General features: G+C 62.5%; 2 protein-coding genes across 6 annotated transcripts; both read right to left on the bottom strand.

The window, feature by feature from the left end:
* Positions 1 to 4,071: 4,071 nt before the first annotated feature.
* On the bottom strand, positions 4,072 to 89,894 carry PDE4C (phosphodiesterase 4C). Of its 4 annotated transcripts, XM_075902919.1 has the most exons (17): positions 89,660 to 89,894; positions 86,544 to 86,620; positions 74,184 to 74,392; positions 29,346 to 29,537; positions 28,783 to 28,819; positions 28,324 to 28,397; positions 27,994 to 28,043; positions 24,931 to 25,043; positions 20,235 to 20,328; positions 12,977 to 13,155; positions 12,317 to 12,415; positions 11,664 to 11,828; positions 9,366 to 9,465; positions 8,574 to 8,728; positions 7,957 to 8,079; positions 7,185 to 7,367; positions 4,072 to 6,627 (listed from the first exon to the last, which is right to left on the bottom strand). In XM_075902919.1, exons 2-17 carry the CDS (start codon positions 86,583 to 86,585, stop codon positions 6,046 to 6,048), a joined length of 2,397 nt encoding a protein of 798 aa, XP_075759034.1. In that variant the 5' UTR covers positions 86,586 to 86,620; positions 89,660 to 89,894; the 3' UTR covers positions 4,072 to 6,045. The 4 variants fall into 4 exon arrangements, with proteins under 4 accessions (XP_075759034.1, XP_075759035.1, XP_075759036.1 ...); XM_075902920.1 differs by lacking the exons at positions 74,184 to 74,392; positions 86,544 to 86,620; positions 89,660 to 89,894 and adding an exon at positions 65,028 to 65,612; XM_075902921.1 differs by lacking the exons at positions 74,184 to 74,392; positions 86,544 to 86,620; positions 89,660 to 89,894 and adding an exon at positions 43,793 to 45,760.
* Positions 89,895 to 101,680: 11,786 nt separating this feature from the next.
* CIST1 (colon, intestine and stomach enriched 1) lies at positions 101,681 to 114,797 on the bottom strand. Of its 2 annotated transcripts, XM_075902916.1 has the most exons (5): positions 114,613 to 114,795; positions 106,402 to 106,737; positions 104,350 to 104,397; positions 103,638 to 103,798; positions 101,681 to 101,903 (listed from the first exon to the last, which is right to left on the bottom strand). In XM_075902916.1, the coding sequence occupies exons 1-5, from the start codon at positions 114,668 to 114,670 to the stop codon at positions 101,856 to 101,858; spliced, it is 651 nt and encodes a 216-aa protein (XP_075759031.1). In that variant the 5' UTR covers positions 114,671 to 114,795; the 3' UTR covers positions 101,681 to 101,855. The 2 variants fall into 2 exon arrangements, with proteins under 2 accessions (XP_075759031.1, XP_075759032.1); XM_075902917.1 differs by lacking the exon at positions 104,350 to 104,397 and having other exon boundaries at positions 114,613 to 114,797.
* Between the last annotated feature and the right edge of the window lie 7,099 nt (positions 114,798 to 121,896).

Raw genomic sequence — 121,896 nt, 5'->3', positions numbered from 1 at the left:
GTCAATGAACTTGCAGGGCGACTCAATGCCGCCCACAGGTGGGAGCCAAAACAAAAAAGTCGTCAATATAATGGTCTTCTGATGGGATGCCTTTTAGTAGTTAAATTCCTGGACTGTCATTGCTCATTAAAAGTGCTGTCACATGGGTAGAAATCGGGGAAATATCGCATTTTAGTAATAGCAGCAGAAGTGACTTAAATGGGGCTTGCATGTTGTGTCGTCTTGCCTTAATCTTTGTATTTATGCCCGTCAGTGTGAAAGAAACAATTTGCATATATTTGCATATATACTTGCACGTTTATGCAACCACACTTAAGTTGCAGGCCTCGGCATGTGCTGTGAGTATCATTGGCAGGGCTCGACAAATCACTGTGGGTGAGTAGATTTCAGCTGGTCGCTCCGTTCGCCCTGTTCAAAGGTGCTGTGTGCATGCACAGTGCCGGTCTGGCGCATGCGCGGTGCGGGGCTGGCGAGTAGAGCTTGCCGCGGTTTGTCGAGCCTCAATCATTGGGATGGTCTAGACAGTACTGGGTTCTGCCGGGAGAGCAGGGGACTGAACTCGATGACCTCGCGAGGTCCCTTCCCGTCCTAATATTCTATGAGTCTATGACTGTCACCCTCAGGGCTTCCAAAATTGAGTGGCCATGAACTAATGGAAGGCTCTTTAGATGATCAGGAAAACATTGCCAGATACGCCACTTAAAAGCTAGGAAACAAAGGGTAGAAATAAACAGCGTGCGCCAGGGGGGCGGTGTTGGGACCAGCGCTGTTCAACTTATTTATAAATGGCTTTGAAAAAGGGGAAAGCAGCGAGGTGGCAAGATTTGCAGACACAACAGGACTCACAGTAGTTAAGTCCATAGCGGACTGCTAAGAGTTACAGAGGAACCACACAAACCTAGGAGACTGGGCAACATAAAGGCAGATGGACTTCAGTGCTGATAAGTACCAAGTAACGCACATGGTAAAATATAACCCCAACTATACCTATACAAATGGCGGGGTCTAGACACTCTGTTTTCCAGAGACTCGGTAGCTCTTGGAAAGACGTGAGGTGTCTCCATCCCTCCCTCGCCCTGGCCGCCCCAATGTGCTGCTGGGCTTGTACTGAGCATGCTCAGTGACACTGCTGAAGCTGTTGTCCTCATATTGCCTCCCCCCATGCCCTCACTCTGCCCTCCCCCACTATCACCGCATGCTCAGCTCGCCCCCCCCATCTGAAATGATGCCCCTGGAGGCTGGCCTAGGCTGGGTGAGGCCTTTCCGGTCTCTAATCGCTAGTGTTGCATGGTGAGATGTGGCTCAATGTGGCAGGGGGGGCCACGTGGCCACGTGGTCGGCCTGCAGAGGGCCCCCGCGGGGCTTTGGCTCGCTGACGGCTGGCCTCCACGGGGCTGGTGAGCGGCACACAGCCTGCCGCTCTGGGGCAGAGCCTAGGCAGTGGCAAATGAGCGTGGGGAGAGGCAGAGCCACAAGCTGGTGCACGCCTGAGCACGTGGCACGTTTCCAGTGAGAGGGAGATGGGCCCTGGGCCTCGAGCCCCATCATGCCCCGGGCAGAGGCAGTGGTGGGGCGACAGGACTGGCCTCCCGGGCATGGCCGAGCGAGCCCTCATTCCATGCCCCGGCTGTGGGGCACCAGAGCAGGGCTGGAAACCTCTCCCCAGCCAGCAGGGTCTTCGTGGCAAACCCAACTGGCCACTGGGTGGCACCATCGGCCCGTTATTGGGAGCCCCATTCTGGTGGCTGGGGGAGGGGGTCAAGGATGGGGGATTTTCCTGGTCCGGGAGCTCAGCCCCTGGGGTAGCCGATACCACTCTGAGCACTTTGGCTCCGGCCCTTCTGCCGGGGGACCCAGGTGGGCATTTTGTCCGGCGCCCTGCAGGCACAAGCGGCATGGGCGTGTGATCACAGCAGTCGCTGAGCGGCCCTTGGGTGCTGCAGCCATGTCCAGGCTCAGGGTGACTGGGCAAGCAAAGCAAACACAGGCAGGGGACGGGCCGGCCATGGACTCCACAGCCCCCTCCTTCAGCCTGGGGCATCTCTCCATGCAGATCGGTCCCAGCTCCGTTCACTGCCCTGCAACGGGCTGCTGCCGCCCGGCTCGCTGCTACAGGGTGCCCTGGAGAACTGCAAATTCCCTGCGACCTTTAACCCCAGCAGCACTGCCCGGCTCCCCGCAGGGAAGGGGGGAGCCAGTCTGGTGTCAGTGGCCCCCTGCCCCCCAGCACAGGGGCTGTCCCAGACCAGCAGCCTGCCAAGGAGGAAATTCCCACCTCGTAGCAGGGGCTAGGACGACTCTCCAAAGCTCACAGCCAGCAGCAAAAGCTACAGCCTAACTCCTGGGTTACACCTGCCCAGGGGTGGGGCAGGCAGCAGCCTGTGCAGGGCTCCAGAGAGCCAGCGCCAGCTTGGGGAGGGGGGAGCGCCAATGACGGAGCAGCCTGCTGGAGTGTCTGTGCCCGGAGCTGTACACGGCTGGGGTAGGCTCTCTGCTTCCTCCCGGGAGCCTCCCTGGTGAATGCAATGCACGGGGCGGGTTTCCCCTCAGTCCGCACAGAGCACAGGCCCTTCTCACGGAGACGGGAGGGCCGGGCAGAGGATGGCAGGGATGGTGCACTCCGGAGGTGCGCGCCGGAACCGACCAGTGTCCCGCTTTCGGCGCTGTTGCCTCTCAGCTGACTCCTTTCCTCTCTCAGCCCTGCCCAGGGGCTCAGCCTGCCTGGGATCAGCCCTGTGGCCGAAACGCGGGCTGGATGAGAAGCTGGATATGAGTCAGCAATGTGCCCTTGTGGCCAAAAAGCCAAATTGCATATCAGGGTGCATTAGGAGGGGCATTGCCAGCAGATCCAGAGAAGTGATCATTCCCCTTTATTCGGCTTTGGTGAGGCCACATCTGGAGTATTGTGTCCAGTTCTGGGCCCCCCACTACAGAAAGGATGTGGACACATTGGAGAGGGTCCAGCGGAGGGCAACCAAAATGACGAGGGGGCTGGAGCACATGACTTACGAGGAGAGGCTGAGGGATTTGGGTTTGTTTAGTCTGCAGAAGAGAAGAGCGAGGGGGGATTTGAGAGAAGCCTTCAACGTCCTGAAGGGAGGTTCCAGAGAGGATGGAGAGAGGCTGTTCTCAGAGGTGACAGATGGCAGAACAAGGAGCAACGGTCTCAAGTTACAGTGGGGAGGTCTAGGTTGGAGATTAGGAAAAACTATTTCCCTAGGGCCGTGTCCAGACTCAGGGGTTTTTTCGGGAAAAGTAGCCTTTTCCCAAAAAAACTTCCCCTGCGTCCAGACTCAAGCCGCGTTCTTTCGAAATTATTTCGAAAGAACGCGGCTTTTCTTTCGATGGCGGTAAACCTCGTTTCACGAGGAAGAACGCCTTCCTTCGAAAGTTCCTCTTTCGAAGGAAGGCGTTCTTCAATGTAAAGAGGCCGTCTTCGAAAGAGAGCATCCAGACTCGCTGGGTGCTCTCTTTCGAAAAAGCGGATTTTTCTTTCGAAAGATCCGCCTGCAGTCTAGACGCGATCTTTCGAAAGAAGCCTGCAGTCTAGACATAGCCTAGGAGGGTAGTGAAGCACTGGAATGGGTTCCCTAGGGAGGGGGTGGAGTCTCCATCCCTAGAGGTGTTTATGTCTCTGCTTGTCAGAGCCCTGGCCGGGTTGATTTAGTTGGGATCGGTCCTGCCTAGAGCAGGGGGCTGGACTTGACCTTCTGAGGTCTCTGCCAGCTCTATGGTTCTATGATTCCCCTTGTGCTTTTAGGGGCCAGCACCAGGCACCACAAGGTGCTGGTCCCGATGGCTGGGGGTGTGTAGCCGCCACAGCAGCAGAAACAGGGATGCTTAATGTTAGAGGTGCCCCCAGCCGGCCGGGCTCTGGCCCCAGGACGGAAGACGCAAAGGCCCCGGAGCAGCTACTGGGATGGAGGCAGGACCTGGGATGTCCCTCCCTCCTGGGCCCAGCGTGCGTCTCGATGGTTCCCCGTGCAGCCCCGGGCCCACGAGAAGTGGCAGCAGAGGGACGTCCCAGCACGACGCCGCCCCCGTCTCCAAGGAACCACCAACATCCACGTCTGCCAGCCGCTTGGGACTTTATCTCCTGATAAAAACACACGTCCATGGATCACAGTGGGCAAAACCAAACGAGACGGAACAGCCGCGGGGGGCGGCGAGGTGCTTCCCTCGCTCAGACCCCCGGCGAACGAGGAACCGGGCCACAGCGCGGGGCTGAGCCACCAAAGTGCAAGGTGTAAATGCAGCATTTCGAGTGCCGATCACAGTAAAACCAGTGTCTAGCAAAGAAACCCGGGAGGGAGGGTGCGAGGGGGGATTAAAAAGTGAATGTGCCCCTCCCAATAAATTAAACATGCGGCCTCGTGCTTAGTGGTCTCCCCAGCCCCCAAACCCAGCCCCTCCTCCTGCAAAGCTCTACAGTTGCCACAGCCTCCCTGCACAGCGCTCCCTGACTTCCCAGCCCCCCCCCCCCGTGCTCCCTGACCTTCCCAACCCCCCACAGCGCTTCCTGGCCTTCCCAGCCCCCCCCCCCGTGCTCCCTGACCTTCCCAACCCCCCACAGCGCTCCCTGACTTCCCAGCCCCCACCCTCCCCGTGCTCCCTGACTTCCCAGCCCCCCCCCTGTGCTCCCTGACCTTCCCAACCCCCCACAGCCTCCCTGGCCTTCCCAGTCCCCCCCCCCCCGATGCTCCCTGGCCTTCCCAGTGCCCCCCAGCACTCCTTGGACTTCCCAGACCCCCCCAGTACTCCCTGACCCCCTCCCCCGTGCTCCTTGGACTTTCCAGCACTCCCCCCCCAGCCCACCCTCAGCACTCTCTGGCCTTCTCAGCCCTCCCCCGCCTGCCCCATGCTCCCTGCCTTCCCAGCCCCAACAGCGACCACCAGAGACCCGTTGCCCCATGGGGCCTTGGACAAAATGCCCCTTAGCAGCAGCGCCTCCTGCTGGTTTCCCTGGGACCCGCACGTCTGGGCCGGGAGGGCAGGGGGAGGCAGGGACGTGGCGCCCCACAACTGGAGCAGCCCAGCTCCCGGCAGGGGCACAGTGACATCGGGCGCGTGCCCGGGGCTCGCCGGTCCAGCCGCAGGTGGGGGGGGGGTAGGGAGTCAGTGCCCCCAGGCAGGCCTGGGGGCAAGGGGCCTGCACCTGGTGTCACTCGTGGGACCCCAGGCTGGCAGCTTGGCTGGGTTCCAAGGAGCTGCGCCAGGACCTGCCAGCTGAGTGCCCGGCCCCAGAGGGGAGATGAGGTGACGGGCTGGAGGGGAGGTTCCTTAAGCTGTGCTTTGCGCCCCCCACAACCCCGCATCCACGGGTCGCAGAGCCTGGCGCTGGAGCGGGGCGGAGGGATCCCCTCTGCAGGAGGGGTGGGGGCAGATGGGGAATTTGCCCGGACAGGAGGTAACGGGAGCGTGAATCGACTGGTCACTGGGGCTCCGCCCCAGCAGGGGAGCATGACGGAAGGGCAGAGAGGCCACGGAGGCAGCGCTGGGCAGGCCGGGGTGCTGAGGAGCTGCCAAGAGGCAGGAGACTGCAGATGGCTGCCAAGGAGCTCAGGGTAGGGAGCCAGGCCAGCAAAGCAGGGACGCTGCCAGGGCGTAGGGTTAGGTACCCGGGAACACGCTCCCCGCCCAGGAGCCAGTGAGGACGTGCCCAAAGCTGCAGCCTGAACCCACCCGCGGGGCTGTGTGGCCGCCAGGGTCCGGGCCGGCGCAGGACGCAGGGAGAGACCTAGCAGGGCGAGACGCACACGACAAGGTTGCGGCCACAGCCCCGGCCCGGCAGCTGGGGGCTGCTCCGGCACAGAGCCCTTCCCACGCCGCGCGGGCAGCCTGGCAAGTCCAGACGGGCTGCCTGCTCCCTCCGGAGGGTCCCGCTCTCAAGAGTCCCCAGCAGGCACAACAGGAGGGTGGAGGCCACAGAGCTCGTGGGCTCCACGCCAGGCCGCTGGGAGACGGCCCCGCGCTCTGAACGACCCTGCAGGTCCCGGTCTCCGGGTGGCTCCCAGGCCTAAGCCACGGGCCCGGCGGCCCTGCCTGTTACGTCCCCAGCGGCAGAAACGTGAGGTTCCCCTCCGTGTCCAGGCCCAGCCCCCCCCGCTCCCGGCTCCTGCTGCGGCCTAGCTCCGGGCACCCTGCTGAGGTGCCGTCTTCGAGCGGTGAGAGCGTCCTCTCCGGAGCCCTGCTGTTGTCAAAGCACAAAGCCTCCTTCTGCTTGACCAGCATGTTCCTGGGCAGGCCGCCAGGGGCAGGAGGCGGGGAGTCCCTGCCGGCTGAGCCAGGGGACAGGTGCTCGAGCTCTGCCGACTCCGAGTCGTCCGTGGCCAGTGTCTTGGAGTCACTGCCGCTGTTGTCCTCCTCCAGCGGGCTCTCGGCCTCCTCCGGCTCCATGTCCGACTCGCCCTCCTCCTCCTCCAGTGTCAGCTCAAACTGGAACTTCTCCCCCCCGGCGCCCTTCTCAGGGTCCGGCCCCTCGGGCGCTAGGGAGGGGCTGTGCGGGATCATGCTCTGGTACCACTCCCGGTTGTCCTCCAGCGTGTCCAGGATCTCCTGGGCGTCGGGGTGCACCAGGTCGGCCCAGGTCTCCCACAGCGGGTGAGCGATGTAGTCGATGAAGCCCACCTGTGAGAAAAGGCGGCGCTGGGGTTACGGGGCACGTCCCCACGGGGGCAGCACCCCTGCCCCGGAGAGTCCTGCAGTCAGGCCCAGTGTCTCCATCACCTTCTCCCATCCAACTCCCACCCCCGGGGACCTGCCCTGGGACGGGGCTCAGTTGATTTCCAGAGGGCCCAAGGGCGACTCCAAAGTCCCTGGCGCGGCGCCGGCTCCTCCCTGCTTTTGCCAAAAGCGGGGTAGGCCCAGGCTGCCTCCCCACCCGGACCCCTCCCCTAGAGCCCGCACGCACACTCCGCCGCGTTCTCCCCTCTGGCCATGCAGCCGGCACAGCCACAAGGACTCGGGGGGGTGGCAGCAGCAGGGTTGGCCTAAGAGCCCCTCAGCTCGGGGTGGGTTCCCCAGTCTCCTCCCTGGGCCACCCTCCTCCCTCCCCCTCGCTGGGCTCCAGGGTGCCTCGCTGGCCCCTCCACGCCATGCTGCACCGGCTGGCCAGGAGACCCGCCCAGCCCCAAGCCTGGAGGGGCCGGGCCTCCCAGCCGGCTCAGCCCCAGCCCCGTCCCCACCTGGGACTTCTCCACGGAGGCGCTGAGCTTGTCGCACATGGGGCTGATGTCCATGCCCTTCTCCCGCTCCCGGTCCCCCTGGTGGAAGAACTCCACCATGATCCGGTCCGTCCACTGGCGGTACAGCTCCAGCGGCTTGGTGGGGTTGCTGAGGTCGGCGCAGTGCACCATGTTCTGCAGGACCTGGGCGGAAGGAGAGGCGCAGCTTAGCCAGGAGCCCCGCCACCTCCCTGGGGCTGGGCTGTCCTGGCCGGCCCCACTCCCGGGGGCAGCGGGAGCCTTTCCTGTCCCGGGCTCGGGACAGCCAATGGCTGCTGGAGATGCCCAAGGTCTGGGCCGGGCATCCGTTCGTTATGTGCCTGAGCGGCCCAGCCTGGCTCTGGACGTGCCCCGCTGAGGTGGCGCCTGGGCTGGATTCAGAGGGGGCAGCAGCGAGGAAGGAGAGCTACCGTCTATCCCCAGCAGGGGCCGACACAGCCCGGAGACCCACCGGCAGAGGGGTGAAGGGAGGGCCGGGGCCGGCAGCCATCTGGCGCCAGGCTGCCCTATTCCATGGGGCCTGGCCCCCAGAGCTTAAAGAAATGGAGACGCCTGTCTCCTAGAACGGGAAGGGACCTTGACAGGTCACTGAGTCCAGTCCCCTGCCGTCTCGGCAGGACCAAGTGCCATCCCTGACAGGTTTTGCCCCAGATGCCTCTATGGCCTCCTCGAGGATTGAACTCACAGCCCTGGGTTTAGCAGGCCAATGCTCAAAGCGACCCCTCACCCTCACCTGGATTCGGTCCGAGTAGTTATCCAGCAGCAGGACTCCCAGGCTGGTCACCTTCTTCGTCTCCACCATCGTCTTCAGGTCGGCCAGCAAGTTCATGTGTTTGGACATGTCTGTGGCCAGCACCTGCAGGGAGGGGAGGGCGCCCCGCTTAGTCTGCCTCCAGCCGTGTGGCCCTGCACCTCGGGCAGCCCACCACCCGGCAACCTCCGCCACGGAGCCCAATGCCAGGCGAGACTGGTCTAATTGCCGGGCACAGGGGACGGAGGCTGAGCTCTGCCGGGCCCACTGCTCCCCCCCTCAGGCTGGACGAACGCACCACTGACCCTGCCAAGCCCTGCCGTGCCTGTGACACTAGAACCAGCCACGCCGGGGCCCTCGCTCTGCAGCCCGGGCGCGCCAGGGCCAGCAGGAGGCAGGTCAGTGCGGGGAGGGGGCGTAACCGTGAGGCCGTAATTCCATGCAGGCGTAGGGGGCCGACCTGGCCACGCTGCCCGTCCCGGGGGCTCTCGCGCCAGCGGCACATGGGGCGTCGCCGGGGGCACCCCAGCCTGGCGCCTGTGGAGGCAGGGTCTGGTCCTGCATCTCGCGTCAGGCAGGCCCTGTCCCACCCCCCTCACCATGTCGATGGCCATCTTGCGCAGCGACTGCCGCTGCTTCTTGCTGAGGTACTGGAAGATGTCGCAGTTCTCCGCCTGCAGGAGCTTGAAACCCACAGCCAGGTGGTGGTTCTCCAGCACTGAGACGTCATTGTACATCAGAGCCAGCTCCGAGTCTGGAAGGGCGGGAGGGGTTAGCGGGGGGGGAGGGGCGCCCTGCCGCCAGCCCGTCTGGTGGGCGTGGCACTCGGGGGGACCCCAGCTGCAAAGGGGCCGCGCTGGAAAATGGTTGGCACCAGCCAGGCCCAGGGTACCCAGTGCCACACAAACACTAAGGGCAGGAACTGTCTGGGAGGGATGGGTATGGCCCCGTCACAATAGCTGAGTGTGTCTTTACCGCAGCTGTTTGCAGGCCCACACACAGGCTCACAATATCTACAGTGACCCCCCAGGGTAATGTTCCCTCTAATCTTTTCCATTCATGCGTAGAATAAATTTTGTTACATGCACCGAATGGTGTTTGGATGTGCACCACAGGGAAAACCACAAACCCCACTCTGAGCTCTCTGCTAGTCAACGGGGCAGCACCGGACTCTCTCTTGAGCAGCTGCACAAACGCCCAGCTACCAGGGATGCGGCCCGAGGAGGCTGGTAGTGGAATTAGCCCTGTGAGCGCCAGGCCTTTGCCCGGGCTGCTCCGCCTGGCCAGTGTCTGTCCCCTGGGACACGGAGCCACACGACACGTTTCTCCAGGGGCTGGCCGGTGACAGAGCTGGCCCGTGGGTCCCTGGCGGGGGGAGGGGCTGAACTCACTGGTGTTGATCAGGAACTGGTTTGACACGCCGGGGTGATCGACGTCATGGATGGCGCTGGCGAAGATGGCGGCCATGATCTCCAGGTCGGTGAACACAGCCTGCAACGGGGGACAGGCAGGGCCGGGGAGGGGAGGAGTCAGCATGGAAAGAAAGCCTCTCCAGGGGACGATGGACGCGGCGGGGCCAGGGCTGAACCCGCTCGGATCTGGTGAATGGCAGCTGGAGGCACTTGATCCTGGGCTGCCTGGCTACGTCTAGACTGGCATGATTTTCCGGAAATGCTTTTAACGGAAAAGGTTTCGCATTTGCGGAACAGAGCGTCTAGATTGGCAGGACGCTTTTCCGCAAAAGCACTTTTTTTGGAAAAGTGTCTGTGCCAATCTAGACGCACTTTTCCGCAAAAAAGCCCCGATCGCCTTTTTCGCTGTCTGGCTGGCTACACTGGCCCTTTTGCGCAAAAGGACTTCTGTCCGAACGGGAGCAGCATAGTATTTCTGCAAGCAGCACTGATTTCTTACATGAGATCGTCAGTGCTTTTTGCGGAAATTCAAGCGGCCAGTGTAGACAGCTGGCGAGTTTTTCTGGAGAAGTAGCTGATTTTCCAGAAAAACTGGCCAATCTAGACACAGCCCCCGAGTCTCCGGGGTGGCGAGCCAGGTGAGGCAAAATCGGGGCATTCCCCACTGACTCCAGGCAGGAGGCACCTCGCCTCCCCCCGCAGCTGGGATCATGGTGTGATTGGGTCCAGGATGGGACTGTGGAGAGACTCAGCATCTCCGGGGAGGAGTAAGTGTAACCACTAGCCCTGCTCCTACCGTCCTCCATCCCTGCTGGCAGCTGTCCCGCCAGACAGAGTGACCTGCCTTCAGGGACACCCCGAAACGCCAGGGAACTGGCTGCCCCAGGGGAGTGAAGGAGACCACGGTGTCCAAGCAGATCAAAGGTTGTTACAGGAAGCAGGGAGGCAAATGGATCTCCTTGGCCTCCGAGGATAGGACAAGAGGCCTGGGGCTTAACTTGCAGCGAGGGCGGTTTAAGTTGGACATGAGGCAAAACTTGCGAACCGTCCGGGTGGGGAAGCCCTGGGACAACGTGCCAGTTGGGGAATATCTGTCCGTAGAGATTTTTCCCCCTGTCGAGGATGGTCTAGAGCAGCGTTTCTCAACCTTTTTTCTATAAAGCACCCCTTAAAAAATAAGTACCCCCAGTACCTACAGTTTGCAGACACGCACTTTTTTTTCTACCATTGCAACACATTTGTTTAAACAACTTAATCGTAGCCGGGCGGGCGATGACATTTTTGGGTGTAAAAAGTACAAAAATAATCAAGTGCTGTAAAACGTAAAACAAAAATTCCGTTTTCTCCAAATGTCAGTTGCATTGACGTACCCCTCCCCCCCCCCCCCCGGACGTCTCTCGAGCACCCTTAAGGGTACTGGTACCACTGGTTGAGAAACACCGCTCCAGAATCAGGGGTGGGGAACCCTGTTTGGGTGGGCGGCTGCACAAGTGAGAAACTAAAACGCCCCCCCAAAAACAAAACCCCCTCACTGATGTGGCCCCCGACCGAGAAGCAGAAAGATGCTTCCTACATTCCACCCCCCCCCCAAGTCTAGGGGGGTCTGGGCTAGTAGATTTCATGGCCTTCCCAAGACTCTGGGGTGGGGCCAAAAATAAGGGGTTCAGTGTGTGGGAGGGGACTGCTGGGAAGCAGGCTTAGGGTGTTGGGGGTTGGTGGGTCTGGGAGGGTGGGGGGGTGCAGGAGCAGGTTGGAGGTGGGAGGGAGGTAGGGTGCAGGAACAGGTTGGAGGTGGGAGGGAGGTAGGGTGCAGGAGCAGACTGGGGATAAGGGGGCCTCAGAGCTGGAGTGCCAATGCTGGCTCCCCAAGACTGGGGGGGAACCCCGAGCCTCGGGGGCCAGACCCAGGCAAGCCAGGGGCTGGATGTGGTCCCTGGGGTGTAAGTTCCCCACCCTTGGACTAGACGGGCCTTGGTCCTGCTGTGAGGGCAGGGGGCTGAAGTAGGTGACCTCTCGAGGTCCCTTCCAGGAGTCTCGGATTCCTAGGCAAAGGTGTCTCTTTAATTCAAGGACAGGCAAACCTCCCTGGGGTTGGGTGGCTTGTGACATGGGGCAGACGGAGCCCGGGCTGCAGAGAGACGAGCTCCCAGAGGTGTTGAGCTCTGGAGCCCAGGGGCAGAGCCGACGTGCCGCTTCCTCCCCTCCACACGTCCCACCGCTAGCGCGGCCCCACCGGCCGCCAAGCCTGCAACCTCGGAGCCCTCCCCACCCCCTCACCTCCAGAGCCGGCGTGGACAGCAGGACGTGCGTGGACTGGACCACATCTGCGGCGTGGATGTTGTTGTGATAGGCCACGTCGGCCCGGTAGTGGTCCTCCAGGGTCATCATGTAGGTGATGAAGGTGTCAGCTGGGATGCGGAAGGTCTTCATCAGGTCCCGCTCCTGCAGGGCAGCGGAGAGGGCGGGACGGGCTCAGCGCAGGACCCTCCCTGCCACCCTGGTCCAGCTGCAGGACGAGCTTCAGGGGCACGAGTCAGAGCCCCACGTACCCCGGGGCCAAGATGCTGCACCCACTGGGCCCAGCCCCTGCCTGCCCATCTGTCTGGGACAGGGTGGGCCCTGGGTGGACCTGGGGGGCGAGTTGGCGGGATCGGGGTGGGGGAGACGACTCCGTCAGCAGCAAGGACACCGCAGCCCCCATCCACTGGACAAAGGGGTTTTTAATTCAGGGCTCCAGGGAGTTTCTCTGTCCTGCAGCTGCCTTGGAACCTCCCCAGGCACAGGGGAAGGGCCGTGTGGACAAGGTGATGCGTGGGAGAGGCAAGGCCAGAGACTGCTGGGGCTCAGGTTAGAGCCAGAGGAACCATGCTGCCCTCTCCCCCACCTTGCCCCCATCTCCTGCCCTTGCCCTGCCCCTCCGGGGGTCTCACCTGGAAGATGCTGTACATGATGACCGTCAGCGGGCGGTTGCCAGAATACTCTGTGATTTTAAACATGTCGAGACCCCATTTGTTTGTGTCTTCCAGTTCCTGGGAGAGACACGTGGCAGGGAGTCAGCAGGGCGAGTGGCTGGCACCCACGGGGCAGAAGGGCAAGGAGTGTGGCCACGGGGCCAGGGAGTCAGCAGGGCATGTGGCAGGCACCCATGGGGACGCGGCTGGCACCCATAGGGCAGGAGGGCAGGGGGTGTGGCCATGGGGCCAGGGAGTCAGCAGGGCATGTGGCAGGCACCCATGGGGACGCGACTGGCATCCATAGAGCAGGAGGGCAGGGGGTGTGGCCATGGGGCCAGGGAGTCAGCAGGGCATGTGGCAGGCACCCACGGGGACGCGGATGGCATCCATAGGGCAGGAGGGCAGGGGGTGTGGCCATGGGGCCAGGGAGTCAGCAGGGCATGTGGCAGGCACCCATGGGGACGCAGATGGCATCCATAGGGCAGGAGGGCAGGGGGTGTGGCCATGGGGCCAGGGAGTCAGCAGGGCATGTGGCAGGCACCCACGGGGACACGGCTGGCACCCATAGGGCAGGAGGGCAGGGGTGTGGCCAAGGGCCACGGGCAAAGCACCAGCTTGTGGGCTCTGCCTGCTCACCTTGGCCAGGAGCCCTTCCTGGTCCGTCCTGACCCCGAAGCGCGGGATGCTGGCGCTGGCGAAGCTGGAGCTGTGCGTTAGCTTCTTCACGCCGGTGATCTGCACCATGGGGAGCTGCTGCTCCTCCGCATCCTCCTCCTGGGGCGGCGGGGAGGGAATATCCACCTCATGCTGCTTGTCTGGGGGCGAGAACACGCAGAGCGTGGTGGGTGAGCCGGGCACGTCCCTCCCCACTGCCCAGCCCTCGCCCTCTGGGAGCGGGGACGCTGCCCGGGCTTGGACCCGGTGACCGTTCCGGCCCCTGCTCTCTCCCCTGCTTCCTGGAGCAACCGCGAGCCAAAAGGCTGAGAGCCAGCGGGCACCGGCCTGGTCAGAGCCCTCAACGGCCCCCTGCCTCAGAGCCCTGGGCAGAACAGCGTGACACCGGCAGATTGCCAGCCCGGGGCTGGGTCGGCACCGGCACCTGGACAGGGGAAAGCCCCTGACCCTGCGCCCCAGGCAGCCAAGGAGGGAGCGCGGAGAGTTCCAGTGAACAGCCCCCCAGCCGGCAGAACGCTGCTGGTCCCGCGCCGGGCGCCTCTCCCAGCCCCGCACCGCGGCCCCAGCGCCCTCCCGCAACGCCCAAGAGCAGCCGGCCCTGCTCCCCGGCCTGCCCCCGCGCTTGCTGCTGGCCGTTCCCTCGAGGGTCCCAACTCCGGAGCAACCCCCCATGTGCTCCCCGCCCCCGCCGGGCCTGCCCCGCAAGCCCATCTGGCTGAGCCCCAGAACTGACGCAGGTGGAGTCTAATAATATTATCGCTGCCATGGCAACGGGAGGCAGCGTGTGGAGGAATGTTGGTGCTTCCCAGCCAAAGTGATGTTTCAAAGTCCAATTCCCCCCCCCCCCCCGTGAACCTGCCCCCTCCCCTGCAACACTGGGAACCCAGGCAGGCCGGGGTTCTGCACAGCCCCGTGTCTCCTTTCCAGCAACGCCGCACCGGCCCCATTCGCCACGCCACTGGCGTGCGCAGGCCTCCTTCGTGCAGAGGAGAGAGACTGGGAGAGCCGGGCGCTGCTCCGAGATCTCCCTTCCCGGGGAAGCCCCTGCCCAGATCTGTGCCTCTGTTTCCCCCTCCGTGAAACAGGCCAGAGGCCGGGTTGGGAGCCTGCTTTTGTTCAGCCTAGAAAGTGCCCGGGGGCCGGTGAGAGCAGGGGGAATGGCTCGGGGTATGATCGGGGCAGCCTCTCCTGCTTCTGTAGCCCGGTAGGTGTCGAATGCTCCTTGAGTGAGAGACCCACTGTCTCAGCAGAGGGCCTAAGGCTGGTGGCGGGGTGTGTTTGTACCACGGCCCCATGCAACGCTGGCCTGTGCACAAGAAGCCCAAAGGAACCAGATGTCCACTGCCCCCAGCGCCGCTCCGCAGGGACCCGGTGCTGCCGTTCAGGCGCCGGGGGCCAAGCTACCTGCCCTCCCGCTGCCAGCTGACAAGAGTGAGGAAGGCAGGGCCCGGCTGCGGCTGAGCTCTGGCTTCTGCAGGAAAGGAGGCATCTCACCTCCAGCTCCGGCCTGTGACAGAGCCACGGGGCAGGGCCCTGTAACAGCTGCAGCGCCCCGTGCCGGGCCTGGAGGCGCATGGTCTGCTTCCGGCAGCCCCTGGCTGGCGCTGGGCAGCGCTCACACGGGGCAGGCCAGTCAGTAGTTCTGATGTCGCTGCATTCGCCGGGGCAGCACTGGGTCTCTGGAAAGGGCAGGGTGTTTCGTTTGCCCCATGCCGCACCGGGCACCAGGGCTGCGTGAGATCTCTGGGGCCAGAAGGCGCCCGATGGACATCCAGCTCCCAGCTCCATCCCAGCCACAAACACTGGGCATCGCGGCCCTGTCCCTGTGACTACTGTTCCATCTCGGTTTTTCCATCCTTGTGCGGAATACATGTTGCTATGTGCCCCCAGATGTGTTGGAATGTGCACCACAAGGAAAAACACAAACCGAGCGGTGGGTGTTCTGCTAATCAACTGGGCGCCATCAGAATCTCTCTTGCGCGGCCGCACAAGCGCCCAGCTTACAGGGAACACTGGCCGTGACATCTGAGCAAATGGGAGGCGGCTGCTTCTCGCTGAGCATTGCCTGGGGCGCAGCCTGTCATCCCCATCACATTGCTCCCAAAGCACAACGAGGGGGGCTGGGATTCCCCCCGCCTCCCACTCCAGAACAGGGAAACTCTCAGCTGCTTTAAATCTCCCATTCACCATCCCCCATCCCCTGCCTGGCTTGTATCAGATTCAGCCTGACCAATAGCTGGTCCAATGGTGATTAGCCACAGCTCTCACGACCCTCTTACAGCCTGGTGCGTCGGGCCCTTGTAGCCAGGCACCCATAAGCTCCTGCTGTTTTGCTTTGTGTGTCTACCTGGTGGGGTTTTCATACCCACGGCGTGGGTCAGTGGCTGCCGCGGCGCCACGCAGCAATTGCTCTGTGCTCACCAGGGCCGGCGAAGGAGCGGGTGGCATAAGGAACGGCCAGAGCCGCTCCTCAACTTGACGTAAGCATTGGGGTCCCCTGGTTGGCAGTTCCTGGCAAACTCACTCTCACTCCGCCGGCGTCTGCACTCTGGGCTGGCGGCGCCTTCGCCACACTAGCTCCGACTGTGGCCACGTGGCCAGCGGCCCGGGGTACATCCTCAGCCCGGCGAGTCCTCGCCACTGTGAATGCACCGGCTGGAGCAGAGCCAGCGTGCACACGTCTCCTTGAGCTGGGGATCCCAGCTCTGTGCGTCGGCAAAGCTCCCGGGTCTGTCCACGTGGCTATCTGCGCACACCCCGAGCTCCCGTGAGTCTGGCTTGCTCCGGGAACAGCAGCTGTGCCCACAGCCTCCCGGGCCGCCACGGCTCCCATGCTCCGGCTATCGGAGTGCCTGGGCATGCCTGCATCGGCTGCCGACAGACCCCTCGGAACCGGCAAACCCTCCTCTCTGAACCCGGGAATGGGCAGCCACGCGAGGAACGGATCTTCTGGCCTCTGGGTCACTCCCTCGTGGCACTAGAAAGGTGGCCAGCTCCACACCTCCCGCAAAGGCTGGCCGAGCGGCTGGAGCCTTGTTGCCAGCACACTGGCCAACAGGCGGGACGGCAGCCGGGGAGGTGTTAAACCAAACCACCCCTAGAGGCGGGCCACAGCTTGGCCACTGCGAGGCTGCTGGAGCCCAGCCTGGCCACGCTGACGTGCAGCGAGCACAGCAAGCCCCTGGAAGCAGGGAAACCCCTCCGCTCTGCCCCTCATCCTGCCCCAGCGCTCTCTGACACGCCTTGTAATAACCAGCCCCGTCGCACCCAGCGGAGGCCACGTCCCCGCCGTCACCCAGCCAGATAAGGCCACTGGGCCAGATAAGGTCTCTGCTGGGTAACAGGGTGGCCTCGGGGGCAGCCATTCCACAGCCCCGCTGTGACGTAGCGGGGGGCTATCCACTCTTGTGGCCCTGGATCCTGTCTGGTTTGGCACCCACTGGTTGCTGCGTTGAGCGGTGTCACCCCGACTGCCCTATGCTGGTCTGCAGAGACTGTGCGTGTCTGTGTGCACTGCCCAGCGGGGGATAGTCCCTGAGGGGAGGCTGTGACGTCGTGGGGGGCTGTCTGCTCTGTACCCCGGGGTCCCCACCTGGCTGCGCTGTGAGGTGTGATTCACTGACTCACCCACATGTGGATTGGCCTGAGCAGTTAACAGAGGGAGAGCCAAAGGAAGGGAGGCGGAGACGGACACCCGGCTGGGGAGGCAGGGCCTGGGAGAGGGGGCAGCCGGAGTGTGGGGACGATGAAGGAAGGAGACTAAAAACCAGTATAAGGGGTTCAGGGGCCTGTGAACCCCTTCCCCCCAAGGGAACTAGGTCTGTTGGCCTATCCCATGCCTATATCAAACCTACGCTGGGCTGTATCTTGGAGAAGCAATAAACCCATTTTTACTCTGCTGTCTGGCAGAGAGGGCTGCGGATGGGGGTGCAGGGTCGGGGGGCTCTCCGACGCGCCGTCACGGAGGCACGCAGGCCACGGCCTCGCAACGTCACACCTGGCCAGGGGAAGGAGTTTGAACAAAGGACTGTGGCTCCCTGGGGGGATGAGTGTTGTGAGCTGGGAGAAGGGGATGTCTTGGTGGAGGGACGCACGAAGAGAGCAGACAGGGGGGTTCAGGGGCCTGTGAACCCCTTTCCCCCGAGAGAATTAAGGCTCTGCCCTGGCTCCAGTGGCAGCGCTGGATCTCTGAGAAGCAAATAAACCTTCTATTCTACGGCCTGACTCAGACTCACAACTGGCTGCAGACGGGGGTGCAGGGTCGGGAGCACCCCGATGCGCCGTCACACCCGCCACTGGGAAGAAGGGAGGCCGCCGTGCTCAGCCAGAGCCCGCTGCAGAGCCGGAGGGAGCTGGGCGCTGGCTCTCAGGCCTCGCAGAAGGCAGCTCTCATTACCGCCGGTCAGCAGTGAGGCACGGGGACAGGGCTTCTATAACGAACTGGCCTGCCAGGGGAGGGACCCCGTACCCCTCTGCAGGCACAGCTCACCCAGCTGCCGTAGCTGTAGGGCAGTGCTGGCGTCGAACCCCCGGCCATGCTATGGTGTCCAGATGTTACCGCCCCCGATAAGCTGCGGAGGAAGATCTAAAGCAGCGTCTGGCTCTCGTCCTGTCCAACAGCTCTCCCCCCGTCCGGAGTCGGACTGCCCTGTGCCCCCCACGTTTCACCTCCTGTCAAAAGGACGTGCTTGCAAAATCAGACAAAACTCCACAAGAGTCACAGTGCGCCCTGACCGACAAACAGCGGCTTGGCTCACTCGGACCATCCAATGACACATAAATCAAGGGGCATGTCCCTATTGTACTTCCCGTGGGCGTCTCGTCTAAACAAGTCGCCGTCTGCAGGAGATTTTAGTTTGCACCGATTTCCTTAGGGCTTTTGGAGGAACAACTCTCTCGCTGAGTGCTGGGGTGCGGGAACCCCAGTTGAGAGCCACTGCGCTAAAGAAGACAGCCCAGTGAAATCCATTTTAAAGGACAGCCGATGTGCATGTCTATCCCCCCGGCCGGCTCCAGGAAATGCCGTACCGGTGCTTTTTTCCAGCCTGGCATGGGGCGGGGGCAGATTTTCAAACATGTTTTTCTCCAGAGACGCCCGGGCAGTGCAGTGTTTACAAGAGACACGCCCAGGATGGGGCTGAGCCCCACGACGGGATCCTGATCGGGTCATGTCCTTAGCGAGAGCTCGCTGGCACAGCTCCGACTTGCGTCTGTGCCGTGCTGACCCACCCCCGCAGGGAATCAGGCCCTGTGTCTTTTTATCGGCGCGTTGGCTTCTCTGGAAAACAGCATAATCCACGCAGGACTTCTCTGGGGCCAAGAGCCATTTAGCTCTTCCTGCTCTGGCTCATTTGGGGCGGTTGCACCTGGAGATTGTGACACGCCCGGTCTGTTTAGTGCTGGGTCACACGACTTCCCGACCTGCCTGACGTGGCGTTGTGGGGTGTGGCATCTTCGCTCCGCCAACATCAGTATCCCCTCCGACTGCGGCCACCCCCAGCCCCGTTGTGCTGGGCGCTTTGCAAACACACCCCGCCCTGCATTGATCACACCCAATCGCATCAGAAACAAAGCCCTCTTCCACCACAGTCACCAGTCCCTCTCTGTGTTCCACCAGGGTTTTGCCCCTGTGAGGGCGCATTGGGGATCCCCCCCGAGCCTGCACCCCCGTAGCAGCAAGGTGACTACGAACGGGTCAAAGAGGCCCTGCTGCACAAGTTCGGGCTGACCCCTGAGACGTACAGGAAGAAATTCCAGGGAGTGTAGAAAGAGCCAAGGGAGACCCATGTGGTTATGGTCTCCTGCCTGGCGCCAGACAAGCTGCAAGTCGGTGTTCGGGGTCAGGGCTCAGACCGCAAAGGACCTGTTTAAGCTGATGATCCTGGAACAGTTCTATGAAGCGTGCCCGCCCATCCTGAGGCTGTGGCTCAGGGACTGAAGGCCAGAGGACCCCCAGGATGCCGGGAGGCTGGCGGATGAGTTCACGGACAGCCAGTCCAGGTGTGAATGGGAGTCCCGGAATCACGCAGAGACCAGTTCTCAGCTGAGCAATGGAGGAAATCACCTATGGGGCGAGCCCAAGAGACAGGGCCCAGCTATCCGCCCCCCAGAGAGACAGCCAGGGTCCGGATGGAACCAGCCCGAAGGGACCCACAGGGCCTAACCTGCCATCGCTGCAGGCAAAGAGGCCACAAGAGGGCTCAGTGCACCAGGCACCAGGACAGGTCCCACAACCGGAGACTTTCCAGGGTTAACTGGCTGGGGCTAGGGGAAGGGCAGGTGGCCCCCGGGCAAACCTCAGCTCAAAGGGGGAGGAAGGCCAATCAGGCCAGCTCCTCCTGGAGACCTGATGCTCCGGAGGCAGGTCTCTCTCCATGTACCAGGACGGGGCAGGGCCTGGGAGCTGGGGAGTTGGTCGGGGGGGAACATGAAGAGAAGAGCCTAAGCTGAGGACTGGGGGTTCGGGACCCTGAGGCTGCCTGGCTCCTCACTTCCATGCCCACATAGAACCCGGGCTGCGCTGTACCTTGCAGAAGCAATAAACCCTCCCTCTTCTGGCTGGCGGAGTCTCATCTTGCTGGAAACGGGGTGCAGGATCTGGCGGGTACCCAATGCGGCGCCACAGCCCCATCTAGGAAAACCTTAGAGGACAAGGGGCTTCCGCACGTTGCTGGAGCTAGTCCCTTTTCTTAGCACACGATGGAGGGCGCGGGGATGGACGCAGCATGAAGGACGTTTTTCTTCACCCAGCGCACAGTTAACCTGTGGAACTCCTTGCCAGAGGATGTGGTGAAGGCCAGGACTTTAACAGGGTTCAAAAAAGAGCTAGATACATTCATGGAGGTTAGGTCCATCAATGGCTATGAGTCAGGATGGGTAGGAATGGTGTCCCTAGCCTCTCTTTGTCTGGAAATGGGTGACAGGGGAGGGATCACATGAGGATTACCTGCTGTGTTCCCTCCCTCTGGCGCATCTGGCACTGGCCACTGTCGGCAGACAGGAGACTGGGCTAGATGGACCTTTGGTCTGACCCAGTCTGGTCATTCTTATGTTCTTAAGACAGCGCAGCACAGGAGAAAATCGCCGGCTCTTGCTCCCCCCCCAGCTTTGCACTGGTCTTTCAACTCCAGACACCGCACTGCCTGCCAGGAAGTGTGTGGATGGGGCACACCTGGGATATGCACAGGACGACGCGGCATCCCCCAGCCCTGCTACTCACCCAGGAAGGTGCTGGAGATGTACTCGGACACCTGGTTGCCAGAGCGGCTGGTTTCCGAGAGGTGCGTCAGTTCCCTATTCAGCATCCTTTTAAACTGCAACGACAAGCAAAGGTGCCCATTGGAAACGCGGCCAGGAGAGCAGAGCGGCTCCGTGATGGAGGAATCATCGCTCCAGCCTGCGGGGCCCTGCCCAGAGGGATGGTGAGGCGCTGGAATAGAAAGACCCAGCGGGCTCTGGGTGCGGTGGAAGGACCCAGCGGGCTCTAGGGGGAGGAGGGTGGAAGGACACAGCAGGCTCTGGGGGCATAGAAGGACCCAGCAAGCTCTGGGTGGGTGGGTGGAAGGATCTAGCAGGCTCTGGGGGTGTGGAAGAACCCAGCGGGTTCTGGGGGGGGTGGAAGGACCCAGTGGGCTCTGGGGTGGCAACAGGAATTCACTCCTGGGGGAGTTACAGGACTCCGCCCTGAGAGGTGCTCATGTGCTTTATTATAATGTGTCCATAATGGCCCGTGTCTTCCCACGCACACCCGACCTCGCCGCGGCTCGGCACCCGCCTGCCACCGCAGAGATGAGCTGCCGGGGATCCGGCAATGTAGGGGCTGGGCTGCCGGGGAGTCAGCGCTGTCCAGCGCGCCACCCCCCACACAGCTGCTAGCCAGGGGCTCTCTCCTGCACAGGGGGGCCTGGCTGGGGATGCAGCCAGACTGGTAAGAGCAGCCTGCCTCCTTGGGGGGGGTGAGCGGCTGAGATGGGGGGCCAGGCCCCTGGGTGCAGGGAGCAAACTCAGGCGAGTTTTCTGGGGTGCCCAGCCCCTGGGCCTGGCGCCAGCTCACCCACTTACCTCGCTAGAGCCCCAGGGGGCGGAGAGCCAGGGGCTGGCATCAGGCATCTCCACTGCCCCCCAGCAGGGCTCCCTTGGGAGCCTAGGGGGTGCCCCAAACCAGGTGCCTGGGCAGGATGCTGAGGCATGGGATGCAGGTCAGGGCGCGGGGGGCGGGATCCCAGCCAGGCTCCTCCTGCCAGTCTTGGGAGCCCAGGGCCACTCCCCCCCCCCCCCTCCGCATGTGCTGCTGCCCAATAAGCGAGCTCCGCAGCAGGGGCAGGACTCAGCCCAGCGCTCCCATTGGCTGCCTGAGCCACAACTGCTGGAGCCCCGCTTTAACCCTTTCTGTGCTGCAGCCAGCCTGCGCCTCAGCGGTGGGACAAGGGGCAGTGCAGCTGCCAGGCCAGGGGTGCGGAGAACTAGGGGTGCAGCCCCCTCCCCGGCTTGAAGTGGGTTCCATTCTAGGGAGGGTTTCCAGTTGGATTCCAGGGTCCACAGCCGCCCCCCCCCCCCCCCCCTGCTCCCATACAAATTATTCCAGCATCCCTGGCTGCCAGGAGAGGCGGAGAGACAATGGAGGGTCCCCAGCTGGGCGGCACCCTGTGCACCCCCCACCTCTGTCCCCCTTGGTGCAGGAAATGGGGCCCAGTCCTAAGGTGGGTGCGGCTCAGGACAGCAAGGGGGGGCCCGCGTTAAAGGTGCTGGAACAAAGGGGGTGGGAGGTGCTGCAGCATCCTTTAGCTTGAAGTGGGCTCCATCATACCCAGGGTTTCCAGCTGGGTCAACCGCTCTCTGCACCCCCACCGTACACATGGTGTGCGTATAACACGGCCTGGGGAGAGGCTGTTCCCGGTTACGCCCCTGGGTCCCCGCCAGAGCCTGCGTATCCCGGGGCTCTCCTCAGACCAGTCCTCCGGAAGGGGGCATTGTATTCACTCTGTTCACTCAGTTATGTTAAATGCGATGTCTACTGCCCTTTAGTAACCCCAATTGTGAGTGCCTCAGTTTCCCTGGGCACGGCCCCAATAGTGAGACGACGATGGGAATTTCCGTGTGACAGCCTCCTGTGCGTACGCAGCGGCTGATGCTTTCTGTAACCTGAGCCTGGGAGGGGGAGTGTGACCAGGCGAAACCTCCTCTCCGCCCCTCCCTCCCCAGCTGGACAAAGGCCTTTGAGTGTGAGAGTGACTCTTGCAGGTTTGGAGCCAAGACAAGGGGTTGAGGCAGGGAAGCATTGTTATTCCCATTCAACAGTGGGAAACTGAGGCACAGAGAGCTGCCCAAAGTCCCCGGGGAGCCAGAGAGCTAGCTGGGAGCTGCGCCTAGCTTCCCACCTGCCTCCGCAGGGCCACCTATCCTGGTGAGTTACGGCACAGTTCTTGCCAGTGTCAACACGGCCCTCGTGACTCCGCATCAGCACTGCCCCTGTGCGCCACTCGCTCCCCACCACGGGGGCAGCCCTTTGGCTGTTCCTGTGGCACCCGGCAACCCTGGGGGCAGAGTGTGGCAGCCTGAGGTCACAGGGTGTGACGGCGCATTGGGGTTTTCCTGTCTCCTGCACCCCTGTAGTGGCATGGACAGACTCCACCAGCCAGTAGAACAGAGGGAATTTATTGCTTCTCCAGGATTCAGCACAGCACAGATGTAATCTGGTTCCAGGGCAGGCCTAGGATGCCTCAGCCCCCCTTGAGATGGGGGAGCCTGGGCCCCTAAATTCCAGCCCCTTTCCCTAGGCTGTAACCTCCATGATCCCAGACAGACACTAACTCACTCTCTTCCAGCCCTGCCCCCAGCCAGGGCTCCACTCCCCTTCTTCCCATTGTTCCGCTTCCTGGGAGATAACTCGTCAGACAGGTTCGAAGCCCCCTTGCATAATGACTCATCCCCTGCCCTGCTGGGCCGTGCTGCAGCCAGCAGCCAGTAGAGGTCACTCACAACGCACTGCCCAGCATAGCAACCAGCAAGGTACCCCCCACTACATCACACAGGGCGAAAGCGAGCACCAAAGGCTACAGTCTGCTTGGAGGTGCAGAGGCATCACACCCCACCCCAGGGGCTGTGCTGCCTCCCACTGGGTTGGCTTTAATCTCCGAGCTCTCAGTGGCTCAGGACCTGAGATTCGCTGGCTCAGATCCAGGGGGCCCTGCAGCGGAGACCCCTCGATAGACCGGGCCAGGAGCTGTGGGCAAGGCATTCCCTTGGGTTTGGACCTCACCCCCATTCGGTTTGCCACGGCCGTGGTATAACCTTCCGGGCTCACTGCAAAGCCCAGGTTCTTTCTGGCTGCCGTGGAGCGGGCGGGTGGGGGGCAGGGCTGGATGTACGGCTGCCCTCGTGGGGAGAACTGGGCAAGAAGGCTGTGCCGTAGTGGGGGGACTGTCTGCTCTGTAACCCGGTGTCCCCCTGCGCTGTGATGTGTGATTCCCACCGACTCACCCACACGTGGATTGGCCCAGAGCCCTAGTCCCAGCATGAGCAGATAACGCTGCTCTTCCCAGGGGGAGAGACAAAGGAAGGGAGGCGGAGATGCCAGCTGGCTGGGGCGCAGGGTCTGGGAGTGAGGCAGTTTCTGGCTAGAAAACACGAAGGGAACAGACTAAGCTGGGTGTGAGGGTTGAGGGGGGCGATGGACCCCCTACTCCAAGGGGTCTGAGGCATCCGGGCCCTGACTCCTGTAAGCACATCACGTCTGTGCTGGGCTGTATCCTGGAGGAGCAATAAACCCCCCTGTTCTACTGGCTGCTGGAGTCTGATCTTGCTGCTAGGGGGCTGCAGGATCGGGGGACCCCGACGCGCCATCACAAAGGGCACCGGGGCCCATGCCGTCAGGGAGAACCATCCGCAGGACTCCATCGTAACACGGCCCTCCGCCCGCCGGGGCTGCTGTCACCAGGCGGAGCAGCCACGCCCAGTCCTCCGAGCGGGGCGCACAGAAGGGCCCCCAGTTGCATCGCCCACAAAGAGAAGCGAAGAACATGCCCGCACAGAACCCGACCAGCCTCGATCAGAGAAGCGCCCTGAACTTTCCACGGCTGAGCCCCTGGCATGGGGGACGTAATGCCTGAGCTGAGATGGGCACATTGCCACGCGGGCTGCTTGCCACTGTGGTCGAGGACGCCGAGGCAACAGAGACCCCCTGGCCAGAAGCAAGGGTCCTTCTAATTCCCCTCACCCATGTGCGGGATAAATTTTGTTCTGTGCCCATGTGCCCTCACCCGTACTGCTGGAACCAAAGCACAGGAGCAATGAGGCCGAGTCTGATGCTGGTGCATGGCCATGAGCATCACTTTGCCTGGGGCAGTGTCTCTCTGGTCTGTGTTTCTGCAACACCCAGTGCATTGAGGTCCTGGCTGGTAACTGGTGCACCTGGGCACTCCCATAACACTGAGCAGCTGCTGCATGGCATGGAGCCGGGTTTCCGGAGGGGCTCCTTTCCCGCAGCTCCCTGGGACTCTGCTGGCGCCTACCCCAGCAGCTTCTGTTGACAACTGTGCCACTGATCCGCCAAGCGCCCGGCCTAAGGGGCTAGCCCCGCCGTGCCAGTCCGGGGACGTTGTCTAAGAATTCGAAGTCAGCTGCCTAGAGCGTTCTCCCTCCCGGTCCTGATCGGCCCTGTGCCATCGCTGTGTGTCAGACAGCTGCTGTGCTCCAGCCCAGAGCTGGCTGCATTCCTGGCCGGTGTGGGGGCCGAGGGGTCCTTGGGATCATAAGACCCAGGAGATGCGGTCGGTGTTACCCGCGCTCTGCAAGCCGCCTCGGCACGAGCCGCCCGCTGGCTCTCTGCACAGCCGCGCCGGGGCTGTCTGGATAGGCGCAGCCTCTGTTTCCTGTCAGGGTCGGACGGGGATTTCAGGCCCCCGGGGGGAGCTTACCTTGTTGGAGGCCATCTCGCTGACGGAATGCCTGGTCTGCAGGGTCTCCAGCTGGTCCAAGCACCAGTCCAGCTCTTCCAGGGTCTCGATCGCCAGCTTCTGACAGGCATCCTCTGTGGAAAGGGACGCAGGGAGCATTGGGGAGAGCGCTCGCTGGTCGGCTGGCCAGAGGCCCTGCCAGCGTGCCCCAGGCTCTCAGCATCACGCCGGGCCCCTATGCTGCGCCCCGCGCCCGCCCTGCCCCCAGCATCGACAGCCCGGAGGTGCCTCTGCTTCCCAGACTAGCGCCCAGAACGTGTGGCAGGCTCCAGCCCCTCCGCACTTTCTGCTGCTGCCTGGCCTGGGCTGCCCTCTCCAGCCGGAGCTGTGCCGGCGTCTGTGGCCGCACGTGGCTGGAGGGGAAGGCGAGCCAGGGGTGCTCGCGGGGCCGGCTGGTTACATAAAGCACAATTAGCAACTATCGGGTGGAAGTTGCAGCCGTTTGGTGCGTTGCCGTGGCGACCGGAGGAGCCCGAGCCTGCCGGGTTTGGTGCACAGGGCCCGGCTCAGGGGGGTTTTGGGGTCAAACATCCAACTGACCTCCACAGGGAGCTGGGGAAGCCAGCTCTGCTGCCAGGCGAGTCCGGCCAGGGGCCAGGCAGGCACACGGACCCAGACGCCGGAGCCTGCCCCCCAGCCGGGCAGTGCCAGGCCCCGGACACGGCTGCCAGCCTATCCCAGAAGCGGAGACCCGGGTGGCACAGAGCAGAGGAGCAGAGCTGCCTTCTGCTGTGAAACAACCGGGCTCTGCAGGCTTTTCCAAACACAAGCCACAGCGGCACCCCCCAGGAGCCAAGCCCAAGCCACGCAGTGGGGCCTGGCCACGCTGCCTCACGGCCGTGACCCATGGGGTGAACGACCAGCCTGAGGCCTGCCAGGGGAAGCGTTGTCTGGCCTCCAGCCTTGCACAGCCAGTGACCTGCCCTCAATTACGGCCGGTGTGAGCCAGGGGAGCGCGTTCCCGAAAGCCGCTCTCTTGAGGGAGCCCCCAGCGCGGCCTGTGCCTGTTCCCCCAGCTCATTCCCCTCATTGCACCTTATTTCCCGCCCGACTTGGGCTAGCGTCGACGTCTGGCCCCTGGACTGTGCCATTCCCCGGGCCAGATCAGGCCCCATATGCAAGCAGGGAGCCCAGCAGACACAGCCCCCCCCTCCCCCCGATCGGGTCCTACGCTGGGCCAGTAGCCCCGTATTATAGCAGAGATGTCCTGGGACTCCCTCTGATCCAGCCACCCCCGGAGGCAAATGCCCACAACCCCTGCCTTATCATATATATAGTAGCCCAGGGTCTGAGTCTCTGTAACGCTGAAATGCTGGCTGTTCCCTCTGGGGGGCGCTGTTGCCTGAAATGCTGGCTGTTCCCTCTGGGGGGCGCTGTTGCCTGAAATGCTGGCTGTTCCCTCTGGGGGGCGCTGTTGCCTGAAATGCTGGCTGTTCCCTCTGGGGGGCGCTGTTGCTGAAATGCTGGCTGTTCCCTCTGGGGGGCGCTGTTGCTGAAATGCTGGCTGTTCCCTCTGGGGGGCGCTGTTGCTGAAATGCTGGCTGTTCCCTCTGGGGGGCGCTGTTGCTGAAATGCTGGCGCAGAACTCAGCCGAGCGCCACGGTGGGAGGCGAAGGGGGGCGGGGCGGTGACATGTGGCGTGACTGCGGCTCCAAGCCCCGCCCCCTGGCCACGAACGTCACCGCCCCGCCCCCCTTCACCTTCCGCCGTGGCGCTCGGCTGACTTCTGCGCCGCTCAGCCGGGCTGCCCCGGGGGAGCAAGTGGCGCAAGCGACCGTTTGGGCCCCGCGCCCCCCATGCAGCACGGGGAGTGTGGAACCCAAATGGCTCTTTGGGCTCCGTGGTCCCCCGAGTGAGAGGCAGGAAGGGGAGGAGAAGAGAAAGAGAGAGACAGAGAGAGAGAGGCAGGAGGCGGAGGAGAGCTGAGAGAGAGGAAGAGGGGGAGGCAGTAGGAGGAGAGAGAGAGAGAGACGGAGCGAGAGACCGGAGGCTCAGGAGAGACCAACATGGAGAGACCTGAAAATCCCGTCTTATGATGGGCTAATTGGCTAGTGTGGTAAGATCAAGCCAGGCTGAAGAAGTGCCTGGCCCCTCAAGGGGCACAGCCCTCTGTGGGGCTGGCAGGCTTGGGGATGAGGGGTTTACACTCTGCTTCCACCCAAAGGCACCCAGGCTCCCCACTGTGGCTCAGGGGTGCCCTGGGGCCCCAGAGCGGGAAGGCAGAAGGGCTCCCTGGCCCCTCCGCTCCCGCGCCAGGCTGGGGCCGGCTGCAGCTGGGTGTTGCGGGTTGGCTGGGGTCAGAGGAAGCCGGGGCAGGGCCCACCCAGCAGCCCAGCTGGAGGTGTAGGGCTCCCGCCGGGGCCGGGACGCAGGCCTGGAGACACAAGCGGGGAGTTTTATTAATGGAACGTCTGACGTCAATAGGAGACTTTCCAGCCTCGCTGCGGCCTGAAGAGGAGCCAGGCAGGAGGGAGCGGGTGAAAACCCGACATGGATCAGGAGGGGCCGCGCCAGAGCCACAGTGCACTCGCCCCTTGGGGGGCAGGGGAGGGGGAGGGGGGCGTCCTGCCCGCAGGCCCCTGGGCAGGGGAGAGCAGCGCCTCATGGGGCGTGGCCGCCGGGGCCCATGATGGGGACAGCACCAGGATGCTGCGAGGGGGGCCGGGCAGTATTGTTCAGAGACCGGCTGGGCACGGTGCCGGGGCTCCTTGCAGAGAGCCAGGCCTGCCAGCTGGGAGCAGGTGGCGCTGCCTTGGGCAGGTGACAGGCCGTATCCACCACACCGATCTGGCCGGTGCCGCAGCAGCCACCGGACAGCAGGCAGCTCCTCCGCCAGCCAGACCCTGGGCTCAGCAGGGCCAGCGGGTGATGGTGGAGGCCGGAGATTCATGTTCCTCTCGCTGCGGGACCCAGTGCCTCAGCTCTGACCACAGGGAAGCTCTAACCAGCTGCTTCCCTGCCAGCCGCCTGTGCCCTGGGACCGCCCTGTGGCTGCAGGGAGCCGGGCCCCGGCAGGGGACTTACCCGACAGGCTGGCCTTGCACGCAGATGGTGGGTTGCTGCTCGAAGTTCTTCTGCAAGACACGAGGGACAGGCAGCGGCTGAGCGTGGCATTGCCGGGGTGCACTCGAGTCAACCACGCGGCCCCCTCCCCGCGCCAGCCCCCCTGCAAGCACCGGGAAGCAGCTTCTGCTGTGTGCACGGGAATCAGATTCTCCCCCCCTTTCCCAGCCCCGTGGCCCCAGGACTCTTTGCTCCGTGCTCTTGCATGGGGGGGTGGGGACGGATGCTTTCCACTTGCCCTGGAGGCCTCCCGCCCTGGGATGAGCCCAAACGGCCCTGCTCCCCACTCACTTGCCGGCCACGCGGTCCTGCAGATGCGTCAGCGTGGCGAAGTTGCTCCTGACGGTGCGCAGGCTGGCCAGGACCTGTGGGGAGAGGATCACAGCGGCTGGGGGCCAGCAGCACAAGACAGACCCAGGGCGTGGGCCCAGAGCCAGACCGCTCAGCAGCACGGCTGGGGAGCTGCGCCCGAGAGCCTCGCGGCTGAGCGCCGGGAATCGGAGACCTGCTGGCCTGACTTGGAGACCGGGGCAGTTTCCTTCGTGGCAGAAAAGCCAAGGAGCCATTCAGTGCCCTGGGGCAGAGGCCTGTTTGCTGCGAGTTTGTGCCGTGCCTGGCACGTGGCCATGGGAGTGTAGGGGGGCCCGGGCAGCCCCGGAGAGAGGTGGCGGGTGCCGGGCTCTGCAGGGAGCATTAGAACCGACTCCAGCGCGATTCCCAGCGGCCCCAGACTCCGGGCGAGCCCCCTACCTGCGCGAAGGGCGTGACGATCATGTCTTCTCCATGCCTGCAAGGGCAAAACGGCACATGAGACCCGGAGTGGGCAGAGAGGGAGGAACTGGGGGGGGATCACCCTGTGTGCAGAGCCAGCCCAGGCCCCACAGATCGGGGGGCGAGGGATGTGCTGGCAGGGAACCACCCTCTGTGACCTGGACACCCACTCTGTGAGTGTGGGGCGCCCGGCTGGGGGCTGAGCGAGCCCAGGCTGCCCCTGCTGGTCCTTGGCAGGATGCCCCCCTGCAATGCAATTCCAGCCCAGCCCGGTGGCACCAGGTTCCCCGTTCCCTGGCCTGCCCCACTGCTCTCGCCTGGCCCCTCTGCTCCCCTCCCTTCCCCAGGGGATCAGGGCACCAGCCTGGGCTCCAGCTGTGCTCTGGCTGCTCTAAAGACGGACAGACAGACAGACAGACAGACAGGCTCCCTGGGGGCAGAGGGCCCACACCAGTCCCGCTGGGCGTCTCGGCCTAGGGTGCCCTGCCAGCCCAGGGCGACTGAGGGGCCATGCCAGCGGGGCTGGGCAGGGGGGGACTTACAGGTCGCCGGTGATGGAGGAGTTCCGGGACATGGCTTTGGGAGACAGGTCGTAGTCGCTGTCCGAGCGGTAGAGGAACGACTCGCGCCGCTGGCTGTGGGGGACATTTCCCTGCAGGACCAGCCCGGAGCCGGGGCTGGTTTGGGGCTCCAGCGGGCTCCTCCCCGACGAAAAGCCATTCTCAATGTCAAAGCTGCAGAGAGAGGGGAGGCAGGAAAGCTCAGAGAAGAGCCGCACAGAGACGGGGGCTCGCCCAGTCGCTCGGGGCTACTTTCCCGCTGCGCTGCACCCCGCTCTGAGCACACGGGGCCGGGCCGGAAGCCTGAGGAAGGGGAGGGAAGGTGGGCACAGGCTGTGCCCCGCAGGCCAGCCCCACAGATTAGGGGCAGGGGAGTGGGTTTCTGAATAACTACAGCCCTTCACTCCAGGGGCTGGGCGGGGGGCTGGTGTTGTGGGTGATACCCCCACATGGGCCGCTCTAGCTCACAGGTATAAACCTACACTTGCAAACCAGGGTGCGCCACGGTCCCCCTTCCCCACCCCAGCACGCCCTGCCCCACGCCAGCCCTCCAGCATCAGGCCCAGGCCCGTGGGGCTAAGAGCTCCTGGCCCAGCCCCCTGCGCGGCCCCATCTACCCCCCAGACCTAGTGCCACTGGCCCGTCGCAGGGCTGCGTGGGCACCTCCTGCCCATCTCCCACTGGGGAAAGATCCGAGCCGTGCAGGGGTCTGGCTGGAGGACCTGCACCCTGGGAGCAGCTGCGGGGAGGGAGGGTGCAGACCATGCAGTGAAGCTGGGGGCAGGAAGGGAAAAGGGGGCTCATGGCACCCAGGCCTGTGCCTTGCTAAAGGGGCAGGTTCTTACAAACAGGGACCAGGCCTGGGGCTCATCTGTCCTGGGGGTGTGCGTGGCTTCCCGCAGTCGGCCAGGTGCCCGCGCAGCTGCCACCCCCTGGCACAGAGCCGTAGGGCAGCGCAGGGACCCGGCCCACGGCTCCCCAGGAATTAGGGGCTCCATGCTGCGAGCCCTGGCCCTGCCCCCGCCCACTCAAAGGCAACGCTGCCCAGGCCCTGCCACTGTGCCAGCACACCCCCAGGGCTGGAGCCGCGCTGACCTTGGGAAGGAGCGATCAGGGCAGCCGAATGCTGCGCTCACAGCTGCTCAATAGGATTTTCCAGCTGCGCCCCTCTCTGTCCCATCGACTGACCCGGCTCTGCTCAGCAGCACCCTCGTCTCCTTCCCGGCAGGAAGGTCACAGCCGGGGTGGGGAGGGAGCGACGGGCCAGCCAAGTCGCATGCAGAGGGCCGGTCCCCTGAGTGCTGTGGGAACCCGTCCGCCTGTTGCGCCGGATGTCCCAGGGAGATGGGCAGCCCCTGGCCCGAGGAGCGAGGAGGCTGGTATGGTGGCACAAACGCCAGCCAGTCCTGGCTACGTTCGAGTCTGAGGCAGCCCTGCGTGCAGCCTGCCCCCGTGCAAAGAGCCCTTCCACACGCCCGTAAATCTGGTGAGCCATCCCGCTCCGCCCCCGCACGACAGCGCCCAGCAGAGCTACAGACAGATCCTGCAACGGGCCAGCAGCCTTCCTTGCGCAGCCCGGCCCGTTCACGGAGCTAAGGGTGGCGCGCCGTTCCAAGGGGCCTCTCGCCCGCTGCTGCTCCCCGAGACTAAGCGCCGCCGGACAGGCTGGCAGCTGCAGCTTCTGGCGTTTGCGAGCGCCTGGCCCAATCCAGACGCCCCACGTCCCGGCGAGCCCTCTCGCTAACATCTCGCTGCGGGGAAGCACGTCCGCACCATCAGCTGGGATGGTCCTTTCCCCTCCCCTCCCCCTGTTTCTCCCAACACGCTCCCCAGACTCTTGAGCCGGGTGTGTGGCTCGGGTTTCATATGGAGGCACAGGCCCCGCTGGGGAGCGGAGAAGCATCCCCGCTCTCTGAGCGGTGCAGCGCCCACGCCCGGGGCTGCTTTTCGGCAGCATGGCTGTTTCCTGGATGCTGACGATGGAATTATTTGCTTTGGCCGGAGCTGCTGCTTGTCCTGCTCGCAGGACACCTGCCCCCTCCAAGGGGATGCTGGGAGGCGGAAAAGGCAGGGGCGCTAGGGGCTGCTCGCGCCGGCTTGCTTGAAAAGCGGAGGGGGGCCTCAGGATGGGCTGAGAATTGCTGAGGAACAACAGGGGAGGCCAGGTAGCCGTGGCTCGGCTCCCGCTGCGCTGGCGATTGAGAACGTACCGATTCGTCGGTGGAAAAAGCCCTCGAGTCCGTTGCCCGTGCAACACAGCCGCAGAGAGGGGGGCAGGCTGACGAAACGCACGGCCGAGCCGAGAGGGGCTGCAAGCACTTGGGAGAACGGGGGGCTACAATTCAAGACGACTTGGGGAACTGGTCCGAATCCAAGCCCACGCAATTCCACAAAGACGGGAGCAAAGGACGTCGCTTCAGGCAGACGGCTCCAAAGGCCCAGCTGCAAACTGGGGGCTGGCCGGCTGGGTGGGAGCGCCGCTGAACAGGCGCCGGGAGGGCTAGCAGACCACACAGGACTACGAGCCAACAATCGGATGCAGCTGCAAAAAAAGGCTGATATCCTGGGGTGTCGTACGGAAGAGAGGAGAGGCCACGATCCCCGGCGCAGTCCTGCCTCCAATTCTGGGTGCTGGACTTTAGGAAAGATGGGGGCACATTGGAGAGAGCGGCAAACCAGCGGTGGTTCCAAAACCTGCCAGGCGAGGGAAGGTTTCCCAGGTGGGCAGGTGTGGTCTGGGGAAAGGCAGATTGAGACGGCGCCCGGTAACAGCCTGCAAAGCCGCAAGGATGCGCTCAGGTGTTCTCCGCGCCCGCTGCGGGTGGAACAAGACGTAAGGGGGTTAGGCCGCCGGGGGAGAGGTGTAGCTTAGAAACAAGGCCCCATTCCGGGAGCTGAGCTCTGGCACCGGCTCTCCAAGGAGGCTCCGCGATCCCTGTCTTTGGAGCGTTTGAAGACTAGGTTAGTCACACGTGGCAGGGCTGGGCTGGGTTTTCTCGCTCCGGGGTCAGCGCAGGGGGCTGGGCTCGGTGACCCTTGGAGTCCCTTCCAGCCCAAGCACGGGTCCCGGGCGCACTGCCCCACGCCCAGCCCTGCTGCACAGAGCATCTGGGGCGGGCGCTGGCCATGTGCATGGGGGGCTGCCGGCGCACGCAAGCACATTCAGAAGTGACAGTAGTGCAGAGACTCTGCCCTCCAGGAGTGTCACGTGCTCTGCTGAGGGTGACAAGCCACACCGGTGCCAGGATGTGTCAGGGAGCCACTGGCGGGACAGAATCACAGAACCCTGGAACACTAGAACTGGAAGGGACCTCGAGAGGCATCGAGTCCAGTCCCCTGCCCTCATGGCAGGACCAGGCACCGGCTACATCATCCCTGACGGGTGTCTGTCCAACCTGCTCTTAAATCTCTCCAGTGATGGAGATTCCACAACATCCCTAGGCAATTTATCCCAGTGCTAACCACCCTGACAGGCAGGAAGTTTTTCCTAATGTCCAACCTAAACCTCCTTCGCTGCAGTTTCAGCCCATTGCTCCTTGTCCTGTCCTCAGAGGCCGAGGACAATTTTTCTCCCTGTGACACCATTTTAGGTACTTGGAAGCTGCTCTCATGTCCCCTCTCAGTCTTCTCTTTTCCAAACTAGACAAAGCCAGTTCTTACAGTCTTCCCTCACACGTCAGGTCTTCTAGACCGTTCATCATTCGTGGGGCTCTTCTCTGGGCCCTCTCCAATTTCTCCGCATCCTTCCTGAAATGTGCCCAGAACTGGACACAATCCTCCAGCGGAGGCCTAACCAGCGCAGAGCTGAGCGGGAGAATGACGCCTCATAACAGCCCTGTTAATGCCTCCCAGATAATGTGTGCTTGGATAAAAGCCCCCCATGGCCGACCCCACCTGCCCTGTGGCACGTGACCCATGGGGCAGGCTGGAGGCCTCCTCTCACTTGAATCCGGCCCCACAGATATCGCTGGAGGAACCTGGGCTCTGTCCCCACCGGGTCCCCCACGAGCTCTGTGGAGACACTGGCGTGACGGGTGTGAACTCCTGCCCGAGATCGGAGCCAGTGGGCACTGTGTGTCCCACTCTGCCGGGCTTCCCAGGGGCGCAGACACCCCGGCTGGGCCCTCCGTCCTTGCCTCCTCAGAGCTGTGGGGTGTAGGACTCCCTGGGACAGGCCCAGCCTGCCCTTGCCCGGCACACTGGTCACCCCGGCAACCCTCTGCCCTCCCGGCCCTGCGCCACGCACCGCCAAGGCGACCTGCAGCGCTCCCATCACGCTAGCCAGGGCCGCCCGGCGAGGCAGCCTGCACGCCCCAGCAACGAGCCATGGGGACCGAGCGAGGTCGGGGAGGGGGTTTGCCGCAGCTCGGGGGGGAAGGGCCAGGCAGGCCGTGTCCCGCCCGTGCACGTTGGGTCACTCCCCACGGCTGTAAACCTGCCCAGAGGCCATCGGTGACACAGGTGCACCCGCCCCCAGCAACTGCTGCCCAGCCCCTACCCCCCCAAAGGGACCGTCCTCCTTTCTGCAAGAGCATCGTCCCTCTCCTCCCGCACACCTCTGGGCTGGAGGGCTGGGGGCAGAGCCCTCAACACACGTCCCCTCCCCCCCACACTATCTCCTCTCTGACAGCACCCAGAACCCGCCAAAGGCCAGCCAGCCCCAACTCTGCTTCCTTGCCCCTTCAGTGCCAAGGGATTCCCGCCAGCCGCCAAAGGCAGCCGAGCCGGAAGGAGCCACCGGGGTCACTGGGCCGTGCACTCCAGGGCGCGCCGAGGCGGCAGGTCCCAGCCCCAACGCCCATGAGCAAGCTCCGTGGGGCCCGTGGCTGGAGCCGGCACTGGCCACGTTTGGCACCTCCCCCCGGGAGCCGCGGTTACCGTCTGTGCTTCTGCACGATGTCGATGGGCCGGTTGACGGCGCGGGGCGAGCCGGCCAGGTGGCCGTTGCAGACCAGGGCGCAATCCACCAGGGCCACGGAGCCGCCCGGCGTGGGCAGGCTCATCCTGCCCCGGCCCCTCCAGCAGCTCTCACGCCAGCAGGCCCATGCCCCGGCACCCCTGCCGGGGGGGCGCTTCTCCTGCTCCAGCCAGCTCAGTGGGGGGGCCTGGGCCCCGACTCCCATGGGCCGTCCGGAAGCACTGCCGTCGCCGTGTCCGAGGCCAGCTCCCCGAGCGCCCTCCGCTGCACCCCTAGGTTTAAGGGGCTCCATGCAGCCGCAGGCCGGGGTGGGCTTGGCACAGGCCCCTTGCCCAGCTGTGCCCGGCTTCCCTCTGCCTCTTGGCTCCCACGAAGCGGCTCCATGCAGCCATAGCTGGCTCTCCCAGCAGGTCCCTGCTCCGCGCTGCCCTGCGCCTGGGGAGGGTGCCGGCTGCCCCAGGCTGGCTGTAGGCTCAGCTGCCCCCACCTCCAGGGGCTGGCTTGGCTGTGCCTTGCAGTGACCCGGCCTTTGCCCAGCTCCCAGCCCCACGCTGCTCCCCCCTGCCAGCAACCGGCACTGGACTCTGCAAGCCCCGCTCGCCAGCTCCGCCGTGATGTCACTGGGGGAGGAAGGAGGGGCCAGCTGGCACGTTCCGCTCGCTGCAAATATTTCCCTTTAACTCCTTCCAGCCCAGCATGTGCCCTGCAGGCTCCTGCCCATGGCCTGGCCCTGGCACACCCCTGCCAAGGGCACAGCTGGCACCGGCTGTCCCATCCCCCAGGGCCCTGTGTGCCAGGGGTGCAGGCTGCACAGTTCTCAGCTGGGCAGAGCCGCCCGTGGAACCGGCAGTGGAGGAGTTAATACATGTCCTCAAGTGGCCCCCTGGAGAAGCAGGGGGACAGGGGCTGTGCTGGGAACCCAGAGGCTGGAGACCACCTGGCAGCAAGGGCACCAGCCAGGGGGACCCCCACTGAAGGGCAAGAGCTGAGAGAGCAAAAAATGGAAGCACTCGGCCCTCAGGCAATGTTCCCTCTAATCTTGTCCATCCATGTGCGGATTTTTTCCATCCATGTGCAGGATAAATTTTGTTCTGTGCACCAAGGCACATGTGCATGTGCACCACCCGTAGAAACAAAGCCCGGCTGAGGGGCTCTGCTAATCTGGGAGGTGCTGGAATCTCTCCTGAGTAGCCGCACAAGTGCTCGGCCCCGGGGAGCCCTGTGCACCAACGGGAGGGGAGGGGGTCTGTTTGCGCCAAGTGCTTTGGTTCCGGGCAGGGGAAGTTTCCGGGACGTGCTGGGATGTGGGGCTGGCAGTGGGATTCCAGGGCTGGGAGCGGGCAGCGTCCCTGGGGAGAGTCAGGGTAGCAACAAGGTGGCTCCAGTCACGGCCGCCTTCTTGTCAGATCCACCAGCCCCCGGCGGGTGCCCACGGATCGTGTCTGGACACAGCCACAGGGCTCCAGGGCTCTACAGGCGGGATTTACACCCCCAGGGAGAAACAACCGCTACCCCAGGGAGAAGGGGGGGCCCTTACCCAGAGCCACAGCTCAGCCTGTCCAGGAACGGGAAGCCCTTTACTCTTTCCTGCCCTACGGACGTTCTGCAGCCCCCATGTCCGTCACAGCCTGGGACCCCAGACCCCTCCCCTCCCCTGGGGTGGGCGCGATCCCTCCTCCAGCTCAGCACGCAGCGTGTTTCACCTCGGCACCGCGGCCTCACTCCCTGGCACCGTTTCTCCATCACGTGCGACGGGGCTGGCAGGGAGGAAGGGGCATCCCCAGTCCTGTGCCCAGCCAGACTCCTGGGGCAGCACCCAGGCCCCGGCAGACCCTTCCCGACAGCCATTCTCCAGACGCCGGAGGCATGCCGGGCAGCCAGACGGATCGCTCCTGCCTGACCCCAGGCCGCCTGCGGAAACGCCCTGCTGGCACGGCAGGATGGCGTGAGCCACCGTCGAGGAATGGAGCTGGCACCAGCCCCGGGACCAGCACGGGTTTGTCTGGAACGGCGCGTTCGCCAACACGCACTGGGCCCAGACGGCGTCTCCCGGCCCTCTGGGGGCACCTGCCTGGGTCAGGAGGCGGCCGAGCTGCTGGACTCACAGGTCACATCCAAATCAAAGCTGCGTTCCTAAGCCCCGGGAGTGACTCAGGTTAACACAGCAGGGAAAACACGGCGCCGCCGCAGGTGTGACGCCCGCCGCAGGCGTCTTCCCTGCATCTGCCCCCCGCGCTAGCACCCGCGGGTATGGACACGCCGGGCTGCTCCTTGGGGCGCCTCCCGGATTCAGCCCGCCCGGGAACTCCCTTGGGAGAGCCGCAGACTCAGGGGCAGGCCCTGGTGCTGGGACACCAGAGTCTGGCAAGTCACTTTCCTCCACAGCCATGCCCCCCTCCCCGTGCCACAAAGCTGCTGGGGAACCACGGTGCCAAGGGTTGGACGCTGCCAGGCTGGTCCGGCTGCAGCCTCTTGTGCGGCTGCTTCCCCCCACAAGGAGCTTGGAGTTTACCCTGCAAGGGGCTTCCCAGCTCGCGCCACCGTGGGCCAGACCCAGCCAGCCTCACCCCAGGGCATCCCCTGCCCATGCCGCCCAGCGGAGGGCAGCCGTGTGGCTGGGGGGTAACGCGGGCGCCCTGCCCATCACAGCTGCAGGCCGTGCAGCGGGAGGCCACCTGCCCTGGTGCTGGGCGGACGTGCGTCATTGGAGCGGCTCCCGAATCGATTCACACATCGATCTGCCCGTCTGTGCCGAGCTGCGACCTTCAGCGACCTCTGGAGCCAGCCAGCCCCAGCCGGGCAGCCCGGGGACGGGGGCCAAAGAGGCACCGTGCGGCTCTCATCGGCCTTGGTCCAAAGGTATTTAGAGGGAGGCCAGGCGGCCCTGGCAGGAGCAGGCAGGTGGGACAGCTCCCCCGAAGGATGGGCCCCTCGCCGGGCACTTGCACAGTCACAGCTGTTACCAGATGGAGGGGGCTCACGGGATCCCACTGGGCCCATCTGTCCCTCTGGACGCAGGATCCTTCACACCTCCAGCACCGGGGCTCCCAGCTAATGTTCCTTCCAATCTTGCCCATCCATGTGCGGATTGTTTCCGTTTGTGTGCAGAATAAAATGTCGATGTGCACCAAGGTATGTGCAAATGTGCACCACCCATAGACACACAAAACCTAGCTGTGGGCGCTCTGCCTGTCAGCTGAGCGGCATTTAAATCTCTCCCAACCAGCCGCACAAACGCTCGGCTGACAGGGAACCTGCTCCCCGCCCTTTCCTGGGGAGACAATTCCCTGGCCTCAGACATCCCGCTGGCCGGGCAAGCTCCTTGATACTCGTCACGCCAGTTCCTCGCCCTGCTCCCTGAGTCCGACCCGCGTGTCCTGGAGGTGGCCAGCTTGGGACGTGGCTGTCCCGGCCCAGCAGCACGAGGCCGGCAGGTGCCTGGCAGGGCCACATGGGACTGCTTTCCTTCCCTAAATACATGCTCACTGGGATGCCAGCCAAGTTGGCAGGGATGGAGAAACCCGTCGCCAGGCAGGACGCTTTCTGCAGCAGGTTTTCCTTCGGCCCCAGCCCGTGCCGAGAGCGGCCGGAGTCTCCCGTGGGTGGGGGGTCCAGACCTGCAAGCCCGGGCCCGGCGGCAGGGCCGGTGGGCCAACACGAGCGGAGCGTCGGGTTCCGAGGCCGCAGGGCACACAGATCAGGTCTCAGGTATCCGGCAGGGCCAGGCTGCGGCTGCTTGGAAACTTAACCCAGATCCAGCCCGGCTGGCAGGGGAGCGGAGGTGCGCGATAGACGGTGCTCGCGCCGGCGCGCACGTGCCCACGGAGGAGCGGCAGGGACCGATGCCGGAGGCAAGGCTGAAGAGCCACTGGGGACCTCAGAGATTCCGCCCCGCACAGGAGAGGGGAGTGCTGAGGTGAAAGTCTTGCTGAGGGGCTGTCTTGGCACGGCTCTGCCTGGTTCCTCAGCCAAGGCGAGGAGGGAGGCTGCTCTGGCTAACAGCCTGCGTTGCACATTCCAGCTGCATGCCACGGCGCCGGAGGGGCCCGGTGCCCACTCTCCCACGGCCAGGCAGGGTGGGTTTGCCCACTGCAGTCAGAATGGGGCGAAGCAGGGAGACCCTGGAGACAGGGCAGGGTGGGCTCCCAGGCCGGCTGGTCCACGGAGAAGAATTCAGGCTCCAACGCAGGCTCCGCTCTCGGTAGCACCCACCTAACAGCCCCGTCACCGCCCATGGACGCTCTGCATGTCCGCAGGCCTCCAGCGCCGCTCTGCACAGGGCCGGGGAACGGAGCCGCGGCTCGGCGCTGCAGCAGGGCTGGGGTCCGTGGCAGAGCCGGGAATCCAGGCGTCCGTCCTGCCTGCCGGAGCAGCCCACGGTGAGTCACACGGTGCCTCGAGTCTGTCGCCCACCTTCGCACGGTGCGGGTGACACTGCGGGAGACAGGTGCTGGGGGGGCGGGCGAGTTACGAGGAGACTGATTCCCACGACTCCCTGAGGTGCCGGAATGCGGCCTCCACCGGCCGCAGCAGCCATAGCAGCTGGCTTGGCTCAATTCCTGCTCTGTCCCAGGGCCTGGGCCTCCCCCACGCAGACAGGTCGAAGGAGGGTGCTGAGACGCGACCCGTGAGAACGCAGAGAAAGCTGCACCATGCTGAGAGGGGAGGGCCCCCGCACGTCAGGGGAACAATCACTCACCCACCCACCCCTCAGTCCTACCCCAGCCAGGCCAGCCTCCGGGCAGGGGAACGGCCTTCTGGCAGCGCCTCTCCAGGGGCCAGCCGGCCCCGCCTGGCATCTCCCCTGGGCCCTCTGAGGCGGGGACAATAATCCCTCCCCCACGCCCGCGGCGGGGCCCATCCTCGCTCCAGCCCCACTGATGACAGCTGGGGGGGTTGTCTGCCCTGTCCCCTCCAGAAAGTGCCCGGACAGCGAGCCCGCGGCCGATGTTCCCGTCTGGAGGCCGGGCCCAGCCCCCTGACGTGGAGGGCTGCGAGCAGCCCAGGCCGTGCGTGGTGCCAGCCGCCCGCAGCAGCCTGCAATTCCAGGAGCCGCGCGGCTGGTGGGCCCACAGGTTCAACTGTCTTCAATTGCTCTTTCCCAAGTTTCTCCCAGAGACACAAGCCCCCTGCGGCCCCTTGTTCTCCAGTACGAAGGACCCTGGTGCGGGACAGACCTGGCGACTCTCCTCCCTGCAGGCGTCCGCAGCACCAGGGACTTCTGCCACCTCGAGTCAAGTGGCCATGACCGCGGATGGCCCCACATCCCGAAAGATGAGCCGCCCCCGCTCCCAGAGGGACCCAGGCAGCGAACGCGAGGCAGGGAAGAGACTCTGGGGGTCCCCGACGCATCAGGGGAGACCTAGGAGGACAGGCTAGGGGGTTTGGCCTGGCCCGGCAGCAGCCAACGGGCACGCCCGGGTTTGCTCCCTCCATAACGTTGGCTTTTGCATCCTCCCTGACACGGTCACTCACCGCAGCAGCGGAAGGAGAAAGGCCTCCGCGTTCGCAGCCTGGTCCCGGGCCAAGAGACACGGCTGCATTCGCTCCTAAATAGGAAATTCAGCTCCCAAGGGTGAGCAGGGCAGGCACCACCGCGTCCATCGGGCAGGGGCAGGGCCACACCCGCCAGCCCAGGGCCAGGAAACCCACACCAGGCCACCCTGCACAGCCCTTGCTGAGAGAGGTTGCAGCTCACCCCTTCCCTAATCTCGTCTCCTCACTCCGCAGCCTAGTGACGCGGCAGAGCCCGCAGATCCCGCGTCTCCTCCGGCAGGATCCCCTCGTCCCCTGGGGACTCGCAGCCCCTCGGAGCTGGTCCGTGGTACAACCAAGTGTCCCCAGAGGGTCGGGCGAGGGGCAGGTGTGCGAGGGAAAGGGACGCTCGGCCCTGAAGCTGGGCCACATGGCCGCAGCGGGTGGGGGCTCAGCCCTGCGCCGGCAGAGATTGGCCCTTGAGGTGGTCTCTCCCCAAGCGGGGTGTGCTGCAGCCAGAGGGACTCACAGATGTGGCAGAACAGCCAGGATGCCGGGAGCCGCCCAGGAACCAGGGGGCACCCGCCGTCCAGAGCGACGTGAGGCGGGTTCCTCTCTCAGCAGGGCTCTGTCCATCCGTCTGTCCCCACCCCCATCGTGCCCACGCTGGGAAAGTGGCCGCTAGCATGGGGCTCCCAGCTCCCCACACCAAGGACCTGGGGGGCTGGGGCAGAGCCCAGTGTAACCCACACACCTAGGCTGTGTCTATACTGGGGGGTTCTTGCAAGAAGAGCTGTTCTCCCGCAGAGCGTCCACACGGCCCGCCTGCTCTTGCACAAGAAGATTTACAGTAAAGCGTGGGAAGAGAGGGCTTCTTGCACAAGAGCTACGCTCTTTTCGAACAAGTGTAAGCTCTCTTGCACAAGAGCCCTTGCACAAGAGGGGAGTGTGGAGACATGACAGGGGTTTCTTGCGCAAGAAAGCCCTATGGCTAAAATGGTCGGCAGAGGTTTCTTGCACAAGAGAGCGGCCACACTGCCATGGATGCTCTTGCGCAAAAGCACATGGCAGTGTGGACGTGTGCTTGCACAAGATGTACTTGCACGAGAACAGTGTAGCCATAGCCCTCGTGTGGTTCACTGTCCTGTGCAGTGGCACGTAGACCACAGCAACAGTTAAGAAGAAGAGATGACTACAGGAGGGGCTGGGAGCCAGTGGACTTTTAGCTCAAAGGGTAGAGACTCCTCTACTAAGCTCCAAAGGACCTGGGTTCAAATCCGCCCAGTGACACCAGCACCTCCAGGATCAGGCCCCAGCGGCTGGACGTGCCCAGGGGGGTCTCCTTGGATTTTATCGTTGGGTCTCTGGCCAGCTTCACTTCCTAGCAGGGCAGCAAATCGCCGCTGGTGGCCCGGGCACCTCTGCCAACAGCCTGACCAAGCCGTGCCAGGCACTCACGTGGACTGAGCCCGGCGTGGGCAGAGCAGGCCTCTCCCCGCCCGGGAGCCACAAGCCCCGGCCGCCAGCGCTGCGGCATGCTAGCCACTCCTCCGTGACCAGCCACGGCTGTTCCGCTGAGAGCAGCCCCTGGCAGGGCAGAGGGAGGAAGGGGCTGGCGAGGGCGTGGGCTGCCCCCCGGCTCTGTTTAGCCAGGGCTGGGCCGGTGGCACTCAGCCCCGTGCCAGCCATTTCCTGGCAGGGAGGCCATGGCTGAGCATGGCCAGGTGCCACGGGGATTCACCCTGTTCAGGGCTGGCTGGCAGGACGAGGGTGCCGGGGGAGCCTGGAGACTCTCAGTGTCAGGGATGTGAGAAGTTAACCAGTTACCCGGCAAGCAGGAGGCTCATCAGCTTCCTCCCAAGTTAACTGGTTAAGCGGCCCGGCCGGCGGATGGACCCTGCCCGCAGCAACAGTTGGCTAGGCTGGAGCAGCCCCCCATGGCCCTGGCGGGTTGGCCGGCTGGCCCCACACCTGCCGGAGCAGCCTCCTGCCCATGGCGGTGAACAAAGCGTTTAACGGGTTAACTGCCGCCCCCCCGCCCTGAGCAGGGCCCTCAGGGTGGGTGGGGTGCCCCCGCCTGAGGGGTGCCCTGTGCGCTGGAAGCCTGCCCCGCCGCGCAGGGGGGTGCCAGCATTGCTGGGTTCCAGGCCCGCGTCTGCTGGGTTCTAGGCAGGGAGCCAGGAGGCCAGGCCAAGTTACTGTTATTGCCAGGAAGCCGGTCGGTAACAGCGGGAAACCAAGGCAGCTCCAAAGCCTGCGGTGCAGCCCGGAGCCACTAGGTGTCAGCCCAGCCCGGCCAATGGAGTTGCCAGCTGGCTGGGCCCAGGGCTGGGCTGCAGGGGTGCCCTGGGCTCCCCGCCCAGCGCACTCGGGTCTTGGCCCCGCGCCGTTCCCGGGAGACGTATCACAGAACTGACCCACGCGCCCCAGCCCATCCGATCCCTTTGATACGCCCCGGCCAGGCCGGCCTGGGAGCTCGCGTTCCTCTATAAATAGCTCTTGTTGCCTTGCAAAGGGCTCAGCTGCTCTCCCCGTGCCCCGGAGGCCGGCCAGCGTGCGGGTGCCCCCCCCCGGCCCGTGCGTGGGGACCTGCCAGGCCGGCCCGGGGGCTGTCATCCCTGTAGGAGGTGCTGCCACACGCCCCCCCCTCCCCGCTCCGGGGGAGAGACAAGCCAGGAATGGAAGGGGGCTGCCAGCTTACGCAGCCCGTCTGGAAATGTCACCCTGGCACTGCGGGCCGGCGCCAGGCACCATCTGCAGAGCCAGGAGTCCGGGAGGGTGGCCTGCCCTGCCTGGTGTTTCACGGCCAGTCATTAGCCCAACCCCTGCCTCATGTGGGCAGCTGCCCCCCCCATCCGGACCCCTGGGGTGGGTGAGGGTGGAGTGCTGGGTGCCCACTGCTGCCTGGCATCCCTCATGCACCAATGCCCCTCCCAGATGCCCCCAAGCAGGGGCGCGGCTGTGGACACACCCAAACGTGCCCTGCGCCGACGTGCCGGCAGCACGAGGCGGGCACAAGCGGCTGGCAACCTGCCCGCCCCTGGCAGCGCCAAGCCCCCGGGGAGCGCAGCTGCGGGCAGATGCCGCCAGCACAGAGAGGATGCAGACCCGGGGTGCGCCCCCCCCCAGCCTCACTGCAGCCAGGGCTGCTGACCCGGCGCGTGGTCAGCGGGCAGGGCAGCATCCCGGGGACCCTGCAGGCGCGTGAGGAGGGGGCAGGCTGGCTCCAGCCAGCGGCACGTCCGATGGGGCACGCCGGACCCCCCGGCCCAGCTGGGGCGTGACCGTGGGGGAGGGGGAGGGGGGTGTGAATCTGCTGCTTGTTTTCCTCTCTCTGTCATAACAAACACCCCGTCTATTTACATTCCCCCATCTGCGGCCCAGCTGCAGCCCGCCTCCCAGACGGCCCGTCTCCTCCCTGCACCCAGCACCCTACAGCCCGGCGGACCCCCCGCACCCTGGGGCTGCCTGGACACAGGCCTCTGCCGGGGGAGGTGGGAGGAAGTAATTAGCCAGGCCAGCAAAAGTCCTTCAGCCGGGGGAGGCTGAGTCAGGCTGGGCCGGCCCCCAAAAGGGCTGGGGGGCTCGCTCCCCAAAGAGCAGCCCAGCCCGGCCTGGCCTCCGCCAGCTCTCCCCAAGCTCCTGGCTCCACCGCGGCGACAGGGAGAAGGACCGGCAAGGGGGGAGGGGGCACCCTCACCATACCTGCTACCCCACCGAGCACCCCCAAAGACAGCCCAGCTCTGGGATCCCCCCCACCAGCCCCCCAAGTTCTCGGCTCTTGTCAGCGCCCTCCTCCGGCTGGTACCTGGTGGCCTCCCGGCGCCACACGCCCGGAGCAGCCCCAGGCCACCCAGACAGGCCCCGCTTCCCGGCTCACCCGCCAACGCCTCTGGGCGCCTGGCGGCGGGCTCAGGCCTCAGCACCCCGGGAGCTGCAACCCCAGCACCTGCCCATGGCAGCTTCTGCACACAGCCCAGCCCTGCCCAGCCCCCCTGCCCATCCCAGGCCGGCAGTGGGCAGCCCCAGGCCTTACCAGAGGGGATGCGCCACGGTAAAACGCCGCTGCAGCCGGATGCTCTGGTTCACCAGGAGTTTCCTGAAGAGGACGGGTGAGTAGCGGGGGGAGCTGCAGGGGGAGGCGGTGGGGGAGGTCCCCGGCGAGCCATGCTTGGGGTTCAGCATCTCGGCGCCACAGACCAGGGGCGAGGAGTGTCCAGCAGAGGCTCAGCCGGGCCTCCGGCCCCTCTTCAAAACCGCCAAAGTGACCTTCTGGGGCGAGGGGCCAGGCGGGCAGAGACGAGGCCCCGGGGGCTGCTGCTGTCCGTCAGGCCATCTGCTCTGTGGGGCGGGCTGCTGCCTGCCCCTCTCCCGCGCTGGAGCCGCTGCGCCCCGGCCAGGGGGCGTCGCTCCCAGGCCCCAGCTCCGGCGGGTCCGTGTCCCGCTCAGAGGAGCCGCGCCGTCCGCCCGGGACGAGGCAGGAAGCGCTTTGCAAACGCAGCGCGCTCGCTCCCAGGGAAACTTTCCACTCCCCTCCCCGTGCCTGCCTGGGAAATTAAACAACTGTCTGGCTCAGCACATGCCGAAGCCCAGGCGAGCCCCCCTCGTCTCTCCGGCTGGGCCAGGCCGCTCTGGCACGGGGACGCTCGCGCCCTCGCCTGCTCGCCGGAGCTCTGCGGGGCCGGGAGGGGCAGCCCAGCGCCCCCAGCCCTGCTCAGCCCACGGCCCTTCCCGGGCAGCCACAGCACCAGCTGCCTCGGTTGCTCAGAGACGTCCCGGGAGACTTTCCCGGCTCTGGATCGGAAGCGCCAGGGGCTGGCCTCTGGGCGGGTGTAAATCAGCATCGTTCCCTGTCGCGACGCCGGCTGGCCCCCGGTTTCCATGCAAGGGAGAAACTCCCCCGGCACCAGCTTGCATGGTGCACAGCCTGGGGGGCTCTGCTCAAGGTGCCCTCTACCCTGCCAGTGGCGGGGGCCCAGCCTCGCTGGATCCTGTCCTCCTCACCCCCTCCGGCCCCCCTGGCTTGAAGGCCCCGTTCTCCCCACCCACACCCAGCACAGGTGGGTCCCGTCCTCCCCCGCTCCCCAGGGCCACCCTTGCGAGGGGTACAGGCGCCGCTGACCTGCCAGGGGCAGCCCGGCCCCACCCAGTAGAGCGGCAGGTCACTCTCCCCGACTCAGGAGCACCAGCAACCTCCACTGCTGCCGGACCTCCTCCCCACTCCAGCCACGGCCCTGGGAGAGGGGCAGGCGGCTTCCAGGCCCCAGGGCAGCGAGAGGAACCCCCGAGGCCTCCGGGGCTCCAGGGAGAGTCACTGGGGGGGCCTGTGGTTCCCATGCTGGCGAGGGGGCAGCGGGTCGGTGTCACTCCTAGGCAGGGAGACGCGCGATGTGGCCGGGGGCAGGGGCCCAGTGGCACCGGTGGGCAGCATGCGGCTGGCTGGGCCGAGCCATCTCCACGCTCCTGAGCCGGCACAGCTGGCTGTCCGCCCACCGAGCCCAGCTTCTCCTTGCCGCCGCCCGAAGTGTTTACACTGCCCTGGTGGCCCGACACAGCCCACCCCTCCCCGATTTCCTACGGGAGGGCCGGAGAGATCCAGGCGATGGCTCGTGCATCCAGACGCGCTCGGGACCACCGCGGGCTCAAAGGGACGGCAGATTCCCTGGAGCCACGAGCCTCTGGCCACCCTACACAGAGCATAGGGCCAGGGAGGGGGGCGGCGGGGATGGCACCGGGACAGCACACGGAGCCTCCTCTCCCCCACTCCCGTCAGGGGCACAGAGACGCGCCTGCAGCCGGCCCTTCCCAGAGCAGGGAGGGGCCCCCGCACGCAGGCCGCCTGCCTGAGCCCTGCAGCAGGGCTGGAAATCGCCATCGACTGGCAGCGGCTCCAGGATCGATGGGCGGGCGACCACTGATGCATAGCGAGGGGTTAATTAGAGCGGGGGCCCCTGGGCCAGAGCACGGAGCTGCAGCCCTAAACCCCCGCCATGAATCCAGCCCTGACCCCCCCCCCCCCACACTCACACAGATGGGTTTTCTCCACAGCTCCCCAGGGACTAGAGCCACCCCCCCACCAGGCAGCCTTTGGATTCTGTAGCCAGGAGCTGGCCCAAGGCGCCCCAGCATCTGATCCACATCCCCCTGCCGTGACAAGGGCTGAGGGGGCATGGCAGGGACCCCCACCCCCCAGTCCTGCTCCAGGTCCCAGCTCAAGACCACCCTGCTGCCAGGGAGCAGGTTGGGGAGCCCGGACTGTCTCCACTGAGCCTCTCTCCGCAGCTCAGGGGACGCGCCGGTCACTCCAGGCCAGCGCCCCAAAGCAGAGATGGCCCCACCAGCGCCCCTGGCAGAGGTGGCGGGGGGACCCAGCCCTGGCAGTCTGCTGGCAGGGGGCTGGGCCAGGCCCCCAAGGCAAAGCCGGGCTCTCACCGCGGCTGTAACTCAGGGGTGTTTGGGGCCTGGGCGCAGGGCAGCAAACACCTATCGACCCAAACGCTGGGACGGGCTTTGTGCACCAGCCTGGCACTGGCTGCCCAGGAGGGGTCAGCTGCCAGTTTGGAGCCTGGTCCCTCAGCCCCCCGGGGCGGCTCTTCGGTGCCGCGCAGCCAGAGCTGGAAGACACGAGGGGCCAGATGCAAGGACCTCACCCGCTGTCACCGTCACAACACACGGCCACTGCGCCGCGTGCCAGCCTGGTGCCACAGGGGCCCCCGCGCGGGACGGCCATGCAGGGCGAGAGCTCCTTGGCTGGGTTTGAACTTTGTCTCGCACCAGCCACCCTGGGACCCACCCCAAAGCGCCCCGGGAGCCCGCGGCAGCCACGAAAGAGCGGAGGGCTTGATGCTCCAGCGAACACCACGAGGTGGCGGCAGGGAGCTAACTTACTTCCCCCTCCTGCCTGCAGCCGGCTGCAGCCCTGCCCACCCCCTCCCCCCCCCCCGCTGTGGGTAGATAGCAGGGGGTGCTGGGTTGACACGGGGCCCCCTCCGTGGCAGCAGCCAGAGCCACGTCTATTGACCCCACCCCCTGCCACCACCCCATCCACCAGGGTCAGACTCGGCACCTCATGCGCCCGCCCAGGCCCACCTCATGATCAGTGGGGCTGCTAGGCAGCCAGGGTGCTCAAGGAAGACAAGGCCGTTGTGTTGAAGCGAACTGAGTTCTTTGCCTCTCTTTGCTGCAAGGGATGTGGGGGGAAGAGTCCCACACCTGAGCCAGGTGATAAATCTGAGGGGCTGCCCCAGACTGAGGTGCCAGTAGAGCAGGGTGGGGAACAAATTGCTTAACCGAACAGTACGAAGACACCAGGACCGGATGGTAGGCGTCGGAAGGAGTTCCGATATGGAACTGTGGAACTGCTCGCAGTGGTAGGCAACCTACGGTTACCGTTAGTCTCCGTGCCCGAGACTGGAGGGCCACTAATTGAAAGTGAAGCACATGGCACGTGGCACTGTGCCTGGAGTCAGGACTGGCTGGTCCATGGGGCCGACCCGTGGAGCCGTTACCCCAAGCCGGAATTCCTCTCCCACAATGCCCTGCAGCGCCGAGGTTCCCAAGCCTGTGTTTACCCAGCAGACCCCTGGCTGCTGTCCTGTCAGTCTCCTGCCCTGACCCATCTCCCCAGCCCCGCTGCCTCTTCAGGAGCCAGACGGAAACGGAGCAGTTTGCCGGTGGTGCCACCTGCCGGCACGTGGCTCTGAGCAGCGAGGAGACTCCCAGAGCTGGGCTGGCCCCTGAAAAGCTCCCAAGGCAGGAGAGGTGCCAGACGCCCACGTGAGCAGCGAGTTCTCCTGGCTTCATTTCGGTTCGGTTTATTGGCGGGGGACTCTCCAGCTCCCGATGCAATTACAGCGCGTTTACAGGCCCTCGTCCCTCTCCAGCCCTGCCTCCTCCAGCCCCCACACAGCTAGTGCTGAAGCACACGCCCCGGGGTAGGCCCCCGCCTGGGCATGGGGGCGAGGTTATTACCCAACGTAATCTGCAAGGTGAGATTTCCCGTCTGTGCCGAGATCCGGCCGGGACCCACCTTTCCGGCCTCCCAAGCAGAGCCAGTGAGGGGTGAGCCATGCGGCAGGGAGATGGGGAGCCGGCCCGGCAGGGAGCTGCAGCAGCCGGTTCCTTTGCTGACACAACCCCCCACGTCTGGGGTATTTGCGGCACTGCGGGAGGCTGGTAAGTTTCCGTGCAAAGCTCAGGCCTGCCATCTCTCCCCCCGGCGCTGCGCTGCAGCCGGAGCATTTAGCCAGTCCCTGGCCTGGCACTGGAGGTGCGGGAGCAGGTCGCAGGCAGCACCCAGGCCTGGCTACCAGCGCTCCATGCTGCGGCTCATCAATTCCTGCTCCCCGGCCGGCTGTCTGCAGCACCAGCTGTGCCGGAAGGGGCAGAGCGGGGCAGGCCTGGCACTACATGGGCAGGCAGCCTCATGCTCCCGGGATGGTGCGGAGCAGGGCGCAGGGGCCGGAGCTGCGGGGAGGCTGGGCTCAGCCCTGGCACCGAAATGCTCCCTGCTTAGCCCAGCCTTGGCCGATGCGGCAGCCAGGGGAGGGCAGGACACGGAGCCCTGAGGATGCGCTGCAGGGGCAGCCCCAGAGCCCCAACCTCAGAACACAACAGCAGTGGGAGCGCAGAATTTACCCCCCTCTGCGGGGCAAGAGGAGCCCAGTTCTCCACTGCTCAGGGGAGCTGGTTCTGTCGCTGGCCATGCCCCCAGCTCTGAGCCTGGGCAAAGCTGTCTCCTCCACAGGCCCCATCCCCATCTGGGGGACTAATCGCCTGCCTCCTGCCTGGGGCCGTGGGGAGCAGAACCTCCCAGGGCAGCAGCCCCCGCAGCCCAGGAAGCAAAGGTCCAAGGGGAGCCAGCTCCTACCCTAGCGAGCCCACACACAGCTCAGGGCGGGGGGCTCTGAGGGGAGCAGGGTCAGGCATAGGCTTGCAGTCTTTGGGGGGTTTGTGGGGCTGCAAGGCTTCGCCCCCTGGGGGGGGTTGGGCCGGTCACCCCTGCAGGGCGGGGGTCGTGCCGCTCTGCAAGGCTTTGAGCAGGGCCTAGATTTCTGCCGTGCCAAAGGGGCTCCCCACCCCCGTTGAATGGACGGCTCCGTGCGGATGCTCCCCTCAGAAAGGTGCCTGGGGCCAGCGAGGCCGAGAGCGTGGCCCAGCGGAGAGGGCAGGTCACTTCCCAGCCCTGAGAGCGCGGCCCTCTGGGAAAACACCTGCCTGAGGCCGTGGCTGCTCGGCCTGTCGCTGAGTTATTTCTGGATGCCGAGCCTGGCTGGGAAGGCACAAAGAACAAGGTCGGGGGCGAAGGGCGCAGGGAGGCGTGGGAAAGATGGCGGGGGACCCGCCGCCACGGCCCGCAAGGGCAGAGAGCGACCAACCCTGGGCAGGGCCAACCAGCCAAAGGCTCGGCAGGGCCGGCTGAATAAACAGGGACTCCGCCTGGGGCTTGAGGGCACAGTGTCCTCTTCTGTCTGAGGCACTCGGAACCGTGGCCCCGCCGCCCTGACTCCACTGCGAGCCCCGGCAGGGCCAGAGAGAAAGAGCAACGGACGTGGATGCCTGGAGGATGGTCCCCGCCTCAGGCTGCTCCAGGGAAGCCTCCCTCGCCGGCGAGGGATACGGGCAGGGAGGAGAACTCCAGAGTCCAAGCCCCGGCCGTGCCGCTCCACATAGGCTCTGTCACAGCCTCCCGGGGTCCCAGCTACACCCAGCTTTGGATCAATCTCTTGGAGGAAGCCCTTCCCTCTGCCAACACCCCCCCCCCAGGGGGCCCCTATTCCTTCAGGGCAGGTCCCACCGCCTGCCCATGTCCTTGACTCAAGCCTCCGGGTTCCAGCCCTGTTGGTTCGCAGCGTGAGCTTTGCTCAGCGAGTCCTAGTGAAATGGCAGAGACTTGCGCACACTTTGGGGACGCCTAGGATGTGCAGTGACACCAGGCCGCGCTTCTGAACAGAGCAGGGTTCGTCAGTCACTGGCACACTGTGACATAGTGGGGGGGCTGTCTGCTCTGTAACCCGGTGCCCCCCTGCGCTGTGATGTGTCATTCCCACTGACTCACCCACATTTTGTGATGTAATGTCAGTTCCTTGCTGGTTCCTATGCTGTGGGCTGTGGATGACCCCTACTGGCCTCTGTCTGTAAGCACTGCCCAGCAGGTGGGCTGCCTTGGTCAGGGAGACAAAGACCCAACCGGTCAGACCGGTTGAGGGCAGAGAGGGAACTAAGGAAATGAATGTACAGGGGAAGGGGCAGTTTCTGGCTGGAATCATGAAGGAGACGGACTAAGAAGTGGGGGGGGCTGGGAGTCTAAGGGCCGAGGCACCTCATCTCAAGGGGTCTGAGGCATCCTGGTCCAGACTCCTGTAGCCACGTCACGTCTCATCTAGGCTGCGCTGGATCCTGGAGGAGCAATAAACCCCCTCTATTCTACTGGCTGGCGGAGTCTGTTCTTGCTGCTATGGGGCTGCATGATCGGGGGAACCCCAACTCGCCGTCACACACATGCAGCCTGGGAAGTCCTGAGGTTCACACCGAGAAACAAAGGTTAAAGCCAACGAGTGGAACTGTGGCTCCTTAGAGACTAACAAAAATAGACACACTCATGAGCTTTCGAGGGCAAAACCCACTTCATCAGATGAGCTGGAGTGGAAAGAACAGAAACCAAGATGTATGTTTTAAGGACGCCTGATGAAGGTGCTGTAGGTGTCTGACTCTGTCTGAGGGACTGGAGCAGATCCGGTTGCATCTCAGGGCTTGGCTGTAGACCATGGATCATGTGGTGTCCCCCGGATGGACGCTAGAGGCAGGTAGGGAAGAATAGCGGCCAGTACGTTTACCGTACCGGGTGGTGCTTACATGACCATCGTTGACTTGTATTGGAATGTCAAGGAAGTGGCTTTCTTGAATGGGTTGCTCCAGGCTGAGGTTGATAGTGGGTGGAAATTGCTGGAATCCCTGTGGAAATCTTCACGGGTCTCTTTCCCGTGGGTCCATGTGATGGGTAAAGATTAAAGCATCATCCAGTCTGGTCCCGCCAGAGCAATTCACCAGTCTGGATGCAGCCCACTCCACGATGTGGCTTCACCTCTCTCGCTGACTTCTCCAGGCATGGTAGAGAGCTCCCGGCCTCTTCCAGAAACCAGCCCTTTGCTCCCTGCCGGCTGCCTCCTGAGCCTTTCTTCTCCTGCAGAGACACGCTGAGTTCACGGCCCCGCTTCTGCCTCCGGGGCTCTGCCGGCTCGGCGCTAATGTTCCAGCCCTCGGGGTCGGCCTCAGCCAGGCTTCTTAAAATGACTCATTTGTAAGGACCGCTTGGCAACCCACACACACGCCGAAGCCTCAGACTGCCCCAGGGGCAAACGTCGTCCTCTCTCGCTCCGGTAGGAAAGCTACATTTAGGGGGAAAATGAGGCACGCCCCTGCAATTCCAGAAAATTCCCACTTTGTCACGAGTCTCCAACGGCTGCCGATGCCGGGGGAGGGAAGGTGTGTGCCCGCCAACCCTTTGGGTAGCACACGCGAGTTTGGGGACCACTTCCCTCCGTCAGGGCAGGCCGAGATGAACCAGGTGGCCACAGGGGTTTTCTAGAGGGAGAAGGGGTGGAGGGCGGGGAGGTTGCTGACACCCCATGTAGGGCTGTAGCTATGGAGCATTCTCCAGGGGTACCGAGCTCGCACGTGTCCCAAGAGCGAGGGCTTAAGAGACAGCCGGGCCCTGGTTTGCAAGAACAGCAGGCGACTTCTGCCAGCAGATGAGACGCCCCAGCCCCCGAGGAGCTATGCACCGGGGTTGGGCTCCGCAAGTCCTGATGGGAGAGAGCAGCATTCAATGCCCCAGCCGGGGGAGAGTCCGGGACAGGTAGGAGGCGGGGGCGGGGTGCAAAGAGGGACTTTTCGAACGAGCGGCATTTGTTGGACCCGTGCCATTTTACATCCCATAATAGACACAGCCCTGTCCAATGGCATGCAGCACCTTGCCCTGAGAGCCTTGGCGGGTGATGGGAGGGGGTGCTGAGGGCACACCCAGGCGGGGGGGCAGGCGATGGGAGGGGGTGTGGCGGACATGCCCCGGTGGGGGGAGCAGGTGATGGGAGGGGTGCCGTGCCCATCCAGGGGGAGCAAGAGCCAGGAGCCAGCTAGTCTGGCTCCAGTGATTTATGATCTGCCCTAAAGCCAGGGAACGGCTCCCTCCCTGGGAGAGGGGGGGCTGATCCCGGCCCCGCCTGCGGAGCCAAACCCAGCTGGGTCCAACTGCAGAAAATCACAAACACAGGAGGAGACGCCTCCGCTGGCCAGCCTCCTGCAGCCCGTCCCCTTCCCCCTCCCGTTCCCCGGGGCGCTGCTCCAGGAAAGGCTGGGTCTGACACGGGACTTTGGCCTGCAAAGGGGCTTGGCGCTTTGTCACCAGCTGCGAGAAGGTCCCTGCCCAGGGACTCACCCGCCCGGGACAAGTCCCAGCCGCTCAGCGCCCCGCAGCCCTCAGAGCTGCCTCCGTGCGGCCGGCAACGGCAGAGCAACGCCGTCTGGTCGGAACACGCCCGGCCCCGCCAGCGCCCCGGGACTCAGCGCGCTTGTGCCCGAGGTGGCAGGGAAGCAGGCAGAGCAGCAGGGGGCGCTGGCCCTGCTGAGACCCGCTGCTCCGGATTGGAGCATTCCCCCCCCCCACTTCCCCCACCTTGAGCTTTGCAGCTGGCACGGTCCCCAGGCACCGAATTCCCTCGGAGCCCGGCCTCTGGGGAGCAGCCAGGCCATGGTGGGGAGAGCAATCGATGTGCTGGGCCGGATGCCTGTGCCAGGGAACCACTGCCTGGTTCCACCTCCGTGGGTCTGAGCCCAGTCGGCACCATGGAGGCAGAAGAGCTTTATCCCTGCTCTTCTCCCCTCGCTCAGCAGCTGGAGGGGTGGGGACCCAGCCAGTCTGGCCCCCCCAGCTGGAGTGGGACCTCGGTGCAAAACATGAGAGTGTCGAAGGGGAACAGAGTGGGCAGCGACTCGCCCGGGGCTCTGCACACTAGGCCGTGCTGCCTTCCCCGGGACTCTCCCTCTGGAGCTGCGGAGGCTCCCGACTCCCCTCGCCGGAGCCGCCGTGCCGGCTGCTCTCCCAGCACGGCTCGTTTCTAGGGATCATCTGGCAAGCGCGTAATTGGCATTAACACCCTGTCAAGGCTCCCCTACACGATCTGCTTCCTTCCAATTACGGAGCCGCAGCCCCGGGGGCTTCGCAGACCCGTCAGCGCTTCCCCCTCAACCCAGCCTGGGCTGGCTGGTTTCCACAGGCCCCTGGGGCCGGCCTCAGATGGGGGGGGGGACGTCTCTCCCCTTGCCTGTTGAACTGGGGGGACCGAGCGCGAGCAGCAGCTCAGTGTGGGGAGACAGCGCGGGTGTGTCTGACGGCTGGGCACAGGGCAAGCCGGCCTGCTCCATGCAGACCCCATGGCGGGAGGCCTTTGCAGGGTGCCCCACAGCCCCAGAAATGGGCCCCACAGCCAAGGGCTGTGTCCGTCCCTGGGTTTCCCCCGTTCCCTCTCCCTCCCCGCCCAGCGTTGCTGCCCAGCTCATGGCTGGAGGTCACTTGCGCCGAGCATCGGCTGGGGTAGTGGCACTGGGAGATGTGGTGACCTTCCCTCCAGCAGCCCTGGCGCCCCCTTACTCTTAGGGCCTATCCCGGCGCAGAGAGTGAAGCGGGCAGCGCCACGGGGCACCTCGGTCTGAGCTGCGTCTGCCAAGAGCCAAAGGAGGCCGGGCCGGGCTCCTCCGGCAGCCCCCACCACACCCTGACTAGCTCCACCGCGCAAAGCCCCTGCCCAGGGCGTCAGGGCAGACTGGACACAGCCCATGCAGGGCAGGGTGCGGGACGCCACTGGGCTCCGATAGGAACAGGCAAATGACTGCAGCAGCTGCTGTCCTGCGCTTGCGCCAAGCCCGGCGCCACGTGGGCCGGAGACACGTCCACCAAAAGCGGAGTCTGTGGACACGGCTCATGGGCACGCGTCACTCCTGTCCTGGATGCTGCGAGGCCCGGCTCTGTGCCCGTGTCCCATGTTTGCTCCTGGGAGAAAGCAACAGGAGGCCGGGCCAACCGACGGGCAAAGGGTTGCGAGGCCGCATAGCTGCACCTGCCAGGCAATGGGCCTTAATCGGCACTAACCCATGGCTGAGGAACTCTGCTGTGAACGTTCATAAGAACATAAGAATGGCCAAACTGGGTCAGACCACAGGCCCCATCTCACCCAGGGTATGTCTAGACTGCATCCTTCTGTCGGCAGAGGGATGCAGATTAGGCAGGTCGATATTGCAAATGAGGCAGGGATTTAAACATCTGGTGCCTCATTTGCATAAAAATGGCTGCCACGTTTTGCCAGCTCAGCACTATGTCGGCAAAAAGCAGCAGTCTGGAGGGGGATCTGGCGAGAAAAAGCCTTTTTCGACAGATCCTGTAAACCTCCTCGCAGGAGGCATAAGGGACCCGTCGAAAAAGGCTTTCTTTCTCGACAGACCCCCCCCACTTGAGACTGCCGCTTTTTGCCGACAAAGTGCTGAGTCAGCAAAACGTGGCGGCCATTTTTATGCAAATGAGGCACCGGATATTTAAATCCCTGCCTCATTTGCAATGTCGACCTGCCTAATCTGCATCCCTCTGCCGACAGACGGATGCAATCTAGACATACCCCCAGTGTCCCGTCTGCTGACAGTGGCCAATGCCAGGTGCCCCAGAGGGCGGGAACACAACAGGGAACCCTCACATGAACCTCTCCTGTCACCCATTTCCAGACAAACAGAGGCTAGGGACTCCATTCCTGCCCTTCCTGGCTAATAGCCATTGATGGACACATACAGAATGGGAAGCGACTGTCTAGGAAGGAGTACTGCAAAAAGGGATCTAGGGGTCATAGTGGGCCAGAAGCTAAATATGTGTCAACAGTGACGCTGTTACAAAAAAGCAAACACGACTCTAGGATGCATGAACAGGTGTGTTGTGAGCAAGACACAAGAAGTGATTCTTCCGCTCTACTCTGCACTAGTTAGGCCTCAGATGGAGGATTGTGTCTAGTTCTGGGCACCGCATTTCAAGAAGGATGTGGAGAAATTGGAGAGGGTCCAGAGAAGAGCAACAAGAATAATTAAAAGTCTAGAGAACATGAGCTGTGAAGGAAGACTGAAAGAACTGGGCTTGTTTAGTTTCGAAAAGAGAAGACTGAGAGGGGACATGATAGCCGTTTTCAGGTATCTAAAAGGGTGTCGCAAGGAAGAGGGAGAAAACTTGTTCATCTTGGCCTCTGAGGACAGAACAAGAAGCAATGGGCTTAAACTGCAGCAAGGGAGGTTTAGGTTGGACACTAGGAAAAAATTCCTAACTGTCAGGGTGGTCAAACACTGGAATAAATTGCCCAGGGAGGTTGTAGAATCTTCATCTCTGGAGATATTTAAGAGGAGGTTAGATAAATGTCTATCAGGGATGGTCTAGACAGTATTTGTCCTGCGATGAAGGCAGGGGACTGGGGCTTGATGATGTCTCGAGGTCCCTTCCAGTCCTAATATTCTATGATTCTAACCTCTATGAATCTAGCTAGCTCTTTTTGGAACTCTATTAAAGTCCTAGTCTTCACCACATCCTTTGGCGAGGAGTTCCATAGGTTGACACTGCGCTGAGTGAAGAAAAACTTCCTTTTGTTTGTTTTAAACCTGCTGCCTGTTCAGACCAGCACGTGAGCCATGGCGGCTACAGAGTGAGGGTATGTCTACACTACCCCGCTAGTTCGAACTAGCGGGGTAATGTATGCATACCGCACTTGCTAATGAAGCCCGGGATTTGAATTTCCCGGGCTTCATTAGCATAAGCGGGGAGCCGCCATTTTTAAATCCCCGCTGCTTCGAACCCCGTGTAGCGCGGCTACACGGGGCTCGAACTAGGTAGTTCGGACTAGGGTCCTATTCCGAACTACCGGTACTCCTCGTGAAACGGGGAGTAGGCACCCTAGTCCGAACTACCTAGTTCGAGCCCCGTGTAGCCGCGCTACACGGGGTTCGAAGCAGCGGGGATTTAAAAATGGCGGCTCCCCGCTTATGCTAATGAAGCCCGGGAAATTCAAATCCCGGGCTTCATTAGCAAGTGCGGTATGCATACATTACCCCGCTAGTTCGAACTAGCGGGGTAGTGTAGACATACCCTCATGCCTGGACAGGAGACTTGCTTGTGTGACAAACTCCATCAGGAGCTGACTTTCACACCAGGGCGAGCAATGGGATTCCCTCCACATGGGCTAGGGTCCCTGGGTTCTTCCATCTTCATCTCCCCACCGGCTCATCACTTCAGGAGCATCTTCGCTCTGAACTGAGTCCGGAAGGTCGGATGACGCAGCCTGATGAAGGATGGACCCCAGAGACTTGTAAGACAGTAGATTAACCCACTTCTACCACAAGCCTGACCCTGCAGTACCACCCCCTCCTCTGCTGGAGAGCAGGGCCCCCCTTCCCACCCCGGGCATCACAGAGAGGGGAAGGCGGCATGGCCAGGCCCAGGGCGTGGCGGCAGGTCTCTCTCTGCAACTGGGCTCAGACTGGCGCTCTCGAGCCAGAAACTCCTGGGTTCTAGCTCAGCTCCATCACTCATGGGCTCGCGGGGGCCGGACCCTGTCAATAGGCAGGCTGCTCCCTGCAGGAAAGGGGCTGGGGAAAGCGTCACACGGAGAGACAGAGACAGAGACCCGCTGCCCTGTGGCTTGCAGGCCCTGCGCCAGGAGCTGCCCTTAGCAGAACATTTTATTTTTGTAACCCCTGGGGGGCACAAACGGCCGAGCCTGGGTTAATCCATCCAGGCGCCAGCTCTGGGGCAGCAGCACGGCCCGCCTGAGAGCCAGCCGTCTGCATGGTGCCCTGCCGGCCATTTCCCAGGGGCCTGGCCGACGGCACCTTTATGGCTTTTCCTGCATGTCTCTCCCACGCAGAGCTGGGGCAAAGGTCGCGTTCGGCGCTCCTCTCCGGGGGCTGTAATCGCCAGCACCCAGGGAGCCCGCGTCAGAGCCTCCCAGCTGGGAACGAAGATGACTTGGCAGAAGAAAAGGCCGGGATTGTGTCTTTTCATTTGAAGAGCAATTTCCAGGCAGCTGCGCCTGCACCAGCCACGCCCTCGACGGCAACAAAACTTAGGGGGTGGAGGGATGACAGCTTCTCCATGCTCTCTGCCCCCCCTCGCTGCTGAGTAACAGCCTGACGGGGGGGGTCACCCGCCACAGCCCTCCCCGGGGAGCGTCTCGCTCGTTTCACCGTAATTTATCCCCTCGTGAGACAGGTACTTAAGGATCATCTTCTTCCAGACTCAGGCAGAAAAACTCTGACTGCCCAAAATTCATTGTCTGCTGAGAAACAACCATGTGGCTGCCCCAGCGATCGGCTCAGCCCAGTGCTTGCTGGGCATTTGGGTAAACTGAGGCAGAGACGGGTGGAGAGGCCTCAGAGCCAGGCACCGTCCCATTCTAGCAGGGCACATTCTGGCGGGGGGCTCTAGAAAGGTTTTGATTCCTCTTCCCAGAGCCGGGGGAATGCAAACTTCATGAATCTAAACGGAGCTGGGGGAGCCACACCCATTGCGCGCACACGCACACGCACACACACTCACACACACACCTGGGTCTCCATTCGCCATCTCTCCAGCAAACGCGGGAATGCCAGGGCTCCCTGCCAGCCAGGTGGCTGACGACGAAGGCCTGGGAACAGACGCTGCTTGTGCAAGTTCCCTTCCGTTTGCGCCCGTGTTTGCACAAGGAAACGTGATACTGATTAAATATTACGCAGAAGGGGAGCGCAAAAATAGCTCCCGGGAGTGGTTTTACAAATGCCAGCGACGATGAAATCAACACCTGCCCTTGTTGTAATAAGCTTAATGCCATTGTTTATTTACTCATTAGATAACCGAGCCGTGGAACCCTTAGCCTGGGGGATGCTTGCCCGTACCCCGGCTCCCTCACTCTAATCCTCAGTTAGATTTATTTCTCGAGTTGTGAGCAAGACAGGAGAAATCATTCTTCTGCTCTACTTTGCGCTGATTAGACCTCAGAAGAAGGATCGTGGCCAGTTCTGGGCACCGCATTTCAAGAGAGGTGGTGATGGACATTGAACAGAGTCCAGAGAAGAGCAACAAAACGATGAAAGGTTTAGAAGACATGAGCTATGAGGGAAGACTGAAAGAATTGGGCTTGGCTAGTTTAGAAAAGAGAAGCCTGAGAGGGGACCTGATAGCAGCTTTCAAGGATCTAAAAGGGTGTTACAAGGAGGAGGGAGAAAAATTCTTCTCCTTGGCCTCTGCGGATAGGCCAAGAAGCAACGGGTGGACATTAGGAAAAACTTCCTAATTGTCAGGGCCATGAAACACTGCTTAGGGGGTTGTGGAATCTCTATCACTGGAGATATTTAAGAGCAGGTTGGATCAGGGATGATCTAGACGGTGCTTGGTCCTGCCGTGAGGGCAGGGGACAGGACTTGACAGCTTCTCAAGGTCCCTTCCAATTCTAGTGTTTGATGATTCTAAGATTAAAGGCTCCGGGCTGCTTCCTTGTATCACACCGGCCGGGGAATCCTCCAGGCTAAAACATCTGCCCAAGCAGGAGAGGGGCTTTCAGGAAGAGACGCCCAATCCCAGGTAGTTCTCCAGGGCAGGGATGCCTTTTACTTCCTGCGATGACCCTGCGGAAGGAGTATGCATAGCACCAGGCCCTGGCGCAGGGAGGGGCCAGCCTTACCATTCTGCTCAGGCATCCTCCACCCCCGGCACCTCAGTGCCACAGCTGACAAACCAGAGGGAGTTCCGAGAAGAGTGACAAGTCCCCGTCCCAGACTCTCAGGACTGGGGTAGACAGGGCTACTTTTCATAGAATCATAGAATACTAGGACTGGAAGGGACCTCGAGAGTCATCGAGTCCAGTCCCCATGGCAGGACCAAATACTGTCTAGACCATCCCTGATAGACATTTCTCTAACCTACTCTTAAATATCTCCAGAGATGGAGATTCCACAACCTCCCTGGGCAATTAGGAGGGGCTCTGCCAAGACTAAGGAGGGGGAGAGGTGGCGGGGGAGATCCGAACAGTTTAGAAACAGGGGAACCCCTAGAAAGCACGGAGGGGACAGCCGGGGGGGGGGGGAGGAGTCAGTGGGACCAAATTAAGGTGTGGGGGGGAGTTAAGTAGATATAAGGAAAGTCTCCCAAGAGTCGCAGAGTGCTGGGAATTAGCCCTCGACCCCGTGGAGTGGGACGCTGGCAACTCCAATGAGCGCACCCACAACAATGAGTCAGCCCCCACCTGGAAACAGAGCAAATGACGTCAGGGCTTTGCCTTTCTCTAGCTTCACGGCTGGTCAGTGGAGGCCTCCGCCAGCGGGTGGGAAACCTGCCTGAGCCAGCGGCTCTGCGTGAGCCTCCCACCACGGCAGGAACTTGGCAGCCCCGGCTGGCGCGGAGCCATGGGTTTTGGTCTGGCAGCCGTGTCCAGGAAAGACTTGCACCTGCTCTCTGCACCAGAGACCTCTGGCTTGTTACTCAGCCAGCAGCCTGGAGCCCCAGGAACGGCACCTTCGCCCTGCGTTCTCGGCACCAGTCACCGGCGCTGCTCCCTGCAGCCTGCCCAGAGTCCTGCTGGGTGCCTGCAGTCATCTCTCTGCCTCCCACGCCTCCTGTCTGCCCCACAGACCTGCCCCAGCAGGCCCCGGGCTCGGATTCTCAACCACCATCTGCACACGCCAATAGGGCCAGGCAATGATCAACAGCTGCCAGTGTCATAGATTGGGGGGGGGGGATTTCACACCCCACCTACTATCAGGGCCATGGAGACGGCTCGTCTACCCCAGTCTGGGAGTCCCTCTCCCCGGTCTGCACCCACCCTTTTCTATGCATGCAGGGAACCTCTGCCCTCCAACCCCCACACTAGCATGTGTGAAGGAGCCTCCCTCCATCCACATGGCACCCCCTCCCCTCTAGAACTGTGCTTGGCATGTCTGGGGGAAGGGGACCCCCCCCATCCAGCCCCTCGGAGAACTCCTGGAGTCTATGAAACCTTGCCGGGCTCTATTAGCTTTTTCCTGGGGTGCCCCGGTCGTGCAGCTCTTGGGCTGGGGGCACAAGGCAGAGCCCGGGGGCACATTAGCAGGAAGCCAGCCCCTACCGAGAGCACCAGTGCTAAGCAGGGCTGTGCCGGGACACCGTGCAGGTCCTGCTCCACGGGCTCGAGTCTGGGGCTGTCCTGGCCCTTCCCACAGGCCCTTTGGGGAGGCGGCTGTCCCGTGCGCACGAGCAAGGGAGCCCCCTCCACTGCGCCCGGGGCCAGGCGTGATGGAGTGGGGGCCCTGGCTCAGTCAGTGCAAAGCAGAGATGTGGCAGCCATGGATGCTGTCCCACGTTCCGTGGACACTCACTGCTCGGCCCCAGAAGCTGCCGCCCCCTGTATCACTGATATTCCCCGCCCTGCCTCAGGCACGTGTAACCCGTAGGGATGTTAAATATCGGTGAATTGAATAGTCGATTAACCTCATGAATTCTTATCGGTTACTCGACTATTCTATAGTCCCCGGGGGCCTGTGCGTTCCGGCCCCACTCTGCTGTATCAGAGGCAGCAGCGTGGGGTGCCAGGCGGGAGCTGGTCCATGAGGGAAGCTAGTTTAAAAACCAGCTCCCCTCATGGACCAGCTGCCTGTCGCCCTACGCTGCTACCTCTGATACAGAGGCAGCAGCACAGGGTGGCAGCAGGCCCTGTCGGGGGGCGGGGGAGGGGATGGTGGGTTCCAGGACCTTTAGCAAGCCGGAACTGAGCCAGGCTTCCTGCCCACATGGCTCTAATGCACTTTAAATGCAGAGGCACAGCAGAGGTAGGTCCCGGACCCGGCACGAGCTAAAACTGAGCCAGACTACTGGCCACCCTGCTAAAAAATTTACTGGTGGGGGAATGTGTGTTGTTTATAGCATTAACCTACAAGCTTTTGCTTATCGGTTAATCAGTTAGTCGACTCCACTACTACATCCCTAGTAACCGGACTGGGCCGCAAGCCTGCAGGGACACACAGGGCAGAGCTAAGCCTGCGCGTGCATCTGCTGGCTTGCGGGCACCTGTCCGAGCCACCGGCTCTTCACTTCAGCTGTTTGTGGAAGAGCTGAACTCTCCCTTCCCCCTTTCCATGCAGCACAGCGCAGCTATTAACATCCAGGGGCCTTTGAATTTACCAACCCGTGAGTCAGGAAGCTGGAAAAGAAACGCAGCTGAGCGAACTTCTGAGCAATTTCCACTCAAGGCCGTTCCCTACGGGAGCCAACCCCTTTCCCTGCGCAGCTGAGTCACTGAAATGTGTCTCTGTCAGCAAAATTACCTGGACCTGAGTCACAGCCAGTGCAAATATTGGAAATGAACTCCTAGGCAAACCCGTCTTCTTGGGAGGGCTAAAAAGCTACCAGATGCTGAAGCAGGGTCCCCAAAGGACCCTCCTCCTCCATCACCAGACCTTGGCGTTTTAGGGGGTTTTGCTCTGGAAGGAAGAAGCCCTCAGCGCCAGTGCCTGATCGAGCTGTTGCAAATCTATGTTGGGATTGGAGAAGGTTCAGGAAAGGGCCACTGACGTGGTGAGATCCGAGGGTATGGCACGGCTGCCCAGTGAGGAGAGAGATTAAGAGGAGAACTCTTCAGCTTGGAAAAGGGACGACGAAGAGGGATATGACGGACGTCTATAGAATCGTGACTGGTGTGGGGAAAGGTGATAAGGAAGTGTGATTCACATCACACAAGAACTGGGGGTGTGGCCCCAAATGAAATGAATCGGCAGCACATTTCAAGCAAAGCAAAGCAAAAGAAGTATTTCTTCACACAATGCACGGTCAACCGGTGGAACTCCTTGCCAGAGGACATAGAATCATAGAACGCTAGACCTGCAAGGGACCACGAGAGGTCATCGAGTCCAGTCCCCTGCCCTCACGGCAGGACCGAGCACTGTAGCTCATCCCTGGCAGGTGTCTGTCCAACCTGCTCTTAAATATATCCAGTGATGGAGATTCCACAACCTCCCTCGGCAATTTGTGAAAAAAAGAGCTAGATAAATTCATGGAAGACAGGTCTATTAATGGCTATTCGCCAGGATGTGCAGGGATGGTTGTCCCTGGCCTCTGTTTGTCAGAAGATGGATCCCATGATGATTCCCTGTTCTGTTTACTCCCTCTGGGGCACTTGGCACTGGCCACTGTGGGCAGACAGGACACTGGGCTAGACGGACCTTCGGTCTGACCCAGTGTGGCCTTTCTTGTGGCCGCACATGTCCCCGTGCCACTGGCTGAGCCCACAGAGACAGAGGAGCCCTGGACCACAGCACCTGGGAAATAACATTTTGGTTTCAATAAATCGAGGCCGAATCCAAGTTTGAACACAACCCCCCCGCCCTCCCCGAGCGCAGCAGCTTCCCCTCCCTCCATGGGCGCCAGGCCCTATGGAGAAGGCTGTTCATTTAGACTACGGACCCCACTGTGATCTCAGCGCAGGGCATGCTGTGCGCCTGCAGCGAAAGATCAAAGTCTGACAGGTGACATTTTTCACCGGCTTGTTATTTGAAATTCAGAAGAGAACAGTCTGTGCAGCTAGCTGTGGCTCTGGGGGCAGTGGGGCCCGTCGCTGGGTGCCTGGGGTATGAGCAGGGGCCCTGGTGGGATTGGGCCCGCCGTGGCTTTATTCTGCACCCAGCAGCCCTTGGAGAATTTAACTTCCCGGGCAGCTCTCTGGACAGCAAATGCAAATGCTACTTGGTGTCCAATCGCCACGTAGGAGTCACCGTTCCAGCCATGACACCTGCTCCACTCCTCCGTGTGGGCGACCGGCCAGCACCACAGGCCAAGTAAATCCCTGCCCAAAGGCAGATGGTGCACAGAAGTCGCCAGCAGGCCAAGAAAGACCAGCTGGGCCAGCACAGCTCCGTACAGCCAGAACCTCCAGCACAGAAAAGAGAATGAGCAAGTCATGTCCCCCCCCCCACCCCACCCCACCCCCACACACACACCGGGTCCATGGTGCAGTCCCAGCCGGGTGTCCCTCCTGCACAGAGGGTCTCGGAGGGTACGTCTACACAGCAATGTGAGCCTGTGTGCTGACCGGATTGAGCCTACGTCTCTCTTGCATCCACACCAATCTGGCTGACATGGGGTGGCGCAGTGGGGGGGCTGTCTGCTCTGTGATCCGGGGTCCCCTGTGCTGTGATGGGAGATTCTCACTGACTCTCCCAAATGTGGATTAACCCAGACACCCAGGCTCAGCCTCCCAGGGAGGGAGACAAAGGGAGGAGGGCAGAGACCAGCACCTGGCTGGGGGGCAGGGCTGGAAGAGAGTTTTTAGTTTCTGTCTGGAATCATGGAGAAAGCAGCCTAAGCAAGGGGCTGGGATTTAGGGGCCCAGTCTCCCCCATCTCAAGGGGGGCTGAGGCATCCTAGGCCTGCCCTGTAACCGGATTACATCTATGCTGTGGTGTATCCTGGAGAAGCAATAAACTCCCTCTGTTCTACTGGCTGGTGGAGTCTGTCCGTGCCACTATGGGGGTGCAGGAGGCGGGGGAACCCCAACAGGACGTCACACATGGGCCAGGAAGCCCTGAGCACCCGGCAAAAGGGGTAAATCCAAGTCAAAATCCACCCTGGGATTTGAGTCCAAACATCCTCATTTTGCCACATGGACACATCTCAGGCCAGGTCCCCAGACATGAGCCCTGAGTCCACCGATGCTATCCCATAATCCCCTGGGTCAACGTTCCTTGGCCTGCCTATCCCAAGACTGGCCAATCAGCTCTCAGGAAATGAATGCCATTCTCTGGTTCAAGTGTCGCCGGAGCACCAACTTCCCAGCACCCAGCGAGGCCTGTGCCAACCCCAGCTCATGGCCGCTGCTTCCCCACGTGCCTTGGAGGAAGCCTCCCTCTGCACTGGCCGCACCCACACAGGGATCGCTCTGGATGGGCAGAGCCAGGCAGCCGGACTCCAAAGAAAACCCTGCTCGGTGCTGCCGTCCTCGTGTACTGAGGTGCCAGGCTTGGATCGCAGGGTAGCCAATTTAAGGCCCACTCACGCTGAAGCCTTGCCCCTTCCCTGGAGCGCTGCGCAGATGAAATCCAGCCCCCGAAGCTGGTTCTCAGAAAGAAGGGGAGTGCCTCACTAGCAAGGCAAAAAGTGCGCCTGGGGAGGGCCGCCTGGCTGCACTGCCATCACGCACAACGCAGGGTGGCCAGGACCTCGCAGCCCAGCGCCCGGCCTCGCACGAGAGCGGCACCGAGGCTCACAAAGCACCAACGCTTCCGTAGCCTGAACGCAAGCGCCGGGGAAGAACATTTCTTGGCAGGTGCCCGGGCAATGTGCAGATGGAGTGGGGGGAAGTGGCTCACACACATTAGCACAGGCAAAAATAAGGACACCGTTTGATTAGCTGATTTATCACAAGCCTCGGTGTTTGTGTTGCTGGAGAGGCATATGGTAAAGCAGAACAAACAAACAAACCCAACCCCTCCCGCGCCGGTTTCCAAGGCTGGCAGCCACGTGAAGAATTCGATTTCCAGCCCAGCTGGGCCACCATCCATCACCCTCATGCAGAGGGAACAAAATAAATATTCTAACCCGGCCCCCCGGGGAATTCATTTCTGAAGAGGATCTTCATTTGTTTGGCCCGCCACGGGGTCCCTCCGAGCTCGCTGGGGCCTTAGTCACACACAGTGTGAACTGGGACAGAATCCCTAATGGCCAGGCACAAAGCCGGAGGGAGCCAGGGCGCTTTCACAGGGACACGGGAAAGTTCCCAGGGTGGCAGATGGCACCGGATCAGCCCATGGCAGGGAAAAGCAAACAGCCCCTGGCTTTGAGGCGCTTTGGGGCTTCCTTGCCTGCCAGGGCTTGGGTTGTACGATCCAGGCAGGGATCTCCGGGGCTGCCCCCCATGGGCTCTGTGCTCCTATAGCCGGAAGCGGGGCAGCTCTGGTTGCTGGCAGGTGGACCAACCCATAACGCCACAGGGAGAGTCCAGCCTGGCTCAGGCATCACGCTTGCCTCCGGCCGGCCCCTGCACCCTGCAGTGGGCAGTGCCATGCTCCAGTCCCGGGCACGGTGCCACGGTGGGGGGCACAGCCTGGGAGGGGACAGGGAAGGAGGCTGAATCCGGCAGGGCAGACTCCAGCCCCCAGAGACACTTAACCCCTTAGTGCCCAGGGCTCCTGCCCCCCCTGGGCTCCTTACCCCGCGGCTGCCCCAATTCCCGAGGGCCCCGGGGCGCCCCTCTTACCGGCGGTGCAGGGAGCAGGGCCAGGACATCCGGAGTCTCCGCAGGCCGGGCCGGGGCAGGGACTTGCCGGTGTCCGAGTGGAAGCGCTGCTGGATGCGGATGTGGGTGCGGGGCTGGCGCCACAGGTGCTTGGGGGGCTTGGCCCCCTCCCGGCTCCGCTCCATGGCGCTGTCCGCCAGCCGGGTGCTGAACGCGGCGCCGCGCGGGGCTGAAGCGAAGGGAGGCGCCGGGAGCCGCCCGCGGAGCCGGCAAGTTCCCGGCAGCGGCGAGAGGACGCGGAGCCCCGGCCGGAAACTTTCCCGGCTGCGCCCCCGACGGCTCCGCCCGCAGCCCCGACCCCGGCTCCCAGCTCCCGGCTCCCGGCTCCCCCGCCGGCTCCGCAGGGCTGCAGCTCCAAGCGCGCCGGGCGCCGGGCGGCCGGTTTTATAGCGGAGCGGGGCGGGCTGGACAGCGCTAACCCCGCCCCGCCCGCAGCCTCCCGCCGCTGTCCCGGGGCCGGGCCCCACCCTCGCGAAGCCAGGGCGGGACAGGGACGCTTGTCCCCCTGCGGCCCCTCCCCCGGCGCCAGCCCGGAGCCCCTCGGCCCAGGGAGACTCCCCCCCCCCCGGCTCTGCGAGGGGCTGGGCAGCCCCGGCCCCGGGGGGGCTTCCTTCCCTTCAGCCCCTCTCCCTTGCTGGCGCTGGGGAGGCAGGGCCCCCAGGGATGGGGGAGGCGAGAGGCAGGGCCCAGCAGAGATGGGGAGGAGGGGGGAGGGGAGAGGCAGGGCTTAGCAGGAAGAGGGGAAGGGGGGAGAGAGGGCCCAGTAGGGAGAAGGGGAGGAGAGGCAGGATCCAGCAGAGATGGGGGGGAGAGGGCCTAGCAGGGAGAGGCAGGGCCCAGCAGAGATTGGGGGAGGGGGCTTAGCAGGGATGGGGGAGGGGAGAGGCAGGGCCCAGCAGAGATGGGGGGAGGGGGCTTAGCAGGGATGGGGGAGGGGAGAGGCAGGGCCCAGCAGAGATGGGGGAAGGGGGCCTAGCAGGGTTGGGGGAGGCGAGAGGCAGGGCCCAGCAGAGATGGGGGAGGGGGCTTAGCAGGGATGGGGGAGGGGAGAGGCAGGGCCCAGCAGAGATGGGGGAAGGGGGCCTAGCAGGGTTGGGGGAGGCGAGAGGCAGGGCCCAGCAGAGATGGGGGAGGGGGCTTAGCAGGGATGGGGGAGGGGAGAGGCAGGGCCCAGCAGAGATGGGGGAAGGGGGCCTAGCAGGGTTGGGGGAGGAGAGAGGCAGGGTCCAGCAGAGATGGGGGAGGGGGCCTAGTAGGGATGGGGGAGGGGAGAGGCAGGGCTTAGCAGGAAGAGGGGAAGGGGGGAGAGAGGGCCCAGTAGGGAGAAGGGGAGGAGAGGCAGGATCCAGCAGAGATGGGGGGGAGAGGGCCTAGCAGGGAGAGGCAGGGCCCAGCAGAGATTGGGGGAGGGGGCTTAGCAGGGATGGGGGAGGGGAGAGGCAGGGCCCAGCAGAGATGGGGGGAGGGGGCTTAGCAGGGATGGGGGAGGGGAGAGGCAGGGCCCAGCAGAGATGGGGGAAGGGGGCCTAGCAGGGTTGGGGGAGGCGAGAGGCAGGGCCCAGCAGAGATGGGGGAGGGGGCTTAGCAGGGATGGGGGAGGGGAGAGGCAGGGCCCAGCAGAGATGGGGGAAGGGGGCCTAGCAGGGTTGGGGGAGGCGAGAGGCAGGGCCCAGCAGAGATGGGGGAGGGGGCTTAGCAGGGATGGGGGAGGGGAGAGGCAGGGCCCAGCAGAGATGGGGGAAGGGGGCCTAGCAGGGTTGGGGGAGGAGAGAGGCAGGGTCCAGCAGAGATGGGGGAGGGGGCCTAGTAGGGATGGGGGAGGGGAGAGGCAGGGCTTAGCAGGAAGAGGGGAAGGGGGGAGAGAGGGCCCAGTAGGGAGAAGGGGAGGAGAGGCAGGATCCAGCAGAGATGGGGGGGAGAGGGCCTAGCAGGGAGAGGCAGGGCCCAGCAGAGATTGGGGGAGGGGGCTTAGCAGGGATGGGGGAGGGGAGAGGCAGGGCCCAGCAGAGATGGGGGGAGGGGGCTTAGCAGGGATGGGGGAGGGGAGAGGCAGGGCCCAGCAGAGATGGGGGGAGGGGGCTTAGCAGGGATGGGGGAGGGGAGAGGCAGGGCCCAGCAGAGATGGGGGGAGGGGGATTAGCAGGGATGAGGGAGGGGAGAGGCAGGGCCCAGCAGAGATGGGGGGGGCTAAAGCAGGGATGGGGGAGGGGAGAGGCAGGGCCCAGCAGAGATGGGGGGGCTAGCAGGAATGGGGGAGGGGAGAGGCAGGGCCCAGCAGAGATGGGGGGGCCTAGCAGGGATGGGGGAGGGGAGAGGCAGGGCCCAACTGGGGTGGGGTGAGGGAAGCAGCCCAGCTCCTCTCACACCCACATGAGGGGGCTAGGCAGTCAGAGCACACTGGGCTGTAACTTCCCCTGAGAGAGGCCCGGGCCAGGCAGAGGCGCCTCAGGAGCACGCCCAGCTTGACACAGGCAGGGCCCCACGGGCGAGAGAGACAGGATGGTGCCAGGCTGCACCTGCCCACGCTCCTGCTCCATCAGCCACGCTGGGCCTACGGGTACTGGGCTCAATTCTGCAGAGCCCCACAGCCTCCGGGGGAGTCAGGGCCATGCCCTGGAGGGCCAGGCTCCTTAGCCGGCCCTCTGCCAGCTCCCAGGCTCTCTGAGCGGCCTGGCCCTGCCTGCTGTGCCCTCTGCATGGGCCTGTTATGCCCCTTGGCACTCGCAGGCCGAAGTGACAGGTTAAGGCTTTAGGGAGGGGGCAGGCCCCCGGCCCCAGACCTGAGCAACAGCCTTGTCCTTAGCTCTTCAAGAAGCCCCCAGCATGGCGGCGGAGTCTGCAGCCTGCAAGGAGGCGCTGAGATGGGATTGCAGCCACGCTGAGCTGCCGCCTCTCCGCTATGGCCGGGGCCGCTGCGGGCAGGAAGGGTTTGGAGTTAAATGCTGTCCCAGGTGCCTGGCCTGTTGCCTTCAAAGGGAGCAGCGTGTGCTAAGCCCCAGTGCACACACATGGCTTATTGGGGGCCCGCAAGGCCCAGCCCGCCTGCAGGTTAGCTGGGCTGGGGGGGTGAACACACTATCACCTGCTGTAGGCACGCCAGACTTCCCCCAAGGACTGGACACCGAAGGCCAGTGGCCCATGGGCGCCCACTCGGCACTGCAGCCAGCAAGGTCTATTTCCCGGGGTCTATAAATGCATCCCAGGGCTTTTGAATGCAGCATGTCAATGGAAGAGCCCAATAGCAAAGAACCCTCAAATCTCCTGTCAGTCCCACTGGTACCAGTACTCTGCACCCCCCAGCAACACTGCCCCCTGTGGTACCAGTACTCTGCACCCCCCAGCAAAACTGCCCCCTGTGGTACCAGTACTCTGCACCCCCGAGCAACACTGCCCCCTGTGGTACCAGTACTCTGCACCCCCGAGCAACACTGCCCCCTGTGGTACCAGTACTCTGCACCCCCCAGCAACACTGCCCCCTGTGGTATAAGTACTCTGCACCCACCAGCAACACTGCCCCCTGTGGTATCAGTACCCTGCACCCACCAGCAACACTGCTCTCTGTGGTACCAGTACTCTGCACCCGCCAGCAACACTGCCCCCTGTGGTACCAGTACTCTGCACCCCCCAGCAACACTGCCCCCTGTGGTATCAGTACTCTGCACCCCCCAGCAACACTGCCCTCTGTGGTACCAGTACTCTGCACCCGCCAGCAACACTGCCCCCTGTGGTACCAATACTCTGCACCCCCCAGCAACACTGCCCTCTGTGGTACCAGTTCTCTGCCCCCCCCAGCAACACTGCCCCCTGTGGTACCAGTACTCTGCACCCTCCAGCAACACTGCCCCCTGTGGTACCAATACTCTGCACCCCCCAGCAACACTGCCCCCCTGTGGTACCAGTACTCTGCACCCCCAGCAACACTGCCCCCCTGTGGTACCAATACTCTGCACCCCCCAGCAACACTGCCCCCCTGTGGTACCAGTACTCTGCACCCCCAGCAACACTGCCCGCTGTGGTACCAATACTCTGCACCCCCCAGCAACACTGCCCCCTGTGGTACCAGTGCTCTGCACCCGCCAGCAACACTGCCCCCTGCGGTACCAATACTCTGCACCCCCCAGCAACACTGCCCCCTGTGGTACCAATACTCTGCACCCCCCAGCAACACTGCCCCCTATGGTACCAATACTCTGCACCCCCCAGCAACACTGCCCCCTGTGGTACCAGTACTCTGCACCCGCCAGCAATACTGCCCCCTGTGGTACCAATACTCTGCACCCCCCAGCAACACTGCCCCCTGTGGTACCAATACTCTGCACCCCCCAGCAACACTGGGCACATTTGAAAAGGGCAAATATAGTGCCCATCTATAAAAAGGAAAATAAGAACAACCCAGGAAACTACAGACCAGTCAGTCTAATTTCTGTGCCAGGAAAGATAATGGAGCAAGTAATTAAGGAATTCATCTGCAAACACCTGGAAGACAATAAGGTGATAGGTAACAGCCAGCATTAATTTGTAAAGAACAAATCATGGCAAACCAATCTGATAGCTTTCTTTGATAGGATAACGAGTCTTGTGGATAAGGGAGAAGCGGTGGACGTGGTATACCTAGACTTTAGTAAGGCATTTGATACAGTCTCACATAATCTTCGTATCAATAAACTAGGCAAATACAACTTAGATGGGGATGCTATAAGGCGGGTGCATAACTGGCTGGATACCCATTCTCAGAGAGTAGTTATCAATGGTTCACAATCCTGCTGGAAGGGCATAACAAGCAGGGTTCCGCAGGGTCTGTTTTGGGACTGATTCTATTCAATATCTTCATCAACGATTTAGATATTGGTATGGAGAGTGCGCTTATTAAGTCTCCAGATGATACGAAGCTGGCAGGGGTTGCAAGTGCTTTGGAGGAGAGGGTGATAGTTCAAAGTTATCTGGACAAACTGGAGAAATGATCTGAGGTAAATAGGATGAAATTTAATAAGGACAAATACAAAGGGCTCCACTTAGGAAGGAACAATCAGTTCCTTGGGAATGGGAAGCGACTGTCTAGAAAGGAGTACGGCAGAAAGGGATCTAAGGGTCATAGTGGACCACAAGCTAAATATGAGTCAACAGTGTGGCACGGTTGCAAAAAAGCAAACATGATTCTAGGATGCATTAACAGGAGTGTTGTGAGCAAGACACGAGGAGTCATTCTTCTGCTCTACTCTGCGCTGATTAGGCCTCAATTGGAGGATTGTGTCCAATTCTGGGCACCACATTTCAAGAAAGATGTGGAGAAATTGGAGAAGGTCCAGAGAAGAGCAACAAGAACGATTAAAGGTCGAGAGAACATGACCTATGAAGGAAGACTGAAAGAATTGGGCTTGTTTAGTTTGGAAAGGAGAAAACTGAGAGGGGACCTAATAGCATTTTTCAGGTGTCTAAAAGGGTCTCATGAGGAGGAGGGAGAAAAACTGTTCTCTTTGGCCTCTGAGGACAGGACAAGAAGCAACGGGCTTAAATTGCAGCAAGGGAGGTTTAGGTTGGACATTAGGAAAAACTTCCTGTGAGGGTGGTGAAACACTGGAATAAGTTGCCCAGGGAGGTTGTGGAATCTCCATCTCTGGAGATATTTAAGAGCAGGTTAGACAGACGCCTGTCAGGGATGGTCTAGACAGTGCTTGGTCCTGCCATGAGGGAAGGGACTGGACTCGATGGCCTCTCGAGGTCCCTTCCAGTTCTAGTGTTCTATGATTCTGTGCCCCCTGTGGTACCAGTACTCTGCACCCCCCTAGCAACGCTGCCCCCTGCAGTACCAGTACTCTGCACCCCCCCAGCAACGCTGCCCCCTGCGGTACCAGTACTCTGCACCCCCCCCAGCAACGCTGCCCCCTGCGGTACCAGTACTCTGCACCCCCCTCAGCAACGCTGCCCCCTGCGGTACCAGTACTCTGCACCCCCCTCAGCAACGCTGCCCCCTGCGGTACCAGTACTCTGCACCCCCCCAGCAACGCTGCCCCCTGCAGTACCAGTACTCTGCACCCCCCCCAGCAACGCTGCCCCCTGCGGTACCAGTACCTATACACTCCACAGAGCAGCCCCCTGCAGCCCCAGTGCTCTGTCACTCCTCGGTGCTTCAGGTAACAAAGCTTTAGCGGCTCACACACAAGAACAGCCGTATTTAGATGAGCCAGAATATAGACACTGTGGTGGCTGTGGACTCAGGATGTAAGCAGCCATTAAAGTAGTGGGGTGAGAAGGAAAATCCATATTGGACCAGTTATTCCAAACTTCATCCCCTCCCGGCCCCATGCCCCCCCTCTCTGGCACCAACCTGCCGCGGGAAACCCAGCAGGGCATTAAAACCAACGCCCAGCGACACGTTTCGAATCTCAGCCTGGGCAGCCGGGACCAGGGGATTTCGGTCACAGCCGCCGGCACAGTGACCAAAGTCCATGGGGGGCCTTCACGGAGCTCATTCTACGGGGCTTCATGTGGTCACGTCCCTGCCCCTTCCCAACACAGCACCACCCCCGGGGGTCCCGCTGACGGGCAGGCCCCAGGCCCAGTAACGCCAGGCTCCTGGGACGTTTGGGTCGGAAGGCGAGTGCGTGCAAAGCAGGGCCCATGCTAAGCACCTTCGCCCGCGGGAGAGATTCCCTCCCTTGTAATCCTTCTGGGGCTCAGCTGGCTCTGGCTTAGTCATCTAACCTGTCCTATTTGTCTGATTACCACCCTCTGCAAGCACCAGGCGCTTACCCGCAAGAGCAGGCCGAGGCTGCAGGGCCCCGAGATTTTCCCCCTCCTCTCCAGCATGAGGCATGGCACAATAGCACAGGGGCACATGGCACCAGGGCCAGACCCCGAGCCAAAGCTCCAGGTGGCTGATGGGAAAGCAGCTTGTAACTGGCCGCATGGGGAGCCTTTCCACAGGCTCTGCTGGGAAGACACTGGAGACAGCCCAGGGCGCTGATTAAGTGAGCAGCCCCAGATCACTGCCAGCCAGCAGTGGCAGAGGGGTCTGGTCCAGGCAGCACCAGGCTCGCTCACACACAATGCTGAGGGGCTGTGGTGCTTTGCTGGTCTGTCCGAGGCACAGGGGCATCCTGGACTCAGGCTAGAGAGCACAGGCGGCGAGCTGGGCAGGGCCACGCAGAGAACAGACACAAAGAGGAACGCGCTGCGCCAAGATGCCACTTCCCTCCCCTTTGACTTTTATGTGGCAGCAGCTGCTGTCTGGATAAGGAGGTGAAGAGTAACTAGCTCACGCCTTAGAAAGGCCAACGCGGGCAGCGCAGGCACCTGCTCTGTCTGAAACAAAGCAGCCAGGAGGCCCCCCGGCAGGGGCTGGGCGTGGGGAGGGGGAAGTGCCGACGCACCGGCACCAAAAGCATTGGCTTTGTGCAGCAAGAGTGGGAAGGGAAAACTCACTCACCCTGCCTGAGTGGGAGCCTCCCTGGAGCCGATGGGAAATTTTGTCACCACCAAGGCTGACGAGAAGTCCCTGGACCGTGGGGGGAGGGGAGCCAGCTCTGGGCTCCCAGAAGGGAGGGGCTTCAGGCAAAAGGGGAGGGGCTGGGACTAGCCCCTCCCAGCCAGCCCTTCAGCGAAGCAGAGCACCGGAGGATGCAAAGGGCCCAGGGCAGCTGCCTCCTTTGCCCCCCTGTACCCCATCAGCAGCCCGGGTCCCCAGCTCCAACAGATGAGCCAGGATTTCATCCCGTACCCATCTCCTTGGCCCTGCCTCGAGGGACTCACAGCTTGCAATGGAGGGCAGGAGCTGGTGCCATCCAGCGGTCGGTAGTTTGCCATCAGCCTCGTGAAAACCAGCCCCAAGCCGACCAGCCTGCCTGGGCTCTGCACCCAGGCCACAGGGCAGGCCAGGCAACAGCAGGCTGCTACCAAGTGTATTGCTCACCCCACAAAGAAATACCCCCCCCCCCCCCCAGCACTGTGCATGAGGCGGGCGAGGCGCTGGGCTCTCGCGCCAGGAAGCAGCCAGAGACAATCTGCTGCAGTAGAATAACTGCAATCAATATCCCTGGCAGGAAATTAAGACTGTGGAGCTGGGGGGAGGTGGGGCAGGGCGGGGGGAGGGAGGTGGGGCAGCGGGCAGGAGGGGAGAAGGGCTCTACATGCAGGTTCTCTTCCCAGCCCGCCTGGAGCATCTGCTCCGTCTCCTGGCCAAGTTTGAAAACTAGGCATGAAAAATGTGCCGGGCTGTCAATGAAAGCGGAATGAAAGCAAGGCAATAGATTTTTGGGAACACATCTGTGGGGAAGGAATATAAAGTAGGTTCGCCAGTCACTGGAGCCAGGAGCGCTGCCTAGGAGAGAGGCCAGACTTCTAATGAGCAGCAGAAGATGTAGGGGCGGCTGGCTTGAGGGCCGCAGGGCTCTGGTGAAGCAATGGGGCCTCCCGGTGTCAGGGCGGCCGAGGTGCAGGCTGCCAGCATCCCCCCAAGCTGCCCTGGGAGCAGCAGGCAATTTGCAGGGTGACTCCGGGTAAGTTCCTAGCATCTTGCAGGAGGCTCCGGGGGGAAGTTCAGCCTCCGGAGCAGGATTTCTAGTTTAACAGCCACGTGCTGACATGTTGTGAAATCCACCGGCCGGCTCCGGTTTTGCTGCGGGTGCTGTTGGGGACTCGGCGTTCCTCAGACGGAGGGGACCAGGTGATGCTGTTTCCTGAACAATGGGCCTCAATCGCCCATGGGCGCCAGCCCCGCCTGCCGTTCCCCACCCGCCTCTGCAGCGGCTGCCCACACACACTGCAGGCAGCGCTGCGGTCTTGCTGGGCTGTGCAGCCGTTTCCTCTCCCTGGGCCTCTCTCTGGCAGAACCCCCCCCCCCAACAGTGCTCCCTGCTGCACCCCCCTGCCTGCCCGGGAGCCGACCTGCCCCACCTCCTGGCCCCTTCCGTCTTGCAGGGCTGCCGAGCTCCAGGCACCATCAGTGTGTTCCCCGAGGGAGCCGCTCTCTCCACCACCCTGGGCCTTACAGCAGGCAGGGCGGGTAGGGACACAGCCCCTCCAGCCAGTGCGGGGATCCCCCAGCGCACCCCGCCAGGAAGGCCAGGCTCTCCTCAGCGACCTCAAAAAGCGCAGGGCCCCCCCGAACGCTCGCCTTACCGGAGCTCCTGGCTGCTGCTCGGCCTGCTCTCCTCGATGGTGAACACGACCCGGGAGCCCTCAGGCTCCGGGGGCCTGCCGGCCTCGCCGGGTTCCACGTGGCGGCAAGCCAGCGGCGGCAGCAACGGGGTCCCTGAGAAACGCCGCTTGATGGCGTTCGCGTAGGGCGCGGCGCTGCAGGTGCCGAGGTCGGGGGAGTCTCTGGATCGCTGGGGAGGGAAGGAGACTCGTTCGCTTGGCAGGCCGTGACGGGAGCTGCGCCCCAGCTTCAGGAGCCAGCCCTGTGGCACAATGCACCGCGGCTCCCACCCCTGTGGGGCTGAATTCCCCCACTCGCCCCTTGCACTGGCTCCTCTGCCCTCAGCTTGGCTCAGTCCCAGGAGGGCAGGCTGCATCCTCGGCACCAGGCCTGCCCAGGTGCGTCATGGCAACACATCACTCCAGAGCCAGGCAACCGGTGTGGAGGTCCCGGACCACCACGACACAGGCCCACCCAGCACTGTGCTCTGCAGAGCGTAGTTCGGTTCACAGAGCGCGCCCGAGGGCGGCCACGCGAGGGACTCCCGTCTAGCGGTGAGAGAGACAAGCGCCAGGCCGGGAGCGCCACTGCCGGGCTCTCAGCCACACACATGGGTCCGGTCAATGATTCTCCCTCGCCCACCTGGTGCGTCTGCTCTCCTGGCTCCCCCACCGCTGTAAGTGCTGTTCACACACATGCACATGTGCACAAACACACGTGTGGACGCTACACGTGTGCATTAGCCGCACCCACGCAGGCACAGCCCCCCTCCCACATGCACAGGCGTGTGCGCACACCCAGGCCTGGCCCCTGTAATTACCGTAGGCTCCAGCCCTGGCGGCTGATGGCGGGAAGGCGGCGGCTGGCCTCAGCCTGCAGGGCAGCAGCGCTACCTTTGAGGTCGCTGGGCGGTGCATTAAGGAGCAGCTGGGGGCGGGGGGGGGGGTTAGGTCACTGTCAGCGGGCGGGCACTCATGGCCACAGGCGCCTCCTGCTGGTCACTTTGGGAATTAGCTCGTCAGCCCCGGAGCGCCCCCTTTCTGCTCAAGGTGCCCTTTCCTCCTAGCACTGCCCTCTGTCCCTGCGCCCGCACTCTGGGGCCTCCTCTCCCAGGGAATCCCCAATCCCCCCTGTGCCCACCTTGCCTCAGCAACCCATGGCCAGTGGTCAGCTAGCCCCTGCCCCAGGGGCAAACTGCGGCCTCCCGGGCTGCTGCTCCCTGGAATAACGCGGCAAAGAGGGCCCCGGGTCTCCCGGCTCTGCTTTGCACGAGGGCCCTTTTGTCTGGCCAGGGCCACGGGGTGGGGCTTGGCCCTGCTGTCCGGCGTGGAGCTGCTCAAGCCAACGGGGAGCCGCAAACATCTCCGCGGGCGAGGGGCAGGGGGAGGGGTCATGCAGCCCCACCGCTGCCGCTTTGCCGCCCTCAGGAGTGGAAGCGAGGCCAGCAGAATTCTGCATTTCACCGCCCCCGCCCCCGGCCCATCCACCCCACAAAGCCCGGGAGGAAAAGCAGCAAGCGCCAGAGCGAAGTCCCGGCCCCGCAAGCCAGCCCCAGGTCGTGGGGGGCCAGCCCGGGTCTTGCTTGGCCTGCAGGAAGAGGCAGGCCTGGCCAGACCGGAGATGGGTCTGTACAAGCCAGCATTCACGCAGCACAGAGCGACAGACAGATGGTCTGCCAGGCAGACGGGGGCAGGGCTTGGCCGTTCGGCCGCAGGCTTCCCCGCAGGGGACGAGGGGCCTTGCTGTCCCGCAGGGGAGAAGCAGCCGTTCAAAAGCACCTGCTGCAGCTTCTCCGCAGGCCTATTGATGCCTGCGGATTGGTTTGGGCAGCTGATCATTAATGATCTTTGCCTGAGCTTCTCCCCTCACTTCGACTAATTAAAAAGCCCTCTCCAAACAAATTGCCTTTCCAATGAGTGCAGACAAGGTTCCCTGGATTGATCGCCCCCGCCAGCGGGACCCAGCCACGGGAGCTGGAGTGGGGCAGCTCTGGCGTGAGCCCATGGGGGGGGGAATAAGAGGGGGCTCTGAGCAGCGACTGGTCCTGGGCAGACGCACGGGCTGCTTGCCCAGGGCATGGCACCGCTTCGCCATGCGGAGTTCCCAGGAGAGGGCAGTATCCTCCGTGCTGCCCCAGGGAGCAGGATGTAGCAAGAATGTGCCATGAGGGGGGGGGGGGGGAAGGGGGAGGTGCTGGCTTCACCCCACAGCCTGGGGGAACAGCAGCAAGGTGACCCCCCTTCTGTGCAGGGGGTGGAGTTTAACCACCCCCCTCCCCTCATCTTCGACTCAGCCAGAACCTGGGCGTCACCCCCACCCCTAGTGCTGCCGCTGAGCCCTTGGGGGCAGGGCAGGGCATGGGTGCCACCTCCTGGCCACTGGGGTTCTCTGCGCCCTGGGCCTCCACCTCTGCAGGGTGCTCTGGATTGCTCTCGAATTCAAGGGTGCTGGTTCGGATACCAAGGCCAGAAGAGGCTGGGATCATTTCTCCCAGCTCCTGCCTGGCCCAGGCCGGAGCCCTGCCCCCCACGATCCCTAGGGCAGGTCTGTGAGAAACATCCCAGCTCGACAGACTCGCCGTCAGGCCCGGAGCACCCGCCGTGACGCTTGGTACCTTGGCCCGGTGGTTAATGTCTCTCCCCATTAAACATTCACGCCTATTTTCCGCTCTGCACTTGCCTGGCTTCGGTAGTTCGCGTGAGACCTGTCCCTGCTAGATTGACCAGCCTCCTGTCAAATATTCGCTCTCTGGGTACTTCGAGAATGACACGGATCCCGTCCCCCTTTCGCCTCTTCTCTGTGAAGCTACAAGTGCGCGCGCTCTGCGCCTGTCCCTTGAAGGCAGGGTTCTAAGCCTGTACCACCCCCTAGGGCTCTGAGCCAACGCCAATGCATCTACATCAGTGTTTCTTCAACTTTTTAAGACCGAGGAACGCCAAATGATCATTTTTTTTATGAGGAACATGAAGGATGTTTTGTTGAGAAAAAAAAAAGAGGCTGGGGAACAGTTATCGAGCAAAAAAAACCCGGTCTTTAAGGGCGGCCATTTTGAATTCTGTTGTTCTCCGTGGCACACCTCCAACTGCCTCGCGGCACAGCAGTGTGCTGCAGAACACAGTTTAAGAAACACTGATCTACATCCTCCAGGAGCTGTGGGTCCCAGAAATGGCCACCGTCACACCAGAGCCAAGCACACAGCTAAAATAACCTTTCCTCCCAGGATCGCCTTAGCCCTTTTGGCCAAAGTGTCGTCCTGGCTGTGTGGGTTCAGGTGTCTTTCTGTTACGGCCCCAAATCTTCCCCCTCCGCCCACCACCGCTCTCTGCTTCCCAGGCGAGGACCTCCTACCCTGTCAATCAGTCTTGGTTTCGGGATGTACGCCTTTGCATGCAGCTGTATTACAACGCAAAGGGCACACACCTTGTGTTAATACAGCTTGTGCCCACTGTACCAAGTGATCCATAGCTCTGAATCCATCACCTGTCTCCTTCATTATTTACCAGTCCCCAATTTTGGGGTCATCTGCTAAGTGTATCAACGATTATTTTAAGTTTGCTTCCCCGTCCTTGATAAAGTGTCAAATAGCACATGGCCAAGAACCAGTTCCCGCCGGCCCCATTTACAGTTACGTGTTGAGACCTAGCAGTTTGCCAGTTTTTAATCCATTTTAACATGTGCTACGATAATTTTATAGCATTATCTCTTTGGGTTTTTTAATGAAAATGTCACACGATACCAAGTCAAACACCTTTCAACAGCCTAAATCTATTACAAGACTATTAGCTTTAACAACCAAACTTGCAATCTCGTTAAAAAAAAGATATCACGTTGCTTTGACAGGACCCATTTTCCATACACCCACGTTGATTTACATTAATTAGATTAACCTCCTTTAATTCTTTATTGAGTTCTATATCAGCTGCTTCATTATCTTACCCAAAATCGATGTTGGAAGGGCAGGCCTATAAAAACCTGAGTCACCCTGTTCACTCTTTTGAAATATTGGTGCAACATTCGCTTTCTTTCAGACTACCGGAACCTCCCCAGTGTACTAAGACTTATTGAAAATCACCATTAATGGTCCAGAGAACTCCTCCGCCAGTCCTTTCAAAACTCGTGGATAGATGTTTCCTGGATCTGCTCATTTTAAAAAGTCTAGTAGCTGCTGCTTAACATCCCCCTGAAATGCTAGTGGAATGGAAGGAGTGTTCTCATATGATGTGACTACATGAGCTGGCTTTTCTTCCAAATACATAAATATTTATCGAACACTTTGAGCCTTATTATTCATAATTCTACCATTTCTGCTTAGTATTGGAACAATACCATTGTCAGGATTCCTTTTGTTCTTAATAGACAAACTCTTATTGTCTTTATCTTTGCTTGCCATAGACATCGCCTCGTATCCCTTTGCTTCCCTTATCAAATGTCTACATCTACTTTTGATTCATATTCAGTGCTATTAATTTCCCCTTAGCTCACTTTGTTTCCCCTCTAAATCAGGTTTCTTTTTCAATTAATATGTCTTATTTTCTCAATGGTAGCATTGTGGCTTAAACATATCCAAGTATCAGTCACTTTATTCTGGTTACATTCTTCCTCCCAGCTGACCCGGCTCATGATTGCTTTCAGCTCTGTGAAATTTGCCCTTTTAAAATCCCCAAGTAGGAATATCAGAGGCCTGGGTTTCGTTCTGTTTGCGCATCATTGATGTGACCCAGCCATGGTCGCTGGGACCTAATGTTGAGTTCGTTCTGTCACAATGAGGTTGGAGGACCATTCTGACAGGGATGGAAGAGCTTCCCACCCAGGCTTGTGGCCGTGAGGACTGCTGGGAGCCCTTCTGTCCTGCTGGCCTCTCACCCCTGTGCAGGGTGCTGAGGTGTGCGTATGCGGGGCGGGGGGTCCGACCTAGTGCATGGGTCCCAGCTATATTGGTTGCTGGGAGGGAGCATAGCCTTGCACATGTGTCAGGTTGCAAAGGACTCTTGTAAGACCAGGACATGAATTTGCTCTGATTTACAATGCAAACTGCTATTGCCCGGTGCTGGTGCCAGTAAATCACTCTGCTTAACTGCCAGCTTGCAGCAAGCTGCCAGGTTGATGGATGTCGGGGGGGACTCTCCCTTTAACCACGAAAAGAGGCAGAAGAGCAAACTCGGCAGCTAATTAAGCTGATGGCGGCCTGGCGCTGATAGATGCAGCCCGGCAGAGAGCACGCACCACGGCAGGAGACGGCTCCCCGCCGGGCCGCGAGCAGGTGCGCGGCACGGCTGGGCTGAGGGCCGGAAAGGGAGCAGCTCTCCACAGCATGACGTTCGGAGGCTGCCTCTCGGCTCTTGAGCCGGGGAACCAAGGGCCATCGCAGGCCCTGCGCCTGCCGCCAGCCACGCAGGGCGGCCAGCTCTGGGCCCCACTCCCCTGGCATGGCCCGGCTTCTGCCTGGCTAACTAGGGGCTGGCCAAGGAGCCAGGAACGCTGTGGCAGGAAACCCTTCCCTTCCCGTCCACCCAGGGCCGGCACCTGCCCCAGCCCCACGGCTGCCCAGCCAGCCAGCACTGCCACCGAGGGAGCGGCCCCAGGAGCCCCGCCACCAAGGCGCAGCCGCGAAACCCGGGGTGTTTCCGGTCCGCAGAGCCCCAGGAAAACGAAATTCCCAGAGGCAGCCAGCGTGGCCGTGGCTGGGGGAACAAGGCCTGTTCAGCAGCCGGGTGTGCGGCCCGTCTCTCAGAAATGGCCCAGAAAGTCTTCTCCCCATCCCAGCAGAGGAGCAGGCGCTATCCCTGGTCTGAGCAGCCCCACGGAGAGAGGGGGCAATGGCGGGAGGAGGAGGGAAGGGCATGGGGCGCCCCCAGTTTGTGTGAGGTGCAAGGGAAGGGGGGTACGTGGGGTGAGTGTAAGCAGGGGGAGGGCAGGAATGGGGGAGGTGGGGTACAGGGACAGCTCATGTCTGGCCCATCATCCCAGCCTGCCTCACAGCCAGGAAAATGCCACAGCAGGGCAGCTCTGCCCCCCAGCTCCCAACAATCCCCCCACATCAGCTCTGCTCCCAGCCCCATGTCCCCTCTGCCCCCCCAGCTCCCAACAATCCCCCCACATCAGCTCTGCTCCCAGCCCCACATCCGCTCTGCCCCCATCTCCCAACAACCCCCCACATCAGCTCTGCCCCCCAGCTCCCTACTATCCCCCATCAACCCTGTTCCCAGACCCACATCCACTCTGCCCCCCAGCTTCCTACAATCCACCCACATCAGCTCAGCCCCCAACCCCTGCGCACCTGTTGTAGGATTCCCGGGTTGTCACACTGACGCCTAGAACAGCTGTTGCGTCAGCATGGGGGCAAGCAGGCCCAAGCAGCGGAGGGCTGCAGCACTGGGGTTTGGAAGCCAGGAGCCAGCCCCCCCACTCCCGCCTTGTCTGTCTCATCGGTTTGGGGGAGGGGCACATGCACGCCCCCCCAGCCCGTCCCCCGGGGCTCCCTAGCACCCCCTGACAGGCAGTGACAAGCGGCAGATGCCAAAATATTGCGTGTGCTAGTGGGGGACGGAGACGCCGTCTCCAGGGCTGCTTTGTCCCCCCTCCAGCAGCGGGGGAGGAGGGGCGCAGGAGCCGGCAGCCCCACGGCGGGCAGGGCGCAATGACAGCTATTTCTCGAGCTGCCTGTCAGGCGTCAGGAAAGCCGCAGGGAGGGCCGCATTGGTAACGGAGCCGGCAGGCGTCTCAGGAGCCGTGCGGGGGCCTTCGCGTGAAAACCCCGCGGGACTGGAAGCGCCTTGGTGCAGGAGTCCCGCCGTTCCTGTCCGCCTGACGGGCCCGGGCTCCAGACAGACTGACACCCCGCCGGTGTCCCTCGCCCCTCCGCGCTGCTCCCATGCCCAGCCCCCCAGGCCTTAGGGCTCTCACAAAGCACGTCTGGCTGCGTTTTGCCGGGCCCAGACTGGAAGCCACCCCCACTCGCAGAGGGGCATGGGGTCAGGCTGCTCCCCACGCTGTGCTCAAGGCCGGGCAGAGGGATCTGGCGAGCGCCAGCCGCCCTGATGAGGTCCCCGGCTCCGAAGTCACGGCTCCTGCTAATCGCTCCCTCGCCGCATTCGTGGCCTGGCGCAGAACGGCTCAATTACCCGATGTGCCAGGGCCCTGCTGATCGAAGGCCTCGCAGGGGAACACTTAGCCCCCGGCTTAGCCGCTCCCCTCCCGCCGCGACGGCCCACCGGCCCCAGCCCCCGGACTCCCCTGCCAGGGCCGGGCCTCGGGCTCATGCCACAGGAGCATGGAGACAGGCAGGGAGGCCGGGGCTGTGTCAGCATGGGCCGTTGAGGGCAGGCTGCTCCTCTCCAGCGCAGGGCAGGCCCAGGAGCTCCCCTGCCAGGCTGGCCTTTCAGAAACCCGTCCAGCACTCAGAGGGCCAAGGCGGGCTCAGTTTGGAGCGATGGGCACGGGGCAGGGTGCCCCCGAGCTGTGCCAAGGGCCCCGGGCCTGGGTTAGGGGCAGAGATTGTCTGCGGGGCCCAGCACCACGGGGCCTTTCATTGCTCCTGGGCTCTCCTTTCACCGGAGCTGGGGGGATGTCCGAGCAGCAGGGAGCTGGGGGGGCAGAGGTGCCAGCAGACACAGGCCCTGTCCCAGCAATTCACGAGGGAGGCCCAGGTCCCAGCAGGGCCTGGCCCACCTGGGTTTGCCCCTGAGCGACTCCCGGCTACCGGGGGAGTCGCTCGGTTCCAGCCGCTTCCCTTTTTAGGCTGAAGAATGCGATACGGCTCCTTTCCTGAGGGCGAGCGCAGCCCGCAGCCTCCCGCCTCCCCGTGCTGGGGGCACCCAGGGAACCAGGCGGGGGCCAGGGAGCAGGAACCCAGCGGCGACGCGACGGGAGGAGCAGCTGGAGAGCGAGCGACGGGTGCCAAGACCACCCAGGCTGCGGTGAGAGAGGGGGGCTGCGGACGCAGCTGGCTTTGGCCCGAGGCCCAGGCCCGCCGGGTGAGGCTCTCTGGCCACGTCTACACTACGAGTTTTCTCGGCCAAAAATATGCTAATGAGGGACGCATTCGCATAAGTCGCGGTCTCATTTGCATATTTTCTGCCGCGCCGTTTTTGCCCAAAAACAAGCCGCGTGGACGTTTTCTCTCTGCGCAAAAAACCTTTTTCCTGCCAGATCCTTGTGCCCCCAAAAAGGAGGCGGGGAAAGGGGGTTTTTGCGCAAAAAGAAAACGTCCACACGGCTTGTTTTTGCGCAAAAACGGAGCGGCAGAAAATATGCAAATGAATTGAGACTCATGCAAATGAGTCCCTCATTAGCATATTTGTTGCAGAGAAAACTCAGTGTAGACGTAGTCTAGGAGTGCAGGGGAGTGACTGGGCCATGCACGGGGAGGGTTTAAACCAGGCAGCAGCGGGCACTGGTGAGCACGTACCTGGCACCAGCTTGGCTCTGTCTAGGCTGGGCCCAAGGTGGGTCAAAGGCAGGAGTAAGGGAGGCTAAGCCCTGGCTCCGCCCCTTCTGCCCACGCTCCGCCCCCATGAACAGAGCCCTCCTGGCCCCTCCCCTGGCCAAAGCCACCTGCCCTCCCCACACCTGGATACGCTCCACACACGCCCCTCCTCTGCTGCCTGCCTTTGCCGCCTCGTGTTGTCGGTGGTTTCCATGGGGTGCCCGGCCCGGGGCTGCGGTCGTAAGAAAACGCTCCTGGGGCTGCAGCAGCAAGCCCCTCGTGGCCTCTCCCCCCGCTTGTCACTGTCGGAGCCTGGCCCACGGGTAGGGTGGGGCTGGGGGCTCGTGACCTAGACACTGCAGGGACAAGGGCACCATCCTGCGGTGGCCTTTCACGCTGCCCTGGACCCAGCCAGCACAGCGCCGGCATGGTGCACCCCCCCAGAGCCGTCCTTCCCCATGCGCAGACTGTGCAGCTGCGTAGGGCACCTGAAAATCTGGGGCACCCCTGGGTCTTCATGTCCCCCCGCCCACGTCTTCCGATCCCGGCTCTGACAGCGCCGCCAGCCTGGGAGAGAGCCAGCCAGGTGGCATGCGCCAGCCCCTGGGAGACAGCGTCTGTCTGTGAACTCACCGCGTCAACCGGCAGGACTTGACTTTACAATTTGGTTTTTAAACTCTCAGGCGTGCGTAGCCGGAGAGGAGGCAATCACAGCTCTAAAGACGCGGCCGGCCCCAGTTTACCAGCGCCCCGTAGGGCCCTCTGCCTCCGACACTCCTAGGGCTCCGTTGGCACTCCCCAGAAAGTCTCTCCCGGCCGGCCTCGTGCCTGGTGCCAAGCAGGGGCCCTTTGGGGAGAGCTGGGTCAGGGGTCACCCTGCACCCGCCTCCGAGGTGGCTAACGTAGTGGAAAAATCCCCTAGGGGCCGAATGGGCAATTATCCCAGGAATAATAATAATTAACCGCCCATTAGGGGTATAATTAACTCCCGCTAAGCGCGCTAATCCCGGTTAGGAGCAGCCGGGAGAATGCCACTCACACTCGTTTCAAAGGAGCTCAGAAGCCGACTCCCCAGGCGGCTCCCTTTCCTCCCGGGGCCCCCTCGCTCTGACAGCTACGGAGAGGGGACACGCCAGGGCCCGTGGTGTGCCAGGAGCCCGGCAGTCCTGGGTTCTCTAGGGCTCCCAGCAAAGCAGGGCGATTTCCCGTCCCGGCAGGGCCCTCTTCGGCAGACTGCCAGGGGGCCGGGAGCTGGCCAGAGCCGCCCGCCTGCTGCGCCTTGGCCCCCTGAGCCGTAACCAGGGAACCGCAGGCTCCCAACAAGCAAAGTGGCTTTTAGTCCAGGCGCTGTGATTAGCCCCAGCCCCGAGCCGCTGGAGCGGAGTGGGAGGCGCGGCTGGAGCCTGCTGGGGCTTGTTCCCGGCTGCGGGGCAGCAGCTCTCGCATTAGGAGGCCTCTCAGGTTAATGAAGCAGCAGGAGCTGGCGGAAAAATCTCTCCTCGGGCAGGAACCTGTGGACCATGAGACCTGGCAGGGCCCCCAGCAGGCACTGCGCCAGCTGAGCTGAAAGCAGCCGGGGAAAGCGGCCCCTCCCTGGCCAAGCCAAAGAGCAGCGCGGGGCTGGCTCAGAGCTCCTGCCACGCTGTGCCGAGCACGGGCACCTTACCCACCGGCTGGCAGCACGGTGCCAAGAGCAAGCCGCATGCCACACGCCAGCCAGAGCGAGCCACCAGGTCATGCTCACGTCCCCTCAAGTATCTAGTGCACGGGGCGTGGAAGCTGTTACCCCAAGCGCCAGCCGCCCCCGTGGCATCGGGCCTCTCTGCACCGGAGGTGAAAGGACGCGGGCGCGCCCTGGCGCACCGCTCCAGAAAGAACTGGCTGAGCCGCGGCCAGCGCCAGCCGGGAGCTATTGAAAGAGCTGGCAGGTGCCCAGGTTGCGATAGGACCGGACCAGTCAGAAATGTGACGTTATTTCACCGCTGCTCTCCACCCCCATTTGCTGGGCCCCGGGAGTTGCCCGTCGGGTACAGTCACAGAAATGTCAGGCTGGGAGGGACTCGAGACGTTCCCGAGCCCTGAGCCCGGAGAGAGAAAACCCAGACCAGCCTGGGCTTTAAACCCGGCGAAGGCAGGGACTGCGCTGGGGAGCCGGTGCCGGAGCTCCTCTCCCTCCGCCTGCTCGTCCCCAGACCGAACATGCCCAATTTTGTCGCCTCGCCTCTCCGGCCAGGACTTCTCACCCTTTGCTCAGTTCTGTCCCTCTCCTCCGGACTCTCCCCTTTGTCCGCATCTTTCCTAATGTGCGGCAGCCACTACACCCCGACGAGTCCCATGGCTGGCCAGTGCCCTGTCTAATCTTTTCCAGTCCTGTGCGGAATAAATTGTTGCATGCACCAAGGCATGTGCGAATGTGCACCACCAGGAGAAACACAAAACCTAGCTGTGAGCGCTCAGCTAATCAGCTTTGCCCTTGTCTCTGTGGAATTTCTTGTGGTCGGATTCAGGCCAATTCTCCCATTTGTCCAAGTCATTTTGAAGTCTAATCCTGTCCCCCCACCTCCCCAGTTCCTGGCCTGCTAGCTGCAGATCTGATGGGCATACGCGCCACACCATTATCCCAGTACTTAATGAAAGGAGCCAGGCCTGCTTCTGGGGGCCTGGATACATGTCGCAGTTAGACAGCGCCCCCCGAGAGACACTCCCCCAGGACCATCTTTCGGCCAGTCATGCATCCACCTTCCAGCCATTTTGTCTAGACGCCCCCATGGCGCTGTTGGCTTGTGAGACAGACAGGAGGGAGGCGCTGTAGCGAGTTTCCTCCAGTCCCCTGAGCGGCTGGGGCCGGTGGTTGGTGCAGGGGACGAACGTGGGGTACCTGGCTGGTTTCTATGCTGCTGGCTCTGGGGTAACCCCCACTGGCTGCCGTGGGTACCACGACCCAGCAAAACAGGATGAGTCACTATGCAAACCAGTGGCCAGACACCCCCCATGGAGAGGAACAAAGGAAGGTGGAATGCTGCCCTGGCTGGGGGGCAGGGCTGGAAGAGAGTTGGTTAGTTCCTGTCGGGAAAGCAGGGGAGAAGGAGCTGGGGAGGGGGGCTGGGACTCCCCTATCTCAAGGGGGGCACTGAGGCCTCTTAGCCCCAGTTCCTGTAACCAGATTACATCTGTGCTGCGCTGTGCTGGAGGAACAATAAACCACCCTCAATTCCACTGGCTGGTGGAGTCTGTTTGTGCCATTTCGGGGTGCAGGAGACGGGGGACCCCCAACGCGCCGTCACAGCCCCCCATGGCGCTGTTGGCTTGTGAGACAGACAGGAGGGAGGCGCTGTAGCGAGTTTCCTCCAGTCCCCTGAGCGGCTGGGGCCGGTGGTTGGTGCAGGGGACGAACGTTCGCTTGGTGGCTTGTCAGCAAAGCCATGACATGGGGAAAGTTTCCTTCCTTCCTCCCTGCAGCAGGGGCCGAGTGCGACTGGGGGAAGCGCCGCTCTGGGGAGGTTCCCGGCCGCCCTCGCTCGCCGCCTGCCCCAGCTCTGAGACTGACAGCGCCGCACACGGGGAGCCCCCCAGCTCCCAAGAGCTGGTCTGCCCCCGTTGAGGGAGGGAGGGGGCTCTCCCAGACTGACCCCAAAGGGATACATGCAGGAGTGCCCTGGTCTCGCCTGGGTACCATGCACCATTGCTCCCAAACACGGGGACCCAGAGGCCCCTTCCCCCCCAGCCAGGGGGGTACGATGCTGACACGCCCAATGGGCACCACAGCTGTGTTGTCCCCTCCCCAAGGCCTGCCAGGGCCCAGTCTGGCTGGTTCTTGCAGCGTCCGGGTAGAGCTCTGTGACCGAGCCCCACCCCGTTTGGCCGGCTGGCTCCCCCGTAGGGCTCCCTACCCCTGCCGGCCTCCCGCCGCGCTCACCTCCATGCTCAGGAAGGACAGAACGGTCCGACTCCGCTGCATCCTGGCGCCTGCGCCGACGGGCCCCGATCCGGCCCCTGTCACCAAAGGAAGAGGAGAGGGTCAGGGGCTGGCAGGGCTTTGGCGTTCGGCACCTCGGGTCTGGCGCCGGGTCTGGCTCACTCCCCACTGGCTCAGGGCAGGCTGGCGGGGAATGGCTCTTTATAGTCACGCCCCCAGACCTGCAGGCCTGGAGCCCAGGAGGATGGGGGCTCTGGCGTGTGGGGGGGAGGGTGAAACATCCCCCTGCAGCAGGGCCGGCGTGATTATTCGCAGGGTCTACTTTGCATGGGGCACTGCGGCCCAGGCCGGCAGCTGGACACCAGGCCTGGGGCTCTGGCTATGTCCGTGTGGGGCTGCGACGGCTGCTCCCCCAGCAGCATGGACCCGCGGCTGCTGCCTCCTCGTCTCCCGCGGGCTGGGGGCCTCGCCAGCCCGCAGCTTCGGGGTGCACGTCAGGCAGGACGCGCCGCCCGGGCAGGCAGGGCCCAGAACCAAGCGCGGGGCCACGTGCGTGGAAACCGACCTCGCGCCGGTACTGCCCCACAGCAGGACCCCTGGCCAAGCTGCTGGGCCTCTGGCTTCGAACCCCAGAGAGCAGACCCAGGAGGGGACACAGCGGCTGGGGGGGGAAAGAGGGTGTCACCTTCGGCTTTGTCAGAGGCATTTCCTGTGTGGGGCCCAAACAGCAGAGTGAGCAGGTGGGGCAGAGCCTGGCAGGATGGTGCCAGCGGTTCCTGGCCCCATTGGAGCCCGGGGCCTGGTCCCCGACCCCGCAGGCCTGGACGCCCTGCCCAGCACAAAGGAGAGGGCCCAGCACCCCACGCTGCTCCGGGCGCGTAGGCTGTTGCTCCAAGGCGAATGGAGACGCCCTCCTGCCCCTCGTGCCGGCCTCTGCGGGCCCCACGCACCCTGCCCCACAGCGCGCAGCTGCCCTGGGAGCTCCCTGCGCCAGCATCTTGCAGGAAGGCCCCAGGCGACAAAGTCTCACGCCATTCGCAGTTGCGGGTCCTGGGGCTGCTGGCGCCATCCCCTGCCCCCGGGAGCGTGGAGGGAGGATGTAGGACCTGGAGGGGGAGGCATCTCCTGAGCTCAGCCTCCCTGGACCCCTTCGCCAGGCAAGCGCTGCCCCGTTTGGCTCTCGCCTGTCCAAACCAAACACAGCGCAGGAAGAGGATAAAAATCTGGCTCAGCAGGAGTCTCTCTCACGGCCCCAGGACTCCATAAATCTCCCCCGCCCGCCCTCCCCCTCCACACACCCCCGGGGCAGATTAAATTCCAGGCCTGGGAGAATGAGAAAATATGCGCTAAGGCAAAGGGCCTCGATGCAGCCGGCTCCGGGCCCCGGCCTGCTCGGGGAAGGGGCCATGCTTGGCAGCAGGCCAGGCAATCTGGCACAGGCCTCCGCTGCTCTCTCCCCAGGAGCTGGACCGACCCACAGGAGGAGGGCTCCTTGGGGCTCCAGCGAGAGGAGGAGGAGGCGACGTTCTTGGCTCCAGGGCCCAGGCTGGAGGCCAGCCGCTGCCCAGCAGGAGCAGACAGCGTGCTGCCAAGGGTGAGACGGCTGTCCAGGAAGAGCCACCGGGATTTCCCTGTGGCTGCCAGGCAGGTGGGATGGAAGCGGAGGGTGCAGGGGGCCAGGTGCCACACAAACCCACTGCCCCCAGCGCCGCTCCACGGGCCGGCACGTACCACACAAACCCACTGCCCACAGCGCCGCTCCACGGGCCGGCACGTACCACACAAACCCACTGCCCCCAGCGCCGCTCCACTGGCCGGGCACGTACCACGCAAACCCACTGCCCACAGCGCCGCTCCACGGGCCGGGCACGTACCACACAAACCCACTGCCCACAGCGCCGCTCCACGGGCCGGGCACGTACCACACAAACCCACTGCCCCCAGCGCCGCTCCACGGGCCGGCACGTACCACACAAACCCACTGCCCCCAGCGCCGCTCCACGGGCCGGCACGTACCACACAAACCCACTGCCCACAGCGCCGCTCCACGGGCCGCCACGTACCACACAAACCCACTGCCCACAGCGCCGCTCCACGGGCCGGCACGTACCACACAAACCCACTGCCCCCAGCGCCGCTCCACGGGCCGGCACGTACCACACAAACCCACTGCCCCCAGCGCCGCTCCACGGGCCGGCACGTACCACACAAACCCACTGCCCACAGCGCCGCTCCACGGGCCGCCACGTACCACACAAACCCACTGCCCACAGCGCCGCTCCACGGGCCGCCACGTACCACACAAACCCACTGCCCACAGCGCCGCTCCACGGGCCGCCACGTACCACACAAACCCACTGCCCACAGCGCCGCTCCACGGGCCGGGCACGTACCACACAAACCCACTGCCCCCAGCGCCGCTCCACGGGCCAGCACGTACCACACAAACCCACTGCCCACAGCGCCGCTCCACGGGCCGCCACGTACCACACAAACCCACCGCCCCCAGCGCCGCTCCACGGGCCGGCACGTACCACACAAACCCACCGCCCCCTGCGCCGCTCCACGGGCCGGGCACGTACCACACAAACCCACTGCCCACAGCGCCGCTCCACGGGCCGCCACGTACCACACAAACCCACTGCCCACAGCGCCGCTCCACGGGCCGGGCACGTACCACACAAACCCACTGCCCACAGCGCCGCTCCACGGGCCGCCACGTACCACACAAACCCACTGCCCCCAGCGCCGCTCCACGGGCCGCCACGTACCACACAAACCCACTGCCCCCAGCGCCGCTCCACAGGCCGGCACGTACCACACAAACCCACTGCCCACAGCGCCGCTCCACGGGCCGCCACGTACCACACAAACCCACCGCCCCCAGCGCCGCTCCACGGGCTGGGCACATACCGCACTAATCCACTGCCCTCCACTATACCTTGAGCCCGCCAGGGGCCCTCGCACAAGGCCTGGCTGCGTGCCCTGCCCCCTTGCCAGGAATCCCCATCCCCGCAGGCTCGGCAACGCACAAGCTTTGCCCGCGGTTGAGTTTCTAACAAAAGCCACATTCCCCCCCGCCCGCCGGCACTCGCCCCGCACCCGCCGAGACTCACACAGAGCGTCTGCCCACAGAGCCGGGACTCCGAAGGCGGCCAGGGGCCGCCGGCGCACGCAAAGGGGAAGTCTTCAGCAAAGCGTGCCCTTGTGCATGCGATTCAGCGGGCAACTGCACCGTCTGGAGCGAGCAATATTAACACAGCGTTCGCTCCACTTCCTCAGCGGTCCCTTAACTCTTCGCTGCCCGGAGCAGGCCGCTACCCCCTCTGCCGACAGCCCGGAGCTGCGGTCACTGAAAGGGTCACGTGCCCACCCCCGCTCCGGCAGCCGGAGCCAAGTGTTTGCTGTCTGCGCGCTCCCACTTTTGCTCCCCCTCCTTTGATTTATTTCTGTCCCGGGGCAAAATTTCCTGCGCAAGGAGGGGCCGGGAGCTGAACCAGTTTGACGGCAAACGCCGAGGGATGAATGCGCCCGGTGCCCTGGCGGCCCGTGTTCTGGGCCAGCGGCAGCTGGGGGCTGGGTCAGTCAAACCTAACGCGCCTGCTCAGCTTTTCGTGTTTCACGCCGCGGCTTGCCAGGCCCCATGGCGGAGCCCCGGCTGGGGCCCAGCTGTGTGAGAGCCTCAGGGGCAGCGTGGGCCTGGTTTGGAGCAAGTGCCCGGCGGTGCGACTCCTGCTGCCATGGTGGGGCTGGGGAGCTGTCTCCGGAGCCTCGCTGCCCGGAGACCTGAGCCCTCCTGGCTCGTCCCAGCGCCCGGTCGGAGCTCTCCTGCCCGCGGCGCTGACCCGGCGAGTGAGGGTGCCGGCGCTGCAGAGACGGGAGGGGGCTCGACCACTCCAGGGGTGAGCTGGCACCCCAATGGGGAGGGGGATGTCCCGCCCACGTCCGCCCCAGGTCCACGAACGGTGGGTTTGAGCCTGGCGCAGTGAAACCAGTGCAGCTTGAGTTCAGCCGCCTCTCTCTGGACTGCAGCTGAATCCTCGCCGACTTCTGCGTCCACACGGCGCTCGGCCCTGCTCTGACTAAACCGGCTCCGAGCCACTTTCAGATCGCGCCGTGCGCGGGCTGGGGGTGGACGAGGTCCGTGTGTGGGGATCCCCACGCACCCCATCGCACCGCACTTCGGGCTGGACAAACTGGACCACCCCTGGCCTTGCCCCTCGAGCTGCGCGAGGCCGGAGCAAGGGCCAGTTCAAAAGCAGAAGCCCAGCAGGGAGCGCGGGGCCCGTGGGGGACTGGTCCTGTGCTCCCTGCAGCGCCTGAGCCGTTGAAACGTACCAGAGCCTGTGGCACCGGGTACCCCCCGAGCCCGCCCCCCGTCTGCAGCCGGATGAGTAGAACAGAGCGGGTCTATTGCTTCTCCAGCACAGACGTGATGTGGTTACCGGAGTTAGGGCCAGGCAGCCTCAGACTCCACCGGCCCCCACACCCCCAGCACTCAGCTTAGTCTCTTCTCTTCATTTCCTCCCAGCCGAAAACGGACTCTTCCCCAGACCACCCCCTTCCTTTCTTTCAAACTCCTTCCCTCTCCCGAGAGGCCAGTAGGGGTCAGGCACAGCCCAAGACTAGCGCCCAGCAAGTGGACCGTCCCCCACTACGTCACGGAGCCCCAGTCCCTCCTCGCGCCGTTTCCCGCCGCGCCTCGACCTCCCCTGCCCCCCGCGGAGACGGTGCTGGAGCAAACCGGCCTCCCCCCAGCACCGGCTCCTGCTCCCCCCCTTGCTGCCTCTCTCTGATAGGCCGTCGTATCACTAGTCGACGAGTCGCTTACATCCCTACTGGGGACCACATGCAACCCAAGGGCGCTGGGCCCTTCGGGGCCACCAGACTCCACCAGCCGCAGTCCCCACGGGCCTTTGCTTGCTGTTTATTTTGCCACGGCCGGTTGGAGCTAACAAAGCCCCTTGGCTCCACGCCACTCACCGGCAACGCCGTCTCCTTGGGGATTTTCCAGCGGGAGGGAAGCGAAGGAGTGGACGTGGCTGCCTCTCTATTGGCTGGGAGCGTGAAGCCCATCACGGGACCCCCAGGCCGAGGCCCTCTGACCCTCGGCTAACGGGGAAAGAAACGAAGCCGCGCGCCTGCCCCATCGAGACGCAGGCAGGTACGTTCTCAGAGCCGCCCCTCCCGGGCCTGGCCCCAGAGCCGGGGCCATGCCAGCCGGCTGCAGAGCTGCGGAATTCGCCCTCGACCCGGGCTCACACGCCACCTGCCCTGGGGCTGGGGCAGGGTGCGCAGAGGAGGGAATGGCTGGTCCTTGGGGAGGTGCGGGGGGCCTCGCCCAGGGAAGGGAGCTTCTGTCCGAGGGGAAACATCGCCCCGCGGGGCTGGAGCCGGGCTCAGAACGGCAGCGCCTCACCCGCCTGGGAGCCGACCCATCCGCCCGGCTCGCTGCAACTGGATTCTGTGCCCCTTCCCGGGGAGACAACCAGCAGGCTCCTGGCCTGGAACCCTTGGCAGTGGGGTTGCCAGGTAGACCCTGTCAAAAAAATGGAGACACTTGATCGTGGGCGGGGGGGAGAACTGTCCGGGAAGGGGCCACGGGGCTGGCTGGGAGGTAGGCGGGGCGGGAAACAGCTGGTGGGGGAGGTCTCCAGGGGCCACGGGGCTGGCTGGGAGGAAGGGGGGCCGTGAAGCAGATCTGGGGGGGGGAGGTCGGGGGCCGTGGGGCTGGACGGAAGGTGTGGGGGGGCCCGGAGGAAGGTGGGCAGGAAGCAGACCTGGGGGGGGGCAGTGCAGCCACTGGCCACAGCCAGAGTCCTTCGGGCCACGTCCCTCCCTTTAGTTGCGAGCAGAAGCCGGGCGAGGGCGGGGGAGTGGCTGGGAGTCCTGCCCCCGCCCTGCCCAGCTTTTGCACGTGACCACAGGGCTCCTAGCGCCAATCGCGCCCCTTCAGTCCGGCCCCCAGCCGGGAATTCAGAAAATACCGACATTGCACACATCCGGTATTTTCTGAATTTTTCTACCGGACTGTGCGGTAGAAATCCGGACACCTGGCAACCCCACAGCAGCTGCAGCACATGCCCGACGACTCGGGTGCAGGAGACACCTGGGGTGAGTGTCTCTCCGCTCCCAGGCGCTCTGCGTTGGCCCTGGGAGCCCCCTGCTCAGCAGCTGAGCGGCAGCGGCGCTTTCTGGGGGCCTGGGAGTGGGCGACGCTCTGCCGCCGGGTTGTGCCCCGGGGATGCAGCGCTGCAGCTGGGGCCAGGGCTGCTGGCGGGGACGGGAGCGCCCTTCTCACAGCCCTGGCACAGTCACCCCCTCCCTTTCCAGAGCACCTTTCAATCCCGGAAGGGCCTGCCCACCCCCACCTCCCCCAGTAGTGGAATGCAGCCTCCTCTGGGCTGGGGCCCAGCAGCTATTTAACAGCGCCCAGGAACACAGTCCAGGGCAGCCAGCGCTGCTGGGCATGAGACAGATGCTGCGCTGGTGGGTCTAGGTGGCAGCCCCCTCCCAGCAACGCACAGACACAAAGGGCCCAGCCTCGCGCCTGCTGCCCAGAGGGGCCGACCCTTCCCGGGCCCTGGCAGCTGCTGTGGAGGAGCAGATACAGGCACCCTGCATTACGGGCTGGGAGCTGGAGCATCCGTCAGCAAAGAACCCGGGAGCCCCGTGGGGGCGTGGCCTCGTCCTGGCTGAGAGCGCCCCCTACAGGACCCCAGCACTGCTCTGTGCAGCCTTTGCTCACAAGGGACTCTCCCGGCCACAAGAGCGAGCACCACGCTGTGAGCCAGACGGGTGACGATCCCTGGCAGAGAGATTCCTGCAGGGCCAGCCGACGATAACAGTGCCCAGCCCCAGTGCCCAGGAGCAAACCCGTCTCCCCCCAGCCCAGCAGCAGCCCAACGCAGTCAAGCCGAGGCAGCGGGAACAGGGAGATCTACGCAGTTGCTATCTAGCAGTGAGCTGAGGGATTGTGAGGCCTGGTCCCTGTGCCCCTCTGTGCAGCACCTTGCCCATGCCAGGGCGAGGGGCGGGCATGGAGGTAACCCAGCTCCTGCCGAGTGTGATGTCACCCAGGGTACGTCTACACTACAGCGCTAGTTCGAACTAACTTAGTTCGAATTAGTTAATTCGAACTAAGCTAGTTCGAACTAACGCATCTAGAACTAAAAACTAGTTCGAACTAGCGTTTTGCTAGTTCGAACTAGTAAGTCCACATTGAGTGGACTCTGGACAGGGCTTAAGGATGGCCGGAAGCAGTGCCGGCAGGGCATAAAAGGAGGACTTAGATCATGGAGATGCTGTCTCAGGCTAGCCGAGGGCTGCGCTTAAAGGGTCCCGACCCCCACCCCGGACACACAGTTCTCAGGGGTGCCCCGCTTGCAAAGAAGTTCTGGCTTGGAGTGCCCTGAGTGCCCACACTGGGCACATCACACCACTCGGCCATCAGCCCGGCTGCACTTGCCGCAGGCTGCCATCTGGGGAGAGGGAGTAATTGGGGGGCTGCAGGAGAGCTTCCACCCCCAGAAGCCTGCAGAGCCAGCCCAGTCCTCCCCATCGGGGGCTCGTACCCCATTCCTCCCTCACCTCCTTCCACTTACCCTTCCCTAGCCCCCCTTCTTATTGATGTACAAAATAAAGATAACGTTTCTTCCAACATTGACTCTGTCTTTATTGAACAAAACTGGGGGAGAGTGGGAAAAGGAGGTGGGAGAGGGGAAGAGAAAGGCTGGGAGAGGGGAGGGCAACTAACATGATCAGGGGTTGGGAACAGGTCCCAGATGAAGAAAGGCTACAGAGACTGGGACTGTTCAGCTTAGAAAAGAGGAGACGGAGAGGGGACAGGATAGAGGTCTCTAAAAGAAGGGGTTGGGTGGAGAGGGTGCATTCAGAAAAGTTCTTCCTGAGTTCCCATAAAGAAGGACTAGAGTACACCAAAGGAAAGGAATGGGTAGCAGGCTTCAAACTAGTAAGAGAAAGCTGTTCTTCTTGACAAAGCAAAGAGTTAACCTGTGGAACTCCTTGCTGCAGGAGGCTGTGAAGGCTAGAACTAGAACAGAGTTTAAAGGGAAGTGAGATAAAGTCATGGAGGTTGGGGCCATGGAGTCCTATTAGCCAGAGGGTAGGAGTGGTGTCCCTGCCCAAAGTTTGTGGAAGGCTGGAGAGGGATGGCACGAGACAAATGGCTTGGTCATTGTCTTCGGTCCATCCCCTCCAGGGTCCCTAGGGTTGGCCGCTGTCGGCAGACAGGCTACTGGGCTAGATGGACCTTTGGTCTGACCCAGGACAGCCATTGTAAGCTCAGGGCTCAGTGTCGGGGGTCTCAGTGGACCCCCTTGATTTTCATGCACACCTGGTCCTGGGTGGCCAGGCTGGCAGCTCTCCTGCCCTAGACGGCCACTTTCCTGTGCCTAGTGCGGAGATCGTGGACGAGGTCCACGATGTCCGCACTAGCCCAGGAAGGTGCCCGCCTCTTGCGGTCCAGGGCAAACTCCCGGGAGCCGCCAGCCTGGTCCCGGCAAGAGGGAGTGGGCTGGGGGGCATCGGGTGGGTGGCTCTGTGCCGTGCCAGGTGCAGGGTCTGCTAGCTGGGTGCTGGCAGGCTTGCACCTGGCACGGGCACCGTAGCCAGCCCGTGCCCCTTTAAGGGGTCCGGGGCCGGGAGGGGGGCATAGAGTTTCCCTGGTGTTGGCCAGAGTGGCCACCAGGGAAACCTGGGGAGGGCTAGCCTCCCACTAGTTCGAACTAAAGGGCTACACAGCCCTTAGTTCGAACTAGCTAGTTCGAACTAGGCGTTAGTCCTCGTAAAATGAGGTTTACCTAGTTCGAACTAAGCGCTCCGCTAGTTCGATTCAAATTCGAACTAGCGGAGCGCTAGTGTAGCACCTATTAAAGTTAGTTCGAACTAACGTCCGTTAGTTCGAACTAACTTTGTAGTGTAGACATACCCCCAGAGATAAGACACCCTCCCACCCCACCCCCCGACGCTGGACCTGGAAATTGCCTGACCTCCCAGCCTCCTGCTCCGCCCTGCCCCCACGCACAGCAGCTGTTTGGCCAGATGAAAGCGACGTTCCAGGACAAATGATTTTTCTTGGGGGAAATTTAATTTTCTCCTGGTTTGATGTACTGCCCGAATCCAGCTGTGAGCAGCCAGGCATGTTCCTGTCCTGGTCACTGAACTCCACGAAACCAGTCCGCCGCCCCCAAGCTGGGCAGAGACGACAGCCCCCCTGCTCCCCCGCCATTCCCAGCCTCGGAGCACAGTGGTGGGAGCAGCCGTGCTGCCACGAGGGTCACACGCCTGCAGCTGCTGGCACAGCTGCTGTGTGCCATGGCTGGGCCTTGAAAGGAGCCAGCCACACCCCATGCCCCCAGAACTCCTGGTACCCGCTAAGGGGGTCGGGGACCTGGCACCTGGGGCCAGCATTCCGGCTCATCTTTTCCACCCACGTGCATATTTTTTCCATTCGTGTGCGGAATAATTTTATGTGTGCTGAGACGTGTGAATGTGCACCACCCGTAGAAACACAAACCTCACTGTGGGCGCTCTGCTAACCAGATGGGCAGCATTGGACTCTCTCCTGAGTGGCCACCCACAAGCACCCAGCCATGGGCGGTCAGTGAAGGTAGGGTTGGGGGAGGCAGCCCCCCAGACCCACCTCTTCTGCTGAGGCCCCGCCCCACATAGGAGCCAAGCTGCCTCCCCACCACCATCACGGGGAGGGGAGGAGAGCAGGCAGCATGCAACCCCAACTTCCCTGGCCCCAGGGCGGGGGGGGGGGGGCAGGTGGCTCCAGCCTCCCCAGCCCTGGAGCATAGGGAGGGCAGGCGCTGGGGGCAGGGACACTCCGCCCCCAGTGCGCCTACAGCAGTTCTGGGGGCGGAGAGTGGGCGGGGCCAGGCCGGCGTTTGGGAAGGCAGGGCCTTCCTCCGCCTACCATACTGGCTGCCATGCACCCAGCTCGCGGGGAACCCTGCCCGGGATGAAGATGGAGCTCCAGCCATGTGACACGGTAGACATGGAGACGCGTCTGGAAGAGCCGGAGGCTTCGCTCTCAGCGCTCATTCCTAGTTCTCGCTCCTGCTATTGGCACGGCCCGGGGCTGCCTGGCCGGCTGCTCTGAGACGCTGCTCCGGAAGCTGGGGGTAGAGCCCGGGCCCCAGCCGGAGGGAAACGCCGACCTGCACGGCTGTGTTTCCAGCACAACATGCTGGGCCTGGCCCAGGCCCAGAGTCCCCAAAGGACATAAGAGCAGCCATGCTGGGTCAGACCAAAGGTCCATCTAGCCCTGCATCCTGTCTTCCAACAGTGGCCAATGCCAGGGTCCCCAGAGGGAGTGAACAGAACAGGGAATCCTCATGTGATCCCTCTCCTGCCACCCATTCCCAACCTCTGACAAATAGAGGCCAGGGACACCATTCCTACCCATCCTGGCTAATAGCCATTGCTGGACCTAACCTGCATGAATTGATCTAGCCCTTTTTTGAGCCCTGTTAAAGTCCTGGTCTTCACAACCTCCTGTGGCGAGGAGTTCCACAAGTTGACTGTGCCCTGAGTGAAGAAAAATTTCCTTTTGTTTGTTTTCAACCTGCGACCTATTCATTTAATTTGGTGACCACTAGTTCTTGTGGCAACAAGTACATAACTTTTCTTTATTCTCTTTCTCCACACCTGTCGTGCTTTTATAGACCTCTTTCCTATCCCCCCTTTAGTTTCCTCTTTTCTAAGTCTTTTTAATTTCTCTTCATATGGGACCCGTTCCAAACCCCTAATCATTGTTGTTGTCCTTCTCTGAACCTTTTCCAATGCCAATATTTCTCCGGCACCCTCTGACCTTCAACCCCCCGAATGTCTCCTCAGTCCCCATAACACTGTGCTGAGCCCTGCAGCTCTGGAGCTGTCGCTCGCCTGTCGCAAACCCGGCAGAGCCCTGCCTGGATAGATGCTGTCTGTCACCCTCCCTCCCCCCGTGATTTATGATAATTGGGTTATGAATATGCATATGCATCAAAGAGGCTTTATACAAAATGCATCATGTGACATGTCAATTTTCAAGTCACAATCTGCTGGATCTGTAGATCCTATTTCTGTGCATTCCTGTGTGCGACGTTAGAAATATGACGTGTGAATCGGGTTTTAATTCCCTATGTGCCAATAGAGGGCCGTTACGGGTACGTTAGTTCAGGGCTACTCGACTCTGGAAGCCCCGGGGGCCACAGCGATACAGCACATGCCGAGGGCCGCAACCTATGTATGGCTCCATCTACATGCAAATATATGCAAATAGCTTCTTTCACACTGACGGGCATGAATACATAGATTAAGCCTTAAGCCATGTCACTGGACCCAAACGTGACCAGTGTGAGCCAGTTAGCACCTCTCAGGCTCTGCGCACACGGCTAAGCAGCCAGCACTTCCCACAATCCCTCAGCGCTCCCGGCACCTCCTCCCTGGGGGCTAGAAATGCCGACACTCTGTACCCGTCTGTTCCAGCCAGCCCGTCTGCTTGTGACTTTCAATGTTCACCCCACCTGGGAGACACCTGGCTGTTGTGGAGCGTGTTCCCAGTGGAGGCCATGTTCAAAGGCTCCTACCTGCCGGCCACATGTTGAGTCCCGTGTAAACCCAAACTGCACCGTGGGCTGCAAACGGGCCACGTGTTGAGTAGCCCTGCGTTAGGGTTTTAATGACTCAGGTCTCAAATCAGCCCCCTGTGAAGTGAACGGTTTTATTCCCCCTGAAAGCCCAAGCTGCGGGTAGTCCCACAAAGACATGATGCTATTTTGCATCTGGTACTTTTCCACTCAGAGAGAGAAAAGTTTGAACTGAGCACAAAGAATTCCTGCCTTAGGCAAAAGGGATGGGGGGGGGGGGGGCAAAAAATAGGGGCAGTTGCCAGACTCCAGGAAACTCCTCCTCTCCTTAGCACCTAAGATGCCTACTAGAAACAGCTAAGACTGAACACAAGGAAGGATCAGGCCCAAGCTAGGCAGCTGCCTAGCTTGTGCAAGAGATGTTTAGAACAACTGTCCAGGGCAAAAATTTGCATGTAATGAGTTTCTTATTGGCTTAGGAGTAGCTGGCATTTTGTTGTTTATTGTAACTTAGTAACTCACTTTGATCTGTCTGTTTTCACTTGTAACCACTTAAATGCTACTGTTCGTCCTTAATAAACACACTTGTCTATTATCAGGCCCAGTGTAAATAATTGTTATCTGAGGCTATGTCTAGAATGCAGGCTTCTTTTGGAAGAAGCTTTTCGGGAAGCGCTCCTCCAGAAAAACTTCTTTTGAAAGAGCGCGTTTACACAGCAAAAGTGCAACAAAAAAAGTGATGCGCTTTTTCAAAAGATAGCGTCCACATGGATTGGATGCGATCTCGCATTTCAGTTGTGATTAATGTGGATGGAGTGGCCACCAGACACCTGGAGGCCCCTTCTTCTGAAAAAACTCCCCCTGCCATGTCCGCACACGCCTTTTTCTGAAAAAGCTTTATCGGAAAAAGGCTTCTTCCTTGTAGATTGAGGTTTACTGCCGTCAGAAAAGCCCTTCTGTTCTTTCGACTTTCTGTGGAAAGAACGCAATCGCAGTGTGGACGTAAGTATTGTTTTTCTGGAAAAACAGCTGTTTTTCCAGAAAAACGTTGCAATGTAGACATACCCTGTGGCTACGTCTCCACTGGCATGATTTTCCAAAAATGCTTTTAACGGAAAAGTTTTCCGTTAAAAGCATTTTCGGAAAAGCACGTCTAGATTGGCACGGACGCTTTTCCGGAAAAGCACTTTTTGCGGAAAAGCGTCCATGGCCAATCTAGACACGCTTTTCCGCAAAAAAGCCCCGATCGCCATTTTTGCGATCAGGGCTTTTTTTGCGGAAAACAGTACTGTGCTGTCTACACTGACCCTTTTGCTCAAAAGTCTTTCGGAAAAAGACTTTTGTCCAAATGGGAGCAGCATAGTATTTCCGGAAAATCACTTATGATCTTACATGAGATCGTCAGTGCTTTTCCGGAAATTCAAGCGGCCAGTGTAGACAGCTGGCAAGTTTTTCCGGAAAAGCGGCTGATTTTCCGGAAAAACTTGCCAGTCTAGACACAGCCTGAGGGGGGAGAAGCAACCACTGTGCATATCTCTCTCCGATTGATAAAGGGGGTGACCTTATGAGCTCTCTCTGTGGAAAACTTTTACAGAGGATAACACAGACTTGTTTGGGGGTTTGGTCCCTTTGGGGGGGGCGGTTTCCTGGGTGCTGAGTCCTTAGAGCGAATCCCTCCCAGAGCTGAGCTGGTTCAGTGTCTGTTGCTCTACAGAAGAGGGGAGGGCATTAATCCCAACTCTGTGCCTTGGTGAGGGAGACCAGAGCTTCTGGCCCAGCAGGTCAGAGTGGTGGGCAGCCCCAGAGGGCAGGAAGGTGGCACGGGGGGGACCCTCTGTGATCTAACCCGTCACACTGTCAGGTGCCCTCTCTGCCCAGGCAGGGGGCCTGAACCCTCCCTCTGTCCTGGCTGGGGGGCTCAGATCGGGGGCCAGAGACCAGCACTATGCCCAGGAACCAAGCTTGGAAAGGGACTATTAGTCCCTGTGCCAGGGAACGGCCCCTTGCCCCATTGCTGGACCTGGGGGAGGGGCAGTTCCCAGGGCACTGCAGCTGCAGGCATCTGCCGTTAACCTGCAACACTCCTGGGCCATGAGAATGGTGAGGCAGCTCCTGGGAAGGCTTGGCCGAGGCACCAGCCCAGCCCCACACCGGCATGGCGAGGAGGGGCTGGCGGGGGCTCGCCGTACTCATGTACCCCCCATAGAGCAGCCAGGGCACCGTCCCCTCCCCTCCGCCTGTGTCCCTCGCCTGCGCTGGGCCGCTCTCCCCCACCCTGCTGTCCCCGCGGCAGGCGCAAGAGGGAACCTGCCTCCTTACCAGGCCTTGCTGGGGCTCCGAGGCTCCCCCATCGCCTGTGGAAGCCCGTTGGACAGAGCGGAACGGAGCCAAGTCAAGGCCGGAGCCTGCCTGCTCGCTCCCCCCCCCCCCCCGTGACAGGCAGGGCCCGGGCTGCTGGCTCGGCCCTAGGCTAGGAGAGAGGATGGGCGCTCATGCCCCCCCCCCCCCACAGGCTGGGGGCCTCAGCTCCAGAAGGACCCGGAAGTCCAGCAGCTTCAGGGGGCCAGCCAAGCTGTGCCGGGCACCCATCTCCTCCCTGAGGGCCCGAGACGGGCGCTGGGACACAGGGCCGCGTGCGGGGGCCCAGCTCAGCTCCCCACGTAGCTAGGGACGGCGCGCACTCCCACGGCTGGAGTTTCACTGTGCTGCCCGCGCTCGGGCTTGGAGCCAGCAGGGCCGGCTTGGCCCAGAATCATTTTCCTTCGCCCCCCTTCCAGAGCCAGGGTCCAGGTTTGAGACAGTCTAGGAATGCGTGGCCCAGCCCTGGGGAGCATCCCCCGGCGCCGGACCCGCCAGATGTAAAGGGGTGATTTCCTTGCAAGAGCATGCTGCGAAATTTCCTGCTGGTGCGGAAGGCCGGAGCCCAGCTGGCTGCAAAGCAAGACCTGCCTGTTTTAGCTATTGGGAGCCTCCCCCACAATGGTCCCTCTGATTTTTTTTTTCCCCCATAACCATGTGCGGAATGCATTTTGTCATGTGCACCAAAGCATGCATGGATGTGCACCACCACTAGAAGCACAGGCTGCCGGCTATGGGTGCTCTGCCAAGCAGCTGGGCAGCATTTGAATCTTTCCTGGGCAGCTGCCCAAGCTCTGCTTACAGGGAACACTGCACCCACCCACCCTCCCTCCACGTGCTTCAGGCTGCTGACAGCCGGAGTCTCTGCCTGGCTTGACCCCGAGGACAGGATGTGCTTATGCTGGGCACCTGGCCCTCGCTGCGTCAGGCTCCCTGGGCTGGATCCAGCATGGGGCAACAGAAGGGACAGGCTCCCTCCCCCTTCCCGGGTCTCCGGCAGGCAGGGCCCTCTCACCCGCCACCCATCCAGCACAGAGTAGATCGCACCAGCACAGAGTGGTGCAGGGGATCCTGCTGCTTTTCAACAGAGCCAGCTGGGAGGCAGCGGCTGCCGCCATGCAAGGTCCGGGGCATGTCCAAGTGCCCATCCCTGCCCCCACAGCAGCCCCACAACGGGCGGACTGGGCAGCACCTCTTTATTCACTCCAAGTCCCCGTGCAGCAGAGGGGCTGAGCCCGGCCTGGCCAGGCTGGGGGAGACGCCCCCACCCCGGTCCAGGACAGGGGGGCATGGCCAGGAGGGGAGCGGGAGTCCCACGCCGGCGGGAGGGGGGGCTCGTCCCCGGAGAGGCCTGTTATTTCGGAGGGTAGCGAGCGAAGGGCGAGTCTTCAGTCATCTTCCCCTGCGAAGGAGGGAGCAGAGGGTGAGCCTGGGGCCACTGGGAGTGGGGAAAGCCCCCGCAGCAGGGAGAAGCCACCAACAGGCCAAGTGGCTGGGCCCGGCGCTCCCCCACCGTACAGCCTCGGGCTGTCCCCCCGGCTCAGCGGCCTGGCTCCGGCCCCCCACACCCACAGCTGGCGGCCGCGTGCCCACGTGTGGAGCCGGAGGCTGCAGGTTCTCTCCCTGGGGACCCCGGGCAAGTGGGGGACGCACCCAGACTTGTGTGAGGAAGAGGAGGGAGTTGCTGGGTTTTCCAAGGGGCTGCCTGGGGGGGGGGGGGGGGCACTCAGGGTCCCTGGGTGTTACTGGCTTCACGAGGGGAGGGGGGTTTGTTGCTGGGATCCGCATGCAGCGGGGGGCTCCAGACAGTGGCCACAGAATGGAGACCCTGGCCACCCGGCAGCCAATGGGATGCAGAGAGAGGACCCCAGTGACCTGCCCAGGGGGTTCCAGCCAGGGGGGAACAAAGGACGCTTGGGGGGACAGGTGGAGAAGAGAAGCCCAGGCGACCAGTGTTTCCTAAACGTTTTAAGACCAGGGAACACCAAATAATTTTTGTAATGAGGAACACCAAGGATTTTTTTGTTGAGAAAAAAAAAAAAAGAAAAGAAAAAGAAAAAGTCGGGGGGGGGGGGGGACAGCCTTGCGGCACACCCCCGACAGCCTCGCGGCACACCCCCGACAGCCTCGCGGCACACCCCCGACAGCCTCGCGGCACTCCGGTGCACCACAGAACACGGTTTAAGAAACACTGTCCTAGACAGAAGCCAAAGGCCAGGGGAGGGAGGAGCTGCTGGGGCGGGGCTGGGCGGAGGGGGCAGGCAGAGCCCACCGGGCTAGGTTGGGGGGTGCTCAGACGTGCTGGGCCGGGGGCGGGGTTCCTATGCTGGTTCAATGCGCAGTGAACTCTCCCGAGAGGCGCTCCGGTCTGGAGAACAGGGCTGCTCCGTTTCCTCTGGGGGGGGGCCCCGGGGGCCCAGAGCAAAGGGAGCCCATGGCAGAGAGGGGCGGTCCCAGGACACGGAGGGGCTAAACCCCCGGGAGAGAGTGAGCCCCCGAGAAGGGGCTGTCACACTGAAGGGGGCTCCCCATGGGGCCAGTGGGTGAGTCCTGTGATGCCTTGCACCCCTTTAGCCCCCAGCAGCCGTGTGCAGAGCAGCCCTCCCCCCCCCCCGCCCCGCTTTGGGCTCTGCCAAATGCCACGGGGAGCTGGGAGGGACACTGGCTAATCTGCTCCCGGTGAGCCCAGCGGCTGGCAGCCTGCGGGGGCCTCTGCCCACACTTCACACCAACCCCCCTCCCAGAGTGGGACGCCCAGGGCAGCACTGACGCCCTCAGGCACCTTTGCCCAGGCCCTGCCCAGGGAGCGTTTCAGAGCCGGCTGACGGCAAGACGGACACCTGGGCTGACAGCACAGCCTGCTCCAGGGGGTCCCGCATGAGGCAGAGCCAGGCCCCCCTGAGCCCCAGACACAGCGTAAGGCCCCGGGGTGCTGCCGGCCCCCACCGGGCCACGGACGGACAGCGATGCTGCAGCAGCTCGCGCTTGGCCCAGGTACCGCAGCGGAAGAGCGGCTCTTTCAGCCTCTGTCCCTCGGCGGGACGCTGCGCTAGCAGGGCCAAGCCGCCTGGACCTGCTACAGACGCACGGAAAGCGGGGCAGGGGCCCAGGCCACGGCCGCCGCGGAGCTACGCACCATGGGCACCTCGTCCAGCTTCTTGAAGGCCGGCTCCCGCCTGCGGCAGAGCTTCACCGTCACCACCCCGGCGGCAATGACCAAGATGGTTACGAAGATGCAGATCACGGCCACCAGCCCGGGGCTCTGGGACAGCGAGGGCGGCTGCAGGGAGGGCGCCGCTGGAGGGGACGGAGAACTGGGCTTAGACACCCCCCCTCCTGCCGCCACGCGGCCCGGGACCCCGTTGAGTGGCGCAGGCAGGCAGAGCGGCTGGGAGAGGGGGCCCCAGCCCCTCCCCTGCGCCAGCCGACGCTGGGAGACGTCAGGCCTTGTGCCGGGAAGCTGGCACCGTGCGACACGCCGGCTCCGTGGCAGGACACGTGCTGTCGGCTCGGTGCCCAAGAGCCACGCGTGGAGGGCAGCCCCCTTTGGGCTCAGAGATGTGCCCGAAGGCTGCGTTCAAGGCACTTCTCCCTCCGCACGTGCAGCCTCTGGGGCCAGGCCGGCGGGGCCCTCGCCTGGAAAAAGGGGAAGGCCCCCAGGTGGCCCACGGAGAGCCACAGTTGCCTTCCGACCCAGGGAGCTGGGTTGTTGGCTCCAATTCCCTCAGGAACTCCCGGAGCTGCTGCAGCTGGCTCTTGGCTCAGGACTCGCCACAGCCCCAGGCCAAATCCACCTCTTCCCTGGGACTAGGGCATGACCCCCAGTTGCCTTCGCAGCCCACACCTACCTTCCGTGGTCTGCAGGGCAGGCCCCGAGCCTGGCCCGGAGGTGGAGGCTGGAAGAGAAGGGGTGAAACTGCATTTCAGTAGGCAGGTTCCCGCGGAGTCGCCCAGGGAAGGGGAAGCCCGGCAGGCTGGACACCCGACCCTCCCCTGAGCGTGGGGCGCAGGAGAAAGGAGCCAGCTCTCCACAGCCTGCGGAGCTGGGTCTCTACCAGCCAGCGGGAGATGGGCTCCTCCCCAGCATCAGCCCCAGGCACCGGAGCAGCGAGGCGGGAAATCCTGACCCGGGTTGGAGGGGGCTGGCGGCTGTGTCTGAGCCAGCAGCGTCTCAGGAGCGTGCAGAGCGGCTGGAGGGAAAAGAGCCGGCACCTGAGGCTTCCCTCCCTTCCCCCTCAACCCCACGCAGGGTCAGAGGAGGGGCCCCAACTGGCCCCTGCCGAGAAAGGGAGCTTGGGGCCACACAGCGAACGCGCCTGCCGCTGTCACCCCAACAGGACTGGTGTGAGCAGAGCCCTCTGCCAGCCTGACACTGCCCAGCTTGTGGGCTGGGGGCAACCGCCCGGCTCAGTCGCCCTGTGTCCGCACCAAGGCAGCTGCGTGCCCGGCTGCTCCGGCACCTTGCTCCCTGACTGGGTGCTGGAGGCAGGCAGGGAACAGCCCCTGATGCCCAGCCCCTGCCCAGGCACAGACCGGTTCGTGTGGGGCTCGTGGGGCATCCGCCCCGCCCATGCTGGAGCAGAGGACTCTGGCTGCAGGACCGGGCGGCAGGAGATGTGGGGCGGGGAAGGGCTAGGCACAGCGCCGTGTTGCCGGCTCCTGCGCCTCTCAGGAGCGTCGCCCCCAGGGCCAGGCTGCAGAAGCTGCCGCTTTGTTCTTTCTTACTCTTTCAAGGAGCTGCTCTCGTGTCCGGGTCTGCGGAGCTGGGGAAAGGCGCCTCCGGTCCCCACCCGCCAGCAGAGACCCCCGAGCGCCTGCGGGCCGGGCTGCTCTAGACACAGAGCTGCAGACGCCAGCGGGACGCTCTGGGGGACAGGGCCCCAAGGGCGCTGCCTACACGCTCGGGCATCTCCCTGCCCGGGTACCCACCCGCTCCCAGGATCTCCTGGCTTCTCAGTGAGGCGTGGGGCAGCGCCGCCCTCTGGTGGCGAGAGCTAGAAAGTGACCCTGCTGGAGGGTTCGGTCGGGAACCAGCCCCCGTCTACACAGGCCCACGCTGACACCCCCTCACCCACTTGGCCGTCGTGTCCCGGTGGAGCGCGGCCCTGGGAGCCCCTTAGCACCCAGCCTAGTCGCCCTGCCCGGGGCGCGCGGCTGCAACGGCCTTGGAGCGGAGGCATCCAAACCGGTTTTCTCAGGCCCCAGCTGAAGAAAATCGTTGATGCCGCGACCCGACATCATGTGACTGGAGTGTGGGCTCCAGGGTGGGGCTGAGGCTGAGCTTTGGGGTTCAGGAGGGGGCTCTGGCTTGGGGGGGTCAGGGCTGGGGTGGAGGGTTGCTAAGGCAGCTTCCAGCCTCTCCTGGCACCGCAGACCCTGCTGTGCCCCAGAAGCAGCCGGCAGCAGGTTCCCAGCTAATGGGAGTGCAGAGCTAGTGCTCAGGGCAGGGGCTGTGCGCAGGGCCCTGTGCGCTCCCCTCCCCCCAGGAGCCAGGCCTGCTGCAGCCACTTCTGGGGCGCAGCGCAGTCTGCAGTGCAGGACAGGCAGGGAGGGGCCCTAGCACCCCCACGGCTCCCCTGATCCCCCTGCAACACCGAGACCCAGCGCCCGACATTCCACCGCCCAGCGCTGGGTCACGACCCGTCGTTTGAAACCCGCTGGCCTTACAGGAACTGGCTGGGTCCAGGGATGGCACATGCAGGGCGGTACCGACCTACCACTGCCTCCGCCCATAGTCCCAGGGGAGCAGTAGCCACCTCCGGCGACAGCCTCTGGGGAGATGCCCAGGACTCTGGGGGCTCCACAGTGGCAGGGAGACAAGATCGCCTTCCCGCTGCCTGGGCTGTGCCCGTTCTGGGGCCAGAGCCAACGGCCCCGTGTCCCTGCGCCCCGCTGCTCACCCGAGCCGCTGGCTGTTGTGCTGTTGGGGGGCTCCGGCTGCTCAGTCCAGTGCGTCTCGTTGGATCCGGTGGTAGGAGGAGCTGAGCTGCTGGTGTGATTGGGGCTGGCTGAGGACGGGGGAAGACTGGACGCAGAAGCCGGTCCTGAGGTTCCGGACAAGGCTGGAGCTGCTGTGGTGGAGCTGGCCTGCGTGGAGCCAGTGGTGCGGCTGGTCGGAGCTGTGGAGGTGTCTCCGGAGGTAGCCGCTGAGCTCTGCGGTGGGGCAGTCGTGCTGAGGAGGCTCGTATTGGACTTGGGTTGTGGGGAGCTAGTCACTGATTCAGTAGAGCTAGGCACTGGGGAAGGAAAACCAGTTACCAGGTTTGCTCTGCAGGGGGCGCCGTGCTCGGACACACCCCAGTGCTGCGGAGATGGGGGGCACTCCCAGCTCGGCCCAGGGTGACCCCGGCAAAGGGAGGGGAGCCCTGGTGGGGACAGGGCACCCGCCGAGAAACCAATAAGCGGAGGACCCTCACATCAGGTCACGTTCCTGCTCACATCTGCCTGGGACGCCCACCTAGCCCCTCCCTCCCACCCCTGGCCTCTTCGTGCAAACAGGGACGTTCTTACCCAGGAAATCCAAACCCCGTCTAGGCCGCAGGACGCGCCGGTGCCAGGAGATCTAGGGAAGAGGGACCCCGCCGGGAGCCGGCCAGGCCCCAGCCTGTTGGCAGCTCCCCTGCTCCTGGAGGTGCCGACTTCCGGCTGCCAGAGACGAGCCGTCCAAAGACGCTCGCAACTAGCTTGGAGCCTCCCTGTGTGCCCCTGGCGGCTCCCTGCAGGGAGCCCGGCACCGGTGGGGTCGGGAGACTTTTTATTCATCTCAAAGCTTGCTGTCTGCATGCCCTAGCCCAAAGGGGGGGCTGCGTGTGGCCCTGTGGGGTCCTGCGCCTGGCCCGTGAGACGCTGTTTTTTCCTAGAGGTGTTATTAAACTAACACGCAGGACTGGCTCCCCGGGGGAAGGAGCTGCCCTTGCCGGTCATGGCAGGAAGGCTGCTTTGATCATAGCCAGGAGACCCGCCTGCTCCCCAGGGAGGGTGAGGGGGCCGCGGCTGGGCCGGGGGGGGGGGGGTGTCACAAGGGCCGCACACGCCCCAGGTGTGTGTCAGTTTCCCTGGGGCACTTCTCTGGTCCTGTCTCACAGATACATGGACCCCTTCTCCCGGGCAGCACCCTGGCACTGAGGAGAGGGGCACAGGTCTCCATGTCCACGGGACGGGACCCTCAGCGAGCGGGCTCCGGGGCCCTGCGTGCCGTATTCCACCCCTGCCGCTGCCCCGCGCCCCCTCCACTGCCAGCCACGAGTGCCTGCGGCTTGCGGACACACCGCCGGTCAGGTCTGAGGCTGCGGGGGAAGCCAGGCCCTTGCAGCAGCAGCGTGTGTACGCAGGGCTCGTGGGCAGGAGAGGGGCGAACGCTGCGCCTGCTAGTGCCAGAGCACGCCCAGGAGCAGCACCCCCCATGTTTGCTGGGCACGACTGCCCAACTGATGGGACGTAGAGGCAGGGGAGTCCCCGGGGCTGTGACAGGCAGGGGAATGGAGGAAGTAGCACGACCCTGCCTGGACTTTGCCCTCTTCAGCCTGTGAAGCCAGGCAAAGCCTCCATCCTGCAGCTTGCCTAGGGTTGCCACGTGTCCCGTATTCACATCCCCTGTCCGGTAAAAAAACAACAACCACAACAGAAAATACCAGGCGTGTAAAATATCCGGTATTCCCTGTTTCCCTCAGACAGAAGTCTACTGCGTCTGGCAAGGGTGGGGGAGTGAGGAACACGGGGCCATTTAAAGGTGCAACGCTTTTTTTTTTTTTTTTGCTCATCAACTTTGGTCTCCCCCCCCTTTTTTTTTCCTCAACAGAATTTTTCCCCACCCTCCCCAAATAGCTGCAGGGGCTCTGCCAGGACTTGTCGGTGTCTTGGCTAGTCAGGCAAAGCCCTTCCTGCCCCTGCCTTCAGCGCCCAGAGTTGCGAGCTCCCTGGAGGCTGGGCCATGAGCACCGCACAGGGGGTGAGACCCCAGAGACAAGATGTGAAGGATCATCCCCAGGCTGCAGGGGAGAGGGGCTGGAGAGCGGGCTGCCGTGTACCCCCTTCCTCCCCCCTCTCAGCGCCACCGCGCCCGGCCGGCTGGGCAGATTCCCACAAGCCCAGGCCAATGCTGGCAAGGGCGTGGCGCAGCCGGACAGTCCGCCGCGGCCTGGCTCCATCCACCAGAGCAGGGCAAGGTCCATCCAGGCCAGACCCCAACGGCATCAGAGGCCGGCCTGTCCCGGGGCCTGTTTCCTCTTCTGGCTTCTGCCCCCTCAGGGGCCTGGATATTGTGGCTCCCTGTAAGGAAGCGCTGAGTCTCTCCCCAGCCCGCGCAAAGCCGAGACGGCCACCCAGCCTCTTGGCCACCCAGCGACTCTGTCCCGGGGACGTTCTCCCCACAGAGGCCTCCTGCCGCGTGGCCTGGGAGACAGGAACTCCCTGGGGCAGGTGGTCGGGGCCTCTCTTTCCCCAGCCCCCCCAGCACAGCAGGGAGGCGTGTGCGGATGCAGCCAGGGGCCTTCCCGCCCCAAAGCCGGCAGGTGCGTGAGGCTCCCGCTTCCCCTCAGGAACAGCCGGGGCTGGAGACACGTGGCTTTTGTTGTGTGCACAGCCCGGAACCGGTATCTGAGCCTCCACCCAGGCTGGTCCCCACCCTCTTGGCGAATGCAAAGTCAATATGTATCTACCCGCGCCTACCCGCGTATCTGCAAGCTGCTGTCTTGCTGTGGGGGCCGGGATGGGGGCGGGGGCTGGTCCCACCCTGCCGCAGAGCAGCTGGAGACCTGGGCCGAAGGTTCCCCTGTATTTTAATGGCCATGCAGGACCCACAGCGTGGCCACGGGGGGCAGAGGCGGGTGCAGCCGTGTAGCAGAACCCGTGGATTTTGAGGGGGAATATTTAGCCCCCCTCAAAGAATGTTTCACTCCCCCCCCCCAAAGTCCCAGCAAAGTGGACGTGGAGGCTTGGAGTCCCCTTTCAGCGCCATGGAAACAAAACCTTCTGTTGGCCCAGGCCTGTGCATTTGGCCGCCTGGAGTCTGTGACCTGCGGGGCCCTGGCGTGGCATCCCCCACAGACCCCTGCTCCCAGCTCCTGAAGAACTGAAGGGGAAGCAGCATTAACACTCCATGGGAGACCCACCGGCGCGCCGTGGCTCTGCCCACGCTCCAGCCCAGAGGCACCTCGGCACCCCGTGAAGGTCGGAAGAACACCGCACTGGGTCAGACCAACGGCCCAGGCCCCTGGCTCTGACAGCCGGTGCCCGAGGCTTAGGAGGGAATGAACAGAGCGGGCCGTTATCGGGGGATGCCGCCCCTGTCGCCTGACCCCAGGTGGGACAGTCAGAGATTCTGGGGCGCCCAGAGCATGGGGGGCTGCGTCCCTGCCCAGCCTGGCTTAGAGCCACCGAGGGCCCGATCCTCCAGGGAGTTCCTCTAGTCCCTTTTCGAACCCGGTTATACTTCTGGCCACAGGCCAACAAGTTAATAACAGAATCTGAGACACGGGACCAGACTAAGAGCTCAGCTGGAGGCAAACAAGCGGCCGTCCCCAGAGATGTGTCTGCTTTAGGAGAGCACTGTCCCTGGGGAGTTTAGGGTAGAGCTGTCTCCTTCACACCAGGCCCCTCGCACAGACATAAGAACGGCCAGACCAAAGGTCCAGCTCGCCCAGTGTCCTGTCTGCCCACAGTGGCCAATGCCAGGGGCCCCAGAGGGAGTGAACAGAACAGGGAGTCAGCAAGTGAGCCCTCCCCTGTCACCCATTCCCAGCCTCTGACAAACAGCCTGGGACACTGTTTCTACCCACCCTGGCTAATAAGTATGGATAGACTTAACCTCCATGAATGCATCTAGTTCTTTCTTGAACTCTGCTAAAGTCCTGGACTTCACACCATCCTGTGGCAAGGAGTTCCACAGGTTGATGGTGAGTTGTGTGAAGGAAAACTTCCTGTTTGTTTTAAACCTGCTACCTAACAAGTCGATCACCTGCCCTTCCATCGCCTTAGAGGTACACAAGGCAAGAGGCGGCGCTGGTTCTCAGTATGACTGAAGGCAGGACTACACAACTTTGGAAGCCTTGGGGACAGGGCTGGCCCAAGCCATTTTGGGGCCCCAGGCCTGGGCACGCAGTGCTGCCCCGGGGCACACAGCACATGAGCGGGCCCGCCCGTGGGGTGCAGGCCCGCCCCAGGGCACCCAGTACATGAGAGGCTCGGCCACTGGTGCGTAGCCTGGGGCCCGCCCACGGGGCGCACAGCACATGTGCTGCCCAACCTGGCCTAGCCACTGCTGCTGGCATGTGCATGGGCCGTGCAGGGCCCCACGGCCATCGGGGGAAGGGCACTGCTGGCCACACCGTGGGGCCAGCGCTGTGGGAGCCGGGTGCGCGGCGCCTGATGGCAGCTATAAGGGACGCCGCGCACCCCTTACAGCTGCCATCAGGCGCCCCCCATCAGTTGGCACCCTGGGCAGCTGCCCGGCTCGTCCACCCCTCAGTCCGGCCCTGCCCGGGGGCCACAATCAGGGGCGGATATAGGGCAGGGCGAGCGGGGCGGCCGCCCCGGGCCCCGCGCTTCAAGAAGCCCTGCACACCCGCTGTAGCAAAGGGGGGCCCTGCAAAATTGTCATTTGCCCCTGGCCACAGTGATACTCACAGCATATGCTGAGGGCTGCATATACATGCAAATATATGCAAATAGCTTCTTTCACACTGACGGGCATGAATACAAAGCGCTTCCCACAATGCTCCCGGCACCTCCTTCCCGGGGGCTAGAAACGCCGACACCCTGTACCCGTCTGTTCCAGCCAGCCCGTCCGCTCGTGTCTTTCAGCACTCACCCCACTGGGAGACACCACGCCATTGGGGAGCGTGTTCCCAGTGGGGGCCGTGTTCAAAGGATCCCACTAGCAGGCCGCCCGTTGAGCCTCGCGTAAACCCAAACCGCCCCGCAGGCCGCAAACAAACAGGCCGCATGTTGAATAGCCCTGATCTAAGGTATGCGCTAGGGAGGCTGGAGTGTAACCGGTTAACCGATAAGCAGATGCTAACCAATTCCGCCCCCCCCCCCCCGGCCCTGCTGCAGCTCTGCAAGGCAGGCAGGCTGGCTCAGTCCTGGCACGCGCCAGGTCCCGGCAGCTCCCCCTGCTGCGGCTCTGCCTTTTAAATTTGGGCTGTCGTAAATTCCCTTTGCAAAAGCAATGGTTAACCATGCAACTGACAGGCTATTTAACGGTTACCGTGTGACACGATTTGTAACATCCTTAGCACATGCTAATTTCCGGTTAGAAATAACTTGTTCCTGGAACGGTGCCTTCCCCTCCCTCCAACGCCCCGTCTCCCTGCAGAGTCAGAATGGATAATGAGCCATTGCTTTGCTAGCCGGAAGGGCTTTCAGTCCTTAAACACGACCCCAAGGCTCCTGTACCCTTCCTCCCTCAAGGAATGATCGCTCCATTTTTAAATGCCATCACGGAATCTAGGCAAGCCAGAAGCTCCAACCCTATTTAGTGGCTGCCACGTCAATCACGAGAGACAAGGCGGAGCCAGAAGAACCTTTGGGCACATTGGGGCCTGTCTACACTGGCCGCGAGTATTTGCGCAAGAACACTGACCATGTGTGTACTGTACAAAATCAGTGCTTCTTGCGCAAATACTCTGATGCTCCCGCTCAGCGATAAGCCCTCTTGTGCAAGTATCCTTGTGCAAGAGGGCCAGTGTAGACAGCAAGTTAATTTCTTGCGCAAGAAAGCCCGATGGCTAAAATGGTGCAAGAGAGCGTCTACACTGGCACGGATGCTTGGCGCAAAAGCATCCGTGCCAGTGTAGACGCTCTCTTGTGCAAATACTTTTAATGGAAAAACTTTTCCGTTAAAAGTATTTGTGCAAAATCTTGCCAGTCTAGACGCAGCCGCAAAGTTTAAGTCCTGCCAGGGGGAGGCAGCCGAGAGCAATAGCCTTGTGACCCCCACCCAACCCTTTTGGGTCAGGACCCCTACAAATCCAACACGGTGACCTTTCAGATTTAAATAGCTGGGATCATGATCTTTGCCGTTTGTTAATCCTCTGACCGTGAAATTGACCCAAATGACCTGTGACTTTGAATTGGTGGGTACCAATAACCAACACTGCCGCACTGGATAGAACGAATCCTAGGCCCCACTAATCCCAGCTGCAGGAAAGGGTTCCGTATGGTGCTGCCCCCTTAGGGCCCGTGGCTCCCTGGCATTATACAGGTTGAAGCTCTTTAGTCTGGCACCCTCGGGACTTGATCCGTGCAGAACAAGAGAATTTGCCAGACTACGGGAGGTGAATATGGTCTAGCAGCACTTCCAACACCTCCACTGCGTACTGGGCTCTTAAGGTATGTCTACATTGCACCCTCTTTCGAGAGAGGGATGCAACTGAAGACATTTGAAACTGCAAATCAAGCCAGGATTTAAATATCCTGTGCTTCATTTGCATCTTCACGTTATGGCGCTATGTCGAAATAACAGACGCTGTTAAGACACGGTTATTTCGAGAGAAAACCCTTCTCTCGAAATAACTGCTAAACCTTATTGTATGAGGAGTAAGGGTTATTTCAAGAGAAGGGTTTTCTCTCGAAATAACCGTGTCTTAACAGCATCTGTTATTTCGAACTAGAGCCATAACACGAATATGCAAATGAAGCACGGGATATTTAAATCCCGTCTTCGTTTGCAATTTCGAATGTCTTGAAAGAGGGATGCAAGTGTAGACATACCCTTAGAAGACATTTAGGGATAAATTAGAGCTAAATAACAGCACCAAAAGCCAGGACGGGTGGTTGTAAACAAATTTTATGGGACCACGGAAAATTTGGCCACACCCATGATAAGTGGACATCCAGCGAACTAAAATCATCTCAGGACGTGGCCCAGTGGCAGGAATGTTTCACTCCAGCATGTCACAGACTGCTCGGCCCCCGCAGCCCAGGCCCTGTGCAGTCCTCCTGGGAAAAGTGCACCCCCCCCCCACTGTGCAACAGCGCCCCCTAGAGAGTGGTGAAGAGAATCCTGTTGCCCTTCCAGGAAGCTCAGGAGACAGATGTGTCCCAGCACCACACAGCTGTGCCCCCCAAGCCAGGCTCGGCAGCAAAGGCCTTTTCCCCAGGAAAGGGGCAGAAAGGGGCCTGGTTTAGGGTGGGGAGCCCTCTCTCTGCAAGGAGCCACACGAGTCAGCAGAAGGGCTGAACACCTGGCCGGCCAGGTCTCAGCTCCCACGCCCAGGGCTGAGACGGAGGAGCAAAGCGATTTCTGTGGCAACGGTCAGACACGACAGAGTTAAGGGGGCAGCTCCTTCGTTGCATTTCAGAGCTGCGGCCCTGTTCTCTGCCCTGCCAGCAGCAGCTCACAGAGGACCCCAGCCTCAGGCAGGCCCAGGGGGGCAATGGAGAGGGGCGTGCTCTAGGGCAGCTAGACAGTAAATGCTCGACCTCTAGCGACCACCACAGCCTACATGGGGCCACGCACGTGGCTGCGGCCGGAGGCAGAATTCCCAGCCAGGGCAAACGTGGCAAAACCTGTACCCGCCGGCCAGGGCCGTGGGGGCGGTGGGAAGGGAGCAGAGCCGCAGTCCTGCTGTCAGACCCGCCGGGCGCAGGCTTAGCTTTGCCCTTGCACGAGGAAGCCGGAAAGTCCGAGCCGGGGACCTGGCTGACCCCTGTTCGTTCACAAAGGAGCCAGGCCGACTCCTCCGCAGCCCGCCGAGCCGGTTGGGCGGCAGCTGAGCGGAACTCGCAGGGTGTCGGTTCCACTCCCAGGTGCCCGCCCGCCCCCCTCGCCCAGCGGCTCCCATCCCCCCTCAGCGGTTCCCATCCCCCCTCAGCCGCTCCCATCCCATGCAGGGTTTACAGGTTGGGTTAACGGCTCTCCAGCCCCCCAGCCCCACTGTACAAAGTGTCCCAGCAGCGCCCCTGGCCGGGGGGGGGGGGGGGGGCTGCCTGACCCCAGGGCACAACCTGAAACCCTCCCCCTGGAGCCAGGCTAACTCATTGCGCCCCCGGGGCGGCTGCCTTTGTGCCTGGGGGGCCCTGCCAGCTTCTGCTCCGGGGAGCTGGAAGGAGCCCCCCCGACGGGCAGTAGTGGGGGGGGCGGGCACCCCACTGGCAGCGCCGGCTCTTACCTGCCGCCAGCAGGCACAAGCCGCCGCCGATCAGCAGCCAGAGGCTGGCCCGGGCCATGCTGGCTGCGCCGCTCCCGGCCCGTCCAGTCCCGGCCGCGCACCTGCGGGAGCTGCCACGCAGGAGGCGCCGCCCCGGGCTCCAGCCCCGTCGCACCTGGGGGGGACCCGCCTGGCCGCCGCGCCCCCTGCTGGACAGCGGCCGCCGGAGCAACCCCTGCCTGGGGGGGGGTGTCACCTTGCGCCTCCCGCCCCCGGCGCGGCCCAGGAGCAATTTACCGGCGGGGGGGGGGGGGATTGGCCGGACCCTGCGGTGTTTGACGTGGGGCTGGCTGCTCTCTCCGCAGCTCTGCTCTGGCTCAGACGGGAGGGTCACAGAAGCGAGCCGGAGTCGCTCTAACCACTCGGCCACTCTCCCCCCGCAGCTGGGGCGGGAGGAACCCAGCAGTTCTGACACCCTGCCCCACCCAGAGGTGCAGGATCGGCCCCAGGGCGCCAGCCTGCAGAGATCGGGAGAGCCAGGCACCAGCCCCCACCTCCAGCGACAGGGCCCATGGCCCCGGCTTTGCCCCTGCCCTGCAGTCGATGACGCACCCGTGGGTCAAACAGGGAGCCAGGACTGCTGGGTTCCTCCCAGCTGCAGGAGGAGAGTGGCCTAGTGGTTAGAGTGACTCCCCCCTGTGCCTCCCGTTTGAGCTCCTGTGGAGCGCAGAGTCTGAAAAGGCAGCCAGGCCCATGTCATACAGGGCAGGGCCTGGCCAAGCCACCCTCTCCCTGGGTACATTGCTCCTGGGGTTAAATTCCCTCCCCTGTGCTCTTATTTCCCGACTGGACCCCTGGGCTGTGTCTAGACTGCATCCGTTTTCCGTAAAAGGGATGCAAATTAGACACATCCCAATTGCAAATGAAGCGGGGATTTAAATCTCCCCCGCTTCATTTGCATGAACATGGCGGCCGCTTTTTTCCGGCTCGGGGTTTTGCCGGCCAAAAGCGCCAGTCTAGACGGGATCTTTCGGAAAATAAAGCCTTTTCCGAAAGATCCCTTATTCCTCTAGAGCTGGAAAAAAGCGGCAGCCATGTTCATGCAAATGAAGCAGGGGGGATTTAAATCCCCGCTTCATTTGCAATTGTGATGTGTCTAATTTGCATCCCTTTTACGGAAAAGGGCTGCAGTCTAGACACAGCCCTGGGTTCTAATCCGGCTCCGCTACTAGCTGCTGTATGACCTTGGGCATGTCCACAGAGTGGAGAAATGGTTAGAGGCCAATAAGAAAAGGGGGGGCGCAGAGGCCTCCATATGCTGAATGTGCCCACAAGTACTGCCCTAGCAGTGCCCAATGGCTGGTTTCCAGCCAATGGGAGGCTGCAGGAATGGTAGGGGGCATGGGGCAGAGATCCTGCTTTCCTCAAGGGGCTCACGTGGCCCCGGCCCCCAGAGTGGCATGTACAGCCACAGCCTGTGGCATGGAGGGAGCCTCCCTGAGGGTCCCGTGGGGCTGAATCCAGCCTGCAGGCCGTGTTTTGCCCACCCCATGTCTAGAGGGTGCTTGGTCCTGCCTTGAGTGCAGGGGACTGGACTTGGTGACCTCTCACCGTCCCCCTTCCAGTTCTGTGCTTCTGAGTCATTTCCCTACTCTGTGCCTCAGTTTCCCCGGTAAGGGCCGGCAGCTGAAATAACATGTGCCAAAGTTTCCCCCTCCAAAGCCAGCTCTCCAGAGCTGACACCACCCACCAGGCCCTTCCCAGCTCCCCTCTTTCCCACCCCCACGGGGGACTCTTTGTGTGGCCAGCAGGCTCAGTGTGCAGCCCATTCTGCAGCTGTGTCCTGTCTACTCCCTTTCGGGGGTAGGGGCAGCTGTGCCTTGTAGGACTCTGGGATAATTTTTAAGTGTCCCCAAAGGCCTGATCAGCTGGTTAGTCTTCACTTTCTCGGTCCTACTGCCTAGTTTCCCTGGGGTTCAGGGTTAGACCCTTTGCTCCCAGGATGCTGCTCGGGCCTTGCGTGGGATCTGGGGGGGAGGAGAGCAATCAGAGACATCTGGCTCCTGGCTGTCACTCGCACCAGAGGCTCCGCCCCCTGCCTGAAAGGACACAGAAGCTAGCTAAGGGGGCACCGCACCAGTACCCATGGCCCGGCCTGCGCCCGCAGTTACTAGCGAGGAAAGGCTGGTATAGAGAAGGATTCCTGCCATAGCACCTGGGGAAGACCTGACCTAAAACTGTGTGGGGCAGAGATTGGGACAATTCCCACCCACTTCAGTAGGGCTGGAAGTTTCCTGGCACAAGTTATCCACTGGAAAAGGTTCAGGTTCCGAAAAGGGCCACCAAGATGAGGGGTTTGGAACGGGTCCCTTGCAGAGCGAGACCTGGACTTTTCAACTTAGAAAAGAGGAGACTAAGGGGGAAGATGATGGAGGTCTCTGAAACCATAACTGGTGTGGACAAGGAAAAGTTATTTACTTATTCCCACAATATGGCTATGTCTAGACTGGCATGATTTTCCGCAAATGCTTTTAACGGAAAAGTTTTCCGTTAAAAGCATTTGCGGAACAGAGCGTCTAGATTGGCACGGACGCTTTTCCACAAAAAGTGCTTTTCCGGAAAAGCGGCTGTGCCAATCTAGATGCGCTTTTCCGCAAATAAGCCCCGATTGCCATTTTCGCGATCGGGGCTTTTTTGCAGAAAACAAATCTGAGCTGTCTACACTGGCCCTTTTGCGCAAAAGCTTTGCGCAAAAGGGACTTTTGCCTGAACGGGAGCAGAATAGTATTTCCACAAGAAGCACTGATTTCTTACAGTAGGAAGTCAGTGCTTTTGCGGAAATTCAAGCAGCCAGTGTAGACAGCTGGCAAGTTTTTCCGGAAAAGCGGCTGATTTTCCGGAAAATCTGGTCAGTCTAGACACAGCCTATAAGAAGTAGGGGGTCACCAAATGAAATGAATAAGCAGCAGGTTTAAAACAAACAAAAGGAAGTTTTTCTTCTCTCAGCACACAGTCAACCTGCGGAACTCCTTGCCAGAGGATGTGGTAAAGGCTAGTACTTTCACAGGGTTCAAAAAAGAGCTAGATAGATTAACCAGGCTGGGTAGGAATGGTGTCCCTGGCTTCTGTTCCTCTGGAGGTGGGTGACAGGGGAGGAATCACATGAGGATTACCTGTTGTGTTCCCTCCCTCTGGTATTGACCACTGTCAGCAGACAGGATACTGGGTGAGATGGACCTTTGGCCTGACCCTGTCTGGCTCTTCTTATCCAGGGTCCTCCGCTACTCAGCTCTCACAAGCCGGCAGCTTTTTTGCCCGATACACCAGCCTACCGCACCGCCTGCTGGAAATCATTGGCTGGGTGCGGGGGTTGAGATTTGCCTGTCCAAAGGGGAGAGGTTTCCCCTTCTGGACCTCCCATCTGGAGTCCAGGCAGGAAAACGAAGCAGGCTTAGGAGACAATGTTTACGCAAGGCTGGGAGGGAAGCTTCCTCCACACAAGCTGCAGCCAGCTGGCTGCCCCAGAGCTCGCGGGGCCGGGGATAGCGACAGGGCAAAGGGGAACACAGTGCTGCGGCATACACAGGGGAACTTCCGCAGAGGTAGTGGCTGCCTGGCCTCGTGACGTCGGCTCTGGTCTGCTGTTTGAATGGGTGTCGTTTAGCCACAAACCCCCCCGGAGCGACAGATCAGAGTCGCAGGCCTTGGTTGGCATCTTCCTAGGTGCTCACACCAGAGTGGGACTCGGAACCTCTTCCAATTGCTCCAGTTCTGCAGATAACGACACTGGTACAGCGGAAGAAACTGGGACCAGACCAGAGAGGGTCTTGTTAATAATCCCTCTGCCCCCGGAGTGCACCTCACCGGCAGGCGGATGGCGAATTTGCTGTCCTCACCAGCAGGTGGTGCTGGAAATGAAGCAACTTCACTTCCTGCCTGAATGCTTATGCATGCAGTGTTCCTCGGCGCTGTTCCACAGCCACCGCGCTCCACCCCAGAGGTGGCCGCAATCGAGGACACAGCTAATTCAAAAGACGTAGGGCCTGTCATCCCTTCCCCGCATCACTACAAGTAACCAGGGTGCTACCTGACTGCTCTTCTCCTGTGCTTTCCTCAGCAGCTCTGAAAGCGATTTAGAAAGGTCAGCATTCATCTGAACAGCCGCCCTGGTTCCCAGCCGGTGGCTACAAGGTGCCACAGAAATCCCCTCCCTTCTGCCACATGCTGAGGCTGAGGGGCAACCTGCCCTCTCAAGTCAGGCCCCATATCAGCAGGGAGTTGCTCAAGGTCACCCCATAGGCGCTGACCCCACACACCGAGCTTTCCTCACCCAGCCCGTGAGCTGACCCAGCAATAGGCAACACAGACTCCAGAACAGAGGCCCTGGCATTCGGCCCTCAGAGCTCATCACAGGCAGGTGCACAGCAATCAGCCCCCCAACATCCCCCTGCCTTGGGACAGAACTTCACCTCTGGGTCCAATTTCACCCCATCAACTGATCCCACCAGGAACTCCGTGCACCCAGGGCCCTTAGCAAGCCCGGGCCAGCGCTTGGCTGGGCCACACCAGCTCTAGGGTGCACTGTTGGGGGGGAGGGGTATTCTGGGGCTCTGGATGCCATCATTTCAAAAGCAACCACCCTGCCAGGAGCCCAGAGGCTGGGCAGAGCCTTGGACAAGCTGGAGTTTTAGGAGTTTACAGAAATGTTAGTGATGGGGCCCCCGGATTTGTAACTTACACGGGGAATGAAGACTCTCCCCTTTGCAGCTGTGCCGGTGCTGGATGCTGGATAACCTTTGAGGGATTCAGCCTTGCTGACAACTCGGGGGCCCTTAAAGATAGCTTGGGGACCAAACGGGCTAAGTGATCTCCCCCCTATGGCACTGGGCTTGACTGGAGTGCAGCGGGGGAAGCGAGGGCTAAGATGAAAAGGTGCCAAAACATGCCATGCCACCGAGAGAGGGGAAGGGGTGTGTGGAGAGGAGACGCCCATTGCCACCTGGCCGCTCAGCACCCTGGGGAGGCACTTGGCCCCAGCAGAGGCATTGCCTGCCAGTCGCACGGACGTGCAAACACCAAGCAGGGTGCCTGCCCCCAGGGCCAAGCCTCCTGCCCCACACACCGGGGTCCCGCCTCTGCAGGAGCAGTGGTACAGCAGGCACCTGAGTGTCACCACTAAACCCCAGGTCCCCTGGGTTGGGTGGGGGGGAAGAAAGATGCTGGGATGTCCCTTCTGACCATCCCACCCACCCTGGAGGAAGGGCACCGTGCAGCATCTCTGTGCAGGGCAAGAGGAAACCTCCTTGGCCCCAACCCATCTTCCCCTTCCCTTTAAACCATCATCCTGGCCCCACAAAGCCTCGCAGCTCCCCCCAAAGGCCAGCCCCCAGAGAGCCCCACCCCCCCTGCTCTGGCAGGCCACTGGCCTACCCCACCCCAGGGCACTGGAATTCTCTAGTGCACTCCCCCTGCTGCCTCTCACCCCCATGCACACACAAACCTAGCACTCCCACCACTGCTCTCATGGGCAGGGGAGGATGCTCCACCCGAACTGGCTCCCGCATGGAGCAGATAGAGTTCGAGGAAGGGGTCCTGCACCATCAGGTACAGTGGGGCCTCGCCCCTCCACCCAACTGACTGTTTTCACTGCAACACCTTCCAGAGCTGTGGTGTTGTATCAGCCCTGAAACCCAAATCACAGACCAACCTGTGTGGCTCCTTGGGGACCAGCCTAGAGAAATGCTGAGCATCCGGCCACAGGCCCAGGAGCCAGCTCTCCATGGGGTGGGATGCACCTACCTTTTATCTGCAGGGCAACGACCTCCTATGACTATTTGGGGGGGTCACAGGCTGCCAGGCACTGAGACTAGAGGGCTACTCACCCAGGGCGGGGGCACAGAACACCCAGGCAGTCTCCACCAGCTCAGGGACAGGTGTTCCCCAAAGTGGGGGTGGAGGAAGGTTGGACAATACGGATGTAAAATCCTGTTTAAGTGTTTAACCAATTAAAGGGGCACAGGTGTGTGTGTGTGGGGGGGGGGCGCTCTAACCCAGTCCTAGCGCATGGCAGGCTGGACATCACAGACAGGGGCTGCTCCAGTCATGCACAGCAGACCCTGCCTGCGGGGCACCCAGGCCCACTGCAGCTCTGGACTTGCCCCAGCCCCCACTAGTTCACCGGAACTGGTAAGCGCCCATGAAGGGTGATGCTAACCACTGAGCATTTCATATCCCTCATGGACACCCCCACGGGAGGCAGGACTACCAGCTGGCAGGGTGCCTGTGCATGGTGGGGGATGGGAGAGAAGCATGTCCCTCTCCCTGTCTGCGTAGCAGAGCGTCGGGTGGTGCCCCACAGACACCTGGAGCCTGAACCCATCCCCAGCAAATGGGCTGAAATGCCAAGCCAGGGCTGGGGTCTCAGCTGCACTTACCCATGAGGAGAGGCTGCCCGCGACACCCAGACTGCTCACGGAGGCGCCGCACGCTGGACTCAGCCCCCGCTCGCTGCAGAAAACCAGCACGTGTCCTGCAGCAAGTGCTAGGGACTGCCAGGCACCGGGTTGTTTGCCTAAGCGGGAACTGCTGGGCCTGATCCTGCCTGGGTCCTACCATCAGCCCATATGTTCTTGAATGGCTCCTGTGAGCGAGGCTCTGGGGCCCCCATGTTGGGGGGGGGGGGTAGGGGAGAAGAGGCAAGCAGAGACTGAATCCAACACACAGGCAGAACATTTTGTTCAACCAGCACTACTTCGAGGTTGGAAGCATGGACAAGAGTCTAGTTGCAGGCTCTTTCACGCAGGATAGAGCTAGACTGCAGAGTTTTTACCAGGGTACCAGAGGTAACTCGCAAACACTCTGCTACATCCAAGGAACACGTCTGCTCTTCCCAATTATTTTTTTTTTGGAAGAGCAGACTTTTTTCGGCATCTCTGTAAACCTCATTTTACAAGGAAGAAGGGATGTTCCGAAAAAGGGTTTCCCTCTCCCCCCCCCCAACACCTAGCCCTTTTTTGAACCCTATGAAAGTCCTAGCCTTCACCACATCCTCTGGCAAGGAGTTCCACAGATTGACTGTTCACCGAGTGAAGAAAAATCTTCCTTTGGTTTAAACCTGCCACCTATTCATGGACTAAATGTTGGGAAAGCCACTTCCGGAAAAAGATACGCCAATTGTGAGCCACACTGTGTGCATCTTTTCCTGCTTTTTTTGGAAGAAATGTATAGCCTAGATACTGCCCTAGTGAGAGAGAAAAGCCATTATCTGGGGCCTTGGGGGTCAGCTTAATCCCTTCCCACATCACC

The sequence above is a fragment of the Pelodiscus sinensis genome, chromosome 19 (genome assembly GCF_049634645.1).
Source record: "Pelodiscus sinensis isolate JC-2024 chromosome 19, ASM4963464v1, whole genome shotgun sequence".
Taxonomy (NCBI): Eukaryota; Metazoa; Chordata; order Testudines; family Trionychidae; genus Pelodiscus; species Pelodiscus sinensis.
Note: the sequence above shows the minus strand (reverse complement) of the source record. Positions and strands in the feature narration are given on the sequence as shown.

What these genes read in the sequence shown, in the direction of transcription:
- PDE4C (XM_075902918.1), bottom strand. Translation starts at nt 34,573, where the DNA reads ATGGAGCCCCTTAAACCTAGGGGTGCAGCGGAGGGCGCTCGGGGAGCT. An exon ending in ATCGTGCAGAAGCACAGACG is followed by an intron (nt 29,538 to 34,241) that starts GTAACCGCGGCT and finishes CTCTCTCTGCAG; the next exon opens with CTTTGACATTGAGAATGGCT. An exon ending in GCAAGATGGCCATCGACATG is followed by an intron (nt 8,080 to 8,573) that starts GTGAGGGGGGTG and finishes CCCTCCCTGCAG; the next exon opens with GTGCTGGCCACAGACATGTC.
- CIST1 (XM_075902916.1), bottom strand. Translation starts at nt 114,670, where the DNA reads ATGGCCCGGGCCAGCCTCTGGCTGCTGATCGGCGGCGGCTTGTGCCTG. An exon ending in CTTGTGCCTGCTGGCGGCAG is followed by an intron (nt 106,738 to 114,612) that starts GTAAGAGCCGGC and finishes TTCCTTCCCCAG; the next exon opens with TGCCTAGCTCTACTGAATCA. An exon ending in AGCTGGACGAGGTGCCCATG is followed by an intron (nt 101,904 to 103,637) that starts GTGCGTAGCTCC and finishes CCTCCTTCGCAG; the next exon opens with GGGAAGATGACTGAAGACTC.